The sequence below is a fragment of the Diadema antillarum genome, unplaced genomic scaffold (assembly GCF_040938485.1).
Source record: "Diadema antillarum isolate AM-2024a unplaced genomic scaffold, OU_Dant_1.0 seq00000597_RagTag, whole genome shotgun sequence".
NCBI classification, from domain to species: domain Eukaryota; kingdom Metazoa; phylum Echinodermata; class Echinoidea; order Diadematoida; family Diadematidae; genus Diadema; species Diadema antillarum.
Genome location: NW_027271528.1, coordinates 266,972 through 411,150, shown reverse-complemented (window position 1 = coordinate 411,150; position 144,179 = coordinate 266,972). Strand labels below are relative to the sequence as shown.

Below are 144,179 nucleotides of genomic sequence, written 5' to 3'. Positions count from 1 at the left end.
CACTCATAATATCACGAAATGTCTTCCTCTTTTATCACGACATTTTTGCCTCACCGCCATATCACTGACGCCGAAGTCGCCGTTTGCTAATCCAGCTGTCGGGAACAGAAAGACTTTCATTGGCTTTCTGCGGCACGTGGATTAAGTGTCGACTCCTAGAGTCCTAGTCCTTACATGTCACAAAATGTTTCGCGGCATGAATGGGGTTTTGTTTTTCGACGTCGGTGCAGTTGTGACGTTTCGGATGTTAAAATTGCCTGTAACTGGTGGGATCCTTTTACGCGCACTTAGGGGCAAGGAGTATTTACGGTCGCAGATCGTTTTAGATACGGATCCATATGGCTAAGATTAAACCACGTGGGTGCCCTATAGTCCTTTCCTGTTCTGAAATCAGCCTGTTAGTCACGCCTAACCTATTTTCTACTTCCTCATCCTTGTCAGTGCGCGCAGTGAGAAATGTTTACGGCGGGCAAGCCCTAGGAGCCCGCGCTAATTTCGTGACGCAGATCGGATTTCAGAATTTATGTCTTTAAAAAAAAGGGGGGAAAAAGAGAGGAGAGGACGAGAAACTTTCTCGGTGCAATTTCAAGCGGTCCCTGCCTCGTTCTTCCTCATATCTCTTTTCTCCACGATGGTGAGAATGACGGTTCCATATCTCCTACAAATTTATGGCGTTTGATGATTGCATTTAATGAAACACCAGCCGTCTCCCCGTGTTCCTCTGAGGGGTATTAATGGGTGTCCGGTCGAGTTTCAGAGACATGCCATCTATCCCCTCCCCCTCCTCTCCCTTTTCGTCTCCCCCCCCCCCCCCTCCTCGTCTCTATGCACGTTCCCTAGTTACGTATGAATATAATTATATATCTATGTATTTCTTCCTCTCTCTCACACGCACACACACACACGCACACATACCCCTTATCTCTCCACCCTGTCTCCCTGTTAGATGTTAGATGTTACAATGCTCCTCTTTTTGTTCCTTCCCTCTCTTTCAAAGTTTCTCGATTACATTATGAATATATCGTAAACTATATATGTATATATATGTGTTGATGTGTTGGCTCAGTGAGTAGAGCGGCTGCCCTCACAATCGGGAGGTCGTGGGTTCAAACCCCGGCCGCGTCATACCAAAAGACGTTAAAAGATGGGAGTTGCTGCTACCTTGTTTGCCGTTCAACAGTTGAAAAGGTTAGAGCAACGTCGATCTGGCGCTGCTCAGTGGCTGCCGGGCCCACGATCAATTGGGCAAAAAGAATTTCCATTCTCGGACAATAAAATTTGGAGTTTATATCCAAAACAATTATTATTATTATTATTATTATTATTATTATTATTATTAGTAGTAGTAGTAGTAGTAGTAGTAGTAGTAGTAGTATTATATATATATATATATATATATATATATATATATATATGTTATATATATATTTCTCTCACTCCTAATCTCTCCCCTCTGTCTCCCTATTAGATATATATGTATTTCTCACTCTCTCTTTCTCTCCCATACTAGGAACATTTTAGGCCCAGTGAAACGGCAACTGGCGAAGAGTGTTTTTGGAGCATTTCGACATAATACAATTGTCACACTGTGTCAAATTATGGTGGAGTCAAAGTTGAAATCGCTCCCTTCTTCTCTCTCCTTATTTTTTTTTTAGTTCTGGCGTAAGAAAAAAAAAACTTACCTTGATGTTTGATGGCTATAGCTTTCGTCAATATAGTCGACACAGAAAGACATATGGTTTGTTTTCCATTTTTTCGCTTTTTTAACATTTTGCATGAAAATCTAAAAAATTAGGAATCAGCACGATTGTGTTGGTCTCATGCTTACGAAAGCTGATTTGAGCTGTCACCCCTTCTGTTGATTGAACGCAATAAAGAAACTCAACTCTTCTTAGTTGCTTATTTGGGTTTTTTTTATTCTTTGCTTATCTGTGGGCTTGATTTTTTTTTCGAGTCGCAATGAATAGTTTCTGCAACCTTGATGTAACCTATATGCACTTTACCTAATGATTATGAAAACTAGACCACTTCCGATTTTCCATGTGTTTCTGTGATTTCAACGTCTTTTTTGTTTAGTGTGATGTTCATGTTTATTTTTCTTTACATGTCCATGGATGCTCACACCACTTAAGTATTGATTTGTATACACACACACACACACACACACACACACATATATATATTATATATCATTTGTGTATAAGGGAGAGAGAGTGTGTGTAAACAAAAGTATGTATTGTATGTACATGTATACACATTGTAATTGTCTGTTCATAATAATACATATGTGTGTGTGTGTGTATATATATATATATATATATATATATATACTGTCATCTACAGAGTCATTCAAATCCAAACTTAAAACTTATCTGTTCCTTTCATACTGAGGACTGTAATTGCTGTATGTTATCAATATCGGATCAATATTGTATTTTTAATTGGTATATGTTGTATTCTTTATTTGGTATATATTTGTTTTTGTTTACCATTTTCTTATTTGTTGAAATGTTTGAATATGTATATGCATGTAAATATTTGATATCTTTTCATTTTTGAAGCGCCATGAGCACTGAAAAGTGGACCTGTGCGCTATACAAGTAGCCACTATCATTATTATTATTATTATTATATATATTGTCATATTACTATAGTACGAGAAATTCCTTTCTGATCAGACTGCAAAGAACCCATAGAAAAGGTGAATACACCTCTTGGCCTTGTTTGCCATCCACGATGAAGACACCAACGCCAAAATGATAACTCTCGAGCGGAGACTTGATTTTGGCACGACCGAATTCAAAGTCCAAGAGATCTCGTAAAAAGGACGCCTAACAGACAGACAAAACCATATTACAAGCAGTGCAAAATTGCAAACATATTTGCTTCGCTCCTCCCCTCGATGTACGCCGGTAGCGGAGACTCTCGAAAGCGCGTTCATTTGTTTGCATTTCTCTTATTCCTAAACTGTAACAACATAATTTCTTGCGTGGCGGTGTCTCGTCAATAAATGGGGAGAAACGTGAGATGGTTTTGATTATTGACTCGGCGTAAAATATATATCCGCTCATTTTGTTCTCCTGCGTGTAATGTGGACTCTTTCTGAAAGTGGAATGTCATTAAACTAACGGGAAAAGATACGATTCCGTAGTTACCACGTGGCATGCGTTGAATATGATATCACGTGATTCATCGATCATATTTGACGTGAATTTTATCATCATTGCTCTTTCAAGTCACACTAACCGTCTTGTCTTGTTAATGTGACAAAATTTATGTGTAGGCCTACAACTCATTTTTTTCAGGTTCCATGATATTTGCTCCTGCGACAATTGCTCCCATGAAATATCTGCACGCTATAAGCCAAGCTTAATTTCTACCCACAAATATAACCCTAACCCTAATCCTAATCATCATATCAAACTAAGCCTAAAACCATATCACAACCCTAACCCGAACCCTATCGGTCCTCGGAGAAAATAAGACCAGAGAAATTGGCGCAGGAGCAAATGTCCGGTTACCTTTATTTCATTTCCTTGTATAGTTTGTTTGAGTTAAGGTTTTCTTAACGAGGTCGTTAGGAAAGCACTGAATGCTTATGAACATGTTTACAAGGGACCTGTAGCTTTTGTTGGTCCCCTCCGAAGTACTAGGCTATGAGGATAAAGTTCTTTGCTAAAGAGCGCAAGCACTGCTGATAGTGCAGGGAATAGAACCAGTGACATCAGGAGCGAAAGTCCGTATGATACTAGTACAGTGTTATTCACTGAGTCACAGCGGCTCCGAGGGAGTGTGTCGCCTCCTTCACGGGAAGGCGCTGCTGGAAAAAGATGACGGTTCATCATGGCATGTTTTCGCAAACAGTACTCCGTTACGATTACATCAGGAAGCCTGTGATCTAAGACTAACTTTTAACTGATCCTCTGATTTTTAAAAAAATGAAATCAAGAAGGGGGGCGAGTACTAACTATATACCGCCATTTTATCTACCACTTGAACTCATCGAAGCGAAATATCCGATATCCGAGGACAGCAGAGCTTAAAAATAGCGAAATCGCATGATATCTTGAAACTGCCAGAAATTTGCTCTAGTTATCTGCTCTACGACAAAAATATATTGGTTGATTTGCAGATTACTACATGTGGAAATATATTCAACACTGTCAAAGGCTGCGTAAGGCAAAAAAATACGAGGTCAAAATCATTGTTAGGAGCTGAAGAATTCAAATTTAACCATACCACTCTCCTGGCCCCTGCATCATGTTGCTATAATAGCCAACAAAGGGGGCGTAGGGACTTTTCCTCTGGACATCAAGGATTGTTTTCTATGGAACAAACTTCCTCGACATTATCTTTCTATTCGAAACATTCGATCTTTTGTGCTCTGCCTACTCTGCTTGCTGTTGATAGGGCAGAGTGCTTAAATATCATTAATGCTGCAAGTTATTGGAATACACAATAAATGTATTTTGCTATGAATGGCAAACTTTGGTCAGCCCAGTTCAATATCTGCTCGAGGCCCACTCTAAACCTGCATCCCACCAACGGCAAGACGCATATGGTCTGTTTCATTTTCTTCTTCCTCCTCTTCTTCTTTTTTTTTAGTTTAACCTCTTCATCATAATCACCGCCTCCGCCAATGCGAATGCAACGCCCACAGCTTTAATACCAACACCCCCTTCTTGATGAAAGGTGACTATAGGTGCTCTATATACAATGATATACCTCATGTCTCCAGTCAAGATGTGCTGAGCAGTACGTGACACCAACACTGACAAGTTAGTGGTGGATATGGTAGATATTTTCTCCTTCGCCCGACATCAATCATGAGATAATAATCTTGACACGGAGGTTCACTTGTTGTATTGCTCTTGAGGCAACCAATACTATTCTATAAATCTCTGAGCTGATGACCGTGAATACAGTGAAGCGTAATTGATGTGACTGGATGGCGAATTTAGCTATCGATGAAGCGTTATGTTACGCGCCTTTTTGACTTTTCTGCTCGCATCAGACGGTGTTAAATGCGATCGGGGGGCGTTTCATCAACGAGTTCGTCGGAGTTTTCACCGACAAATTTGCTATCAGCCAATCAGACGCAAGGATTTACACTGACAACTGTTAAAAGCTAATGAAATCCTTGGTCTGATTGGCTGATAGCAAATTTGTCGGTGAAATCTCCGACGAACTCGTTGATGAAACGCCCCCCTGGACACATGTAGTCAGACGATCAAATTCGAGTGTGCATGAATAGTTATGTATTTGCTTTTTGGGCATCGACGCGAGAAATGTCCTTGGCTTGTTCCGTAAAGTGAAGCATTCCAGCATGTAATAAAATCGAAAAAAAAGCTAAACAAGCCACAAAAAAGACAAGAACAAACAAGGTGGTCGACACGTTCGTTATGTGTATGTGTGTGTGGTTGTATGGGGGTGGGGTGGGGTGTCTGTGTATGTGTGAGTATGTGTGTGTGCGTGTGTATGTGTGTGTGGAAAGCGTTGACGTTGTTGTTTTTGCTTGTTTGGGTTTTTTTTACTCATTTGTTCTTTCGAGGCACATACCTACTGAGCATTCATTGTGAAATACTGACCCGCCTGCTCAGCAGGATTTACATCGTTAATAGATCAACCGAAATATCGATTAAGATCGATGTAATAAAGTATGGCATTAGAGTATTCAGAAGGCAGCAGAATCCAACATACTCAGTCCTCAGACTTACTATCCAACTCTTTGTGTTAAAGATAATTTTATGACTTGCTTTTAATATACAAGAGACAATCATTGTCTCTTGTATGAAGCAAGTCATAATCATCGCCTTGAGCCGAAGACTTCCCAACAAGTTCTCATCGCATTTGCACATTAATTCAGGGCTTCGTGTAGGCCTATCGATGGCTATCAAACAGAGTAGACTTACAACAGTCAGAAAATACAAGCAGATATAGAAAAACAGTTTGATACCTCAATCACTCAACTTGGAGACAGAATTATATCTAGTTTGACACTGGATACCGTGATACTCCGGGAACCGTCAGGCGACGCGAAACTTGGCGGAAGTCGAGGGTTCATCGCGAGCCCAGCCGACTAGCAGAAGTCCCGTGCACAACCACGAGCGGGTTCCGCTTCAAATGGCTGAATCCCCACATCGGATCGATCGAATGAACCCCCAGGCGACGAAGACCTACTTTAACGCCTTCGTCCGCGAGGTGCTGCCTCTTCACGGGCTCCAGGGGGCGGTGGTGAAAATCAGAACTCTTCCGCGCACGTGCAGGGTCTAATGAACAGAAACACCATTCTTTAACACTCTTTGCGTCATCTGTTGTTAGTTTATTTGTTTGCTTGTTTGTTGCTTTAACAGAAATGTCGTGAATGAGTCGAGATTAACTCGTGGCAAATCCTGTTTGTCGTGACATCTTTTTTTTTTTCTTTTTCTTTTTCAACCTACATGGAATCTCGATCAAGAGCAGCTCACGTTGTACGAAAAGCGTGACTCACGTGTTAGACGCGTGAGAATCACCTGGTAAGCACGTGAAAATTTTCATTCATGCCAGCAATCTAAAGTTTATTACGTGAGTCAGATCCTTTCAGCATTCGGGCGATGAGAAAACACCTTTGCAGATTCCATCAGAACAATCAGAGGAACTGGAGGCGTGACAATCCTTTGTCGATGTTGCAGCAGGTGTTTCGATTGTTGTCGAAATGTTTAAAATTCTTCTCTGTAACACAAAATGGCGCTTCTCAATGGTCTCGTCCTGTAGAGAAACTTGTGGTATCGTGGTACATTTAAACCTGTCTTAGCGGCAACCTGTCTATAGCGGTCACTTGCCACATACGGTCAGTACCCCTCCCCCAGCTAGCGAAATGTTAAACTCCATATAAAGGCAATCGGTCACTTTTTTCATCAATCTTGGGTGGCCGCTGTAAGCAGGTACGATTGTACTTGAATGTTCATGGCATTGGAAATATTTACATGTATATATTTTCAGAAAAATCTAGTTCCCTACAACCATAATGTCAATTTTCCTGATTATTATTGAAATTATTATTATCATTATCATTATTATCATTTCTGCGCATTGACCAACAATACCAGTATAACATCATCAAGTGGCAGTGAACAAGGAACCAATGACATCCACACATAAACTCCTTACCCACGGGAACGGGATTGGTCCTATTTAAAGGCAGCGGGGTTTTCAGAGTCTCGTAGTGGTTGAGTTAAAGCGGTCCTTTTTTTCCATGACGCCATCTTATGTCATCTCAGTTCTCCTGGTGCAGGCTATCTTATATGCACCCACGATTCTCCAAAATTTTCTTTCTATCACCTTTCTTTCTGTCATCTCCTTTCTCACTCTCTTTCACTTTGACTCTGTCTCTTTCATTATTTTGATTCCTTCCTCTAGTCCCTCGTCAGCCAAAGGTCAATTCTCTTGTCTTTTTGTGCAGCTTTTTTTTCTGTCTTGTCTTTTATCTTCTGTCTCACACACTCATTATCTCTCCCTTGAGGTTAGTTCTTTGCGTCAATCCTTTGAATCATTGTTTAACATACAGGAAAAAGTACGGAGAGATTGGCATTCATGTGCAGCAACCGGTGTTCTTATTATCTGTCTTCATTATTGCTGTCGCCCTGCTATCAATATAACCGCATTTAATGCGACACTTCGCCGTGCCGCTGACTCTGGGCGTGATTGCACGAAATTGGGTGGTAATAAAAAGAAGCAGAGAAATTCGCGCGAGGCGCCGAAAGATCGATTACATCCTGCGCTCAAGGTTCGTTCAAAATGTTTTCTTCTCAATCGAGATAAACCGAAGATGTAGTACGAAGAGAAGACTGAACGAGTGAAGATCGGTGGTGTGAAGCTGATTCGTACATCTAACGACGGTGAAATGTCGGCGTGACTTTGTACACAGAGCGAGTGTCGCGTGTCATGTTCCTGGGGTGCGATCATTAGCGAGTGTTAACAAGCCGTCTGCCATGTTTAGCCGACGTGGATAAATTGGGCGGGAAGTGTCATGGGAACATGTTGACCCCCTTGAGACAGGCAAGAAAAGAGGGATGGATGTTGAGGTGGGATTTGAGTGTGCGTAGTCATGGTTGTGCCGATATGCGACACATGAGAACACAGAATAGTCAAACATGTTCAAGAGGTGCTCACTGCGTTTAAATGATAGGTTGTGACAATATTGCGAACTTCCACACATTAATCACCGTTTCGCCATGAGAGTTCTTCTCAAGGGGATCCACACTAAACATGATTATTTGTTAAATGTAAGCAGTGTCAGTCGAGCCGCTGGGCAAATATATGTGTACTCATGATTACGCACTCAAATAGCTTAATTACACAGAACGACATCATATCGTGCGCCACCAATAGTTTCAGATGTGTGTGTGTGTGTGTGTTAGTGTGTGTGTGTGTGTGTGTGTGTGTGTGTGTGTTATAATTACATGACGAAACCCTTTTCTATCGCCGTTATAGGTCCTACTGCATTGAGCAAAAAAAAAACATACAAAACGAAAACAAATAACACAACGCTTCATTATTGGGCTCTTATTCACGCATGTAGAAACGAAATATAAATATCATGCATATTTAGATATAATTATGAAAAAGTATAAACTACTAAGCTAGTATATGATACATGGATAAACTTAAGTGTATGTATAGAATACAGCAGTAGATATGGGCTGAATATGTAGGTCGAAATCAGTATGTAGTCATTTAGGTAGTGTACCTTCTTTGTGTGAGCCTTGATCTTGTTTTCCGATCTATCTGCCTGCTTGGTTTCTGTTAAATTATTTACTTCATGGTACCATATGCAGTGTCTATGTTGTGAAGTGCAGACTTCATTAAATTATGCCTGATATGTCTGTACATCACAGTTACTAACATGCCTCACCACTCTACGACATACAACTTGTACAATGATATTCAATGATAGGTGTGTATGTGTGCTCTGTTCTTGAGTATAAGCGGGTAGGGTGTGTGAAAAGAATGTTGTACTTGTAACTAAGATGTGAGTGAATGTGTAATTATGATTGTGTACTTATACAGAGTTCGATATACAGGACCACTAAAAATTAGCGTCGGGTCACCAAACATATCTTTTGGTCGCCCGATTGGCACCACAACATTCACAATGGATTATTTCTTTTATTTCGGGCCATTGCACCAGACAAAAAAAAAAAACCAGTTACAGTCGAGAGGTGAAATACTTATCAATACAATACATACATCATTTATGAATAGAATGTGTGTGCGTGTGCGCTGCGGGTATGTGTGTGTGGATGATTGTGTGTTCTTGCATAATAATACATATACTTACTTATTTTTTTATATATATACTGTTATAAACATATAAGGAGAATAATGCCATTCAAAAAAAAACCGGTAAAAGAAAATAATGTGGAATCCCGAGAGTTTCATATCTACTGTAGATCCGGGTAATCGCATGAAGTGCTGTCCTCTCTTTTCATGCCCATTCCTCTCCCCTCCTCTCTGTTCTCTCTATCTCTCTATCTATCTCTATCTATCTATATATATATATATATATATATATATATATATATATATATCTACTAGTATATCTTTCTATCTCTTTCACTATTAGTATATATTCATCCGTCTCTCCTCTCTTCCTCTTTGAAAACATGATGGGGCGTTTTGCTAGACCGAGGTGTCTCTTTGTAAATATCCCTCCCTTTCATTGATAGGTGTATCAAAAAAAGAAAGAAAAAGAAGTCATATAGCCACTTCTCTCTGCCGGTCCGATATCTGTTACTCGAGACACAATGAACTGAACTCTTCAGAAGCACTTTCTAGCAACACTATGCACCCGCGTCCCATTTGAGATGAATTCACTCGAAAGGGTAAATAGTAATTGCATGCACGTCTTGCACATAAATATTTGGGGGCTCTTTGAGATCCACAAAGTCTCTTTCACGGCGAGCTCGGTGAAAGGATCGCTTTCGCTTGATCGTAAAGATACCCCGTCTTCTTCATAATCGTTTGTAACATGATCATAAAACATTCATTCGAATCGCGCTCTCACACGTCATTTCCATCATTGCGCGCGAGATAAGAATCAGGCGGCAACAGTGACATCTCAATGGCGGGAAAAAAAGCGGGGCATGGCGGGAAAAAGTGGGCCATGGCGACACAGAGCAAACGGATTGATATTGTTACAAGGCATAATGGGAAATAAGCCCAGCGACTTAGCCGTGCTTACCAATGACAGTTCGGCATACAGTTCCACATGATATTCTAAATTCAATTACAGACTCTCAAAGATTTCCCTCAGTGGCCCTTGCAATTATCTTGGTGGTAGTCTTATCTTGCAGTCTTCGCCATTTTGGCTTTTAGCGCCTATAAGTCGTGAGTAAGTCTCTTTGTCTAGAGTGTAGGATTTTCTACACTCTTCTTCTCCTGATAGATATCTAACTAAACATTTTGCTGGGGTTCTTATTTCCCAGAACATGATGCCCTTTATCATCATAACGCAGTGTAATATAAAGAGTAACAATTTAGACTAGGACTAATTTTCAGTGTTAGTTCTCGAAAAGTTTTTGATGTGATTGTTTTGCTGTATGTATATATTTGTATGGGATACGCTTGCAATTTTCCAATCATGTTATGAACACTTTCTGAATGTTATTTTCTTTTTGTCATATTTTATGTAAACTCACATTGTTAGTCTTCGGACTTTTTGATGAGTAAGACTAATAAAACCGAATTGAATGTATGGTTGATTAATGAAAGAATCTCAAGAATGAGAAGTAAACAAATTCATATTGCCCCACTCCCCCACAAGAAAAACCCTGCAAACCAAACATGCTACAGTTTAAAGAATAATCCTAATTATGTCCTTGTCCCATTTATGTTTCCTTCGGCTGATATTTAATGATAATGACAAGGAAAGACGAGCATATGACTGTCAGGTTGTATAAATAGGCATATAAATAGTCTAGTCGTCACTATCAGTTATCATACGCATTTTGTGTATGTGTGTTTTCTTTTTTTTAATTATGATTATTATTTATTCGGCATTTGCAAAACAATACAAGCGATAACAGAGAAACAAAATAAACAAACAAACACAAGAAAACAAAGTGTCAGGCTTTCCATGTTGAGCTTCCCTAAGGAGCCGGGTTGGAAAAAAAAACAATCAAAATCACTATTTTTAAACGGGGGATTCATTCATTTTGTACTATTTGCACAAGTCGAGTGATTTTTTTCTATCTTTATCCACTCATCAGTCTGCTTATGTTTTTGCGTTTCTCTTACTCTCCCTTTCTCCCCTTGTTATCTACTATCTTTCTATCCAGCTGTTCCTTTCTCTCTCTCCTATCTCTTCTCATTCTGTCTTTTCCATCCATGTATAATTTACCCTTTCTCTTCTCCTCCTCCTCCTCCCTTTAGCTCTTCTGTATCTTTCTCCCCTGCTCCTTCTCTCTTCTTCCTTTAACACTTGACTTTCCCTTCTCCCCCCCCCCCACTTTCTGATATTGTGATCTACCATTTTCCTTTGCTCCTCTACAACCTGTTGCAAGTCATTACTCTCTCCTCCATTGATTCGATGGTTCCATCAGGTCTTCCAGTGATTTCCCCCTCCCGCGAATCGACCGTAACCTCATTGACGTTAATGACTGATATCCTTAAGTGGGGTCCCATCACCGGTAAAATTGCCAGGCTGCTTATCTTCAGGATGTATAATGTCAACATCGATATAACCCTATACTCCGGAATATCAAGAGTTCTTCTTTAGACAGACTTCAAAACGGCAATTTATGTCACTCGCTGGGACGGGAGTATACGTATACCACCTCTATTCCCCCCCCCCCCAAAAAAAAAAGGCACTATGTTAAGGATAGCAGAGGGGGAAGAGAGACAAAATCGATCAATTATTTTGACAGGTTTAGCCGCTGGCCGCCTGAAAAACCCCAAACCAGATCGTCTGCGGGTAAGAAAAAAAGCAAACGTTGATGGGGGAGGTTCTGATGTCAATATACGAGTGATAACGACCGAAAGAAGTCTGCCAATTTTTTGCTCTCCTCGTCTTGAGCCATAAAATGTTTAAGGTAATGTTTCTATTCTACGTGTCAAAATTAATTTAGTTGCCTTTAAACGATGTTTTCAATTCACGGGTGCAATGTTTGCAAAATAGATTGTGCGTATAGGCACTACTGGCAAAAATCGATTCGGGAATCTATTATACCATTTAGGGATTTATTCTGAACGATTTTTTTGCGTGTGTCTTTGGGTGTGTGTGTGTGTGTATGTGCGTGTAGGTATGTGTAAATGAAGTTCCTTGTCTTACTTCCTTCCACGACAAATGACGGCAAACATGTCATCCGTCATCTGTCTATCTCACTGTGCAGTAATATAGAGTGATTCAGGGATATAACATTTCAGGCAAAACACGTGATAATTGATTGTTTGCCATTCCATCGGTGAAAATCTTGGTTATTTTGTGAACCCAGTTTGAATGATGGGACAATTAGTAAAGCCATGATGAAGAGTTTTGGAAACGGAAATCTTTGATCCACGGTTGGTTCCTTCTTAGGTGCCTGTGCGTTGAATACTTCTTTCATGCATTTTTTTTTAACAGGCAAATGATCATTGTGCATAATTATGTTGCAAACAAAAAGGATGGATTTTGTCAAACACTATGAGCTCACTTTCACTCCGTTAATATTCGTTATTCCGATGGTTCGTTAAACCGAACAAAATAAGGTTCTTAATGAAGATGGTTCTGACCAACGCACTTTCTTTTCATTTTCGAATTGACGAACATTCAAAATAACGAACCTTATATCCTTTTCGGATTATCGAACCTTCGGAATACAAACCTTATTTCATTTTCGTATTTACGAACCCTCCGAATATCTTTGTTTCATTTTCGAAAATGATGAACCTTCGGAATGACCTTTCGAAATAACGCCACAAAATAATGTTCGGATTAACGAGCCCTTTTTCATTTTCGGATCAACGAACATCGAGGTACACGAAATTTGTGAGTTTTTGAAATTTCAGAATAGCGAACCTTCGGAATAACGAACATCACCCCTTTCACCCATCAAGTCCTGGTTTTTTGTTTTTGTTGTTGGTTTTGGGTTTGTTTGTTTTTTGCTGGAATTATTATTGTCATCATCGATTTGGCAATCTAAATTTCACTGCATAATTATACGTAGAAGAAATATTAAATTGAAATGGTTTCATTAATTCAATATGCACAAAATCACAAAGAAATTCATAATAAAAAAAAAAATCCAAATTTAAGGGAGAATCAGGAGCGTTAATCTTCGTAAATGTGTTGCCAACTAAAGAATCTGTAATAAATCTTGGAATCAAGGGGATTCTGAAATTCAGCTGCTGAAACAAACACTAAAACAATATTAAAGGAGAAATCCAGTCCAAGTTAGTCTGATAAGAAAGAGTAAAATATTACGATTTCAATGGTATGATTTTGATCGAAATCGGATGAAAAATAAGGAAGTTATGACATTTTGAAGTTTCGCTATTTTGGGGGGAAACAGTTCTTGAACAGTCAATTTGAATATGCAAATGGAAAAGCGAGCACGTCATTCCCTCACAACTTACCATATTATAATTTGCATATAAAACTTTGAAATTTCCAGTTTTTCATTCAAACGCAATTAAGCCTGAGGCTCATATTCTTGTATATGTAACTGATCACTATTTAGGAATAACATCATGTTTCAGACTTCAATGACATAAACATTGAATTTTCGTTATTTTTTTTGTACACGATCAATTGCAAATTGTGAGGGTAGGACATGGTTAGCTCACTCATTTGCATATTCATATCCACTGTACAAGAACTGTTTTGCAGAAATTAGCAAAACTTCAAAATATCATAACTTCCTTAATTTTCATTCGATTTCAGGTCAAATTTTTACCGATGAACTCATAAGATTTTACTCTTTTTATCAGACTAACTTATATTTGGACTGGATTTCCTCTTTAACAAGAGCGTAAATAGAAGAGGACTTCAGAACTCTCTGCCCTTAATGAAGTATTAATCATATAAAGTAAAAAGAAAAGGAAAAGGATGCACAGCACCGGATCGCATATAAACACTGCAGGTTAGACGCGGTAAACTATAAACGTTGGAAATGACTGTCAGACGGTTATAGTACATCAGTTGTAACTAGATACAGGTCCCAGTACACGTCCAGCCGTCTATATAAAGTCGGGCGGTTTGAGCGATCTCTTGTGTGGTTGATTGGATTGACTCTCCGGAGGATGTATGGGCGGGTGCCGCGGGGCACACTATAGCGGGAGATCATCGGGGGATTAACGCTCGAAACGCGGCTCATCCCTATACATATCCGAGAGTTCAAACCAATGCAGATCACGTGACACAAAGAGCTGTTACTTCGAATCCGTTCGTGGCTTAGTCTCAGTGAGTTTTTCACGCGGTGAGTGAAGTGGAACATTTTCATATCGCCGTGAACACAATAACGGACAGAATAATTATTGTCAGGGAATTACTGCTGACTACCTAACTGCAGAATTTTTGGACTCTGTCTTTCAAAGTTGCAACAAAAAAACAAAAACAAAACTGATGGTTGCTTTTAGTAAATGCATAGATTATAGATACGAGGGTAAATTCTTAAAAACTAAAGCAAAAACAAGAACAGAAACTGCTTGAAGGGCAACTGTGGGAAAACAGTGTTGTTGTTGATGTTGTTGTTGTTGTTGTTATTGTTATTGTTCTTTTCGCTTTGCTGAGTATTGTTCTGTACAAAACCTTTTAGAGTTTGACACTCAGCGCGACAGAAAATATCGAATGAAACGAACAATAATCTTCTTGAATAGTTGTGCCAAGGACCCATTCGAAATCTAATATTGCAGTTAACGAGAAATGCCAGAAGATCGGGAGAGAGAAAAAAAGTGTCGCCCTACAGGTCAAACAGTCGCCAGGATTATAAGTTGTGTTTTAATGTGATGTTTTCGAGGAATTAAGGACTCGAATTTCATAAGAGTTAATATCATGGTGAGACAAAATACCACTTTTATGATGCCTCATATCAATACTGCATGTTTTCGCAATGAAGGGTTACCATGGCAACCAAACAGCTTGCGTGAGGCTTGCCCGACAGGCAACAGCTAGTTTAATAATGATGGGTATACGTTCCTGTGAAAACAGCCGAGAGAACTTCAGTTGAGTAAACACGGCGAGAAACGTTTCGATGAAAATGTTCAGACGTAATTGGAAGAAATTATGAAACTTTAATTGTCTGTTGACAAGTACCTGCAAAGCGCCTTCAGCGAATGTTCGAGCCTTTAATTTCAGTGCGCAATGTTCAATAATGTGCTGTAATTGTGTGTAAAGGTCAATTTAGACGGATCGGTGGAATATTTATTGCTCAGTCAATTTTCTCGCTCGGTTAATCGTTCGTGCGAAAGAACACGCCGTATAAAATACGCACCATCATTAATACTTGTAAGGCTTCATGAGATTTGATTCTGAATTGATTTCTTCTCGGTTAGTTGCGATGCACATCCTTATTGACTAGTCGGGTATGATCGATCTTTGCGACTGACTTTCTGAAAACAGGTGAAAGCTGCTCGTGACGATGTACTGTATTACACAATCATTCTATCCGATAAAGTGTTGGGCACATTCTTTACATGCGGTTTCACACACGCTATCAGACACTTTAAACTTCAGTAAAATGTGCAGAAATTATAATACTTTGTAGGCTTTTAGCTGTCGTGATTATTGCCATTCTTATAATCATCGACATCATCGTCACATCGTCATCATCGACATCATCATCATTTTGTTTTCACGAATACACGCGAGTCTACAACGTAGGGACCCTCGATTTTGATTCCACTTCTCCTGCTCAGCTTTCTTAAGTCAATCATTTACCCTATACCCCCATATAGCCATGATTTAATTTGAATTGAATACTCAAGTATAATGACCAACCATAACGATCGTGGGTTGATAATGATTGTTTATTAGCAGTCTATTGCCAAAAAGTCTTCAGTTTATTATCCATGCCCTCCTGCTGCCATGATCATTAATGGCATCCTCCATGTTGTATGAGTTGTCGGTTGCAGTTCGTTATTCCAAAGGTTCGTTATTCTGACGGTTTTTTTTAAAATCCGAAGTGAAATAAGGTTCGTTATTCCGAAAGTGAAGTAATCCGAAAACGAAATAAGCTTCGTTAATCCGAAAATGATAAAAAAAGGTGCATATCATTATTACGCTAATGAACCTTCGGAAATATCAACCTCATGTCGTCTTCAGATTAACAAAACTTCGGAATAATGAACCTTCGGAATATTTTATTTTCTGGTTATCCAGCATTAAAGGAACTTTGTGTGTTTATGAGTGAAGAAGCTTCGGAAGAATAAACCTTATTTCATTTTCGAATTAACGTACCTTCGGAATAACGAACATCACCGGAGATGTCCGAAAAATTCACACGTAGTGAAATGGTTAAGGAAGAGATAGTTTCATTTTAGTTGTTGCAATAATTAAGTCTTGTGGTGACATTTTCTTCTTAATAAAGGACCTTTAAGGAAAACCCTTCGAGAACCTTCAAAGTCAGCTCTGTGAAAATCTATGACAGTGTATACGGCTTATTGCGATAGCGATGTTAATGGTCGTAGATAGTGGCAATGATGATAGTAATGATAAAGGCTGTCAATCAAAATGAATGCTTACTCCAACAGTCTATTCCCGTAAAGATGGATTCAAAGATATTTTTAGCTTCAAGAATTGTTATTCAGTTTCATGAGGCGTTATTGATTATTGTTTTCTCTCTCGCTCGCGTTATTTTGTGAATACCTCTTCGAAAAACCTCGCATCGCCAAATTTCTGATAAGCACGCAGTATATTAAGCAGTGTTCTGTCGCTCCACTGCTCCTCTAAACATCAACTGGCATCTGAGCAGACCAAGCGATGATGTATTAAGGGTTGCAAGTCGGTGATTTTTAGGGAATTGCATTCCTGGCGATTTTTCACCTTCTTTTCAGGATGGCCTCCTTGTGTGAGACATGGTGTCTGGGAAGGTGTCGAATTCTTTTACAATCCCTCCTCATCCTCCAAAGATCGCTTTGGCTGCCGAGGAATGAAGCTCTCATTAGTAAGAGTCATTCACAATGGCGCTGGAAAGATGGAGAAACAAGAACCACTTCCAAGCAGTCTCTGTTGCTCCCCATCCCCCCTCCTTTTCCCGCCCTTTTTCCTTCCATGTTTTTTCTTTTCATTAGACACATCGACATCTTTATAGTATTTACATGCGTATACTGACTAATTTAAGTGTTATGAGTTCTGTAAGGGTCATGTTAACACCATCCTCATGGTGATGAGTAGACCTATTTCAGTAGTATTGTAAATTTTGTTCATGATTAACTGTATCTTCATTATTTTACTGATGTTGTCATTATCACTGTTATTAACACCTGCGCCAAGGAGTTATGGTTTTGGCCGGCGATGCTTTGTTTGCCTGTTTGCCTGTTCCCAAAAATAACCCCAAAAAGTTACGACCGGATTTGCATGAAAGTTGCGTGAAAAACTGATATGGTACCAGAAACAGACGATTAATGGTAGCGATCCAGTTTACCGTCTGGACCTATATGGGTGGGAATGAGCTGTTTTGTGGAGGTCTGCGCTCTCCGAGTGCTTTCCTAGTTATGATTTATTATGATGATTATTTTCATTATCATCATCGTCGTTGTCATCATCATCAGTATCATTTACTTCTTCATCATCGTCATCATTACAACTTCTCCTGTAGCCTTGTGTGTGTGTGTGTGTGTGTGTGTGTGTGTGTGTGTATGTGATGTCATATAACTCGGTTACTTCCACATCTCAGTTCAACGTGCATGCGCTATGCGGTCGACTATAGAAGGAAACGAAACTGGAGACCAGAATGGGGAAATACCACTCATCCATATAAAAGCTACTTTGAAAGCCCAGATGAGTTGTACGACCATTAATCTCCCTTCGGTGAGCAGTGCTATAGATGCAGAAAGGTCACGTGTTCTCTAATGAGATTTGATCTCTGCTTTTAGTCCCATCACCTGCCCCTCGTGTTTCTTTAATCACACACACTCAACAGTGCTCGTAGATCTTATTTAACTGGCCCATGAAGTCCTGGTACAATTCGGTGCAGACATTATTACCTTTAGCCTTATTAAATTGGCAACTCCGAATATTACCAAGTGTTCTCTGTTTGGGGTAGCTTAAATAGGATTGATAAAATTCAGCAAATCTTCACAAAATCAAGGACACCAAATAAAATGTTAATTTGAGAGGAAACATAAACGTTAATCCTCTTCAATTTGTTGCCAGTTTAAGTATCGGTCATAAATGCATAGCATTTGATTACAAATTCTTCAACAGACACAAAAATTATGAGCAACACAAGGTTCAAAAGAAATACATTGTTTAATTGATCCCTAACAAAACACCAGCAATGAACTAATTAAAAAAATGATAAAAAGATACGCCACTAAAACCACTAAAATGTGGTTTCTGAGACTTGATTGGGTAACTTAACAAGGGTCATCCCACGAGGCCGACGCCCACGAGTCGTACAGCCCACGAATTCGACATTGAAAAAAAGACCATGTCCGAGTCATATACAGCCCACGAGTCATACGGTCCATGAGTTCAACACTATAGGCAAATAAGGCCCATGAGTTCGACACTAGGTGAAAACAGCCCACGAGTTCGACATTACAACACGGGGCTTAATGTGTCGGTCTCGTGGGCCCTGTTTGCTTAGTGTCGAATTCATGGGCTGTATGACTCGTGGGCTGTATAACTGGTGGGCTGTGATGACTTATGGACTGTATAACTCATGGGCTGTATGACTCTTGGGTGTCCGTCTCGTGACGTGCACCCACTCATCTCTTCTCAGTCATAACTCAATTAATGCAAAACAAGCAAGAAAACAGCGATTATCGGTAACACCCAGAAGGTGCAGATAAGCCTTCTGAACGAGAAAACTCCTTTAACTGTTTAAGGTTTCCAGAAACGGTGCACTGGCTTGACAGTGCATCTACACCGTCGTCCCTCCTCTACATTTCGCTCTCAAGACAAGTGGAAATCGTGCAGGAAGGAAGAAGATGATTCAATTTCTTTCAAAATGAATGATAATGATGATATTATGGCAATACCGAGAAGCCTTCTCATTCTCCGCTCGTGTTTCAGTATGCCATGTCACAAAATGCCAAGGTCGTATCGTTCGTATCTTTGAACATAAAAAAAAAGGTATCGTAGCTGAATGAAATCTAGATCCGTTATGTTTGCATTGTTTTAGTTATGACATGTACACATGTTGTGTGTATACTGATTTTAAATGTCAGTGGCTCTGAAAAGGGGAGCTAGCTATAATGACCAGTTTACTTCATTTATCATGATGAAGGATCTGAAAAGGGGAGCTAGCTAAAATGACCGGTTTACTTCATTTATCATGATGAAGGATCTTCATGTAAGAGATGAAGATGTAACAGTATCATTCGACAAACAAAAAAGAATGCACTGTTATTGCAGGCTTGCTCCTAGTAGACTATTCACAGTGAATCTTAGAGTGTTGTGGCATATGTATGTTCTGGTGATTATCGTGTTCAAATCGTTTTCGGGTAAATATTGTAAAGAACCTTATGAACCGTCACCTTCTGAGCTTAAACTTGTTTTTTGATGTTTTGATTTATCTTATTTAGTTTATGAATACCATTGCTTCCAGTGGTTAACTAAGTTCCCCTCGTATATTGATTTCTGTTGGTTTGTTAGTTCTCGGTAGCTTTGTAAAGATCCGTGAACCTGACACTACTTCTTAATGAAAATAACAACCGAAATCCATATTAATTCATAATCAATGGCAACGACTGATGACATTATTTGACCATAATTGCTTGTTAACAGTGCGATAAACTGGCGAAGACAATACAATAATTAGAACGATGTGAATTCATTTTCTGTGAAACTAAAAGGGGGCCATTGAAATTAATACTTATAATCGCAAGTTCGTTGACCTTACAAGTCCCCTTGATAGTAAGTTATCGCTGCAGATTGATGTACGCGAGCGGAAAATAATGGTGTGATTGATAAATATCGTAGAACTTATTTAAAGAGGTTGCGGACATTCTAGATACATGGCTTTGCCTTCAGCTCGTTCATCTCCATGCTTCTCCATTTGAACAATTTCTATTCGCGTATGAAAATACAAGCCGTTTAAAGTATCGGGGGAAAAATAAAACAAAATCGATTTGTATCATCCGAATTCGGTCAACAATGTTGTAACAGTGGTCCGATCTTGTTGACGATATCGTACCCAAGAAGTCACGAATGTCGGACAAAGAAGCATCGTTTCTTTGCAAGGCGTCCAATTAGGGGCTACTGCATGCTGTTTATGCAACTCTCGGGGTGGCAAGGCGAGGAGGTACTAAAAGCTCCATCAAGAGCTCGCAGCGGCTGTCAAAACGATGCTGTGCGATCAACCAGGAATTGAAGGGACAGAGTGAGATTAATGAGAGAGACAGAGAAAAGACAGTGGGACACAGACAGACAGACAGACAGACAGACAGACAGACAGTGGGCGGACTGATGCACTGAAAGATAAGCCTTGGTGTGTCAGTTTGGGATTTGAGGAAATTAAAAACGGTTAAACCGAGAGAACGGTCAACTAATTCCCCTTCAACTCTCCCCCGCCCTCTATTGACACCATGACATCGCGAAGGCCAAGGCATTGAGCGAGAGATCGTACCAACGTCTCTTCAAGGGGGAAGTCATTGAGATAGCAAATAATGCTTCTTCTATTGATGTTACGGTCCGATTAAGCGTTCTTACATTTCCACTCAAAGTCGAAAGCTAGATGGTAATCTATATCTCACTGAACAAAGTGGTTGTTCTAAAGAATCAAAGAGATGTTTGTTCTACAGAGGTAAACAAGAATGTAGACGAAAGCCTTCCTCATTATTGTGTTGGAATTTATTCGAATTGAAGCTTGTCGACATGTTTTCTGGCCATTAATATTATACAGGTTGAGATGAGGTAAAGTGGAGTTGGGTCTTAAGAAGCACCATTCATGTCTACAGACCCTGTAAAGTTGAATAGTAAGCGAGTCAGATTATGTTTACTCACCCTGTGTGGTTTTCAATGTAGTTTCATTGCTATTGATTACCATTTAGACATTTAACATAGTAACTAGCAAAGTGCCAACAAAATTTCCAAAATCTTCAAGGAGATGGTATGTGCTGACAACACTAAAAGAGACAGATGTGTTCATGTGGGACTGACATGTAAATGATTCTTTTTTTTAATCGGTTGCAGTACAAGTTTGGAAACGATTGTCCAAATATTTGTCGTAATACCGTTTGTATATCTTTTGATGTTTCCCTACAAGGATCATGAACTTAAACATGAATATTGATCACAGATGTTTCAGATGGTTTTACAAGTAAGACAGGTTTGTCATATACTGGTAAACAAGTGGCATTTTGCGATTAGAACCAAATGAACGTTAAATCAATGTGATTTCTCGCTTCGCGTTTCACGCTTAATGGTATGGCATTCTGCAGGTGTATTTAACGCATGGATTGATTTCGCTTGTAAATGGCGCGTAATGGCGGAAGGTAACGTGACGGGAAAGTCAAGGAGCGTTCATTTCCAAGAGAGTTAACCCAGATGCCAACAATTTTTGACATGGACGTCGAGTCTATCACATTACCTCATCTTCTTTCGTAAACTCACTTACCGTCGGTCAAATTCAAGATGTCGTGCATTTTATGTATTGTGCACAATCAAGGAGATACTACATAGGGAAGCCTAGTGCCTCCTTGATACAACCACAGAGCGTGTGTACGATATTGTATTGTTTTGGAGTCATCTTTACAACTTCAAAGAGCTCTACGTATATGCGATCAAGGCTGTATTTTCTTTTGGTTGTTGTCAATTTTGTTGCTTTAAACTCTGAAAGGCAAATGCTATGTCTGTATATGCTTTATGGACTTGCCGTATCCATTAACGAGTCGTACTAACCTTCAACCTCAAAAAAGTTTTGAAGTCATCTATGCAACTACAAAGAGCTCTACATGTATACCATCTAAGCTATATATTCTTGTGGTTGTTGTTAATTTTGTTGCTTTAAACACTCAAAAGCAAATGCAATGTCTGTTTATGCTTTATGGACTTGCCGTATCCATTAACGAATCATACTAACCTTCAACCTGAAAAGCTACAGGAGAAAAACACAAAATAGCATTCAATTCGTCTGGTGAATTTTACAGGGGAAAAGATATTATTTGCCGCTCCTTTAATGTTTTTCAAATGTTTTTGACAGATCACGAGAAGACAAATGCAGCGGTGTATGGAATGCAAAGAACACCTGCAAGCCATTCCAAAGATTGAATGGCGTGAATTGTTCAGTGAGCACGTCGCAGGCGCGTGCATTTCGTTCTCAAGGAGACGAGATTAAATTCGATCAATATTCTGATTGGGGAAAAGGACTGTTGTATATTTCTTCAAGCAAGCAACGCAGACGAGTTTTGGATTTCAGATGTGAAAAGTTAACAGTGCACGTCTGGGAGTGAACGTTGAAGTCAACATTTTTTTTTTTAAAGAAGCAAGTCTAGATATGCCATCTCTATGGAAAAAATACAAAAATAAGAATATTCTGGGAATTTCATTATCTACTGCCGTTTCCCTGCAATCGCCGAATCAACAACATTTTCGAGAAATGTTTCCTGAAATGACGGGAAATTGCTGCGAACTGCGTGACCTTAACATGTAAACGAAGTTTGAAAAATTTAGCGGAAATTCATCACTTTTTGTAAACATTAAAGAAATTGAGGCAGCAGTCAGGGCTTCATGGAACACAGGTTGCGGACATTCTAGATACATGGCTTCCTTTAGTAAATTGTAATTCCAACTGGTTATTACGAACAAGCCATTACACAAACAAACTTAGATGCTTGAAAGCGTGATGCGAACTACCCAACATTGTCCATAAGAAGCCATTAGAAATTAAATGTATACACAAAGAAAAATTGTGCGTTCAAAAGTTTTGTAATTATCAAATCAAGTATCCATTGATGAAAAAAATTAGTTTTGATAAGATAATTTGAAATGTCGTGTGTTCAAAAGTTTTGTAATTATCAAATCAAGTATCTGTTGATGAAAAAAAAAATTATTTTGAATGATATAATTAGCTCAATCTGTTTCCCATTGATCGTATCCAAATAGGACAAAAAGATCCGCAGACCTGCAACGATATTAGTTCTTCAACCCGTTTTCCCCAACCTATTCCCCCTTTATCCGTATCGTGCCATCCGACCCTAGCTTGAAAATAGATAAAAAATCACTTACGTAAAGATGTGCATCTGTTATCTGAGATCATTAATAGTCCATGAACTAGTTGTCTTTCCAGTGGTTTCTTGTATCCCGACAATAAACATCTTAAGCTGTCATCTACCTCTTCTTATCGAAAAGGAAAACAGAATAATATTTTCATAAGGATGGGATTTCTCGTTGCGACATGCGATGAGTAAAGATTGATATCGGCTATCGCTTGGCTTGGACGAGCGCCACTCGGGTTTCGGTAAACCGATCCTTTCCATCATTTTTCGATCGATCGGAGATTGGATCCCGATCAGATGACACGGTATGATTTTTCTATCGCTTTATAGTCGCTTTCAGCTTCGATTTTTCGTCTGCCATCCCATCTGTTTTCTCACTTCCTTCCTCCTTTTCCTCTATTTTATCTCATTTTTTCATCCCTCCCCCCCCCCCCCCCCCCCGTCCTCTTACTTTAGAAGCATTTATCATGTTACAGTCGTGCACACAGAACACAATATCGCGCACGTGTGCCATCCGTTCTGGAGGTTCTGCGATAGAGAAAAAAAAAGAACGGGAAAAATGTTTGACGATGGATGTATAAAAGACCGAGGAAGATAGGAAGAATTCTAGGGAAAACGAAATAATGCACAAAAGCATCCTTTGCTATACATGTTGGGATACTGACTGTAGGGATTGTTCATGTGATGTTCACATTATGTTTGGTAAAATAAACAACGGAAATTGCAAGCGATGCACTTCGCCCAGCTCATGATATTTTGTTTAATGTGGTTTTACTGTCGTATAATAAACTGATACGTGTTGGTTTCCTTCCTCCCTAAAGATGTCTTCTATATTTCCTGTCATTCTCTCTTTTTTCTATCATTCATTTTATTCATGTCCTTCCCAGTCTCCCTCTGTCTCTATCTCCCTCTTTCTCTCTTTATATATGATTATATATATATATATATATATATACAATACACACATATATATATCAATGGTGAATTGACATTTTGAATATATCAGTCCCCAACCTTTCTTAAAATGTTAATTTACCCTTTCATATTTTAGAGCATGTATATATATATATATATAATATACCGTATGTCCAAAAAAAAAATTACAACGGGACCCTCCGCAATGATAAATTTAAAAATAGTCAATCAATCCTAACACAATTTCAGGGTACGAAACTATAACTCATTGCCCACATCTTACAGAAAACCCCATTCGATTTGCTTCCATGGTCAAAGAGAAATGAGGAATTTTGTAGAGCATGTCAAGAATCTCTTCCCTCCAAGTTCTGTCTATTGTATTCACACACGAGAGCATCCAAGTGCTAAACTTGGAAGAATCAGACTCATGACATGCTTAACAAGAAACAATCCACATTTCTCTGTGATCGCTTAACCAAATTGAAGGGAATTTTCTCCAAAATGAGAGCTAAGATGTTATATTTCAAGACCCTGAAGTGGCATTTAGACAGTTCAATCATAAAAATATTGGGTGTTATCAATGCGAAAATCTGATTGTAATTTTTTTGGGGGACATACTGGTATATATATATATATATATATATATATATATATATATATATATATATATCCCTACAGTTTAATTTGGTTGTACACATGTGTTTCTTTCCTTATCCAATACCTCCCGCCACCCCCATCACCTTTATTTCCTTTTCAGTCTCTCCTTCTTTCCGGCTTTACATTGTTTGCAGTAGCAAAGCAGACAGTGGCAATGAACTTTCTTTTCAGTATCGTATCGAAAGGAAAGAAAGAAAAGCGACAGGAGCACCTGTCGTCAAACATCCTCTTCCTGTCTGGATCCTTGGTAAATCTTAATCTTTAACCTTCAGAAAGCAGCGCCTTGTCACGAAAGCAAACGGTTATCCGTTAGATGAGAACATGGCGAGGGCATTTAATTTCGTAAGTTTGGGCATGCAGGGGCGCCCTAACTTACTGTGGCATTTTAACCTTGGCGAATCGTGATAGTTTGCTTTCTCTGTGTGTTAGTGTTAGTGTGTGTGTAATAGTGTGTGTGTGTGTGTGTGTGTGTGTGTGTGTGCGCGCGTCCGTGCATGCGTGCGTCCGTGTGTGCATAAAGATGTTATATGCAAGTTGGAATAGTGTGTGTGTATGTGTGTGCTGTGTGTGTGTTTCTTTTTCACCGTGATTGAATGGATTTTTCTAATAATTTTATATGCAATGCCTTTGAATCAATCCTGAATATTCAAGGGCTTCACTTAAAACACAATGAAGAGAACAATATTGATGCGGGAGATGTAGTCTATACTTAACGCACTGTGTTATACCGTTTAGCAGTTTTCTCCAGAAAAACTAGAATTTTCAGTACATGGCCGGCGCCACGTTGTCAAAAGTGGGGGGGGGGGGGGCACGTCAGACTTCTGGTGCCAATTCCGGATTTCATCCGCTAACAAGCAAAAAAAAAAAAAGAAAGAAAGGATAAAAATGGGGGGCCAAAGTGGTCACACCTTATGTATTCCTTTGTATAGGGCAAAAAAGTGGGGGGGGGGGGGGGGGGGGCCCAAGCCCCCCGGTTCCGCCGGCCCTGCAGTAGACACCACACTAGCAGACAAACGAAGTGACATCATGCAATGACCATTTTCTCATAGACTTCTGTGTCTAGATTGCGTTTTGTTTTTGAGTTGTTTTTTAATTGTTTTCTCCCCCTTTTGCTCGCATGTCAAATGTATTCAAGGTCTCTTCTTTCATTAGTAGTTTTATCAAGCATAAGCACACATTTCTTTCCGGCGTGCCAGGTATACATCTAGTCACAAAGTCATTTTTAAATCGCAAATGATCATCCATCCTTACAAGATTTCCTATGGGAATCACTCTGGCGTTGAGAGAAGCGAAATGGCTTCAGAAACACACACGCAAACACACACACACACACACAAACAAACAAACAAACACACGCACACACATCCCAACCATAGTTACTTGTGGGAATACCCCGTTATTTTCTCCCATAGACAAATACAGTACTCCCACAATGCAATTTTACCCCCCACAGTACCTGACTAAACAAAGCGAAACATAAAATGGATGCTCGTCCACATGCACACATACACACACACACACACACGCAAGAAAGATATAAAGTTTTGATTAAAAAAAAGAATAAAATATTCCATGAGAGAAGGACAATGAAGAAAAAGGGAAAGATGGAACTCCGTTGCTTAGATATTCTTACACACAGATAGACAAAAATGGAGTGTAAATCCATTTGCATCATCAGCACAATCCAAATCAAGGACACAAGTATAGAGCAACACTCTCAAAGCTATAAACCAATTTCGGGGCTGTTTTATACTCCTTTTACATATTTTAGGTGAAACTAAAGCGTTGGCAACATATGCTCTTTTGACAATCGATCAGTACAGCCGTGTTCGACTTTCAGAAGGTAGAAGAACAAAAACCCAACTGGGGAGTTACTGCTAAAAATAAACCGGAGAAGAAGTGGAAGTGGGAAAACAAAGAAATAGAAAAAGAAGAAGAAGATGATGATGACGATGATGATGAAGAAGATGAAGAAGAGAAGAAGAAAAAATACAAACGATCGCATATTACTATCGAAAAGTCAAACACAAAAGAGTCAACCGTTGAAACTGAACCATCTCGACAAACACGGCTGAAATTCAAGAATCGTGTTTGTATGCATCTCCCTTACCACTCGGTGCACCTTTAAGGAGAATTCAGAACACAGGTTGGCTTTCATAACATATCTTTTTATCACTTCTGTTTCTTCTCATCCCTCGCATCGCACAATATTCTGTGTCGTCTATAAAATCCACCCTGATTCATACACACTCACGCACACCATCGCGGATCTGTGGATTTGTGTGCCTTTTCCTCTGTCTTCAATGAGATTAGGTCTCCTCCGAGTTTCCTATACGTGGTTAAGAATCACTTTTCAATTCTCAAGGATTGTTTCCATGTTACTGCATTTGTCCTACCGTTCATAACAACGGGTAGCATGCATCAGTTTGTGGGTTTTTGTTTTTGTTTTTGTTTGTGTCTTTTTGATCGTGGGGATTTTTTGTTTTGTTTTGTTTTGTTTTGGCGAAAGCTTTTGCGGACACACTGATTCCGTACAGCCATTCAAGGAAGATTTTATAATGATGATCAAAAGATAGAATGCAATATGTTTCCGTTTTAGACAACGTCCCCCAGGTTATGCAATACCTACTTGCCAGATGAGATGTTGGATGAACGAAAGTTATTATACGTGGGGTTTTGCTTGGATCTTTTTTTTTTTAAGATTATTCAATGATTTCAGTCCTAACAACACGATTACTTCTATTAGATAATGGTTGACAATATTACTGTATTGAATGTCGAAATCTCTCGGCTAATCCTTCTACTTCTCCTCCTCCTCCTTCTTCTGTCTGACTATCTCTCTCTCCGTGCACTCTCTCTTTGTATTCACTTTCACTTCCTTGTTCATTCTCTGTCTGTGTCCATCTCGATGAATCGAGATAGACAAGTGCCCATCTAGTCATATCCTTTCGATTTTTAGGCATCATCCTCTACCATTATTGTCACGGGCAATCGCTCAAATTCGTAGGCATCTCTCGGGGTATTCAGAAGATCTATCAGAACCGGATCGAGCCAGTTTCCTGTTTATCCAGCGTGTAAAGGGTAGAGGAAAAGTTTGGGATGGCGGGGTTGCTCCGTTGAATATTTGTTGGAGTTTTTCGGTGAATTTATTACCACAATACGTTTTGTTTAAAGTTACATTTCACCCATCGATTTCTGCGGTAATTTGGCTGCAAGGTGATCATCTTACGCTCCTCAAGTTAGCAACTCTTAATTTTGCCACTTATGCTGAACATGGCGAAAAAAGGATAGGTGGAAATGTTTAATCTATTAAATCTGTACAAGATGAGAAGAAGAACTACAATAATTTGTCAATTAGACACAGAAACATTATCTTTAATCTCTTCAATATGATGTTAACTTGAGAATCAATACCTGTAAATCCGATGATCCTGCAACCAAATAAACTATGGTAAATAATCTAAATAAGGCTGACAGTGTAAGCAGTTCTCTTATCTAATACACGACCGGTCGTGTCATACTCATAGTGCATACGATGTGGCAAAGTTCTCGAAACTCGAAAATCGGCTTGTGAAAATTAAGAATAGTCACGTCGTGAACGGTCAATATTCTTACTCTGTGGTACGGAGTTCTTCAGCTTGGACTTAATTATCAGTTACTTCTGTCAATTCGGCATTCGCTTTTTGTGTCCTGTGTTTGATAGTTCCTTCGTCCTTGTTTTTCATTGTTTTCGAGTGTTGTTTCAATCGAATGAGTCGGTAGTGGTAGGCAGTTTTTCTGCCGTTTTTCCCCGCCGTGCACAAAGTTACACAGGTGCCACTCCGCGGTGGAATCTAAAGGAAAAGCCAATATTGACGCACGTGACGATGAATCCCAAGTCCTGATTCGCCCGCCCCTAGGCTCGGCCACCAACCCCTCGGCCTATGTTGGCGGAGATGCCCATCGGAAGGAACTACTTCTTGCGCAAATATATCATTCGTGTGCGTCCGTGCAACTGGCTGTCTTCAGAGACGCACACACAGGATTTCTTTTCTAGTTTGTGTAATCACTCTCGCATAGCGACAGTCCATCATGTTTTCTTCCCCCCCCCCCCCCATCTCTCTTCTGTCTCTCTCCTCTCCTCTCTTTCTGTCTATTCTCTCTTCATCTTGACCTGTTAATCGACATTATCTATCCATCCGGGTGTCTGCCTGTCTATCTTCTGTCCATCCATATATTGCTTGCGATTTCTCTACGGTTAACTATCGACCTATTTGCCTGTCTCTTTGCTTATATTTCTATACCCTCATCTCTTACCAACTTCCACCTTACCTTAACAACTTGGCTTAACTTCTCCCCCCCCCTCTCTCTCTCTCTCTCTCTCTCTCTTTCTTTCTTCCTCTTCCTCTTGGGTCTAGCTTCAATTTGATGATTGCAGCCTACGGAGCATCCTGAAATAGCCAGAAACAGAAAAAGATTTACCAAAAAAACTAACAAAAGTCATTATATCCACTCCGGTATAGTAAAACGCGATACAATTGATTTCTCTATAATATACAAGTAACGATATTGTATAGTGATAACAATGTGGATGTTTTAAATCTACTTCTGTTACGAGCGCAACCCTGACATTTATCCGCCCTTAAAAATACATGGACAAGCATGCGGTTGGCAATCCCATCCTGTAAAAAAGAAAATCGCCATATGTATATAGAGAACAGAATCTGCTGTCTAAGATCGCTTCCGCGTCCTCTTAACCAGTCATTTGAGCGCTAGAAAAAAAAGAAGAAGATGAAGATGAATTGCAGAGGACGTGAAGATATTGGACCAATCTCCGATCAGGCTTGACCCTTGGACAGAAGCTGCCGAGAAGAGGCCCGCAGATCAGTCTTATTGTGACTGCCCCTCGATCACTTAACTTACGGCTGGTCCCCCCAGAGTGATGATTCACTAAACGACAAATGGCTGTTTGGGGCTAAGAAAATGAAAAGAACAAAGTCCACATCATCCGTGTCAATTTCAAGTCAGAAATGCATCATCTATTCAGCAATTTACGAATTGTCATGTAAGGAATCTCGATACTGTTATTCAAATCGGGTTTTATCTTTAGATTTAATAGATAAAATGACCCTTATTCCCTTGGTGTTTTTTTTCCACCGCTTCTCCCTGGCATCACCACCTTCTTGTGTTTCAGTCTTACCTGTCTTATTCCTCTTTGGACATTAATATCTTCCTTGCCGCCTCTCTTCATTACCCTATCATTACTAGCTACTCCGCTTCTGTTCATTTTTCTTCCCCTGTTCTGTTTCTTCGTCATCTTGTCGTTTCTTGCCTTCACCGTCTTCCTCGTCACTTCCTTCTCTCCTTGATTGTTATTTTTTCCTCTTTTTCCATCTTTGTTTCTGCGTCTTCTATATTCTTCCACCGCTCTTGTTCTTTTCTTCAACATCTGAGTGTTCTTGTTTGTCCTCCTTATCCCTCCTTCCTCCTGTTTCACTTTCTTCCTTGTCCGATTTCCTTCATCCTTCATCTTCTTTTATTTCTTTGGATTCTTCTATGATTGTATTCTTTTTCTTCGTGTCCGCGTGTCTTCTTTACTCGCGTATGTTCCTGGCACTGCTTGCTGAGCACCTTTTTCTTTCTTTCTTTCTTTCTTTTTGCAACGCACGAATAAATTTGATCGCTTTCTATTAACTTGACTCCCGTAGCGTATCAATGAGCTAGGAGCTTCACTGGCGTGTATATTATTTGCCTTAAAAGATAATGCAACTGTTCCGTGGCATGATGCGACACTCGTACTCTGGAGTGATGGGAGTACGTTCTCATGCAATAGGCCTATAATGCCACACGGCTGCTCTCTATAATCAGGCCAGATATATATACACGTGGTTGATGTCTTTATCCATGACAGCTCGCGTTTCGCTCCTCGAATCGAGCGTTGGAACGAACATGATACTACCAGCTCCCCTAATGGAACCCTTGCCTCGGCAGACAAGGGAGCAAGCGGGAGAAAAAGGAGGGAAAGATAGGGGGGTCACTTTTCACTCACCTGCTCTAGTCCGTCCGGTGAGGGCGGACTGGCTAATCCCGCGACGTCGATCGCTGCTACAGCATCCCACATTCAATAATCAGAAAATGAGGCAATCAGGTTAGGTATCGCAGAGAGACATCCGCCATTTTCCAGTAACCCCTCTCCACCCAACATGTCTTCTTTTTGTCCTTATCACAATATTGTCATGTTTAATTCTACAGCTATTGGCGACTGTCAACGCAATCTGAAAACGTTTGATTTTTGTGGAGCAATCAGATTGCATTGCATTTCCCTTGAGTATGATCTTGACTGCAATGGATTTCGACACAAATGCAATTTTATTTGCTCAACCTTTGAAATATTTCGTGTCAGTCCTGTTTTTCTCGATCCATAAAGTTAACAGGTTAAACCCTTGAAGCATATCACACTTGGCGGAAAAAAAGGTTAAAGAAATCCAACAATATTACAACTTGCAAGGATTTTCGTGTCTATATAATGATTTCATTTTCACTTGTTCGCTGGTTTTTGTTTGCGTGATTTTGCTCGGTACATTCCATTTATTCCAGAGTAACTTTTTTTTGTTTGACTTTTTGAGGGGCGAAACGTGCGAAAGAAGAAAGAGGAGCTATTCGACAGCAACCAGTCAGTTTCCTCCTTCAGTTTGCCTGTCAGGGTCCCGAATGAGACGTCGGCCACAGTGGAAAATCACGTCTTTCATTGTACCTTCTGTTTGTCAAGTCAGAGTATTGCTTTAACGATGGATTTATTCCCGCTTTTGTTTGATTTCACTATGATTTTTGCTCATTGCGTCTTCTTCTTCGTCTTCTTCTTTTTTTCAGATGAGAAAAATTGAGCCAGTCACCATAGCGGTAACGTCAAAGCCCGCCACCAGCGGCAGAAATGGAACACCAGCAGCAGACGATGAGGCGGCGGCTGCGGCGCGGGAGGCGGAGGCGGCGGAGACGGCGCGCAGACGACAAAAGCGGTTCCAGACCTACAAGAAGGACCTGCAAGCTGTGAAGTCCGTGGCCGTGATCGTGCTCGTGTTCATGATATGCTGGCTACCGCTCAGCATCAGCAACTCGATCTCGGCACTCTTTCCCAACGTGGTCCAGCCGCCGAACTTTGTGCCCGTGTCCATCGTTCTGTCCCACGCCAACTCGGCCATCAACCCGTTTCTATACGCGTACGGCAAGGAGTTCCGCATGGGATACCGACGCACATTCGCCAAAATGTTCCCGTGTATTTGTGCCATGAATCCGAACAATTCAGTGAGGAACACAAAGGCAAACGCGAACGCCGTCTCGACGGTAGAGGGCATGCGATTCTCCACCAACGACACCTCATGAAGTTAAACTCTTTGCACGGAATTGCCAATCCGCGGAAATCGCGTTTTTTGTCAATGAGTATAAACACGAACATTTTTTTTATACACACATGATCTTGTGGATTGCTGTTGCAAAGGAAACGTAGGGCATATTTTTGAAAAAGCTAGCAGACTGAATAATGTTGTACAAATAAAGAGTTGATCGCTGAAATACAAACATTCACTTGATGGCAGTACATTACACCAGTCTTCTCACGCGTTCGATGTACTCTTAGGAGTTGAGTTTGAGTACTCTAGTGGACCAAAGTATTATAATGTATGTAAATAGCATAGCTGACAATGCTGTAAAATATAATTTAACGTGATACGTGCGGTTATAGGGGGCTTTTGCAGGACGCACATTGCTGAATGAATTAGAATATAAACACCGTGTTTTAACCAGACACAATGTATGGTACTTCCATATACATCCTATATCAAAAATTTTATTGTATGAAGAGGGTTTTTTTTTCATTCAAATTGTTATTATTCAGGGAAAGCATAAACGTACTTCACCATAGACAGAATCCATAAATGTCCTTCCAACAAACGCAAGACAAATTTCTTGCATTTTGCTTGCCAAGGCAGTATACCTTTTCTAGTGTCGTCAGAGATGGTGGGGAAAAGAAAATCTTGTTGTTCGATCGGTATTGAAAGGAAAAGCATCGATGGCCGAACGATCCCCATCTAGTCGATATTGTTTGAATTGGAAGGAAAGGAGCGCGATTTTTTTTAATGGATTTCCTCTGCACCGGCGAGTATTCCTGTACATGTACATGTTTTCTTGTCTAGGGGTAATGGGGGTTGGGAAAAAATTCCGCATGTGATGAGAATGAGAGACACAAAATAATTTGCATTTTTATTTCAATTGGACCTTCGTTTACGACCGTTAATGATGCACCAAAAAAATCAATGGAAGCTTTGTAAACTTTTTGTAAAACAAACAGGTTGTGTCTTGACCTAAGCATTGCTTTCTGTATCCTGTCTGAGTCATTTCTAGCGTCTTTCTTTCACATTCGTAATAACAGAAGGAAAGCAGGATGTAGCGTGCATGCAATGATAAATTATTAATGTAACAAGACTGTCACAGACGGCTTGTTTTTTTGTGTGTTTTTTTTTTGTTTCTTGTTGTTGTTTTGATTTTTTTTTGTGCTAATGCATCTTTTTTTATAACCCTACTCATATTCATCTCTCTTTTTTTTTTCTCCACGCAATCTACCAAACGGATGAAAGACTTCCATTCAACAACATCGTTGACATGACGACATTTTGTCATTGTTCTCTCTTTTTTTTGTATGTAAATCATGGAAGGAGCAGGTTTGTGTGATATTGGCTGTCAGCAACTTCTGATTTCTAAAGCTGAAATCTTTGCTTTTTTTTAAATCATGGACACCCTGTCGGTGTAAAACGTATATATTCCGTTCCATAGTTTCACGTGACTAAAAGACAGTCAAATAGCAAGTAACAGACAGACAGACAGACACACGGACAGACTACTACTCAACAGAATAGACAAACGTCTTGTTTGAAGCGGTGACACAGGATAGTGAACAAGACATCCACTGACAAGACAGTTCCAGGTAGACCAGCAACACTTCAATCAGACAAACAGACTTGAAAACTTGTAATCGACAGCAGCAACTGACGACAAAAGACCAATATACCGTATGTCTCAAAAATCACAACGGGACTTTCTGCAACGATATAACTTTAAAAATAGCGAATCAATCCAAATGCAATTTCAAGGTATGAAACTATATATAACTTATAACCAACATCTTACAGAAAACTCCATCCGATTTGCTTCAGTGGTCACAGAGAAATGGGGACCTTTCTGAGCACGTCAAAAATCCCTTCCCTCCGAATTTAGTCCATTAAGCTATGGGTGCCAAGAGTATCCAAGTGCAAAACTTGGAGGAAACCGATCCATGACATGCTTAACAACGATCCACATTTCTCTGTGACCACCTAACCAAACTGAATGGGAATTTTTGCAAGATGTAGGTAAGAAGTGATTGTTTCATACCCTGAAATAGCACCAAGATTGCTTAATCATTTTCAAAGCTTTCAATGCAAAATCCAATTGTAATCTTTTGGTACATAATTGTATGCCAAATTACTTCTTAAGGAACAGTTGGAAGAGATTTCGTCTCTATTTTATACAATCTTATGTTTTGCCTCATTTTTAGACAGCCTCGGCCTCCCCCAAAAAGCGACTGTAATCGGCTGCCAATTCCAAGTGCAATTGTTTACTATAAGAATAGTGCTTTTTGTAAAGTGAGTAATGTACTGAAGTTGTCATTGACATGTATAACTGTTTTCTTTCCAGGATTTCGTAGAAGTGAGGAAAGATTAAAACATCAAATCAGATGTACTAATTCCATTTCGTAGAATTATTTATTCAATTACTTTGTAAGTGGATAAATGTTTTCTCGTGGTTCCTTGATACCGATTGATGTTTTTTAAGAAAAGAAAAATAGTCATTTTGTCTTTGTTGTAGTCATTGATTCACATTATTCGGTCGGACTTATTTGATTGCACTTGTTAAGAAACTGGCATTGGTTTTTGTTGTTCCGTATCATCAGTTCATTCCGTGTTGGTTACTGGAATAAAATGCCTAATGTTTAATTTCATTGTTTCAATGTGTGCCATTGATAGTGTTCCGTATATTACATCCACACTAGGTGCATTCAAATGCGTCTTTTAAAGGGGAATGAAATCCAAATATACAAATGGGTTGCGCAAATGCAGAAATATTAGTAGAACACATCCATTGACATCAGTGAAAGTTTGAGGATATTCAGACAACCCGTTCAAAAGCTATGAATCTTTAAAGTTTTGGTGCAGCCATGCAGCGCCGACTGAGAACACTGCTACAGCCCGTGACGTCACAATGTATTTTGAATTGATTTTGCCTTGATTGCATAATCTGCTGCAAGCTTGACGTCAGCGCTGATCTCCACAAACACATTTTAATCTTCTGAGTACCGGCAGTTTCCTTGTACCATTGGGAGTATCGCAGGGGCTTGAAAGTTTTTAAAGAGGGGCTAAATGATTATAGACATGCCAAAACTGAAGTTAGGCGACTTGATCAAGCTTGATGGTGACTGCATGTATGTGTGTATGAACATTAACGTACATATTATGTAAGTAGTTATCATTTATATCATATATATATATATATATATATATATATATATATTGTAGATAATAATGTATGATGTATCATATATAATGTATACCATAATCATATATGTACGTGGATGAAGAGAACAGATTGTGAAGCTCCATAATCCAGAAACGGTGTTGAAAAAGAGTGCAAAAAATGCAATACATGTTTAAATCCGTGACGTGGTTTAAATTTGAAAATCATTAAAAAACATTCCTACTGGATGAAACAAATCTTCAGACATGTCTTTGGTGTACTATGATAAGGGTAAATTACAGTTTTTACTGATTTTAAGCTAGATTCGATGAAATTCTATGTACCAAAGAGATTTAGAGCTACTCAGCATACAGATCACACAGAGTTGCCAAATATGTCCTACTCTCTAGACTTGTAAAAAATCATAAATTTTTTCATGCTACCGATTTTGTCACAATTTTTGAATGAAATACCTCTGATACACTTTTCTTGCAAAGCAATTACATACTCTGTATAAGCTGATATTTTCGCGCACAGATCCATTTCGCGAATGGTGAGGTCACAGATATTTTCGTGATATGTTGTTTTCGCGAAATGACACCGAGGCTTATTGTTAATGCACAATTACCCTACCGCATAGCGATATTTTTGCATGTTGTTAAATTCGCGGTCCAACTGTGATTTGCGAAATTCGCGAAAATGAAACCCTCGCGAAAATACTAGTAACAGCTTTATACAGAGTACTGTTTCCCCATTAAAAGCATTCATTACGTCACAAGGGAAAAACGGTATACTAGTACTTGTCGCTTCAATGGAGACGCGCACATGTTGCCCACGCGCATTTGTATGGGCGATTTACCTGTGCTACTAGGCCTACTGCGCGCAATGAGGTATTGCCTCGCGCGTTGTTGCCATACAGAGAGCAGTGTTTGTATGTAGACTGTTTATACTCAATCGTGTATCACGACGGTGCCCTGCTGCAGGCTATCTTTGGGGACATTTGTAAGTTTTACCCTTGGATAGATGGTTGATTTACAACAAGATGAGCTCGTGGATGGAGCTCACTGGAATCCACTCTTCTCAAAATATAGATCTAGTTCCGTTCTTCTGGTGGCTGACATTTTTATTTGGCTTGTTGTATCTTCTGTTCGGTCCTGAGGCGGAGGAAGAGGAGGAAACCACGTTCTACCGGCCCGGAGATCTTTATCGTTACTCCGCAGGAGACATTGGAACACCGAACCATCAACGGGTGCCTGACAGCGATTACGACGATATGTACGAATTCGAAGAATTCAACATTCTTGAACTGTGTCAGATTATGTGACGCCAAACTTCCAGGTGTGTTTAAAAGTATTTTGTCTAACTGTGTTAGACCACTTCAATTTAAATTCATGACTAAAAGTCAGAGTAGATCTAAAGAATTCTCTTGTAGTTTGAGATGTCTACACTACTACAGCTCTACACAATGGCAATGGAGGAGTTACTTGAGACGAGTACCAGGTATGTCTATGTGGGAGTAGTAGTTACGTCATGCACGTGTCGTGTCGTATTACGTGACTATGACATCTACAGTTCCAACACTAACACTAACAGTTAGGCCTATTAAACGTCACTGTAGGCCTACTCCTAATTCAATTTGAACCAAGACCATAGATTCCTAAAATGAATTTGAACTTCTCTGATATTGCAAAGATTGAGTTTCAATGATCCGGTTATTGTATAGTCAGGTATCCTATTACCGAACGGTATCCTATTACCGAACGCGTACGTTGTCAATGGAGCGCCTACAACAACTCGAATACGCATTCATTGCACTACGCGCTGTTATCTCACAGGGGAAGCCAGTGCTGAAAATTGCTAAACTGCAGCAAAAAAACAAAACAAAACGTAATTTACCTCAATTTTACGTAATTATTACTAAAATTTCGATGTTCGTTGTCCTGCGTTAATAAACATTGACCGAAAATACAATGTACAATTTTCCCCATACAGAGGGCGCACATTCGGTAATACAATACGATTTGCGTCGGTAAAAAGAGACAACTTTTGTGGAAGGGTTATTTGAAATACGGATTTTTTCTAGAAGTTGGCTTAAGTTTCAAGTATTTTCGTTACAGCTAAAGTCATCAGCACTTCAATTATCTATAAGGATATTTTTGGCTGAATTATTGCATAATGTTGGCCGTTTGGAGCAATAAAACAAAAATCGTTCGGTAATAGGATACACCTCCATACTTTTTAGTTCTGCAGTCTGGCTAACACACTTTTTAGACTCAGCCCGTTCATTGACACTGTTTAACGACAGTGAGTGGCAGTATGCCTTGCGGTAGATCAGAATCAGACCCATGGCCATGGCACGCCCACGATACCCATGCAGGCAACCCTTCTTTTTAACCCTTTACTTCATCTACACCGATGTAGAGATCCCCAAGACATGTAGAATGCCACAGAGGTGTAGGAATGCTATAGATTTCTAATCTCTAAACATGTTAATTTTAATTCGACAAGGCCTGATCTAGCCGTACGGCGTAGGCCTTCATTACACCTCAGGAAATTATTTCCATCTGAGGTTAGTGAGACTGAGAGGGCCGCTTTCACACAATTATACTCATTATAGGTCTATAATAATAGATAAAAAGTAAATAGATACAGCAAAAGTACATTGCATTATAAATTCAATTTTCAACATAATCAGTGTCACAACGACACGTTAAGAAGATGCTTCAGAAACGATTCCCTTGAAACCCTAAATTGCCTTGGCCGGAAGGTCGAATTCTCTACAGTTTCTAACATTTAATAGACCTAGTATACTAAGTAGCCTACTGTAATTGCTCTGAGGACCATCTGTTTCTTCCCCTTTCTTATACACACGTGATGCTATCGAAATATCTTATTTCATGTTGTTTACTCTGTCTACTTGAATAGTAATAAAGCGTTTTTAGTCTAATGCCATTTTAGGTTTTTATCACATAAACCGTATTTGTATAGCGCATATCACCAAAAAAAAAAAAATGATATTTCTATGCAAATTGAAGGAAGGAACTAATAGAAATTGGAAAAATAGACATAGAGAGAGAGAGGAGACTTCAAGTGCAACTAGAGCAGAGTCTATCCAGTATGTTCTCGTATGTCAGTCGGTCTCCATCCCCAGTTCATCTATACCATACCGTAACAGGTGGAATAATTAGTGTAAGCCTACTTTTATAAGTGAAGTACGGTAGTGTTTTTTCTCCTTTTTCTTCTTATAATCTATTTTTCATTTTAGGCCTAATTGGGTGGAAATTATTGTTTTGTTTCCTTTTTCTTCTTGTAATTTCTTCTTTCTTCATTTTAGGCCTAATTGCGTGGAAATTATTGGTTTGTTGCCTCCAACAGATTTTGCAGCTAAAGAAGATGGGATGTACTGATTCAAAGTCGTTTTGGCGTCTAGAAAGAATTGACAGTGACAGTGAGACACATTTCCCGAGAGTTAGCGCGCCGCAAGCTACTGATGGAGGAGCTTCGGTAAGGAGTACTCCATATGCTGCCGCAGACAGTGCGCGAGCTCTAGAGAAGAATGCCCGGGAAACAAGGGCAGCAACAGAAGAAGGGTACACACAACGGCGTCGAGCCAGCGACGCCCGCCGAGCTTCCTTGGCAGGATCGGATCAAGCGAGCCCCGCTGGTCCAACCACGCTGCCATTTATGTCTCCCCTGTGCGGACAAAGACATAAATCTCACATGTCCACTCTACCCTCTGATACTTCTTCTTCGACGACGACGACAACGACATCGACGTCGACAAGAAATATGTCAACGTCTTCCATCTGGACGAATATCAGATCGATGTTTGACAGTTCGGTGCGACTGGTTGTTGATGAGGATAACTTCGGTAAGTTCGGCATTGACGCATTCAGGAGAGGTCATGAGGAAATACTTCCGGACGACACGTTCTGGCCAAGAAAGAGGAATCTCATGAAGACATACATCAGTGTGAATAGCTTGGATCAACATGCCTTAAAGGTGAGGCTTACAACTACATTTTTGTTTTGTTTTTTCATTATTTGAAACGTTATCTTGTTGTATAAGATCTGGTGGAAACTTGTTTGTTTGTTTTTTATCCCGTGACTACAAACAATAACACACGACAAATACAATGAAAAAAAAAATCTTCAATAATGAATAAAATAATCAGCTAAGACAGCGCTTGACTTTTTCATTAATTGATTTAGGCATACTCATCGGAAACAAAAAGAAATGATTGTTTTTCTCTTCTTCATTATGAAATCATGATAATGAGTTGGAAGGTTAGTGGGATTCCATGCAGGCTTTATTTTGCGTTGTTTCGTTTACTTTATTTGCCTCTCTCAATCTGATGTATAGGCGCCTGAAAACCTTCGACTCTCGCCGCCGGACAAGCTCGTACTCTACCTGACCAAAATGGCCAAGAACGACTTTCAGAAGTTCCGCGTCTTGTTTCGCTGGGTGGCCCACGCGATCACGTACGAGTGCGACTTCCGGAAGATGAATTCCTCCTCGTCGACCAGCGACGACCTCCCCATGTTGGTGCTCGTCAATGGTTTCGCTGACTGCGTCGGTTACTCGAAGCTGCTGCAATATCTGTGCAGGTATGCAGGGAAAGAAGATAGTCGCCAGGCAGCCTAAAATCCTGTTGATATCCTGTTCAAGGATTTATGGACCGCAGCGTTTTTAAACGTAATTGTGGCGGATTGAGGATGAATGCATTGCTTATGTCTGATCCCAGCGAACCTCTCTCAAGGAAGGCGGGAGAGAAGAGGAGGGGATAGAGTAAAGAGGGGTATCGAAGGAAGTGGGGAGGGGAGATGGGAGCTAGGATATCGATGAGGAAGAAGAGGAAACGGAAGGGTAGGTGATTATGGTGATGTCAATGGGTTGCCAAAAAAGAATGGAAAAGAAGGTGGAAGATAGGGAGCAGGAGACAGGAGGAACCAAAAAAAAAAAGTAATGTAAAGAAGATTGGAAAGAAGGAGGAGGAGGAAGGAGAATTAGGAGAACATACGTGCGAAGAAATTGCCGAAAATGGAAATAAGTAAAAAGAAGAAGACTTGGTGATACTGAGATGTTTCGAGACAATGGAATAAGGGGAGTGAGGACAGGGATAGTTAGAAAGTCATGAGAGCAGAGGAGGTTTTAGCAAGAAAAAAAAAACGATTGAGGAGTAGTGGGATGCAGATATGTAGGAAATGGTAAAGTGGTAGAGGAGGGATTGAAGAGGAGAGAAGGAGATGGAGATAGAAGGGTTGGGAAGAGTACAGTGTTTGATATTTTTTAAGGTACTCTATAGGAGAGGTGTGTATTCTATTGAATTAAACTAATGTGTTTTGCTTCCTCGTTTTTGATGCAGCATTGCAGGTGTACAGTGCGAGGTGGTGGTTGGCTACAACAAGAATACACAGCCCGGTAGGGCACCGTGTATCCACGCATGGAATAGGGTCAAACTTGACGGCTACTGGTTCTTCGCTGATTGCACTTCAGCATGCCGCAAATCAGGTAGGTGAAGGGTCAAACGGAAGTCATGATCCCTGATGATTGCCACACTTTAGGATTCCTCAACTGTATTTGTTTTGTTTTTCTTTATACTCTTTGCCCGGGTTTGCCCCTGAAGTGAATTTTGTGTACAAACTACACGCAAGTTGTAAGTTGATGACATGATCAACTTTCTCATTTTCATATTCATATTGACTTATTTTTGAATTAAGTGCACAACTTCATCAAATTTTACTCTTGTTTTTTAGTCTAAATTTGTTTTGCCTTCTTTAGCTAAACTTGTAAAGTAAAAAGCGTTTGGACGAAGTTTTGCTATGATTACAAAGACTGCTCGATAAGAGCAGTGTCGTTTTCAAGCGTTTATCCGGGTAACAGGATCAGCGAATTAGAAAGGTCGACAAAGCTGAAAATGATAATTATTTTTCTTTTTTGTTCTTTTTTTTACCATCACCAGAGACCATTTAGAACTGAGGGATTCATGATTTTGTACATCTTCTATAATCTTCATCATTTTTTATGAACAGAGTCGTCTTGCTGTCCTGAGAAATTCCGAGAATTTGAATTTCTAGCTGAGCCCAGGTACTTCAATTCACGGCGCCTTCCGCAGCCATTGGACAAGTATGGCGAGCCAGTCTCGTACACGTCGGTCGAACAGTTTATCCGCCAGCCGACATTCGGCGCGCTCGCGTCGGTGTGCAATCTCGAGGTACTCAGCCACTCATCCGGGGTGATCGGAGCCGACGGAAACAATCGAGTCCGCATCGCCATGCGGAGTGCGGTGCCACTCTCGACCTGGTCCTCGCTGATGTCGTCCGCCGATTTTACGGAGAACAGAGACAATGTGGTCCAGTGGTGGCAGGGAAATGTACTCCATGTGGCTGTCCACGTTCCGCGCGATGGTGTGTGGACGCTGAAGATCTTCGCGCATCTTGCGTGCGATAAAGGTAAAGAGCGCGACCCCAACGCCTTGATCCCCCCAACCGTCGTAGACACGGGTCACTGCCATCTCGTGACGTTCACCATCATCGCGAAAGGGGGTCAAACGAACCCAGCGATGGTAGCTCATGACACCGGAATGTGTGGGATGTCCCTCACCTGCAGGGACGTAAAGGCCGTAGGCCAGGCTGTTCCCATCGTGAACGCAATCGAAGGCAAGGCATCGCTCACCTTCCTGTTGGAGAACTCCAGTGTGAAAATGGTCTACAGATTCTTCCGTGTGGAAACGCATCCGAAGTTCATATCCAATCGTGTGTACATGGAGCGCATCGGGCGAGTGGTCATCGTGCACGTTTTCTGCCCGATACCTGGACGGTACATCCTCCGACTCCTCATCAACAGGGGTGGCAAGGAGTACGTACGACAGGGAGAGTACGTCATCCAGGATGAAGGCACCAGCGTGGGAAGTCGCTCGCTGACCTTCACAAAGATCATGGGATACCACGTCTGGGGTCCCAACGAGCATTTCAGGGACTACGGAATAAAGTTGTCGTCCGTCCAAGCGTCGTCAACGATTCACGCCATTGATGGAGAGACGCGATTCGAATTGAGGTGGCCATCTGGGAAGGATCTGTTTCTATCCTGCTGCCTCCAGGACATCGAGAATGAGAGCCGCCTCCAGGCTGGGCGAGTCATGATCAGCTCGATACCCACTGTCGGAGAGTCCACGACCACAACCACCTTCCACATCCGGATGCAGGAGACTGGCTACTTTGTGCTACAGGTGTTTGCAAGACCCAAAGACATCACCAGCAACAAGCGAATTGGAGGGTGGCTCGTCGCCGTCGACAAGAAATCCAACAAGCCGAGGTTCCCCGAGGAATGTATGATGAGCGGACCCAACGAGGTCTTCTACAAACTGGGAATGAAGACCAACTTGACGAAACTTGAGACGTCCAGTGGCAAAGGATGCATCGAGGTCCAGTACGATGCCGACGTCGAGAAGTCTTTCCGGTACAGTGTCACGTCGTACAGTTACGACAAATTCGATGATGTGGTTGCCATGACAACAACCGCCATTCGACCTCACGCCGTGTACGTGACGTCGTTCAGGTTCACTCTGCCATGTGAAAACGTCTACTCCTTTCGCTTGATGACTGTTGGTGAGGGAAACGAGTGGCACACGATTGGTCACTGGGGCATCATCTACGATAGGTCTGGCAGCCCTACGAAGGTAAAAAAGGAATGCCCAGCTCAAGTCTGAACAAGTGTGATTTCAAACTGTCAGTTATAGATGATCTTCGACAGTGTTTTCGCCTTTTTCTTCGGGAGTCGTGGTGCCTCGGATTCGACATAGACACGATAGATCGTTAAGTTGTGATTGTAAACGTTTTCATGTTTTTTGTGTCTCCTCCCCGGAGGGTGCTTTGGAGGCATAGTTACCGCGATTGAAGGAAAATTATTCCTTGGTACTTTAACCAACGTACGCTACATGATGCACAGATGCGCTGATTATAATTTTAGCGAAATCCCTCAAGGACAAAGGTAATTGGTTACAGACCTTTGGCTAAAAAATTCATTTTCAGTTACTTCATCATGTCCACTGGTAATGTGATGTGAGAAGAAAGGCATGTCCAAGGTATGGGCTATCATCTATCAAGCAAAATCAGTTAGGAATGTGATGCAATTCTTTGGGCATGATAGAAATGAATTGACACTTGATTGCATGAACATGAAAGTGGTAACAAGGCAAAGATCAAGGTTAAAAGATCTTTGGATTTTCATTTAAAAATCACATTTTTAGGAAGAACTTCAGCAAAGGAATGCCATTTGTAATGTCTGGCCAGAAGGAGATAATGGGTAAAAATGCTAACTTGAAAATAATAGAGGTGAAAGGTCACAGGTCAACAAACTTAACCTAAGTTATCATTTCTGCCCGTAAATTCTACTTGGGAATCCATTTACGATGTTATAAGGAGAAATACCAGTAGACTTGAGACAACTAATCTTAGGGACTATACAAGGTCCGTAATCCTTATCAATGATAGACTTCAAAATGTAAATGCAGGGCTGTTATGGCAGATATAATTATTACTGTACTTTTTTTTCAATGTCTCAGATCCTTTATGCAAATGAGGAGAAAATATTTTTCATAGAAATTACAATACTTGCTCTTTTTTCAAGCCCACTACATTTCGAGAAGAATGGAAATTATCTAGTGGCTGCTTATTATCATCTTTATCTTTTCCCTCTTTCTCGGCATCTCATTTATACACACAAGCAACCGACCGTAATTCCTTAAGTATAATGATGATTGCAACGACAAGAAGGAGTGCATGTTCTTCGTAAAACGCAGGTTACTCTGAGAATCCAAGTGCTTCCGGACGGGCACCTCAAAATAGGAGGAAAGTACCTAGGGAAGCTAGACGTCAGAGTTAAAGGGGATGGCTAGTAACTGATTAGTGGGAATCAGTGGGAATGCTGGAGGGTGATTGTTCCAATCCTTGTGGGATTCATCTAAGAGTACATTATATATCTACTGTTGTGTGAAAATTATTTGCTTCAGAATGATCTCATATTCAAGTAATGTGTAGTTTAATGTTTCCAGGTTAGCGTGCCTGGTCAGTGACGGGGCATTGATTTGCACATTACTTGAATATGAGATCATTCTGAAGCAAATAATTTTCACACAATAGATATATAATGTACTCTTAAATGAATCCCACAAGGATTTGAACAATCATCCCCTATCATTCCCACTGATTCCCACTGTTCGGTTACTAGCCATCCCCTTTAAACTAAAGCACATTGCCACTCTTAAACCATGACCTAACCTTGACCTAACTTCGCGCACATGAAGTTCTGTGGCTTGCATTGATCTTGGAGAAGGTGCTTCGATAAGTCCAAAATGATAAGAATTTGATCGAAGTTGTTGTCCCTAAATACTACACAGTCCAACTTTGATCGACAATAATCATTTTTAACGATAGTTGTGCTTCACAGTACAGTTGTAATTTCTTGTGTTTGTATTGTATTTTGCATTGCTTTGTCTTGTGGTTTGCTTTAGCTTTCATATCTTTTTTTTTTTTTTTTTATAAAAAAGTTCCATGTGTGTGATGCGAGGCTGGTGCATAAACATAATTATCTATTCATTCTTTTTAATTATTTTGACAAAAATCACAAACATAAAGCGTGCAACTGCGATCAAGGCAACGGCAACAAGTTTTGAATAAGTCTCGATCTTCCTTCGTTTCCATAGAAACGTTCATGCACAACACACCCCTCCTGCCGCCAGACCTAAAGTGGAAGGGAAATATAGAATACAGACTCCCTGCAGAGTTCAAACGTGTTTGGGATCCAAGATACAAGCTATTATAAACATGTTTGTGCAAAGAATAACTGCCCCCTTCAAGGCCAGTGATTTTTTTTTTCTACCCATTTCTGCAAATGCAATCGTAAATAAATAAAAAAATGGCTGATGTTATATTAAAGGTGTAGTTGATATCATTCAGGTTACACGACATAATCTTTCCCTTATAAGATACTTCAATGATTTGAAAACTTATATACAAACAAACAAAATTTCGTTGTGAAATTATGAATATGACGAGAAGAATAGCAATAGGGATGATGATGTTATTTAGCAATACGGATAATGATCTAATAGCAATGATGATGATGATCATAACAACAATTATGGCGATGCTTATGGAGACTGAGATAATTAGATAATTAGCAATAACATTACCAGGTCATCGTCCTTCTCGTCTCTACAGAGCGTAAGCATTCATTGCTGAAAGTGAGGAATCTCTAGATCGTTTGTGAACATTATTCTGGGTCACATTTTATAGGAACGCCGGAAATCTGTTACTCTGTTACTCTTTGCCGGGCCGCATACAGTGAAAAGTGAGTTTATGTTACGTCATTAAAGCTAGGAATGTAGTGACCTGTATGATGTAGATTTTTATGTACGTTGTATTGGATGATAAAATATGGAAAACGAAAATGGTCTATTTTATTTCCTTCTTCTTTTCTTGGCTGGTGCTGAAGAAGAGAGAACTGAAATATAATTGATGATTAGTGACAGTGGAATGAGATGGTTCATAATAGTTCTGTTTACAAAATCCAAGTAGCAGTTACCATGGAAAACAACTTTTTTGTGGTTTTGTGCTATATCTTTTTATTTCTCTGATTTCAATGATTCATTGTTGGTGTTTCATACGATAACTTAAAGAATCTCGTCTGCGCAATTCTGTTTAGATAATGTGATTGTTGCAGAATGCTCAAAAGCCTCTCATTATATTTGCTTCATTGATAACGAAATCTTAAATTGGCTACACGTTTCACAAGGTAAGAGTTTCTTTTCCTCTCTGAAACATTAATGATTTTTATGCAGATTAAAAAAATGGCAGTTCATTTAACATTTGATTTTCTTTAATACATTGCGGTGCTATATACATGTAGTAAAATTGACAGGTGGTGCACATGATGTTAACGACAAAGTGATAATTAATCCAACAAAACTTCCTAAAGACTAGGATCAGTGGCAAAGGTAATGACAAAATAAGACTTTACATGACGGCTACAGATACTCAGGTAGCTAGCTGGTTGTGGGGAGAAGGAATTTACACTGGCATCGAGACTGGTTTCTTTGGAGAAACTGTACATATTTTATAATTTGCTAAATTGCAACACGAAATACGAAACCCGGACGCACCCTAGGGTGCACATAAAGTTTGAGGGTATGATGATGTAGTCCTTGATATTCCAAACTGAGATGTCTGAGAATATGCGGTTGTTTTTTATAACGTATCAAAATAATATTTGTATCAAGGAAAATGGAATGAAACTCCATAATTAATTTGCCATCATTAAATCATGGGCAGCAGGCATTCGGCCACATCGGAGCAGATTATGTCACCCCAAACAGACATTCGATAGTATATAATTATAGTGATGACATTTCGAAATTACTGATGACAGGGTTTAAGAGGGTTTTATTACACTCACACACACACTCACACTCACAAATACCAGCACACAGTCATGAAAATTTGCTGTTGAACGTCCTTCACTCTAAATTCAGTGAGTTCGTCATTCCGAAAGTTTGTTATTACGAAGGTTCGTTTAACCAAAAATGAAATAAGGATCGTAATACTAGTAACTATAAGTATCCTTATTCCGAAGTTTTGTTCTGCCGGAGGTTCTTTTATCTTAAAATGGAAAATGAAGGAAGGTTCATAATTCTGAAGGTTCGTTAGTCCAAAAATGAAAAAAGGTCGTTATTCTGGGGTTACGTTTATACGAACCTTATTTTCATTTTTGGTTTAACGAACTTTCTGCAGAATGAACAGGACCGTGAATTGCATGCAATGTCATTCTATAGTGTAATAGGGTGCTTTAGATTTTCGCGACGCGGACGTTCAGAGGGAAAAAAAAAACTGTTCTCCGCACGCGCAAATTTGCTTTTTAAAATCGACCTCGCGCCGTCATTACGCGTCCTGGGCCATTTTTGCGTCCGCTCAAATTCACACCGCAGAAAGCTACTTGATGCAATGATCCAATGGGGGCGCCATTTTACTTTGTATAGCCTGCGTCCAACGGCCAACACAGAACGCAGAACGGCCAACACAGTCGTCGTCTGAAACGTCCGCGTCGCAAATCTAAAACTCCCTATTAATGATTCGTGGACGTACTCAAATTTAGCTGAAAGTCATCTCGCTCTATCGACAGAAATATTCCTGTGGCTCTATCGCACAGTCCTTGTATAAGATGGCGTCTGGAACATTGTTGTAACAAACCAATCCCAAAACTGCATTACTATGGACGAGCCCCGCGTTTCTTCTGACAGCTGCTCAGCCAACACAAGAATTTCAAATTTAATTACTCTTCTAAAACACTATTACATAATTCTGCATAGGCCTACTTCAGAACAAATCCAGCATAAATAAGCGTCGTATATAGATTCCCGATAAACGAGAAGGACAATGACCCGCACTCATTTCTCAAATCGACAGTATCACCAAGCCACGTTTATCCGCTTTAGGAAACATTAGCTTGTGCAATTATAATATTCGTAAAACGTTGATGACGTCATATGGAAGAGAATGGATGATACACACGATACACGGTAATTATGTTTGGTTTGTATATTAGGGTCTATCTGTATAGATGATGTTCATATTGATATGTAGGCGTACGAGATGATACATGTGTGAATTTGACTGGGTGTAAATGGCGTGCCTCTTTCCGAGCAAAGAAGGTGTGTGTGTGTGGGGGGGGGGGGGGGGGGGGGAATAATATTGTACCAATCATGACGCCAGGTTCCAAAAAAAAACAACAACATTGTTCATGTCTGCATTAATACGTTAAGTTCTATATACTAGTATTATTATGAAGTATCGACTCGCAGTTATGTAGTTTATGATGCCTGCAAAATAATTATCAACAACAAGATATAGTCACATACCGGACTTAAAGGGATAGTACAGTATTGGTGGAGATGAGAATTGGGCTTTTAACTTTTTGCGAGATACCAAGAAAACACTTATGATATAGTATAGAGCATACCATTTTAAGAGGAATTCAAAGTTTATTTGATGAAAATCGGGTTTGGAATGACTGACAAATCCAAAAACAAAGTAAAACAAAGCGATCGTAATAAAGTGTGGGTCCCACACTTTATTAGAATCGCTCTGTTTGGGATATCTCAGCCATTTCAAAACCAATTTTCATCAAATAGTTGAATTCCTCATAGAATTACATGCTCTTTTATATTTCAAAAGAGGTTTCTCATTATCTCATCAAAAAAAAATGTTAGAAACCCGAAATTAGGTCTCAACCAAAACTATACGATCCCTTTAAGTTACGAGTTGATCATTAAAATTTTTCGTTTAATCATCGTAATGAGAGCTGGGGAAAGGCTGTAATGAAAAAAAAAAAAAAAAAAAAAAAAAAAACAATTCACTGAACCAGACGTCACCAGCAAATCTGGGAATGTTGGATAGCGCCATCTTCCGGCCTGACATGGCTGCACATGCATGTGGGGCCATTTCTTCTTCTTCTTCTCCTTCTTCTTCTTCTTCTTCTTCTTCATCATCATCTTTGGTTGGAGGGAGAGGGTCTCCATGGAAATGTTGGTTCGTCACAAATCACCCTTACCAATTATAGACCTGAGTATACATCCCTGTGCACAGATAAAGATTTTGGATTTTGGATTTATCTATTCAATACTCCATAAAAAAAAAACCATACAAACAAACAGAGAAAATACACAACATGTGAGTACAAATACATTACATTCAAATTCATGTCGTCAAGACCTAGTGTGTATAGAGTAACTGACATGTCTGCAACGGATACAAAATATAAACATCAATATAAAAAAATTATGAAGCATTAGGAACTTGACAGGAAGGCGGATGAATAATCCTATGCTGTTGTTCTTGTAAACTGTTGGTAAACAACAGGCCTGTATATTCTCATAGTTTATACTTAACTGCGTAAGTAAATTGAAAAATTACATTTTTCACCCATATCACAAACAGACGAAATACGAGTGAGAAAAGACCCCAAAACGACACAACCTTCTATTCAAACTGAACCTGTCCATTTATTTTGTAATGATTTTGGTAGACCCTTTGGGTGCTTCAAGGGCAGACTGACACAGAAACCCGTTAGCATTGTACACACTGTCCAAAGTTCCAGCAAAGAAGGGGTTAAGCTACTTAAACTCTCACTCCCTCATTAAACCAGTCATTCAGTCGGTCTTATTGATTCATCTTAAATGTAAACATTCAGTCGTTTGCCTTTGTCATTGGCGATAGGATTTTTGCCGAGGACCTATAGGGCTGTCGAATGGACAATTAGGATTGGGTTTGTTTGATGTCGTGTTTTGTTTTGTTTCGTTTTTCATTTTCTCGATCGATTGGTTTTCGGCGGTATATTGATTACATCACAATTCTCTCGACGTGCCTATGAGAAATGTGTATGATTCGTTTTGTTTATTCATTTCCATTTCAAATGAAAAATATACAACATATCCAATGCGTACAATACACATAATCATCTCTTTCTTATAATCTGAAATCAGTCTGAAGTCGCTGTGAAATGTGAAATAAACAGAGAACTTAACAAAAAGGATCAGAGGCCTCATGAGTGGAATAGTCCTCTAGACAGCATAACATAGGCACAATCAACAAATAAATTACATTAACACATGTGCAATAATACAGAACACATTATTATCACATACCACTGGAGGAAATGGTGAAAACTTTATGCAATCAGTATTAAGCAAGAGAGAATTTTTGAGAGATTTTTTTTTCTTTTTTTAATAACCGTAAGTTGTAGCATGAACGTATTTCACTTGGTATGAATTCCAAACAATGGGAGAGCTAAAGCGAAGGGATGTTTTTGTGTGAGCCGAATTAACTTTGAACAAATGAAAATCATTACATAAAAATGCGGGTGTTATAATCATGAACTGTTGGGAGTAAAATGGCTTTGACACAAAAGGGTCGCAATATCAAAAGAACTCTCAGTGAGTGTGTTTGTTTCAAAATATTCCAGCCGTAAAGCGTCTTCGCGAATCCTGTATGTGTTTGTATAATTACATTTCGTGAGTGTTCTGTTATGCAGAACTTGACCCATTAAAATGCGTTAGTTCTTGTAACCTGATCTGTCTGCTGAAATGAAGGAGAAAAAAAAAAGTTGCTTCCCGTTTTGGAGAGAGCAGTGTTTTGTTGACACCGTGTTCACCGGTAGCCATATAGGCCTACGTATAGGCCTACTATGCAATATGGATCCTGTGTAAATGTCTGCAAAATGTATCCTTCAAACTCTAGCTGTTGGAGGTATTCTAGCTGTTATTCTATAGCTATTTTAAGAATGACCAGATGCCATGACGGTCTCCACGTCACCATCCATAAACAATTCGCTGAACATCTTGGTTGATCTTTTCAGAAGATATATTATTTACTTTTATTGCATTCATTCCCAAGATCCGGTTCGATGTTTTCACAGAATCTCTGTAACTGTGTAACAGCTTTCGTTAAAATAGACTTCATTCATGAAAAAAAAAAACACCGCTATTCTTAACTTCAAATAGAAGAAAATCATTACCTTCGCACGTCACGCATACTGCACTACACTGTATAGATTCACCGTGATGTCACCAATCGATTATTTTATTCACACAAATACGACTACAGATGACTGAAGAAGTGGGTGTATTATACTACAAATCTTCGTTATTTACCTGGGGACCAAAACTCATGATGCAGGCCTATTATAGCGACCAGCAAACTGCAATCTACCCACGCGTTTCGCACAGGTTTGCTCGCTCCAATACGCAACATCGACCCCTTTGAACACAAACTATACAGGTCTTATTTGAGGTCCGCATAGCGATCAATATTCTACTCATAGCCTCACTTCCTCTATTCACCTGATCTAAACACAAAATAAAGAATGCTACAAGGAAATCTAGGAATCACTTGTGTGGGATTCTCTTTCCAGTTATGTTGTCTGTTTACTCCGTCATTCTGTCAATGCCAGTTCCTTCTACATGGAATACATGCGTACACTGTTCTATATAGCCTTTAATTATTTCTCCAAAGTGTTTGAATGACTGACCTAGAGAGAGAGAAAAAAAAAAGAGCCAGCATTGATGGACTAATTCGATGACCAGCCGCAAACAAGAATTCTTGAAATGTCGCCCTCTTCCCTGAAGCCGGTCGGAAGCAACAACTGCGGTTGCTAATGTGTCAGAATCACTGGAGTTTAATCATAATGTTTAGTGTCTATACCGATACAGTTGAATCGACGTGCTTGGGTGACGGATCAGAATGATGTACCTCACTCTCGTTGAATTAGTTTTGTGTGCATCTGCCCTTGCTCATTTCAGCACACAGCAGCGAGGAGCTCATCTGAATTATCACATGGATGATTTCATTAACAAGTTGATTAGGCCAACGACATTATCCCATTAGTGACCGCCGATAACATCCCGAGACAGCCATCGGCAGTTTCCCGTGAAGTTCGTCGGAAACAGCGGATGATTTTCTGCAGTATAGTTGGTCAGTTTCTGTCATTACGACGTGAGGGGTCACTACCCTGTAAAGAAAAGCACTTCATACACTTTTTTTTTTTAACGGAAAGCATTTGACTTCCAAAGCAGCTCATGATCGCACTGATGGTTCGATATTTTCTCATCGCGATACATAATGTTGTAAGACGAGATTTGATATCTGACGCTCAAGCGGCCATGTCACGTGACATTGAAGAAACATCCATCTCAAGTTGAGTCACGCTCAGCTCTTTGTACGTCTCAAACAGCCGACAATGAAGTGGTTTTCCGCCCAGTGGGTATATCTATACTAAAGGAGGAAGAGCATCCCAGCGGTCACACTGTAACATTTTGCAGCGGTTGATTAACAACGAGGAGAAAATTGTTACAAAGAGCGTTGGTGATACACTGTGCTTCCAACTAACGAGTAACAAGGAAAAAATGCCTGAACTCGGAGGACAAAACAAGCCTCGATCACAGACATTATCCTTATTGTTCCTGGGGATAAACAAAGCCGTGGCTGCTCTGTGCGAAAAACTAGAACCTTGGGCAGTTACCGTGACAAGAATGGTTGTTTGACAGCTGTAGTATTGGAGGGGAGTCGACGTTAAATCAACTATCGGATGAAGTGCGTAAGAAATTAATCATAGAGAAGACGTTTCTGTGCGGTCTGGAACAGCTTTCGCGGCGCCTATAATTAGAACGTTCTCGTAATGAATATGACAGTGCCAATAAACAAGATAATGGACATCCGTCTGGAAACATCTGTATTTTAACGTGACGGCTGATACACCAGAGAGACAAGTAGTGAAATCCAGATGAAATGTTGCGAACCGCAACACGACCAGTGGCGAACATCAGAATATTGTACCTGTTTCCGTAGTAATAACTTTTGATTACTTAGCAGTATTGATTAAGTCGTATGAAAGTGTAAAGTTACTGACGGACACCATTGTTATGGCTCCAACAATTTACCCCTTGGTGACAGAGAATGGTATCAATACCAGCGACCCCGCTAATCCGGGCAGCGGAGTGACTATCAGCTGCTCGTGGGCAGACAGCAGCCCGAACTGGACACTCGCGCGGGAAACCCTTGGCTATGGTCTCCAGGTACACACGTACCTCTTTGCTGCCGTCTTTGCTGTGATATTTCTGTACACAGTTTGCATCGTTGTGCAGACAATGAGGGGAAATCAGGCGCGAAGACGACTTGGGCTGTCGTTGCACGCGATGGTGGCGCTGGCAACGATTGCGAGAGCTGTGTCGCTGTTCATCGACCCGTACGGCTCAAGGAAGCTGTTGCCATGTCCCATCAACGTGATCATCTGGTCCTTGGGTTGGCCCAGCATCATCGCTTCGCATAGTATCTTCTTCCTGGCCGTTCTGGAGACCACCAAGCTCTCGATCGCGTCACCGCGATTTCAGCGGCTCTCCACGCTCGCCGTCATCATCATCGTCAGCCTCGCCTACGTCATCTTCGCCGACCTTCTCGTCTCGTACATGCCTTCCACCATCATCTCCATCTTGCTGTGCGAGCTCCTCTTCATCATCTGGGGCGTGGCCCTGACGGCGGGCTTCGTCTTCGCCTGGCGGAAAATCCGGCGGAACCTCTCGGCGTCGCATCCGCGAAACAAAAGCGAGCGGCGTCGCTCCTCGATGCACGGGTCTGTGGCGTCGAAAGAGAGTGAGGTGCGTCGAGTGAATCGTTTGATCGCCATATTTCTATGCAGCGCTGGAGTTTGCTTCCTGCTAACCCTCTCACATCTACCCCCCGTCATCGCGATGTTTCACCGGCGAATCATCGAGTACACCGAGAATCCGTGGCAGTGGTGGGGTTTCGAGACCGGACAGAGAACGCTGGAGCTGGCCATGTGCATCCTCATCTTGGTTGCCATGGTGAAACCATCCGACAGGGACAGGGAAGACATCCCTTCTGGTAGCAAAAAGTTAACCGTCGTCTCCAGGGAAATGATGGAGAACGATCATGGCATTCCCAACGATGCGATGAATAACGGCACACATTCGGTAACTCCCGCAGAAAAAGATGGGTTGCACAGTGAGGACAAAAATGGAGAGAAGTTGCAACCTGGGTTACCGTAGCTTTGTGACTGGCCCACAAATTTTTCTTGATGCCTAGCACTTTGCAATAGCCATTGATGCCAATGATTTCACAGCAAATTTTATGTGTGATTACGTATAAGTCTTGTCATATTCTAAATATAACTTATTGAAATCGTCAGGGGAAAACACACACACACACACACACTACATAGTAAAGACAAAATTGAATACTAGTATATCATCGTAACAAACTTCAGAAATTTACTGGTGTATTTTATTCATTGATGTGGGAGCAATTCTGAAGATGAAGGACAAGGTATAACACATGTGGTTATGTAGAGGCGTCATACTTGTAACGATCGTTTAATGTGACATTTTGATTGTTTCGTGGTGCTCCTTACTGAGTCTCACAACAAAGTATTCGATACCCATCCCAGTGATCGACTTATAGTCATTTTTCATTGTTCACATTCACACATTACCATCTTACTCGATATTACAGATAGAAAGGAGTTTGATTTAGTCATTACAATACATGTGTCCACTTTAATCCAGTATCGCTCATGCCCGCTTACCCAGAATTAAACATATAACTTTAGTGACTACTAGCAGGCTGACTAATGCAATTTCCAAATTGTACAGGCGATGATATGTTGGATATTTTACGCGTTGTTCATAGGTCCAATAAAAAAAAAGCTTTATTGTGTAAATGGTATATTCAACCTATAGAGATTATATGAAAATCTACTCTACAGTGTTTAAGTTGACTTTAATGCCGATATATCAAGCAAACAAAATGGTAGTATACCTTGAAAATGGGCGTGGTTAGTGATGGTATCAGTCGTAATCCCGTATAAGCAAATGAGAAAGAGTGTTCTAGTCGCCTTACAACTCTCCATTATAGACTTCACACAAACCTGTTGCGCCCTTTTGTTCGATTATTTTCCAAAATGAATGTGTCATTAAAACTCATTTGCATCGAATTTTTGTAAACTTGTGGCAGAATAGCGATGACGTGTCAGGGAAGGGGACTGCAAAGTTCCTGAATAATCGGCTGAAAGCAGTATATCATCATTATCGTGTTGTTTTTTGTTTTTTCTTTGGCAACACCGTTCTTAGTTTTATGTACAAACATAATAGATCATGATGACAGATGAAATAAGGGAATAACATTATCGTCTCATCTTATTTGCTTAGATTATTATGTTGGCGACCCATATCACTCCAATTTTAAATTCCTCTACTCTCTAATTTTCTCCGGATTTTAAGAAAACATAATTCCGTTTGTTTGGTTTTTACTTTTTGTTTGTTACCTGTACACCACACCGTTTGTCAAAATCTGTGGATGAGGATTGTCAAACGTGGATGAAGATTTCGGGTTTTTTTTCCACCTATTAAGAAAGATTTAGGTGCGTTGAAGAAAATTAGACTGAAAAACAAAATTTTTCATGAAGGAGAAACTTGATGCATCGCGTTGAATCAGAATATTTCCTTATTTAAACAGAGACGCATGCACTGTGTAATAGCGATGCCATAACACCTAAATTTAGACAACACTTACTGATTTGATGTTTCCATGGTAACTAATTACCCGTTGCCATGGTAGCTGGTTGTCCAGTGATATAACTTATGCATGTATACTTGAGTATCACAATGATAATATTCGGATTGGGTGCTCTTGTTCCGGCTTGACAGCAAGAAAGCCAATACTCGACTTATTTTAGATTGGATTGTACAACGTATTTGACACTGTAAGGCCCATAGACAAATTCGGTTTGGTGCTGTTTTTATGGTAATTTCTAACTGGGGGCTTCAAATATGCCTAAAACAAAAGATAATTTATGCACATACTATACCTGACATAGCAACGCACTTGGCTCATTGCATAACCAATTGAAAGTGCTTTTGTCCATCTTTGGAAGCCTCCCAGTTATGGCCGCCATAAGTTACAGTGCTCTGAAGTCGGATTCATCTATAGAACATCAGTAGAATTGCTGTCTACTTCTATTTGTATTACACGTCATAATCTTGCCTCTGGCTGCAATTAGGCCAACGTAAACTTGTTGAAACTCAGAATTACTCGTATCTGTATTTATTCTTGGTTGTATGGCATGCGTCTTATTCGCACTACGTCATTGCTATTTAACACATGAACTATAACCAGACAGCATGTTCAAGAATAATATTATTCTCCGCAGCTGTATAAACACTATCAATGCCTGTACGTGGTGTGATGATCACACAAACAGAATAAAAGGTGCATGACCGACAGCTCCGTCGGAGTGGGGCCTATATCGAGAATCCTATAGCTTTAACATGACTCATTTTAAAGATTAAAAAAAAAACAGTTGGGTTAGCTCATGTGCACATGGGTGCAAAATGATGACCTTTCTTCTTCTTTTTTCTTCCTCGGTTGGTTACGGCAAGCATTTCACTCGTTTCCACAGTGTAAACAAAATAATGAAAAAGTCTATGCAGCGAGTGACTGTGGTGGATATGGTTTTGTTCACACCATTATCACGTTTCACCTCATTGTCATGTTTCACATCTCACTCCTAAAAGAGCGGGCACTATAAGTCTTATTTTTCGTGCTCTAAATTTCGATCCGTTATGATCCGTTTCATGATTTCGTTACCTTCGTTAGTTTCAATGTCGACTAATGAATACTGAGAGTAATACGTAACCCTGCACAATGTCATGTAAATAAAATCATGTAGCATATGGCACACGCTCATACACCAATCTACTCCGAAATCCATTTCACGGGCGTTTTGTGTGTGTGTGTGTGTGTGTGTGTTTTTTTTTTTTTTTTTTATTATTATTGTAACACGGACAATGTAGGCAGGAATCCGGATGATATTGGGAATGTGTATAGGGGCGATAAATCAGACCCTACATTCTTCGCAATTGCTCATTTATCAATGTATACTCTCCGTTTGTCGGGCAAACATTCTCTTAATTGATATTTCTATACTGGAACAAGCATTACATCAAGCGGGCTGGGTGTAGCGATAATTACGAGCAGTTGTGGTCTCAGTTTACTGAGCGCATTGTTCAAACAGATATAGAGAAAAGGGGTTTTCGACGTCATGGTTTTGCTCTTTCTTAATGTGTCATTGTTTCTTTTACCCCCCCCCCCCCCCCCCCGTGCTCTCCTTTTTCTTCATTCTTAACGCCACCGCACACTACACGATCCGACTGGTCTTAAAGTCTTTAGCCAAGCTGGGTCTTAAGACCAGTCGTACGACCGGACACCGCACACTATACGACCCGACTGTAAAGCGCGCGCAGTGCGCACTGCGTGCGTTTGCATTTTGCTGCATTGTGAATGGCTGAAAGCTCACGACTGGTCGTAGAGATTCAACATGTCAAATCTCTACGACTGGCGCTAAGACCCAGTCGTACGACTAGAAAATGGCAAGACTGTGACGTCACACTTCTAGTCTTAAGGTCTTAAGACCGGTGAATCGGGGCAAAATCGTGTAGTGTGCGGCTGGCTTTAGCTGTTGTATTTCCTCAGTATACCTGAATTTTACGTTTCAACGCCGTTTTCTCATCCAGTATCACATCGCATACTTAGTATTGTAATTCCTCATTTCCCACGCTCAACTTTTTTTCCGCTTTGTTTGCACCCCCCCCCCCTCTCTCTCTCTCTCTCCCTTTCTTATGCGAGTTATATCATAAACGGACCATGATTACTCTCACTCTCATTTAACCCTAACTAGGCCGGGCTATTTAGGTAGTTAATAGAGCCGGGGGGGGGGGGGGCTCCCAGGCCCCCCCCCCCCTCCAGATCTCGGCCGTCGACCACGCGATCGCGACGAAAATTGGCACACACATTGCCTATGATGTAATCTAATATACCATGAAGTTAATTTTTCAAAAAATCATCATTTATGCTAAATTATGCTAATTTATGCATGATAATGCATAAAATCAGACTATTTGGTATAAATCACAAAATAAAGCTCAAAACAGGCACATTTTTTGTGTAAATATTATTTTTAGTGTCCTTAGCAAATGTAATAAAAAAAATTGTGATATCAGAAAAAATTCTTAAGTATTTTATTGTTTTTTTAATTTCTTATGTATTTCTTTGTTTTTTCGACTTTATGTTTTTCATTGTTTTTTCGATGAAATTTGTCCGCGACATCGCTCCGAACAAGAAAATATGTTATTCATTGATTTTAATCAATAAAACACCAAAATAATCATGCTTTTATGAAATTTGCCAGTTTGCATTGAAATTGTACACGAATTAACGTTTTTGAGCAATTTTTGGTCTGACATGCATGTACATATTTATGCGTAACTTCGGAACCGCGCGCCCGGGCGTCGCAAATTTGGTGTCAAAAGATGCGGGAGACTCGAAAGAAAAAAGTCATGAAACGTCGCGGCGATAGCTTTTTGCGATTGCGATACATCGCGCGGAACGTCGAGGGGGGGGGGGGGCCTTGGAGGCCCCCCGGCCTAGCGTGTTGCCATGTTTTAGCTGGTATACACGTTATCCAAATTTTGATCATGCGTGTGTGTGTGTGTGTGTGTGTGGCGTGTTGCCATGTTTTAGCTGGTATACACGTTATCCAAATTTTGATCATGCGTGTGTGTGTGTGTGTGTGTGTGTGTGCGTGTGTGTGTGTGTGTGTGTGTGTGTGTGTGTGTGTATGTATGTATGTGCGTTGTCTCTTCTTTTCTTTTCTTTCATGTGGCTGGTATATACCAACTCTCATATACGCGGGATTCATACCGTCATTATTCCTGAGGCATATCTGATGGTTTTCCCGATATACACTAAAACCACTAACAAAATATGCATGTCCGGGATTTCGGTTACGAAACTTTAAAGGATTATTCATGTTTTAGGGTAATTGCGAATGAATGCATTTATAATTCGATCACCGATGTAAAACGCATCGTTTAACACTTAGCACAAAATCCCAGCTGTCAGTTTCCACTCAAATTACTGAATTGCCGAAAATAATCCTATACAATATTTCGTTCACCGATTTATTTCACGGAGCATTTTACCCGCGAGCAGGGATGTGTGTGTGTCTGTGTGTGTGTGTGTGTGTGTGTGCGCGTGTCTGTCTGTCTGTCTTTGTCTCTGATGTGTAGATTTCAAAGCTTACGACATGCATTTTCAACCATCACGCAACATATAATAACATCAAAACCACAGCTGAGTCATTGCAAAACTGAAAATATAAATACTCCTCTTCTCACCTTCCATTCTCACAAGACCATTTTTGGAGTCGTTACAATGTACACAAAACCATATACCAATTTCCCATCAGAGGTTACCGTGCTGCCATATTTCTCTATTTATTTACAAAACATCAGATCGAGAATCCTTACTGAGAAAATTCACAACAGAGGTAATTTGAACATCGTTAAGAAACCAAAGACACAAGTCGAGGAAGAATGATAAGACACCGTGGACAACCAGGGCAGCGTTTCACTAAAATCCTAATAGTAGCTGATTGGTTGTTGCTTAGATGCTGCCATTGAAACAGAAGGTGTGGCGCCTTGCATTCCTTATACCACTGTATACACACTTTAAAAACAAGGCATTTAGTTAGACCTGGAAAGACGGTTATGAATACTGTGCTAGGGACGGAAACTGATTTACGCAAATCCAATTTACACCACGACAGTAACGTCAAAATAACTAGAATTTTCTAACATCACATGCAAAGTATAAACGCATCATGTATTTTGTGAGCACTCCCCCCCCCCCCCCCAAGGTTTTCAAATTTCTCTTCAGTGTTCTTTTTCTCCCTTAAGATGATTCTACAAACTGATGAATGGATCGCATGTTATTGTGCTTCGCCACAGGAAGGATTGCTAGGGCATGGAAAACAGTGCAAGCGAGGATTAAATGGGGGTTAATCGATTCTACAAAGACGGAGCGTGAAGGGGTGGAAGAAAGGCAAAAGAAATTCGTCATCGCGTCACGGTTTGACTCTCAAACCTGCCACACCAGAAATAGTTCCAAACAAAGAGGATGATCTCACGCCTTAATTTAAAAGAATAACAGTGGGCTGGAGTGAGTGATTATCCTTCATTGTTAATAGATGAAGTTGGAAAATACACTAAGCTTTGAATAGTGAATAAGTTTGTTTTAACGTAGGGTTATATGAGAGGGTAATCGCGAGGTCGTGTTGTCATCCCCCCACGAATGACGTCATTTCCGGCGTGTAAATATCAACAGTGGAGGCCGCTCAGAAGAAGTCGTTGTCGGGAAGCTGAAAGAGACCTGTGTCGTTGTGCTAGATGTGAAAGTTTCGATTAAGGAAGGTGTGCGGGTGATGACAGGTAAAAATGAAAGTAAGAGCGTGGTGAATGAATACAGAGAGAAAGGAATGATTTATGGCATTGAGGCAAAAGTTTAAACAAACAACATCCTTGTAGAAATATAAGTAACAGACGGACAAATAGATTAAGATTTAGATAGCTAGGTAGATAAATACATGATCTGATAGATATATAGATAGATAGATAGATAGATAGATAGATAGATAGATAAACAGACAGACAGATAGATGGATAAAGATAGATTGATTGATGGACAGACTATAGATAGAAAGATAGATATATGGATGGATGGATGGATAGATAATAGATAGGTAAGTTATAATAGATAGGCAGAGAGAACATTATGGCGCAATGTACAAGAAGTTATGTTCTGGGGTGTTCAGCTAGATTAAAAGGCAATGAGACAGATATTCGTTGCAAATGAAGAGGTGCAGTCAGTAAATACCAGGAAGGTGGAAGGAAGTACGAGCAGTGTCTTTTTTCTTTTTTCTGTTTTTTTTAAGCAAAGCAAATCAAAAAGCAAGTACTGATAAGAAGCAATTTAGTCACAGAGTGTTAGCTCAAACAATGCCCACATTTTGAAACCGAAACTAAACAAAAACAAGAAAATATCAAGAGGTGAATACCTGGCTTTGAGGAAGAAACACAAATTTTTGGCATGGAGGTATTCGCAAAGGCGTATACGAGGAAATAAACATGCAGACGTTGAGAATGAACATGTGTAGGCCGACATGAGGTCAGGCACAACTTTGGACGGTATTAGAAAGTGTCGCCAAGAGGATATCAGATATTAGTACACAGAGTAAAGAAATGATGTTTGCCCATGAGGAAGACATGAATGTAATTTTTCTAACATTTTCTTTCTATCTAACATTTTTTCTAATAATTTTCCCCAATATTTCCTTCTTTTACACATTAGATTATTGCATAGAAGCATAATCTTGAAATACAGGAGGAAAATATGTTGCTACACATTTCAACATTGGAAGTTGGGATTACAAAGGGCGTAATACACCAGCAATGTCCCCAAAAAGACCAAACAGCATGCTATGTCATTAAGTTGTCATTACCGTGTTTCTCTGCTACAGCAGCCACATGTTAACTTCATACACTTTGACATCTTTCACACAAGTATACATACATTAACATTCTTTTTGCCTTCAACTAACAATACAATATTATTTTGATATTTCACTCTCTCCTTGGTAAATTGAGTACACATAACAATCGAGGTATACTGCACTCTTCGTGAGTTTCCTAAGCTGGCCTAAGATAATAAAATAGGATCAAAGCATCGGACCCTGGAATGCTACAACAATGTATGAGAGATTTCAAATTTCATCACAACTGAAATATGACTGCAAGAAGGTCATATCATAGTTTCCTTTTCAGCAGGCACTGGACATACATGGAGTTTGTTTTCATTTATGGTGTTGTTTAATTTCAGGCATAAATTTTGGATGGAAAAAGGGTGCACAAGAAATTCTTCGTCCTAACATATAGTCATATCTTTCCCAGGTTAAGTGGTGTTTGCGCGTCGCTGTCTCAAATCAATAAATTACCACTGGCGAGCAAAATAACATATTTGATCTTTGGATTTAGCCCTCCTTTATGACTCACAGACATCCATATGAGCAAACTTGGGGAAAGTCAAAAGATGGGCTGTTTAACCCATTGGCCCGAATTCACGAAGGTGGTTTAAACTTAAACCATGGTACAAATTTAGACCATGGTCTAAAATAAGCGTTAAATAGGCGTACCAATACATGCGCGCATCAACGCACGTTTTTTTACTGGATGCCTGTTAGCGTACGCAATCTGTGAATCACAAATACGCAAAAGAAATATACATAAACCATGGTTTAAATTTAGACCACCTTCGTGAATTCGGGCCATTAAGTCCTGTGGTGATTTTGCTGCCGAAATCATTATCGTCCTGTAATCATCAAATTGGCAACGAAGAATTTCACTGCATACCTTATATCAGAGAGAGCCTTGATGAAACTGGTTGCATTCATCAAATCTGCACAAATTTAGTTGGGGTCTTTTTGGCACTAATTGCCAATTTGACAGGAAAAGTACAACGTTAAATAATCCAAAATATTAGCAATTTTAGAATCAGTTGCAACTTTAATTCTAACAGAGCAAATTACTCTCAATAACAATTCACAAACTAAATGTATACAGCGTACAAAGGAGAGGGGCTCTTGTAGAAAACAATTGTGAATCCTGACGATACAAAGACCTGGATACATTCATGAGAGTTCATAGAAATGTATAGATCACAGCATGAATAGCATATTATATAGACACAAAAGTGCCAATTCACATTTTTCTAGAGAAAGAGGTGCAGGAACATTCTTAATGGCATATTTCCTGTACAAATTCATTATCTGTGATAACATCATCATTGATCCCCCCCCCCCTACATGTGAAATACCATACAGTATGATGGAGTCAGTTCTATACATTAAAAAAAAATTCTTCAATGCCCCCATCCAAGCAGATCCCACAGATTACGGATTTGTTTGACAGAGTCTACTGAAGCGTGAAGCAATGAAGTAAGTTTGGCTATACTGAAATAAACCGGATTCACAAAGGCCTGCAGTTCTGTATACTGGCAGGTATATAATATGCAAGTGAGGATGAGGAAGACAACCGCCTCACCCCTATCTCCATGACGAAACACAGTGACATCACAACGAGAATGAAGAGCAATGCAATGAGGTTTGGGGATCACAGATCAGGGCCCTGTTTCATAAAGCTGTTGGTAAAGTTACAAACAACTTCTGAGCGACTGGTGATCAGTTCTGATGTGCTATACTTATCAGAATTTCCATAATTCAGCACAAGAACTGATCACCAGTCGCTCGTAAGTCATTTGTAACTTTACGAACAGCTTTATGAACCCCCCCCCCCCCCCCCCCCCCCCCCCCCACCCCGGAAGTAAAACCAAACAAGCACAACAAACAAATGATTCTTGAAATGACTGTACTACCTCGCACACTGATTCTGCCCGAGTGTTAAATTGAAATCATCATATGTTTGCATGCTGGAAAACTCCTTGGAAAAGTAAGAATAACAAAAACTATTAAATAAAAAACACACAAAACATGAATGAAACAAAAACAAATAAACAAACAATGAACCAACAAAATATAAACAGCAGGAGAAAAAAAAAATCCTGCTAGCACTAATTTCTAACCAATCAAATTTTGATCAATTTCCTCTCGAATGGGTTATTGGAAAGTGCAACATATACAACCCCTGAATTTCCTCATATTATTTTTATTTATTTTTTTCAGGACATTCCAGGATGTTTCTTAGATTTCATCAGTGAACCCTGCCATTATGGCATGTGCTCCTGTTACATGTTTATGAAACCTTGAGGCTATACGACAGAAAGTTGGTCAACTGTCATACGATCAGTTTCCTGAGTTTTGCACATAATAAATCATGCATACGAAACAAGAAAAGTCTAAATATTTTCATAAGCATAATGTGTGGAATCAGGGATTGATTCATATGGAACATGAACTCGAGTAAAGGAAAGGTATCCATTAATATTCAAACATAAGGAGAAAACCTACACTATGTAATCAAATTAAGTTCTCCTCCAAAATTGTACAAGTATGTGGCAAGAAATGACATAATAAAATGTACGACTTACAGGATTTGACTAAGCCTCAAAGTGTTACTGAAACAATATCTGTACAAAACCAAGGCTTCTACCAAAAAAAAAAAATTGAACAAAATGATTGTATTTTCATGAATGCTATAAATGTGTATCAACAAAACCTTGAAGTCACAGTTGTGATTTTGATATAGTTGTTAGTTGTCGTGGGAATTAAAAAGAACAGAAATATGAAGGCCAACATATCAAAATGGGAGCATTCACATATTGTGTGGTCAAGAGTCTGTGTAGTGTGTTTGAGGCTAGGTAAACGTGTATGCACGTGTGTAGAACTATGAGGTTTTCTGTTGGTGTTTCTGTTCATGGACATAAAGTGTTTGAGCGAGTTGAGTGTCAGAGCGAGTACATGTCAGTCTGTCTGTTTGTCAATCATGTATCTACCATGACTGATGAACAGACAAGCCATACAGCTCATCTGTATAAACTCCACAGTACTGTAAAAGTGAACATTTTGCGCACATTTTGCTAAAATGGAAACACGCAAATAAAAGCATGCAAATTGTTGGCATTCTATACGTAACACTACTTTACACTATGGTTCCGTGGAATTAAAAAAAAAATATGTGAAATTCATCTTACCCACCCAAGCACAAAAGAAAAAAAAAAATACCTGTGCAAAAATGTCTACTTTAACATTAATCTAGATGTGTCATCTTGGAAAGCTATGTCCAGTCCACAATCACAGTTACCATGCCTGTATACCCAACACCAACACCAGGGCCCCGTTTCATACAATTTGCTATCAATAACAAGTTACGACAGTTGTTATAAGCTACAGAAATCCTTGCATCTGATTGGCTGAGAGTGAACTTGTCATAGAAATGTGGCCATTGTTACTGCTCACAAGTTTTCTGAAACAGGACCCAGGATGCAAATGGGGCAGGTATACACAATTCCACCATAGACAATAGGTCTATTACCACAATGAGAAACATCATGCAGTTGCTTGAAAGGCTCAACAATGACCAAAGATTAGTTCCGTGAGCACTTCATGAAATAGAACAATTCATGTGTCTAGACCGCATATAAAAATAGATATAAATAATTCTTATGGCGTACTTAAAATTGACAACATCAAGGCAGTTGCAGTAGATCTATTCTCCACCATGAACAACAGGTCTATTATAATCAGGATGAGAAAAATCATGCTTGCAAAGCTTAGCAATGACATAAGACCAGTTCCTGTAACACTTCACAGAATACAACAATTCTTACACCTAGACCGCATATAAAAATAGATATAAATAATTGCTATGGTGTACTTCGAATTGATAACATCGAGTCAGTCGCAGCAGATGCGTACTACAGGACTGCCTCTGATTGGTCTAAAGTATGTACACACGAATGACAATGAAATAATTTATGGATTTGAGGATACTGCGGCCGAGTTGGCTGCCACCTCTGCCCTCTTGATTTCCGTTGTGATCTGTGTGAGGTCCATGATGAACATTTGGATCTGAAAGGGGGAAAAAAATATATATATATACTATATATTCTTTTTTACATAAATGATTGTTAGATCAATAACATGTTCACATGTTAAATTGAATAAGTTCTTCTTTTCGTATCTAACAGTTATAATTAAAATTATATATAAAGTTGATTTTAAGATAACAGGAATGCATCTGTTAAAAGCTCATAAAGAGACTGAATTAGATTTGTTTTTGACAATTGCCTTTTGGTGTATTTATAAATATATACTGTTAAGAAATAAAACCGGAAAAGAATGTCGTGAAACTAATTTGCAACATTTGTTTGGAAGAGAAATTTGTAAAAGAATACAGGAAGATCTGAATAGTAAGAAAACATATTATAATTTACCAAAGCAAATGAAGTATATTGTGTAAATAGTTTGTGGTTTCCTTTGATCTCAGGAACCCCTTTTGAAGCTCATTGTATTTTTTTTTTCATTTTTTGTATAATGTGATATAAAATGTTGAATTATGGAGGCAATAAATACCCTGTTGGGGTAAAAAAAAAAAAAAAAAAAATGTTCACAGGGGCAGATCCAGAAATTCCATGAGGAGGGGGCGCCTTTACAAAATGAAAGGGGGCGCAAGCGCCTCCCCATTTTTTTGTTTTTATTTCTTTTGATAAGGGGGGCGCAGGCCCGGTGCACCCCCATCTGGATCCGCCACTGTGTTCAGCAACTAGCAGTTTATCAGAGACATTATTTTCTCTACTTATTACCACACAGGCAGTCTGTCCAGCAGTGCACATTAAATTCTTTTTTATTTTGACAGCCTTGAGTCGCTTCATGTTTTACAACGGCATTTCTTGGTCTGTACTGTATGTGCATGTTTGTACATGGGGGGTGCACTCACGTATGACTATAAAAATATGTGCAGAATTGATTTACAGTCGAATCAAAGAAATTTGATGAGAATAAAGGATATAACTGTAACAGAGCACCAATACAGAAAGAAAATCTAATAAAACAGGAGGTTTGACTTGTTAAAGGTCAAAGGTCACAGTGAGACAGCTGACAAAACAGACCTGATTCAGACCAAAGAAAGACTGGACACAGACATTATATCAAAGTGAGTGATTTGAAATGAAGAGAGATAGGTACAGGAATATAGTATCAACATCAAATTTTACCTCATAAACTTGAGGATCACATGAATTAGATATAACCAATGCTAATAATATGACAACAGTTGGACTAAGATTAGACACTCATAGAGTGCATGACATACATGTAGTATTCAGAATGGAGTTACTGCAGAGATGCAGTTAATTTTCTTTTGCTGTCACACAACAGAATCCTTTTTTGTGTTTATTTTTTGCTCTTTCACATTCAAGTATAAAGGTTGAGTACCCAAAGGGACTTTCCCTCGTGAAACCCTGGGCAACGTGAGTACAACTTTCAACACCTGTGGTAAACTCTGGCCTTGGGACTTGGCGCATGCTTACAGTTCTACCCTCTGGTTGTCAATAGAGTCTAATAGTAGATGCAATGGACCAAGTATTACACTATTGTGTGATTCACTAGCATTGTGGGGGAAGGGTGGCACAGTTCATACAAGGGAGCTATGCAGACTGGAGTACAAATAACAGTGTCAGCAAAGCAGTATCTTTACAAAAAATGAATAAATCATGAAAAGAAAAGGAGGGGTTGCAAGTTGCCTCCCATATGCAGACTTCACTTCGATGAAATATTTTACAAACTCCCATATAACTGTTGTTACTCAGTGACAAAGCACTGTTGCGGCAAGGGCGGTATTGTTAGAGTAATTTGCAAATTATGATTTTTTTTTTTTTTTACATTAAGTTCAATATTGGTAGGTCGTCCACAAAAAAAAAAAAAGGAAAGAAAAAAGGTTTATCTGAGGTGTTGCCTGGCCAAGCATCAACTTATCTATCTAAAACTGATACCAGGCCCATTAATACGATAGAGAGGAATGGGTTCTATGAACAGCTCATCTCTTTAACAGGTACTAGAAAGTAGTTTCAATACTCTAGTAAATGAGGTTATCACAATTTATATAGCAACAAGCATCTAGAAATAGATATACAGCTAAATATTGACTATTGATGATGAGAGTAACTGCAAATTACTCCGATTAGCACGCCTTTCTTTCAATTCACCCGTTCCATCTGGGAACCTGGTGACCTACGTATTAACTCTATGGGCATTTCAGAATTCAGCATGGAACAGGTTAATCTTGTATTTCAATCTGACGGATTTCTCCTATCTCCCCACGCCCATAACTTTACTTTTGTTAGCCAAGGTCAAGAAGTTGCGTCAGTGAGAGCCAGCTCTGGGCTGAGTGTGGGTTGTTTGATTTGTCCAAGATAGTTGTGCCCTGGCACATAAGAGCCAGTGCCGTATACAAAGAGAGTCTGGCCAACTTAGTTTTCGGCTTATGAGTTTTGAACCCTGTGAATGGTCAAAGCTGGTCCCATGATCTTCATGCAGCTATGTCGTTACCAAACTGCGCCCACATGCAGTGCCCAATGTTCACTGTCCTCTGTTTTACTTGCTTTCATTATGACGTCTGAGCGCACGAGCTAACCTCTTCACACGTAATACGCTGAGTATCAACATGGCGTCCAATTTAACAGTTGGCCAGACTCTCTTTATATACGACATTATAAGAGCCGGTCCACAACAGTGACTAATTATAGAAAGTAATGTAATGTGACAAGATATCCACATAGCCGATTGGACATGCTACATGTATTGTAAGTACTGCTGGAGTAAGTTTCTACAAAAGCCCTTTTTGCAGCTGCAAAAAGGATTCACACCAAATCTGCTTGAACTTGGGTTTTCAATTTGTATATCATCCCTTCCCATCCCCCCTCCCCCTCTTTCTATCACTTCTTGCTAATTATGGTAGTTACAGTGATAGAATTGGCTCAGTCCCCCTCCCCCCCCCAAAAAAAAAAAAAAACTGTCAATGATGCCTCAAAAGACAAACTCAATCTATCAATGTGACCTCGTAGTTCGAAAGAGGGCCATCTTCAACATTAATATTCTCCACCATTTGCTCACGCTTTACTGTCCACATTTTTTTTCACAATATGAAAAGGGCTCTTGCCATAACAAACTCTATATCATCATTTTATGGGATCATTTAGTGATGTCCTCTGAAAAAGCATTCCTATGAAAGGAATCTACACTAATCGGAGAGTTCACAACAGGAAAAATAAATCTTTGCACCAGTAAATGAGGAAATAAAGTCACATTCAAACATTCAAACATCCAGACTGCTTAACCATGGAAAGCTATTGGGGCATGCACTTTGAGCAAACTCAATGAGCTAAAAATCAATTCTTTGATACTACGAAAGCTGCATTTATGTTGTGTTTATGACTTCTGTCAGAACAGTGAGTGCTTATTTTCCTGTATCATTCCTATCTCTGTACTGTTCTTGCATTCTCCATATCTTATTTTTTCTACCAGATTTTATGAAAATTGATGAAATGAAATAAATGAAAAAAGAAACACTTACCTTTGTTAGTTGCTCTAATGTGTTGTCTGTTCCTGATGATGTCTTGGAGTGTCGGTTGACAAGTTGGAAGAGATTATGTGTGGCCCTGAAGAAAGAAACACATATGAAAATGCTTTGAATGTTTCAATAGAGCAATTAGAGGATGGTAGGCCAACAGAGACCATAGAAAAGGAATCAGTGTATGGTGATAATTCTATCGAAACCAAATCATTGCAATGTCAAGACAGTCTGACACTGAACAAGCAGTGTGTACCAACTCACCAAGCTGCACAGATGGTCGGTGGGAGTTACATTATGCAGAATTTTAAAAGTTTCAATTGCATGCAAAATCCACGCAGATATTTCACTCATAATCTATGAAGAAAATTTCTCTACTTGGAAAATCGCCATTGGAGCATGCTTCCAATTCATTGGAATCATTTGCTGGCACGCAGTGATGGGATGTAGATAAACAGGTTTATTCCCTGCTCATCACTTGTATACACAATGTGCCAAAGATGATTTCAAAAGTCTTAAGTTCGGGCATATTTCAGTGTCATGCACACTAAACTTTAATGAATGATAAGAAAAACAAGATAACACGAACAGAAATAAAAACCTCTCAATATACATAAATAGTCCCACATGTTCACATCATTGTCAGAAGATCTCAGGGAACCTGATATTGAAGGTGCTTGGTCCCGGTGTTTTAGTCAAATGCGTACGCGGGCGCGCGGCGCAAGTTTCCTATAGAGACCTATTTCTTATAGAGACCTACGCTATCGACTCCTCTTTAGCGCTTACGCTGTGGCCCACTTCCCCGAGTCCGAAGAAGTCCGATTCACTGTAGTCACTGGTCAGATCACAGTTCGGCTCATGATTCGGCAGAGGGGGATGGCAGCTTTAGCAAACTTCTTTTGTGATGTCATAATAACAAGCACATATGCACGCAGCCTGGCATTACTACAGACTGCGCGATGCGCAGAGAAGACAACGAAGGCAATGTTACTTAGCAACACCGACGCACTTTACTCTTGATGACAGCTCAACTTCGGTAATCTTCGCATCAATGCTAACGGCGATCAGCAGTACCATCAACAGCGCCCTCTACACTACCGGGACTATGCGCCTTTAAAGTTGATAGTTATGGGGGTATTCATTGTAGTCTTCTCTACCTATGGCTGGTTAAGAGTATCCCACAGTTCAACTATACAATCTTCTGTGTTTCTTCAAAGCAACCATTCATTCCAAAGTGCACAGTGCCTACCAGAAATGTTTTTCAGACATTGACTTCTGGTACGGCTAATTGCCAACAAATCACAGGCCAGGGATTCTGACATTTACTTACATTTTTATTCTACCAAGGAGGAGGGTCTTCTTTGCTGCTGTGTTCTTGATGTGGGTCCACACTGATTCCCTACGAATGGAAGAAAGAGCAAGAATATAATATATAGATTCTGTGATAGTAGTACTTGTGACATTAAAGGCCTTGTTTACCTTTGGAGTAGTGATTTAAAAATGTTCAAGATATCACTTTTGATGCATATGTGTGGGTCAGTTGTATCACAACATATCCTAGCATAAATTTTTTTGCAATATAGCCTAAAATATAAGGAGATAAGGAGATATCACTATTTTTCTAATCAAACCATAACTGTAGATGGTTTAGTCTGGAAACATTTTTATCATAACTATTGTTCCCATTTTTTATATTTAACAATAGTCAACATCGATTATACTGGTAAAAATTTTTGCAATGGCTGTTTCTATGCTTAATTCACATTTTAGAACTATTTTGAAGCCCTATCACTGGGTTTTTGTTTCATCTGCAAATGATAAATTATGCCTTTAATTGATAAGTTGTGTACAGCTCACACACTGACAGTACACTCGTGTTGGATGTTCCAATTTGTTTAATACCATACTTCACACTCGAACACACTGCACTGTAACCCTGCATGAAGCATATAAATGACATTAATATTTGTATGTCTTAGCCTTACATTAAATAATGCTAAATGCTGGTGAAATTATGAATGGCAAATACCAGTTGTATTGCTCAAACAATGCAATCTATCACCCCAAATAAAAAATGAAGTCTATATATATATAACATGCCTCAACTCTTGTTGCAGCAGTTATTAGGAATACAAAGATTTCCCAACACAAGATAACAAAAAGAAAAAAAAATGCAACTGCTGTCACAACGAGTGCTACAGATGCAGGGACTGCCTAGCACTATAACATATACAAACAAAAAATAAGATGGCATGAAAATCTGCCACTGTTGATTCAACAGTTGCTCTCACAAGACAGAAAAATTGCTTACCATTTGACTGCTTCACTCTGTGCCTTGTCCAGCTGGGTCTGCAACACGGCAAGCTGGTTGTTATAGTGCAGGATCTCGTTGTTCTTCTCCTCCGTGAACTTGCCCAATCTCCCTTTCTCCTTCTCCACCGCGTCCTGCGTCCTGTTGGCTTTCTCTACAAGATCCTGGGTTCATCAGAGCATCAAAATACAGAGCTTAGAGCAGGGCATTTCTCAAGGACAATAAAGAAGCTGGGGGAGGGGAGGTCCGAGGAGCGAGATCTTTATAGAGAAGTAACACACCATTGATTGATTCATGTATTGAATGTGCAAAGTGTGCAAATAAATATTTCTAACGGATCATAGTCAAAGATAAACACATAATCACAGAAATGAATACTGATTGCATCATGTATTGAATGTGCAAAATATGCAAATACATACAATATATTTCAAACAGATCACAGTCAAAGAAAAACACATAAATACATACATAAATAGGGTTATGCTGTTTGTTATGATTGTAAAAATGAAAGCAAATTCCCTAGAAATAAATACTGATTGTATCATGTACTGAATGTGCAATGTGTGCAAATATATACAATATATTTCAAACAGACCAAAGTCAAAGAAAAACACATAAATACATAAATAAATAGGGTTATGCTGTTTGTTATGAATGTAAATATGAAAGTAAAATTTCCTAGTCAAGAGCATTATGGCATTGATTACACAGTGTGTAGAGCACTGCTGTACAGTCAATGCAAAACATTCTCCTATTGGTCTGTGAAGGAGTATAGATTTTCGGAAGAAAGCCTCCTCTGAATACCATGGCCTAAACTATGCAAATCAGTATTACTTATCTTGCACAGAAATCATCTAACACTCGCATTATCACATCAGTTTTGTGTGAGATTTGTGCTGAAATACCATTAGGATGTCTGAATTCTGAAGTAGAGACACTTACTATGGAAGATTTTGCAGATCCTCCTCTTCTTCTTTCATTTTACTTCTAAAGCAAACAATGATGGGTACATGGGTGCATGCTGTTCTAAGCTAACCCTGGTAACTAGAAAACAGGGTACTCATATAATGTCTTGCAATTGTTTTTCAGCCTTGGTCATAATGCATACCAATTTTCAAATTCCTAAGCCACAACCATCAAAGATACTCATGGTCCACTGGCTGTCACAAGAGTGTTGCCATGGCAGATCACAACGATTCCAAGTTCAACAGCTTCGAGTCTTCACAGTTCCAGCATAGAAAAATTTGCTGCTTACAAGAGCACGGTCTAAAGCAGTTCATGAAGCTAAAGCAGTTCATGAAGCTACGTTTTTATATTTGTTTTTGTTTTTCCAAAGAAACCTGCCATCCCTGCAGTAATACCATGACAACAACCATTATCGCTCTTCTCTCGCTTATCCTATGAGTTTATGAAGCGACATTTTTTTTTTTTTTCAAAAGAAACCTGCCATCCCTTGCCATGGCAACAACCATCATCACTGATCTCTTCCTCACCCTGTGGGTAGCGACCAGCGTCTCGTGGCGGGCGATGACCTCCCTGATCTCGTGGAACTCTTCGGCCGACTCCAGGGTCCTCTCCAGGAAGCGGTGGAAGAGGCGGTGCTTGTTGAGCCGCTGCAGCAGCCGGTCCTTCTGGTTCTGTAGCTCTCTCTTCTCTTCCAGCAACCTGCAGGACAGCAAAACACAACATAGAACAAGGATCGAGTGATTGCCAATTCATGTTCCCAACTTGGTAAGAACTGCAATGATCAGTTACAAGAAAACTACAAGAAGCAGAACATATCATCACACTTGCCAATAGTTTGAAATGAAGAAAAAGGATACTACTGTTAATCTGCAACAGATATTTGTAATATACTGTAAAACCTTAACTGTCTGCATGCATTTTAATTTTGTAAATTTCACGAACAAAGACATGCAAATTCAAAATGCATGTGAAAGTTCTTGTGCATTATATGCATTGAATGCCAGTGGCAATTCGTGAAAATGTCATGCCCCCCCCCCAAAAAAAAGGTTGTCAACTCCAATTCACAAAAATTTCATGCCACAAAAATATCTTGCTTTACAGTAACTTTAACATACAGTGCAGTCAGTACACAGTGCATACTATATTCAGAGGTTCATACATATGTATATCATCAGTCATTCTATTTATGATGCAGTGCAAAGCAGTAGTCCACATCACTAGATTCTTTGAAATTGCAAAGGAAAATACAGAGACTATGAGAGTTGGTGATTTCAAATCTTTACTAATACTAAAACATTTTTTTTACCTTGAGATTTCCTTCTCTTTTGATCTCTTCAGATCCTTCTCGTCATGTGCTTTCTTCACTGCCCTAGCTCTCTTTGAATCATTTTCCTGAAACGGAAAACAAGAGGATGAATTTTTGATTAATGTTGATGATCCTACGAACACTATTGTGACAAACTTTTCAAAATTGACAGATACATAAGGTCAAACATCACATCTTTTTTTTTTCCTCCATTAAATTTTGTGTCTTCTTTCCATTCTATTTAAAGTACAAGCGGGCATATCATGAGAATGATGACATAATGTTTGTACCGACGATGAAACTGGTAACATCATTCTGTCAACAGTCTTACATATTACACAAATTAAGTCATTGGCATTGTAGATTATACATTTAGAGTTAATTGCAAACACACATACTTTGAAAGACTTTTGAAGAAAAAAAAATCTTGGGGGGAACGTGAAGTGCACTTTTACAGCCTGTTAAAACTGAAATACTCGTACATGATCATATTCAAGATGCTACACAAAGACCAAAAAAAAAAAAAAAAAAAATCAAACTCATTCAATTACCACTTCCATAGAGCAAATAGCATACATGTCTTCCATGATATCAACTCTCACAGTATCTCTCGAGCTTATAAACAGAATTACAGGAAAAAAGTTTAACTGTGAATGTATGCTACAAAATACAATTGAGTGACACGCACCGAATATACAGTCATCCCATCAAGAACAGACTAGAATCAAGTTCTGCTGCCACAAAACATTCAGAAATGTACAAAATTTGTTTGATGTGACAATAATAACTACTTCAACACTAAAAACAGTGCTTGAAGCTATTCAGTTTAACCAGTTGCCATGTTACTTGCAACTATGCTTTGAGAAACAGGAGCCTCAAGTCATAGTTCTTGTTTCCTTACCTTGAGGAATTTGTCAAACTTGAGGAGGGATTCTTTGAGTTGATATTCCTTGCGCTCCAGCTCCTCTCTCCTCTGTTGCAAACTCTCCATCTTCATTTGGAATTCCTGGTTGGCATGGAAACAAGGGATAGCATCATGTACTGAACTGAGTTGATCAAAACACAGATAGATAAATGAGCCATCTGGCTTATTAAAATGCTAGTTGTTCAAATCATTACCATTTATTGCAACACATGAGGGTAGGACTGAGACATTAATTCTCATTATATCTCTGTCTGCCTCACAGATGAATATTATGTTGTCAAACAAAATCTGAGTGAGTTTATCTACATGTAGGCTACTCACAAAGCACACAATTTTCTATGAATTTACAATTACACAATTTCCATGTAGGCCAATATACAGCCTGTAGATGGTATTATTTTGCTTTGCAATAGCCATTTGCAGTTGAGCACATGTTTTAGCTTTATGGTCTGCTACGCAACATGACCGAGTAGAAGGAAAATCAAGTATTTTGCCTTTTAGCAAAACATTATTTAGAGCCATTGGATAGATCTATCTCCAAAGTTGCTACTGGGGCTTTGATGCCAGAATGCAAATTCTTTATGACAGGCAGAATGTACAGTAAATTATAATATCTGGATTGGACCCCTACCTCTTTCTGAGCTGCCAAAGCCTGCTCCACCTCCGACATTTCTCTCCTCTTCTCCAACAGTCTGGTGGCCGGTGTGAGGTGGTCATCCTCACGCTCTGGCATCTTCCTACAGATACAGCAGAATGGTAATCAGTTTCATATCACTCAACAGCAAAATCTGGGCTCTAAAGTCTATGCAATGAAAATGAGCATGAAGGAAGAGGAAATGGATGTTTGTACATTGAACAACCTCGCAGCAAACAGCAATTCACTGTAAAAATATACACAACTACAAGGATAAATATTGAGGAATGATTGGTATACAGTATTCCAGTAATGTACACAGTACATTTCTTAAAGGTGCATAGTCCCAGTAGTGTAGAGGGCGCTGTTGATGATACTGCCGATCACCGTTCGCATTGATACGAAGATTACCGAAGTTGAGCTGTCATCAAGAGTAAAGTGCGTAGGTGTTGCTAAGTAACGTCGCCTTCGTTGTCTTCTCTGCGCATCGCGCAGTCTGTAGTAATGCCAGGGTGAGTGCATATTTGCTTGTAAGTTGTTATTATGACATCACAAAAGAAGTTAAATGCTAAAGCTGTCATCCCCCTCAGCCGAATCATGAGCCCAACTGTGATCGGACCACTGAATACAGTGAATTGGACTTCTTCGGACTCGGGGAAGTGGGCCAAAGCGTAAGCGCTAAAGAGGAGTCGATAGCGTAGGTCTCTATAGGAAACTTGCGCCGTGCGCCCGCGCACGCATTTGACTAAAACACCGGGACCATGCACCTTTAACCATGTTAACAGCGATACAGTATGACTATGAGTGTGTAGCCTAGCCATTCTCCAAAAATGTAATATCTTCTAGTAGAATCTACTTTCATGGTACCGTAATCATGGGTATCACTTTTAATTTTAGCTTTGCTTCATTCATTTGTTATGTCTTCTTTGTTATTTTGTTATTTTGTGTATGTTGAATTGTTATATTTTGTAATTCTGTTGCAGGGCCCCCTAGGATAACAGTGTGGAAACCATTGACGGGGCTACCCCGGGTAAAGATAACTGAATAAATAAATAAATAAATAAATGTCTACATTTCCTCTGTTTTCCAAGTTCTTCCCAGACTTTTCTCATGGTCATGCAATCATTCTTAAACTAGAGAAGCACTCTGAGAGCGCAGACCTCCGCCAAGCATGCAGCTCATTTCCACCACTGATCTTGTTCTTCCATAGAGTAGAGATACAGTTCTTGTATCAGTGATTTCCACCCATACGTATTAACATTGTGTGCTGAAAGTCACCCGATTTCCCCCCTAATAATAGGGGAGAAGCCTTTGTTACGTCATAAACCCTCAGCTGCATGGCGCGCCTCGCCCTAGCAGAAACTAGAGCACGCACTTTAGTGCGCGCATGCAAACCTCAAATACGCGCAGCCAGAACTCCCCAAGTTCATTGACCCTACCTGCCAAAATATTAAAAATCCTTCATAAATTCCCCAAAAATTCTCGGATCACTACCAAAAGTTAATCGTTTGTTACTTGTGTCATTCTCAACCTATCCTGCAAGTTTCATCCCAATCCATTAACTACTTTATGAGTTATTTTGCACACGGACCGTAGTTATGGGTAAACTCGGCCTAGCGGGTAAAGTCAGCCCCCAGCGCGCACAGTAGGGTTGGGGGTACCACGTATCGTCACCCTAAGGATCTGTAGCTTGTTTATTCTAAAAATATAACACAAATCCGCCTAATTCTTACCTCAAATATGCCATAAATACTGCAGTTTTGAATGTCGTGACCGTCTCGTTGATTATGAATCTCCGTTTTAAAATAGCGCAATTTTAGTGCGTGCGTTCCGTTTTCTTCGCGCAGCTAAAAAGGGAACCTTGCGATCGGCACCCCCTCCCCTCCATAGGTATACACGTGAATTTCACAGCATAGGTAATACACGTGAATTTCACAGGCCATAGGTAATACACGTGAATTTCACAGTCATGCGTCGTTACTGAGCGGATGTGTAATTTTTAGCTTGGTTTGTTTGAGTTTGATTTTCGTTTCTTCGTTTTTATTGTCTTTATAGCTAATGACACTTAATCCCGCGCGTACCTTTTCGTTCTATACGCAAACAGCCATGATACGCAGGGTGCCGATGGGAAGGTGCCCTGCCGATAGGTGGTGTCCCAACCATACAACTACAGTTGAACCTCTCGTATCCGGACAAGTCGGGACCGGGGCTCATCCGGATAAGGGATTTGGCCGGATACGGGAGACTCAATGCTTTATACATGTACATATACATACACATGTACTGATGTAGCCCATTGTAGTACCACATGTAGTAATGTGTATACTGCAACCTTTTCATTGTTACACTCAGTAACAGACCCCAAAATAGAGGTTCGTGTTTGCAAGAATGAAGTCATTTACTTTTATAAATTCTTGGGATGATTTACCTAAATAATTATTAAGAAATGTATCAAGTAGATCTTGAAAATAAACAGTACGAGTCTACGAAAATACGCTTCAAAATTTTGAGTGTTCAATATCATTCGTTGCTCAGCCAATGACTCGAAACAATGCATGTCTATCTAGTCATATCGACGGCTGTGTATGGACCTATAATATGTGGCAATGCGATATGAGAGGACTCGAGCGCATAATCTGTCCATGTTCTTGCGATGATTTGGGGATGTTTGGGGATGTTAAAATGTCTGAAGGTAAGCAATTTGGAAGGAAATTTGATGTAATGTATGTTAATCATGTTGGAGGTAATATGTAATTCATGTGTGTTTGTGTAGGAGTTCTCAAGGAGTTGAGAATCCCCCTTTCCTCCCGTAATTATTTTTAAAAAAATCACGGCGAGATTGCATCCGTATAATAGAGAGATCCGGATAGAGGGAGGCTGAATAAGAGAGGTTCAACTGTACTTGTAATGCGCGTGCTGGGGGCCGACTTTACCCGCTAGGCAGAGTTTACCCATAACTACGAAGGGTACGATACAAACTAACTTTCTAACAAACGAACGAACAAACCAACGCCAACGGTAACGAAAACATAACCTCCTCCCTTGGCGGAGGTATAACGTTCAATAGCACTAAGGAGTAAGGTCTAACAGTTAGCATTTATCTACATTTGTATACCGATACGCATCTCACCATCACACAACATTTCACCACAGCCTAGCTAGAGTGTCTAGCGTTACACAGGCACCGCAGTGACTGATATTGTATTTGTAACGTTAGATCCCATCCCGATCCCTAGCCCGACCAGACGCTGTTAGTTGGATTGGGGGTTGGGTGTCCGGACACTTTAAGACTCTCGCATAGGTCTACTACTTAGTTGTTAGACTATACTGACTTGCTTATTTCACTTTGAATACGCATTTACGTACAGCTTCTCACTGACAACTGTTTACGTAGGCGCGTCATTGTCAAACCAGACACACTTTACAGTACGCGTCCGGTCCCACAACCTGTCCGGACACCCAATGACTGGGTATACGCTATGCGAATACAGCGACTGGGCCTGGGCTGTGTATAGTTACCCGATCCATCCCCTACTTGTACTAACGTTAACTGTTAGACGGGTGTTTACCACAGAACTCTGTAACTAAATGTTAGAGTTCTGTGGTGTTTACGTGCGTGCGTGATTACCTTATTCAAGGACACGCAAATACTTACACCAAAAGCTTATCCTCGAACGTTGTTCTGAAGTACTCCTCCAGACTAACCGCCATCTTTCCTTTATCTTGTCCTTTGTAATAATGAGAAAATTGTCCAAATTCCGATAAGTTTAGTAGCTTCAACAGCCCGCCGAGCGAACAGAAAAGAGACAGGGCCAGGGCAAAGGTACAGACGTGCAGATGCAGGTACAGGTGGCCAGAAGATTGATGTTGCCTGGGTTACGTTTCTGCTCGTCAAAAGAGGGCGCGCTGGCCGAACAGTTATAGGAAACTGAAGTTAGGTACTAAATATCTCGAAGAAGAAAATAATGGCCATGGCACGCGCTGGAGAAACAGTACATTGCTATGGTAGCTTTAAGTCACCCAAACTTAATTGTCCAAAGTCATAATGTCATCGCAGATTGAGAAATCAAATAAACTGAGAAAATATATACAATGTATATGCAGAGGATATTTGTGATTATTGCAAAATTTGATTTAACAAAGTACATGTGAAAATGAGTAACAGATGAAGAAAACACAGCTGTATTTTTGTAATATATAGGCCTATACTGGATGCATTTATAGTTAAGGACCCAACAATGGTTTGACAATGATTTTTTTTTTTTATGTCACCCAAAGTATGGGAATTGAACAAACATCGTGCTGAACAGATTGAATGAGTTATTACATATGAATTATATATAATACAGCAAATTGTATGTTATTTACAAAATACTTAGTATACAGAATGGTGCAGGATCCAAGAGAGTGTTTGCTGAGAGAGAGGGAGAGAGAAGCAGGACAAACAAAACAGTATTAAAATAGCAGGGCATCAACAACACAGATAAAAGCAATTTCACTAATATAAAGCAAAATATAACGGGTAAATCGCGTGCAATATTCAACCGCCATTGGTGTCGAATGCACTCTCGAACTCTGGTCGACTGGACTAGCATATAATTATCATGTCTTACTCTGAAACATTGATAGCGTAACTAAAAGCTATACTATCTCATTGGTTTATGAGGATTATATTGAGGATTGAATCATAGTAGCTCATAGACCTATAGCTGCCAAATACCACTGCCGGCGCCACGTTTTCAAAAGTGGGGGCCCACTTCCAGGTTTCATGAGCTAACAAAACAAAACAAAACCAAAAAATAAAGGCCTTTAGCGCAACTTCTGGTGCCACTATAGGTTTCTTCAGCTGACAAGCAAATAAAAAAGAATATGTCTTCAGCGCAAAAACAAAGCTACACACCTCCGGGGTAAAAAAGCGGGGGCCCAAAGTAGGTGACGCCTTATGTATTCCTTTGTATGGTGCAAAAAATGTTGGGGGCCCTGGATGTCTTGCAATATTTTCAAACATATGCTTACTTCATGCACTTCTCCTGTGTTTCCTTTCCATTTATTTTTTCTCTCTGCATTCTTTTCATTTTTTTTTTTTACTTTTCTTTTTAAATAATGTGGTGACACTGGCATATCGAACTGGGCGCCTTCGATGTTTCTACAAATAAATGGCGCTAAATGTTGTTTAGCATCATCATCATCTTTCCTTTTCACTGTTTGGTACGGAGTCTCATAATGTGATAATCTCTTCAGTCTGAAGTGTTCAACACGAAATGAAGAAATAAACACTTGATTTTTTAGTGCCAGTGTGAGGTGGTGGAGTGGTACTGGATGTTTATTCTACTGGCATTTGTATCTTCAGTTTCCTGTTTATTGATCGAATTCTTTGTGATTGATGGTTAGAGGACGTACACGGCGGGCGTCATGTTTATGAGTGCATGGTGCATGTGTGTGTGTGTGTGTGGGGGGGGCAGTTTTTATTTCTGGTGTCACTTCCGGGTTTCATCAGCTAACACGAAAAAAAAAAAAGGCCTTCAGCGCAACTTCTGCTGCCACTTCAGGGTTTTATCAGAGAACAAGCAAAAAAGAAAAAATGAAAAAGTCTTCTGCTCGCAACTTTCTGATTCCACTTTCCGGGTTTCTTCAGCTGACAGACAAACAAAAGTTAACCTTATAAAAATAAAGTGGTCAAAGGGATTGCATAGTTTTGGTTTGATTGTTGTACTGAGTTTTAAAGAAAGAAAGAAGAGAGAGAGAGAAAAATGGGGCCATATTGCCCAAACAAATTTGTTCGGTAAGATAATGAGAAACCTCTTGAATATGAAAGAGCATGTAATTCCATGAGGAATTCAACGTTTATTTGATGAAAATTGGTTTTGAAATGGCTGATATATCCAAAACAGAGCGATTCTAATAAGTGTGGTACCCACACTTTATTACAATCGCTTTGTTTTACTTTGTTTTTAGATGTTTCAGTCATTCCAAACCCGATTTTCATCAAATAAACTTTGAATTCCTCTTAAAATGGTATGCTCTGTACTATTTTCATAAGTGTTTTCTTGGTATCTCGCAAAAAGTTAAAAGCCCAATTCCAATCTCCACCATTACTGCACCATCCATTTAACCACATTATTATTATTTTTTTTCTGGTGCCACTTCCGGGGTAAAAGAAAAACAAAAAAAAACTGAAAGTGATTACAGCCTATGTATTTCTATATATATGTATTGTGAAAGAAAAGTGGGCCGACATATTATATGGAAATGGGGAAGACAGTGAGAAAATTCGATTTAATCATGCATGCGAGATCGTGCACTCAGTGTAGGATCTGTGATTTAACATCGTTTCTATTTACCGCATTTTAGCCACCATACAAAAGATATCGTGAAGATACCGCTCAAATATCGGGCCGAGCCATTCATCTTTGCATTCTCGCCGACCGTACCTCCTAAAGGACGTAGAAAAGGTTACATTTCACCCAACTTCGACAAGTGAAACCCGAAAGGTTTGCCGAACATGGCATCAAAGCTACTGTCTGGCCTCCTCTGTTTATCCAGGACCTCTTGTTCTTCTCTCAGAACATCAATTAGGCCACATGCAGGCGTCATAAGCAGGTAAGTTTCTTCAGCTCAGCGACAACTCTTTCTGAGACTTCCCAAATGTGTTTGTGTTGAGATTGCGTGTGTGTATGGTAGATGGTAATGTCAGCGGACAGGCTGTGCATGCACACACACACACTTATGGAACGCCATTAAGGAAACAATACAAAATTCATTTCACTCCAGCCAATATTCATTTCACTTTTAACAAATACATTTCACTCACAAACATTGATTTTACTTTTTATAAAAATACATTTCACTTTTCACAATAATACATTTCACTTTTAAATTAAAATTCATTTCACTTTTCACAAAAATACATTTCACTTTTGAATTAAACTTCATCTCACTTTTCACAAAAATACATTTCACTTTTGAATTAAAATTCATTTCACTTTTCACAAAAATACATTTCACTTTTACATAAAGATTCATTTCACTTTTCACAAAAATACATTTCACTTTTACATAAAGATTCATTTCACTTTTCACGAAAATACATTTCACTTTTAAATACAAATTCATTTCACTCTTCACAAAAATACATTTCACTTTGGCGTACCATATCACTCAGACAAAACCATTTCACTGCGCTAAAACCATTTCACTCTGATAAAACCATTTCACTCTGATACAAAAAAAAATACGTTCCTCTTTTTTCCCGGCCAAAAGGTGGCGCCAGTCTGAGAGGAGTCACAGTGCCATGATGGCACTTAGCACTGAGCTGAGGTGAGTGGCCGGCCAGCTGGCCGGCTGGCTATGCAGTACCAAGATTTAGCGCGCTAACGCTGGCGCGGAAGCGACGCGAGGCGAGCTAGCAGTCGACGGTCCTCGCCTCGGCCTCACTCACATGCACGCTCGTGCCGTTACATGCATACTACATCGAGGATTGAATCTACACCTGACTTGCTGAATAATTAACGTGTGTTTTACAACGCTTTTCAACAGCGATGTTGTGGGGTAAGTTTGATGTGTGACTTCTTGTGATCGACATGCTATTTTTTTCCGGTTCAAAATGAGTATTTTTTTGCCGTTTAAATAGTATCTCGAAGTTGACATAGTATTTTTCCTCTTTCAAAACATTCCCGTGTTTATAGCTGGCTGCTGACCCATCTAAAAAGGGGATTGATGTGACTTTTTGTTCATCAGGTCGGCAATACTTCGTGCTTTACGCAGATACCAAGATCGACGGTGCCCTAGAAGCATAACTTGTTAAAAATTAGGCCTGAAGATTGCATTTTTAGAGGTCAAATAATGTATTCTAGTCCTCCGGAAGGTCACGCGATCGCATCTAGTGCGGAAGGGGACTTTTTCGGACCGTACCGAACGATCTCTGCGGAGGTGCAGGGTCAGTCCCATATATTGAAATTAGCGTTGTTCATTCGCTCAATTGGAACTTTGTGATATCGTGTGTTGTGTACAGTGAGTCAGTGTAGGCCGGTGGCGGTAGGCCTACAATTGTATGTGGCGATGGCAATTTGTAAATTTGAATTTACAACTTATTCACAAAAATTGTACAGTGTACAATGTGTATGCTGTCTATAATAAACAGGGTCTTAGTTTTCATTTCTTAGTAGTTAATTATTATATGATTTAGGCACCTACTCATCACTTAATACAAACAAGAACAGTATAGATTCAATATTATTATTAGTAGTAGTTTTTTTCTTTCGCATGGAGAAAGAAGGCACAAGAGCGATTCTAGTATTTGATGTAAACATAATTTTCATGACATGTTTAAGAGTTGACCCGGCTGCAATATTAACACTAATAGAGTACCAGGCTATTTGAATTTTTCAAGTTGGTATACAGGTAACTACACGCAGCGCTGTCGCGAATCGCGACAGCGCTGCACCCCTTTTCCTTCGCGGACGTTGTTATCGCGCTTATATCGTTCACTGTTTCCTTCATGAATATCTTTATTAATCGTGGAAAACTAAAATATAAGGAACTATCGTAATCTATGATCATCATTCAATAACCGGTGTGCGATTTTTTGTTTAATTACGTCTAAGACTTACCGAAATCTATGGCTGAAATCAGGTCTGTAAACGTCCTTACTGCTTCACTCCTCATCTGCGTGTTATATGAATAGCATTCACTCTCGTATACTACAACGTAGGTAGTCGGAGATAGTCGGATGACCCCGACTCAAAAAGGTCAAATCATTGCCGGTGCAGCACGCACGGATCTACTGCAAGTTTTACGTAACACATGAAACGCACGGGCGCACGGGCGTAGGTAAAAAGCAACCACTTCTGAATGCGCATGCGTGGTAGTTTGTTGATTTTTTGAAGCTCTCGAAGGAAAAGATGCCACCGCACGATCTATACTCCGAAAAAATCAACAATAAGGTCTGGATACCAACAAAACGCCGAATTCAACTCAACAATCAGGAAAATATGCTGTAGGTAAGTGTTGCAATTATATTACTCTTAAAATCATACAAAATAAAAGGTATTTTATGTGATTTTGCCGTCAATAGTGACGGTCGGTTACAACGTTGAAACACTAACACATGTCAGACCCTGTTCACAGTGTCTGGTCAGGCTAGTATACAGGTTGTCAGTAAATATAGAGATGTATTACTAGTCTTCCGCATCTACAATTTGTAACAATAAAGTTTACGAGGATGTCTGAATGAATGCAATTATTCTCAGAATAATATGAAGAGTTTGTTCGCAAAAACTGATAAGTCCATATTTGCCAAATGGAGATATTTGCGATTAAAGGTCAGGAAAAATAAAGAGAATACTAAGAAAATTTTTGCTTCTTTTTGACATAGCTTCAAAAATGCCCTTTTATATGTAATGATAATGATAATGAATAACATTTATATAGCGCTTAATACTGATGTTTCTAAGCGCATTGATCCGGAAAAAAAAAGAAGTATGACATTAAAATAAAATACAGCATTATGTAAATATACAAATTATGATATAACATGCAACATATGTAGTGACCAATATCTCATTTAAAAGGTGTTATTTTGTACTTAATGACAGAGACCGTACTTGAAAATCTTCAAAAATGGACTTATCGGTTTTTGCGAACAGACTCTTCATATGTTTACCATAGTACAGTGCATGTCTGTAGTTTCTCTCTGCTTGAATTGGGGTTTACTCCAACATAATGTTTTCGGACATGTTATTGTGAATAATGGTTTATAATATCATCTATGATTAATTTTCTCTATTTGTGTCACATTGTATATGTAGGTATCCCCAGTACCTGACATCACACCGATGGAACATGCATATTTAAGGTGATTCTCTTCTCTGTGGCCTCCAGGAAAATCTGCATGACATAAACGAGAAGATCTACACTGTCAGTTCTATAGTGTATTTTGTTTTCTTGGATGCACACGTACCATTCAATCTCTGACAGATTTTTATCAAGGAGAGCACTGCTGTTTTGCAAGCGCTGAGTGACTTCCTCACAAGAATAGAAACAACTGATTAGTACACCTGTCAACTTTTTCATTTCATTGAAAAACCTAGAGCAGTATGTGATCATGATAACCTACCTCAGAAAGGTGCTAAATATGTGATATGATACAATAGGAAGAATGAAGTTGATATACAATTGTAACATATTACAGTATGTTACTGTATATCAACTTCATTCATCTTTACGGTAACATTTTTAGTAAAGAGGATGTACATGTATATTCTTTGAAAAGCATGGTTGTTGTAGTAAATGTGAAGTTCGACCATTACAGATACATCAATGTGTGGAACTATGCAAGATAGTATATGTTAAATTATGTGCATTTAAATTACTTTGGAGTTTGTACAGATGGCAGAATGAGCCCTGATTAAACTAAATATTATCCTTCATGATATTCTTGATAAATGTTATGGAAGCAAGTACATTGTAGAGTATGAAGTAGTATCTGGACGTACAGCCATTACTCGACAGGGGCATGTCTTGTTGCTGAAGGTATGAATTTAATTTGTACATCATCACTGAAGCACTATAAGAGGTTTAGTTAGTACATGTATGCATGTTTTATTGCTAATATTTTGGTTGTGACCCATTTCAGAAGAGGTTTCAAAGATGTAAGAATTCTGTTCGATCAGGAAGATACACTAGGTATGTCACCAAAAGGAATTGAACGGTCAAGAAGGGATAAGGAAGATGAAGATTTTGACACAACAGTTAGATAGATGATACATTACATTAGTACTTCCACCAAATCAACCAAAATTTTGAACATGTTCGCATTGAACGGGCATGCTCTTATTAGATACCTATAAAGAAAAATTGTGGACCTTGTGAAAGGTAAGATGAGCAGATTTTTATAACACCTGGGGGGTTTCATGTTGGCCTGTAGTCTACCCCAGTGTTGTCGAGTGTTGTTACTGGTAAGGGGTTCGAATACACATTTGTATCATTCACTCGGTCATAACCATGAAGAGAGTGACACACAGATATTTTAAATGTGTATGATACTGCTTGTGTACATGTACTGATACGTGTACATGTGTATTCAGTTGACAGAGATGTTGGGATGATTAGTTTGCCTTTTGACATTTCAGATAAGATTATATACAGTCAATGCTAAAGTTGGGAATGAAAGATTTCTTCACATAGATGTTTTGCAAGATGCTATAAGGCCAAATCTAATCTGTCTGCTTTGATTTCCAGTAATATTGATGTTTTAAAGTTACTTTAAATTTTTTATCTGTTTAGTTTCCAGTATAAAGTGTACTTCATACATTGGCGGATCCAGTTAGGACCGCAACTGGCGCACGCCCCCCTTTATTTTTTGTTTAAACAAAAGAAATTAAAAGAAAAAAATGGGGGGAGGGGTGCATGCGCCCCCCTTTAATTTTGTAAACGCGTCCCCTCTTTACGGAATTCCTGGATCCGCCCCTGCTTCATATGTAGTATGTACACTTCTGAATTGTTGATGCAGCTGCCAGTTCATGTGTTTGAAACATTGGCAGTGTGACCAATAGATACATTGTACTTGCCTTCAAAGTATTTAAGGGCATATGTACACCTTCAAAACATTCTCTGCTGTTTGGACTGTCGATGAAGTTTATATATTTTGTACATGTTTCATTTTGTTTCCAGTAAGTACACTTCATATGTATACATGTACACCTTCAAATTGCTCTTGCAGCTGCCAGTTTACTGTCACCCTCTATTCATGTGTGTGAAACCTTGGCGATGTGAATACTATAGTAGATACACGTATGTGTACCTGCCTTCAGAGTACTCAAGGGCATTTGTACACCCTCAAACATTCATGCAGTTTGAACTATTAATGAAGTTATCTCTGTACATGTATCATTTGAGTGAAACCTTGCCAAAAGTGTAGATGGCATGTAATTTACAGAGTATTGCCTCAAAACATTTGTGGTATTCTTGCTTGATTTTATTCACTTACATAACATTCAAGCCATATTCACAACTGTTTCATGTTTGTGCAACATCGGTATCAGTATAGTTTGTTTATTGCCAGTGTCAAATTTGCCGGCATTTTATTTGTACAGATCTGCTCCATACAATGTAGCTCTGCAATTGTTCAAACTACCTGGTACATTCATTTGCTCTTGTCTTATTACTGAGCTTCACCAGAAGATTTTTTTTTTTTTGAAATGTTCACTGTACATCAATGTTGTAGTCAAGACAGACTGATCCTACTCGCGTTCCTACATGTACTCACAAGACCGCTGACAGTTGTACCTTTCGCAGGTCTCTTACATGCCACTTGGCTGGAGACTGAGTCCAATACCACCACCAAAAAATAAATTAAAAATAATTAATAAATGGATGAATAAATAAATGAGAGTTATACAAGTTGTAAATAAAAAAAATAAAATGATCTAAAATTGCATTTGACTATACTGCTAAAAAGTAGATAAAACTGTAGACTGCTTATGCAGCTCTTACTTTAGGTATTTTTTTTTTGTTATGTGTGTGATACATTGTCATGAAGATTGGTGGATACCTTGAAACTTAACTGCAATGTAGTTCTTTCAACACTTACATGTAATAAATATATATATATATGGAGATGTATATACATTTATAAAGAAAAAAAACTTGTGGATTGTGCTCCTTTCTCTGTTGTTATTAATGAAAAAAAAAAGGTATTTTATTAATTGATGAGAATGGCACGTGCAATAATGTATGTAAATTTCTCTGCCTAGTTAGGTAGGCCTATAGTAATAGAGTGAAGTAATGTAGTGAAGTCCTTGGGATCAACAGCTTTCTTTTGTTATATCAAAATGTTGTTATAACCAAGCATGTAAAAAAAAAGGTGGATAATGTAAGCGGAATTTCGATATACATGTAATGTAACTGTGTTCACTTTAGCGGAGTGAACGGTATAAGTAGTGGTTATAATGTATTTGAGTGGATGCTTAGGATGCTTTGAATTGAGAGAGAGTGATGTGAATGATTGATGGCAGAATGAAACTGAGAATCAGACACTTCCTGTTGACGAAATCAGAAGGGTGGACAAAAGCAAACAAAACAAACATACATTGTATTATGAATAACAAGAACAAGACATATAATCAAAAAAGAGAGGGAGAGAGAGAGAGGGGGGGGGGGGGGGAGGCCCAGCAAGAGGCTGTAGACTATTAGTACGTAATGTCTAATGACAGACACAAGTACAGTATATCACAGCCAGACGCTCGAAACTGACCACGTGTATTTACGCTGGGGTCGCTCATACAGTAACACACACGTACAAAGGCATCGAAGACACACGTCAATTTCTATATGTGGGACAGTACAGTACTTCGCGATTTCGTGCCGAGAAAAAAAGGAATGACATCCCTATGATATCAGCTGGCTGCTGACCCATCTACAAATCATCACATTACACTTTTAGGTATCATCTTAAAGCTGAATAAATTTCCTTTTACATGATATAACTTTTGTTGGTGTCCCACGATGAAAAAGAAGACTTTTAGGAGAATTTTAGAAGAATATCTGTATCCATTATTACCGGAACATCTGCAATTAGTTAGCCACGAAGTTGATAATCTTTCATGTCGTTCTTGGATAAATCAACAAGATAGCATCCAAGTTTTAACCTTTACCTATCAAATAAAAGAAAAATCATGTGAAAACGTAATTCAGTGACCAAGATATGAGCATTTCAAAACGATTCTCCAATCGCGCTCTCTATGACTTGCGGGGTCAACTCGCGTGCGAGGACTTGGATATTCTAGACGGGTTTTTTCGGGCTTGCCGACTGACTGGCTACTAAGTAAATCTAGGTACTGCATGCATAGCCAGCCGGCCAGCTGGGCGGGGCGGCGTTTTTTTTAAAGACGGCACAGATTGGGGCATGGCGCGTGTTAAACCTATGGGAAAAACGTTTGGTTAGGGTTTTTGGTTATGGTTATGGTTAGGGTTAGGGTTAGGGTTGGGGTTCGGGTTAGGGTTAGGGTTAGGGTTAGGGTTTGATGGTTAGGGTTAGGATTAGGATTAGGGTTAGGTTTAGGGATAGGGTCCCCGATAGATTTTTAGTTTCCCCAATCTGTGCCGTCTAAAAAAAACACGCTGGCCGGCTACTCACCTCGGCTCAGTGCTAACAAAGTGCCGTGGCACTGTGACTCCTCTCAGACTGGCGCCACCTTTTGGCCGGGAAAAAAGAGGAACGTATTTTTTTGTATCAGAGTGAAATGGTTTTATCAGAGTGAAATGGTTTTAGCGCAGTGAAATGGTTTCGTCTGAGTGATATGGTACGCCAAAGTGAAATGTATTTTTGTGAAGAGTGAAATGAATTTGTATCTAAAAGTGAAATGTATTTTCATGAAAAGTGAAATGAATCTTTATGTAAAAGTGAAATGTATTTTTGTGAAAAGTGAAATGAATTTTAATTCAAAAGTGAAATGTATTTTTGTGAAAAGTGAGATGAAGTTTAATGCAAAAGTGAAATGTATTTTTGTGAAAAGTGAAATGAATTTTAATTTAAAAGTGAAATGTATTATTGTGAAAAGTGAAATGTATTTTTATAAAAAGTAAAATCAATGTTTGTGAGTGAAATGTATTTGTTAAAAGTGAAATGAATATTGGCTGGAGTGAAATGAATTTTGTATTGTTTCCTTAATGGCGTTCCATACACACTTGCCTCGGAGAGCAGCAGAAGCAGCTAGAGCCTTGGTAGCAGGGCTGGCTGGGCTTCGCTGCCAGGCCAGCTCCAGCCAGGCGCAGGCCAGCCAGGGTCCTATTTTGTAATGTAAGTTTAGAGGTGTAAAATTTAACTGTTCAAGCTAGAGCTGCCTACATCAAGCTTTGCAACATTTAGATTATTTTGTATGTTTGTCCTTGTGAGCAAAAGAAAGTGACACTAACACTAACATATTAGTAGAATGTCTAACAAGAAACAGACACAGAACTGCAGCTGTGAGCTGAGAATAAAATTATAAAAATCAAAACTTTTTACTCTCGGCTCGGTTGTAAAATTAAACTTTACCCCTTTCAGTGCAGCTTTATCATTAATTATTAAAATTAGAAAAAAGACAGCTAGTGCAAAATTGCTTTCTTTATTCTACTAGTTCTACTTCTAGAATCAAGTATAAATTAATAATGTTAGCAGCGGTTAGTAGTCTATTTAGTATTACTTGGTAGGGTTGGACCTACTACTCATCGACCGCCTAATGTTTATTTGCTTGATAAGAATATTTAACGCTGAAATTCACATAAAAAACTTGACCTACGTGATTGAGAAAATCCAGCTCTATCAAATGCCGTTGTTCCCTTTTCGATTGGAAGTTTCAGTGCAAAAATATCGCCGACGAACTTGCGTGGCCTCGTTTCAGCTCTCCGCGGTAAATCGCGTTATTAGGATCGACCGCTGTTTTTGCATTGACAATGCACGCAAACCGAGTTGTATTGAACACCGTGTTGTACGATTCTACAAAGCTTTTTAGAAGCCTTTTAGAAACTTCCATAGACATTACATTGTGCTGTCATTACGATTCGGTGAAAATATTCATTCGAAATTTTGTCCTTGATTAAAACCACTAATGAACAGTGAATTATCGCGTTTTCCCACACCATCCTCATCTACATTCAAAGCCAATCCATTTTTATGTGCTTTGCGTGCAGAGAAGTGCGTACTGAGTGTTCAGTGCACCAATTATACGCGGTCGGTTTAAAAGAAGGTGGTCGATATGTAGTAAGGCTACCATACGTAGTAGCTGATATTAGTGATAACAACCTTGAACGGTGTTAAAGATACAAATATTACAATTGATCTCCTACATAAGACGACAGAAACCCCACCACCTGTACCTGCCAAATGTTGTGAATGCCTGAATTGCATCCATGCATTTCATAAGCTACCAAGGGTATACTGTAAGATTCGCAAAATTAAAATGCACATGAAAGTTCTTGCAATATGCATTGAATGTAAAAGAGGCAACTCATGAAAATTTCATGCTGAGAAAAAGGCCGCCATCTCCACTTCGCGAAAATTTCATGCCACGAAAAATAACATGTTTTACAGTAAAAACCTGCGACCAGCCCACACTGTGTGAAGGAGCGCCATGGGGTTAACAAGGGTAGGGACGGAACCTACCATGTAGGTTAGTGTAAAGTGGTATGGAAAAATATGTGGGGGAGGGGCTGGGAGACATTGGGAACTCCTTCCCCAGATTGCAGCTGCTATCATCTATGATCTAGCTGCCCACCTGTAATGTGAAGCTAGCTTGCAGGAGGTCTACCCATCTAGGCCTGTATGAAAATGATATTGATACGGTGGCCATATTAAAATGCAAATAAATGCCTTGATCTTACTAATTACAGTCAAACTCGGATACCTCGAATTCGTCGGGACTGAAGAAAATGGTTCGACGTACGCGAATTTCGAGGTACGCGTACGTCGAATTTTCTTCGACTTATCCATTGTTTATCGATGTTCGACGTTTATCGATGTTCAACATGGTGTCTGTAGTGTTATAGTGCCTACTGATTGTTTGCATGCTTGTCAATTTGAATTGAATTAATCAACTTTTATATGAATGAATTGAGTGAAAATCGGAAATGAAAGCCAAATTTCAGAAATAAAGATTTTGGTGGCCCGATCGCGCCACCAAAAAAAAAAAGTCGGATGTTTGCCTTTACTTTTGAAAATGAACAGCGGTAACAATCGGCCACGTACGATGCTAAAATAAATGTCAGAGGTTTGCGTTTAATTGTGGAAATGAATGACGGTAATATTCGACTCGGTATGATACTAAAATGAATGTCGGATGTTTGCTCATACTTTTGGAAATGAATAACGATAAGACTCAGCTCCGTATGGTGCTAAAACTAATGTTAGATATTTGATTTTGCGTTCGGAAATGAATAAGGATAACATTCGGCTCCGGAAGACGCTGAAATAAATTTCGAATTTTTGCTATGACGTTCGGAAATGAAAAACAATAACATTCAACTCCGTACGATAGTTAAATAAATGTCGGATGTTTCCTTATACTTTCGAAAGTAAATAGCAATAGCATTCGGCTCCCGAAGATGCTAAAATAGATGTCAGATGATCGTTTTTATGTTCGGAAGAAAATAGCAGTAATATTCCGCTCCATCATGTCCATATGATGCTAAAATAACTGTCTGATGTTTGCTTTTAAATTTCGAAATGAATAACAGTAACATTCAGCTGCGTTTAATGGTAAAATTAATGTTTGATGTTTGCTTTGACGTTTGGAAAAGAGTAACAATAATATTCAACTCCTGACAATGATGAAATAAATGCTGGATGTTTGCTTTTACGTTCGAAAGTAAATTGCAATAACATTTAGCTCCGGAAGATGCTAAAATAAATGTCGAATGTTTGCTTTGATGTTCTGAAGTGAATAACAATAATATTCAACTCCGTACGCTGATAAAATAAATGCCGGATGTGTGCTTTTACGTTCGAAAGTAAATGTCAATAGCATTCAGCTCCGGAAGATGCTAAAATACATGTCGAATGATTGCTTTTACGTTTGGCATGTTTGGAACACAGCAGTAATATTCTGCCCCAAACGATGATAAAAAAATATTGGATATTTGCTACGGTACATTTCGAAATAAATATCAGTAACATTCAGCTATACGTTTCATGGTCCAAAATGTCTGATGTCTGCCTTGACGTTCAAAAAAATTGTCAGATGATTCATTTCACTTTCGGAAGTGGACAGCAGTAACATTCAGCTCTGTTCGATAATGAAATAAATGTCGGATGTTTGAAATGAATAACGGTAATATTCTGCTCCGTACGATGCAAAAATAAATAACAGATTGTTGCTTTAACATTTGGAAATGATTAATGGTATTAATCCGCTCAGTTAGATGCTAAAACAAATAGCGGATGTTTGCTTTCACGTTTGGAAATGGATTAGGATAGTATTCAGCTCCGTAAGATTCTAAAATGAATATCGGTTGTTTGCTTTTACATTTAAAAATGAATAACGGTAACTTTCCGCTTTTTACAATGCTAAAACAAATGTCGGATGCTAACAAATGTCAGCAAATGCTCCCATTTTCTCATTTCAAACGTAAGTTTTGACCTCCTCAATATATGGGCATCAACTTTTATAATAATCTCTACGCCTATTTGTCAAATCTTTAAACACAGAGTAAGATGATTGAATTTTCTATTCATTTGTTTTAGACATGGGCATCTGTATCACTTCAATAATGCTTAATATTAATTTGTCTATGTTTAGTAGGACCGATTTAGTTTTTCTAATATTTTTCCTAAATTTTTTTTTTTTTTTCGTCACCAGATTTTACTTTCGACCACCAGAAAATAAAAATCAATGATATTGGTGGCCCGATAAAACTTAGTGCGGAGCCCTGTGTATTCTATTCTTCATTGTGATCGGCCTATACTTCCAGATTTTCATAATCGCATTGCTGGGAAAAAAAAAAGTTTCAGTGCTTGCGTTCTCGGGGAAGTAAACTTCGTGAAAAAAAAAATAGTTTAAAAAAAGGCACTACGAGGGAGATTGATGTTTTGACAGTGGAGCGTGATTAATGGCAAAGATATAACTGTCAACGTAAGCAGGTGCGCCCCGACGGTTGAGAAATCTACGCGCACGGTATGACTGTCTCGACGATCAAAAATCAAAACACAGTGGTTAAAGAAAAGCAAATGATGGGGCAGCACGTAGTGCTATCGTAAAGCTGCACTCCATTGGCACGGGTGCTATGTGCATACCATGTACGTGTGTTGGTAGGTGTTGGGGATTTTTCTTGTCAGCTGTGTATCGGGTACAGGTACAATGTACTAGTATTTCTCCTTGGGCGCGCGATTGTTCTGGTCTCAGAATATTTACAATCGAGTGTGAAAACATTTGTGACATGTCTTCGCTGTCCACGCGCGCTTAATCGGAGATGCTGAGTGATGTTTGCAATTTCGATTCGAGCAACATGCTGGGAAAAACAATAAGTTAATTAAGATCGGGACATTAGATTTCCCTTCGAGGTAACCGAACTTCGAGTTATCTTTTTCGAGCTACGCGAATTTTAATACACGGAAACTCCATAGGAACAATCGGGACTTTCATTTTGCCCCCGAGGTAAGTGATATTCGGCTTATCCGACGTCGAGGTATCCGAGTTTGACTGTATATCAATAATTTAGTATGGGTAGCAGCAACAGGAGCTGCAGTAGTACTAGTAGCCAGGTTGAGCCCAGTCTGTTAGAATGATAAATTTACATATAACACATATAAAATGATAACTTTTCTTTCTGCCAAATCTTCTATGTTTCAGGTGATCGCGATTCAGATCATATGATATTACATTATACAGCTGTACACACATACAACCTGTGGATATACCTTACTGTAGTACAGCATCTAATCATTACATCTTACCTCTGTGTTCTTATGTGTGCAGGAGATGTACAAGTATTGTACACCTATATTAGGACCTTCAGATGTTATGATAAAATCAAATTAGCTGACAACCTGTCTTTAGTGACCACTTGGGTGTAATAACCACTTTTTGTTTCACTTGGGTGTTTGTTATTGTTGTTTATTCTCTTTCTCTATTTCTTGTATGACATATAGGGGTTATGCAAATGGCGAAGGTGAAGGTTGGTTGTCCAAATTGCTGCATGTGAAGAGAGTGGAGCCACCAAAGGATTCACATTCAAGGAGTCTCACAAATAAAGATCTCGTCTTTGAAATGCAAGGTAAAGTATTGAAAACTAGCATTGTCTGCATAGAAGGGCTGTGTAACATTGTGTAATATTGGGATCTGTGCAAGCCTAAACGTACTACTTACAACTTAGGTTCGTTTAACTGTCAAAATAAAGCAAACTTGCAAACCGGGAAAGTAAATGAAGAGAATTGCAAGGTTAACATTATTCCTGCCCCAGCTCAGAAATTTTCTGGCCAAAAAATTTTTATAATTTATCTTTTATCTAGGATGTATCCTAAATTGACAACATGAAGAGTTTACATTTGGAAACGAGACACAGCTGTTTCATCGAATGAGTAGTATTCAGTGCCTTATTGTGTACTTAACTGTGGTTTTTCTCACAGAAACATACATTGTTGATAATGACAGTTCTTGAAAATTAAAAGGTAAGAGTGTTTGGCTTGAAATGGTATTTTCCATTTAGGAAACAGAAGTGGTGCCCCTGAGAAAGATAATTATGTGATGATGGTTTATTTTTGAATTAGATATGTGATGCTTTCACATTTGATTTACAATGTTCTTGTATTTGTTCAAGTGAAATACTAGTAGCAAAGAAACATTTTTGTCATTTTCACAGTGCACAACATCAAGCCAGACTGTATGGGCGACTACATCAAGCTTTCGTAAGTTGTACAGAGAGCTTACAGTTTTGACTCTGATTTTCAATTAACCACTTTGTGAAAAAGCTTCTGAAGGTACAAATTTACACCATGCTTCATCTCGACAGTTTTGATTATAAATGTAAACTTCATTTTCAAAGCAATGTAAAGTATGAGGAGGGGATTGAAAAAGATACGTAGAGGTATCAGAAGTAATAAAGGCTATTGAACATTGTGATTATGTTTGAATTTAAGCGATGCCTACATAATGAAAGAATACTGTTGTAGCCTAGACATTTCATTGATGTCCAAGATCAGTCATAGAACGGAAAAGATGTCAAAATGTGTATTCAGTATTAATTTCTGTCTCGAATAGAGTAATTTTCGTGGCAAGCATACCCAGAATCAGGGAAGGAATACAGATTATTGTTTGTTCTCCCCTAAACAGAGATCATCACTTAAGGCGAGTACATGAAAAGTCGGACTACCCCTGTCGGCTGTTTGGAAGCTGGAGCACAGCATTTGGGCAGCAGGATCAGGCAGGTGAGATGTCCACGTCGTTGACGTCGAGCTCGATGTCACACTCAAAAGCCAGTCGCGCATTTACTCTTGAGGATAGGGATGTTGACAGATGCAATCTTATCAGATGTTGTTTTGAGTTGATTTATTATAAAAAAGAAAAATAATTCTTGAAACAAGGCTTGTAATCGGTGGTCATCTGTTGTCTTGGAGACAACAAAGCTTAGTTTGGGAGTGGGAAAAAAAAATATTATGGTAATCTGATTAATGAGAACCCCATGTTTTAATCTCATTTGGAAACTTTGTAAATAGCAAAGAAACAGTTGGATCATTCCACTTGTCATCACTGTCAGATTTTTCATATGAAAATCTGATCCATTTTGCCCTGATTCTTTTTAATAGCTCTCATATTGTCATGCACCCCTTTCATCTTTGTTTTGCATGCCAACTGCCTATTCCAGATTTCTTTCATTTTCACACAAATTTGCATGATCTCACAGTTGTGTAATCAGTGTTAATCCTTTCTATTAAAACGCACAGAGGAAGATGCTAACCCAAGTTGAAAGCCTCAATGTAATTATTTCCAGCCTTGAATCTGAAAATACCTGCCCCAAGAGAGTTATCGCTTGCCAGTCATACCTACATACATACTGTATGCGCCAAATATTTCGCGAGGTTTTTATTTTCGCGAATTTCGCGAGTCAGGTGCTATTTGCGAAATTGAAGACACACGAAAATATTGACTCTGATCCCGATGTGAATGTGACGTACGCGTGTACACTTCTCCGTTCAATACAGGCCTCCATGATCGCGAATTTAACCACTCGCGAAGTTGTAGGGAAGTCCCGATTCTCGAAAATTTAGACTCGCGAAATATATGGCGTACACAGTAGTTAGTTATCAAAAATGCTCACACAGAATATGTTTGCAACGGATGTGTGTTCTTGCTGCATTTCACAGACTGAATATGCATGTATATAGCAAAAGGGTAGCAACTCCATAGACATATGATAGTAAAACCCTTCTGCTTCTCAACAAGTATCATTGCCTTATTGTTATGGCTTCATCTGTATTTCTTGCAGTGCACATTTGGGTCTACCAGGGTTTCGATGAAGTCAAACAGATGTCAGAGCTTCTATGGGAAGACCAGGTAGAGAAAAAAATTTGAAGTTTGCATACTTCTTGTGATTTCCACTGTCAGCTATGGGCATTGTTCATACGCTCTTGAAATGTTTCATAAGATCAATTCCATTCATTACATAATTGTCTGTACCCTAGTTGTCTAGTTGTTGTTTTTTCATTTTGCTGATGTCTTTTCTTTGTTCTTTGTTTTTTTGTTTCTGATGGCAAAGGAAGCTGAATTGAACTGAACTATCAAACACTTCTTAAGGACTCAATGTATTCGGTGTTGAGCTTTAAGCAGCCATGTAATTTCAAGTAATTAGTAGCCGCATAAAAAAATTAAAGTGGGACAGCTAGGTTTTGAGTTGAGATGTTAGATGTAGTTGAATAACATTTGGCTTTTTATGACTTGCATGCTTGTACTGCTGGATATTATACTGTCCCCCAAACCAGCTTGTTCGTATGGGCAGACGAGCTACAAGTGCCCAATTAGCCAAATGAAAGTATGCTCAGTCCACTTTTACGACTGATGTATAATCAATCAAATATTTGAGAATCATATATTAAACGCTATAGAATCTTCAGCTGTAAGAGCACTCTTTATCATTATGATCACGCAAGTAGAAATGGCAGAAATGTCATTCCTGGTATTGAATGATTATAGCGGTCACTCCCGTTCAGGTTCTTTAAACCAGGGAAACCTTGATTGTACAGTCTCTGCCACATTTTGTAAAATTCAGCCCTCATTCTGAATGTTTTTGCTATGCATTATGTTTGATGATTGGTAGAAATTGGCAGCCCTGCTAGTGTTATCGTCTTTTTCTTGTATCCGTCTCTCGTTGATGCAATGTCTGACGATCAAATCAGCATTACTTGGAATACAAGAAGCTGCGTGGTGAGATGCTGGTTGGGAGGAGTAACCAGCTCCTGATGCCCTTCTCCTTCTGGGGCGACCCTCAGCCGCGGGATCCCGGCAACCTGTACGAGATCAGGAGCTATCACCTCAGGGTATGTGCACTAATAAGACATGTATCGTGCCCTGACCGTCGTCACTACATGGACTGTCAAGGAAGGCCTTTTTTTTCTTTTTTTCGAGCCTTTTCATGAATTGTTATAACTCTGTGCATCTCTGACACTTTCTCTCACTCTGATTTTGATATGATCCAAATACAAAGGGCAGTGTTAAGTAACCTCAAGCGATGCAACTAAAAATTGAGACAAAATTGAATGACCACATTCCACTTGTGAAAATGAGGAAGAGAAAATTAATGTTTGGATTCAGAAGCTTTATATGGCCTGTGATTATGAGGTTGATGTTAACTTGTCTGAGGATTGATAATAAATTTAGGGGGAAATATCTTAGGCATCTTCAAATTTATTGCAAAGGCTTTGCTGGATTTTTCATTATAGAAGAAGTGTGATCTTAGGGTATTTGTAGGAGTATTTAATCGTACAATGTGCAGAGAGTTAATTGTTCCCAGTATTTTGATTTGTTCATATGACAGTGGATACTTGCTATGATTGAATCCTTGGGACCAATGTGAAATCACTTTGTTATCAAAATTCTATTTTATCATTGTTCAAAAGAAAAAAAAAATGAAGAGATAAAATTAATTTTGAATTAAGAGCCTAAAATAGATGCTGTGTCATGATGAAAGTTATATCAGCTTTCTTTACAAAATTCCTCTTAACTTGCAAATACCCATCATAAAGGCATCCTCTACAGCTTCAAAACTTGCTTCAGGCTTGCCTAACATACCAATAAATCACACTTGAGACCAACCACCAAACATTGGAAAGGAATAGAGTGGTACCAGCACCTTAAATGGTTAAGTTGACATTTAGGGCATAGTTACATGTATCTGCTAATCTTGCTTGTTGTGAAACTTGCTTACTCACAAAGCAAATTGTTTTTTTTTTTCTTTGTGCAGCCTGGAACACTAATTGAGTGGGCAAACAACTGGTAAGTATAACACTTAAAATTCAGGGCAATCTCTTGCACTGATTGGTTATGTTTGAATGTATATGAGTATGACAAAGTTGACAAGTCACTAGCATAGAACATAAATGTGAAGAAAGATCACAATCATGTATATCTTGAATATGCAATATCAAATGAGTTTTGGGAGTTGAAATTTTCACTAAGAGAAACTAGCTTGGTATGATTTATGAAGATATCTAATTTGCCAAAACATTGTGTACAAGGACTGCTTGTTGGTGATCATACAGACAAGCAAAGTTTTCAGAGGAAAAATTTAATGGTTTCTCTTAAAACCGATTATGACTTTTACTTGAAAACTCTTGAAATATGACTTCATTTCACCAGGAACAGATTTGTGAAGGGGAAAAATCTTGATTTCACCCATGAGCTCATTCATGTACCATTTAAATTGATCCTAGACAAGGGATATACATTTGGAGTTCTTCCAATACTTTTGAAGGCATTTGGAAAGTCCTGACACAGAGCTACTCACCAGCTATGATTGCTGTCAAAATTTGTGCAAGCAAACTAATAGATGAGATATACAGTATGTCCCAAAAAAAATTACAACGGGACCCTCCGCAATAATATCTTTAAAAATAGGGAATCAATCTAAATACAAATTCAGGGTATGAAACTATAACTCATTGCCCACATCTTACAGAAAACCCCATTCGATTTGCTTCAGTGGTCAAAGAGAAATGAGGAATTTTGTAGAGGATGTCGGGAATCCCTTTTTTCCAAGTTCTATCTATTATTCACGCACTAGATCATTGAATTGCTAAAATTGGAAAAATTAGACTCATGACATGCTTTACAACAATCTTCATTTCTCTGTGACCGCTTAACCAAATTGAATGAGGTTTTCTGCAAAATAGAGCTAAGATGTTATATTCTAAGGCCCCGAAGTAGCACTTAGACAGGTCGATCATTTTGGATGTTATCAATTCGAAAATTTGATTGTAATTTTTGAGGGACATACTGCAGTATGTCCCACAAAAATTACAATCAGATTTTCGCATTGATAACATATGATTATTTTTTTTTTCAATGCTACTTCAGGGTCTTAAAATATAACATCTTAGCTCTATTTTGCTGAAATCCCCATTCGATTTGGTTAAGCGGTCACAGAGAAATGGGGATTGTAGTAAAGCATGTCATGAGTCTGATTCTTCTAAGTTTAGCACTTCGATGATTTTGTGTGTGAACAATAGACAGAACTTGGACAAAAGAGATTCCCGACATCCTCTACAAAATTCCTCATTTCTCTTTGACCACTGAAGCAAATCGAATGGGGTTTTCTGTAAGATGTGGGCAATGAGTTATAGTTTCATACCCTGAATTTGTATTTAGATTGAGGCAATATTTTGAAAGATATCAGTGCGGAGGGCCCCGTTGTAATTTTTTGGGGACATATGGTACAAGTCGATGTTCACCTGCTCTAATCTCCAAAAATAACAGTTGAGGATGATTAACAAGACAAAATGATATAACTGATGTTAGGGTTGCTAAGAATTGTCACATGGGTTTATTTTATTTCTTCTTTTAAGGGCCAAAGGCATCAACTACAGAAGAGAACAGAACGAGTCAGTACTGGGTCTCTTCACACAGATCGGTGATCTCTACTTAGTGCACCATATCTGGGGTAAGATGATTGAATGGGACAAGTGTTGTGGAATGTACTCTCATAGCATAGCATCAGACATATCATGTTCTTCATCAGTGAAACATGACTCATGATGATGATGGAGGTGAGGGTGACTATGAAGAAGGAGAAGAAACACAGGAATAAGACAAAAAAAAAAAAAGAAGAGGAGGAGGAGGAAGAGGAGGAGGTGGTGATGGTGGTGGTGGCAGTAATACACTTCTGTGATGTGAAATATATACAACTGTTTATTTATTCTACAAATTCATGAAACTCAATTGTCTGTTTATTCGTTTGTATTATTATACCCCCGCCAAACGAAGTTTGAAGGGGGTATATAGGAATCAGCGGACGGTCGGTCGGGCGGTCGGTCGGGCGGTCGGTCGGGCGGTCGGTCCGTTGCAAATCTTGCGTCGCGAACTACTTCCTCAGTTTTCAACCGATTCCCATAAAACTTGGCACAGATGTGTGCCTTGGGTTGTAGATGTGCAAGACGTATTTTTTGACAGTACCCAAAAGTACGTTGCCATGGTAACGGCATATTATGGGCAAAAATGGGTACAAATCTTGCGTCGCGAACTACTTCCTCAGTTTTCAACCGATTCCCATAAATCTTGGCACAGATGTGTGCCTTGGGTTGTAGATGTGCAAGACGTATTTTTTGACAGTACCCAAAAGTACGTTGCCATGGTAACGGCATATTATGGGCAAAAATGGGTACAAATCTTGCGTCGCGAACTCCTCCCACAGTTTTTGATCAATTTTTATGAAATTAGGTACAGATGTTCATCTGAATATGTTAATGTGCAAGACACATATTTCCGCAGTGGCAAAAAGTGCGTTGCCATGGTAACGGCATGTTATTGGTAAAATATAGGGCAAAATGCTTCATGGCAAAACTGCTTCATCAGTGTTCTTCCAATTCTCATGGAATTCATATTGAATGTTTGTCTTAGGATATAGGTCAGCATGACACATTTCTTGACAGTGACAAAAAGTATGTTGCCATGGTAACAGCTCACATATTATGAGCCAAAATGATGGAAAATTTTGTGTTGCAAACTACTTCCTCAGTTTTTGCCCAATTTCCATGAAACTTGGTACAGATGTGTGCCTTTGGTTGTAGATGTGCAAGACGCATTTTTCGACAGTACCCGAAAGTATGTTGCCATGGTAACGGCATATTAATGGCAGAAGATCAAGGAAAGATCTTGCGGATTTAACTACTTCCTCAGTTTTTTGACCAAAGCTTATGAAATGTTGTTTTGACCAAAGCTTATGAAATGTTGTTTGGCGGGGGTATAACCAGTCGCTGTAGCGACATTTCTAGTTATGTCTGTGCAGCCATCATGTAAGCTGTTGTTCAACAAATAGTTCATGTCCTCAGATGTTATATTGTTTATATTTCACCATGGCTGAATCTGCAAAACCATTATGCTCTGGTTAAACCAGTCTCATGGTCTTAACCGTTAGTTGTCATGTTAACAAAAGCTTTGTTGTTTTTCATTTGCTCTGCAGCTTACAAGGACCTGCAGACGAGGAAAGAGATTCGGGATGCAGCGTGGAGAAAGCCTGGCTGGGATGACTGTGTTGCATATACAGGTGAGCATACATCACCATGACACCAATTCACTGGTTTGTTCTATATTATTTTGTTTTAAACCCGATGGATTCCATTTATCCAGCCCTATGTTTAGGAGGGGTCTAGGGCAATTATCCCCTGGGCAATTACCCCAGACCCTTCGCCTGACCCTAACCCTAATCCTAACCCTAAACCAAACTCCAAACCCTAACCTTAATCTTTACTCTAACGTTATCGCTAACTAGTAATTTGCCGGGGGTTATTGCCCTCAGGGGTATTGGCCTGATACGATATGGAAGCCCTCAGTACAATGTGTTGTCACATTATCCAGGCAAGAATAAGATTTTATCTGTTACAGACATTTTGTTTCCATTGATAATACCATGTAATGTAAGATCACATTTCGTCCCATCTGTACTACAAGAAGTGATTAATGTTCCAAGAAGAATAAGAAGAAGATATAATAAATGTGTGTATATATATATATATTATAACTATAGAAAGCAATTTGATATAAAAGATTTTGATGTTGGCAAGATTTTCTGCTATTGCCTGGCTCAATATGATTATGGTTTGGTTCCATGGATGGTGTTCTTTGTGTCAGTCCTAATCTTTGCTTTTGTTGCTTCTACTTGTACTACTTACTTCCGCAGTTCCACTGATTCGACGAATGGAAACCAAGATCATGATTCCGCTGCCGTGCTCCCCGCTGAAGTAGTTAGGGTGGTTTGGGTAATTTCACACTCAATATTTTAGTTTTGGTCTGGAATACTGTAGCAAAGTGAGTTGCCTGCTATGTGAATGTGAGTGCTGTAATTTCCCCCAAGCCTTGCCAGTTTGAAGATTCATGATTTGGAAGTAAACGAATATAAAAACACAGACGGCAACATTGACAAATAATGGTCACAACTTTTCAAAGCTGAAAAGAAATTTAGCCCTCATTTTGGCAGTATCGTTATCTACTATCATACTGTCGGCAGCTGATATATTTTTATGTCATCAAATTTCTTCCACTATAAGGAATCTCAGAGAGGAACTAAAACAGAGTAATACCATCCTGCGTGGGTCTCGTCCACTGTTGGTTCATGATCAAAAGATTTGAAAACAACCATGTGGGGGAGATATTTCAGTGGAGTAGTTGTACTTTTTTCGTGCGCTAAATACTATTTGATATGGAATTTGATTTGGCTGCACGCATGGTAAAAGTACAGAAGAGCATCACCAAAATAGAAGCATATGGAAGGTGTGAAGCTACTTGACTATTAAAGGACAACCTTGTCCCCAGTGGGTGTAAAATCCACCATTTTGTGTAGTCCTCCATCAGCAAAATCTACAGTGTATCTGTCCCACAGTGTATCTGTTCTGCAGTGTATCTGTTCTGCAGTGTATCTGTCCTACAGCCCCCCTGGGTGGACTTTCTACTTGAGCAATGTGTGGAAAATGCCTGTAGGGACATGCATAAAATGATGGGTGATGGTGGCCATTTTTTGTGTGTGTGTATGCATGTCTTCTATATAGTTATTTCCACTTCTTTGAGAAGAATGCATAGTACAGAAGACAGTTGTGGTAGCCAAAAGATTAGGGTTCTCTTGAAATATGATTGCATGTTCTAGTTGAGTGACATTGTAGTCCCCAACCCACATGCTTGAATGCACAGTGTAACTTGAACAGGTTATGGATTCAAAGAATATTGCCAATTTACAGATACTGAGTCAGACTCCGCGGCAATCTGATCCTAGCAGTCTTGCAATGTCAGCACTGAATGGTTTTTGATATGGAATAAATCTTAAAATGTATGAACTCACATAGATTTTTTTTTTCTATTCTTAGGCCAAAGAGACCTTTTGTAAATGATTCTATCCCCATGTCATCCTTTCAATATCTTAATTCACTAAAATTACTTGATCCTGATAGCTCAGAATCAGTGTGTATAACTGCGTGTTAAGAGTCATTGAACAACTTCCAATATCATCACAGTGGTACAATAGATTTTGCTTTGTTTAAGCGGGCTCTTTTTATTGAAATTCCGGAAGCTGAATAAGCTTTAAATAGGATGATGATGATGATGCTACAGCATATTGTGTTCTCCAAGCTTTATCACCATCGGCAATATTCACATTTCTTCTCTCTCAAGCTTGTAAGTTGGAAGAACTGTGATCAGTTTCATTAGCTGTTGTGTTCTGCCTTTGGCCAGATACTCTGCACTGAGAATCAGGAATTTATTTTTAGTGTGAATGCACCCAAATAATGGAAATCACTGGTGAGTAAAGGTGTGTGCTAATGTTTGCACAAGAGCTGTATTTAAATGTTCTGAAAGCACATAAATGTAGCAGCCAAACAAGTGTATATGAAGTTGACTTGCTAAGGTGCTGAGCATTGTTTAGTATTATCATGGGCAAAGACTTTGTAAAATGAAGATGCTATACTGATTTTGTAAACTGCGTTGTGATCACATGTGTATTATATGCGGGCAGGGATACTAGTAATATCTCAACTCCTGCCAACTATTTCTCCACCGAGAGAGCCAAATATCACGCAAGACCATCCTGTATATAAGCAAACATTATCACCTACCATAAAGAGAGAATTAATACTTGGAAGTGATGAGAATTTTTTTTGATGTCGGAAAAATTGTACTTGGTGTCAATGATGTCACTCCATTATTCATATATTCTAGTGCCAAGCATTCACAGCTCTGTGGCATAGAGAAAATTAATTTCGCTGGTAATTCTGGAAAGACTTGTGAAGTCCAAAGTGCAAGATTTTAGTGGTGTATAGTTAAGTATGTTTGTCATGTTTGACTGTGACAATTCAGTGCCAGGGCCATTATAAACAGGTTTAGCTTGTGAGATACACATTCACTGTAAGTGTTTCAAACTTCAAGAAACACTTGCTATTATGTATATGTACTAGCTCCTTTTTACAGACATCTGAAAGTGAAGGGAGAATGTGGCCCAAGGAATGAGTTTTCTCATTTGTCAACTATCATGCAAGAATTTGAGCTGAACTGAAGACTATCATATATCTAATGTTCTAGCTTGATGTTGTTGGTATCTAAAGGTCAAAAATGAATATGTCCATATGAGAGAGTTTTTTTGTAATCCGCTTGTCACACTAAGCAGTGGGTCAGTAAGAATCGCAACAAAACTGGTCAAAAAAAAGTGGAGAAAAGAATGACCAGTCTAATTCCAGCACATAATGTCATATTATATTTTATGTGTCATTCAAAGTAGCTGCCTTGGTCATGGGACTTTCATTTCAAAATTCCTCAAAATTTGTATGAAGATAATAATTTTCCTCAATCAGGAAAGATCCATTAGAATGTGATGTCATAAGATACTTTTTCATCTAGCCTGACAGAGACAATTGAATTATTCTAAACGAAGCTAATTTGATGATATATCATGTATTGAACAAGCAAGAGAATTGCACAACAGCATCATTGTAACAGAGATGCCACATTTCCGGAAATTTCCGGAATTCCGGATTTTTCCAAAAAGAGGGAAGCTTTCCGGAATTTCCAGCAAGCTGGCAAAAAAATCTGTATTTCTAGATTCTCCGGGAATGCGTGAATAACTACTGAGATAATGCGCCTATTCGCTCTCTCCGTCTCTCTCGGCGACCTCCGTACGCAATACATGCAGCATGAAAGCAACAATGTTTTTCTATTAAAGCATTTGCCAATTTGATGAGTGTCATCATTGTTGTAATCACACGAGGAAAACATTTTTTTTTTCCTGGTTTTTGGTTCGGAGCAAGTGAGTTTACTAGCCGACATTTAAAAGTGGTTGTAAATGTCACTTCTTGTTGCAATGTCTTGCAAAGTTTAATCTAGATCTAGCTTTATTAAGCCAAGCTTTCATCCTTAATAACATGATGATGATGTCATTGCGGCAATGTTTTTCTTTCATTTCCCTTCTAGTGTGGCCTCATGTATAAAAAAAAATGTTATGTTTGGTGTACTATCAAGTGATATTCAACAAATATGTTTGGATAGAGAACGTAGCTGTTAATTTATCCTGACAGAGATTGTTTGGGAGTATGCATCAAAATTCATTTCAAAAACTCTTTGGAAGTAAAATGAATAGTAATATCCTCCTTAACATCTTACTCTGAAAGAATTGTGTTATTTTTGTTTGTTCATTTGTGTCTCTGTCTTTGTAGGCCAATAAATTGTCAATTCTTCTAAAGTGTGCAAGTAAACTTGAATTCGAATTTCTTGCACCCTTTGTTATTTATGATCATCACTTTAGAAGTTGCTGTAATGGGTATAAGACATGGGGAAATACAAACTGGTTGCTAAGCTTTCATCACTTTTTTTTTTTCTGCTAGATGGATGAAAGGTTGGACATTTGCAAAGGTTAGGCTTTTGTTTAATAGTCTTGTCCATTACCCTCATCCGCATCTGTAGACTCACTGTAAAACCAGAAATTTTTGCACGCATGTTAATTTCACAAATTTTGGCTAGAGCCAAGATTTGCAAAATTAAAATGCAAGCAAAAGTTCTTGTTTATAATACATGTAGATGCATTGAATGCCAGTGGCAAGTCGTTGAAATTTCGTACAGCGAATATTTCTTGTTTCACAGTATATAGTCTTATATTCAGCTTTCCTTGAGTAACTTTTATTTGCAATCCCGTTTGGAGCTAAAACTGCAACTCAGCATTGACTTTTTTCCCCCTTTTTTTATCTGCAACAAAGTTGTTTTGGGTTGAGTTTATTGAAAATGCAATACCAAAGGTAAATGGAGGTTGTTTTTATTGTCTCTGAACCAGACAACCTAATGAGAAATCTCATACATGCCAAAAACAATGATTATGAGGCAGCGTTCAATACAGTGTACATACAGTTTTAATTCATTTTGAGAAAAACAGAAATCCTTTAAAAAATCTTTTAATGTTTGTGTCACACTTGTGTTGTTTTAGGATATTTTTTTTTCTTCCATTACTGAGGGGGAAGTCATGAGTACGCTTTTGTGGTTCTTCAAGGTGGCAAAGGATATTCGTTTTACATTTTCTGTGTATTGTTTCAGAATTATTTAGCCGCTAGATTTTACTTTAAAAAAGTATCTTCAGAAGGAATCAACATGACGTGAACTCTGTTAGTGTTTCTCTTAGAGTTTGTGTTCTACTATAATGGTTTCTTTTGTGTAGATATCTGCATTTGCAATGATAACAAAAGAGCCACTGACTGGGAATGTTATTAAATTCTCGACTGTACATTACAGTTGAGAGAACTGCAACACGTGTGTTTGTGTGATTTTTTTCTTCACTGTATAAAAAAATAGTGCCACAACGTGAGTGTGATGTGTACTTAGGATGCATTTTTCATCATGCTTTGTTTGTTTGTTTTTTTATTCTCCTGTTTGATTAAATATGATAATATAAGTGTGAGGTGTTTCATCATTCTCTTGGCAAAGTAAAGAGAGAGAAAGAAAGAGAGAGAGGAATAATGTGTCATGAAGGAGACATTCATTTACAACCCTGTAAAAGAGGAAATTTTTGCACATTTCGCTCAACCAGAAGCTAGCGCGAAAATAAAAGTACACAAATATTTTTGCGTGCCATATGTTCTCATAGTTAATGCCCTAATTCCACAGAATTAAAAACACACGAAAATTATCGAAATTCATCTTACCCGGTTAAGCATGAAAAATTACTCACGGGGAAAATCTCCATTTTTACATAATATGTAGCTGGAAACTACTGAGATCTCCTTTTAAAGGGGCATTCCAGATGATTTTCATAATTTCACATCATGTAGTACATAAATCACCAGCTCCATATGAAGATTTGTGGACTTTATTGTGGTCCTTGAGCAGAGAAACCAATACTATGAAATATCTCAAACAAATTACACTGAACAGCATTGACGACAAAGGAGCCTCACATATTTCAGAAATGTAGCAGTGTAAATCCATTACAATACCGCTTGTTAACAAGTTCACCTGTGTGAAATCTATGCATGCCTTCTTCTTTTATTCTGCTTCCTTGAACCCCAACTCATGCATTCTTATGGTGAGGCTGCCATGTTATCATCCTTGTTCATTGCAATTTGTTATACAATGTACACTTTGGGAACATTCTCATTCCTCACCTCAATCACTCTAAATTCTGAAAACCATGTGGAGGTCTCCTTTAATAGAAAAGGAGTGGTTGAATTCAAGGATCCATAGGGAAAAGAGGCTGGTATATTACAAAACCTCATAGCAGTCCGATAGGACAATGATTCAAGAAAGATTACACCTTCATCTTTGCTGTTTAATAGTTTTTGTTTATTTTGGTGTTTCTTTTTCTGAGTGAGTCACAAACAAAAGATGCCTGGTGCCTTGTTTAAGTGTGAAAAAGAAAAGTGCTGTTTATAACTTACAGTCCATATCTGATTGTGTGTGTGTGTGTGTGTGTGTGTGTATGTGTGTGTGTGTGTGTGTGTGTGTGTGTGTGTGTGTGTGTGTGTGTGTCTGCTTCCACACTATGTAGCATTGTTACATCATACACAAAAGGATGTTATTGCACACTAGTCTAATTGTGTGATAGCTGTACAAAGCCTGCTTAGATCTCACAATCCAGTAAGGAATGGATTAAAGGAACAAACATACCACACTGACTGATTTGAAGTGGAACTTGAATTTCAAGAGGAAACAAAAAATGACACAGGACACTTGACAATGGATGCTTATCCTGTCAGCCATGTTAAGATTTAAGATGGCTGCCTATATCTCAGGATGCTTCATATATTTCATAGATTTGAATTTACACAAACTCCGAGTACATGATTTGACTCAAATAAGTTTCAATGAGATTGACTGGGAAGAGGGATTGAAGATATGTCCCATCGAAAACAATTATCAAGAACTCTAGGGAGAAACAGTTGGTGGCTTCAAGTTGTGATAATGATCCTTTTCATGCTGCTGATATGAACCATTATTTCATAGACCTAGTACCGGTATATATTTGCTTATTATCATCAAATATTTGATAGAAAAGACTTCATGTCTCATTTCAACCAAACATAGGAATATTAAAACATCACTACCTTAACAGACAAAATACATGGAAATTCAATTGTTCCCTATGTCCATGATGAGTAGTTGTAGCAATCGCTCCTCAAATGATCGAGCTAAATCACATTACATATTGGAGTACCAGTTATCATTCTATTTGTCCGAGTTGGAAGAATGAATTTAGAAAGCTTAGATTCAAGACAAAAAAATAAAATCAGGTTTTAGAATCATAATTTCAACAAAAAAAAAAACACGACAAAGCAATTAAAAAATCATAATATCTTACAATATCTAGGTTTGATATTGGTTTTTCGTTTTTGTCTTTTTTCTACTTACTTTTTACAGTGAAAGCTAGAGTTCATACTGAAGTTGTGGGAATAATTATTATTCAGCAGCATCCAGTTCGAGCATTTTACTACAGAAGAAAACGAAAAGTATCTCTTTTGCCCCCACCCCCGCCCCCACCCCCCCCCCCCCCCCCCCCCCCACACACACACACACACAGACACACACAGACACACACACACTTTACGCGGTGAGTCGGAAGGAATTCGTCTGGCAGCTTACTAGTATTGTCCGTGAGAAAAAGGTTTTGGGGTTTTCTGTCAGCAGCTGTGGATTTGTGACGTAATGATAACACAGTAAAAAGATTGGTGTCCTTTCTTACGGTTATGATTATCGCAGACATTCAGCACCCCGTATCGAAAATCGTAGCAGCATCACAGGGTCATCTTACACTTTGTACTTACTACAATAAACAACTGCTTATGTGTCTCTCTGCCCATACCCCTTGTTGATAATACGTCAAAATGAGGAGAACTTCTTGGAGAAAAGCAAGGCGAAACAGCAAAATGCTCTTGCCACCTCTCAGCACTGGTTCCTCAACGAGTCTACGGTCAGTGGCAAATGCTTGTACGAGCTGCAAATTATCCAGCTGGGCCCTCGTTCTGTCGCTCCTGCTGCAACTCGTATCGGGAGAACGCGAAGCTGTCATACGGGTGCAGCCGGGTGGAGCAGCTATCCAGGGGTCGTATGCGGGCAGTGGGCCGGATAGACTGAATGTCACTGGTGTCTTGAGAACGGTGAGATTAACTTGCGATTCTTGCTCATTAAAAACGTGGAAACAGTGCTTTGAAACTGATGAATTCCACAGCCTTCAGAGTGACAATTAAGTAGTATTTGGATGCACAAAGCTTGTCAGTATGCAATTCGTGATTAATTGCTTATTCTCATTTACTGACAATCAAGATATGGAGTCTAGTGCCCAAGCCACTTTGGATTGAGTCCGCTTAGAAATGTGGGCAATCATGCACTTTATTTGGTGATCATAATGTGTTTGTTTCCCCTTTTTTCCAGATCACAAACAGTTGTGATCAAGAAGGTGATGTGGTATCGTATCACAGCGATGATGGTGACAATCAGGAGGAGAAGAGTGAAGAGGAAGAGGACTGGATCGGTATCTTCCATCTCCCTCCCCTGGAGGAACCAGCCGGAGCCCAGGGAGGAACAGGATGCTCACTGCTGGAGCAGGTTGCTTATTTTGTTGTTGTAGTTGTTAAGAGCCTGGACATCATTCAAATTTGAATTATCCTAAAATATCCTATTTTATCCTAATTAAATCAAATAATTTACTTAGAATGATAGCTCGAACAAAACTAAATAAAAGTACTTTGTAAGCCAGATCATCATTCTTAGTCTCCATTAGAGGCATGACAAATCTGTTCATCATTACTTCCCCAGCCCAGTCATTTTAGACAGTCTGAGATTGCTCCAAATTGTCCAACCATTATAGCACAGGCAGCAAAGTATTTTTCAGGGTGGGGGATCAAGGTCATACTCATAGTAACCCCTGCTTAGGGAAGAATCTCGGGATGGAATCTTCGCCAAAGTATGGGTGTTGAGATTTTATTCCGATTTATTTTGTTTTCTTCTTTCTTTTTTCGTCTGCTTCTTTTTTGACAAGTCAAAAAAGTGGGGGCTGTAGCCCATATCCGCAAGCTTTAACCAAGATATATTTTTTTGGTTGTTTTTGTTTTGCATTAAAGCATGTTTTTAACCATTTCAGGACCACCAACCTAATATCCAGTTGACTTTATCAAGCATTTGTATAGCAAACATCTCGCCAACAGGATGGGAAGAGTATGTGCATCAGTAATGTGTGTTTGTTTTGTTATGTCTTGACCATTCTTATTGTGTAGACAGAGTTTTGTCAATGCTCAGTATGTCAAATTTCTGTGATTTATTACAGGTAAAACAGGCCATGTTATTTGGGGCTTCAGCTCTTCTCGTCCTGGCATTGAACCCTGGACTTTTCAAGGAGGTCAGTAGCTACAAAAAGGATGGAATGCATTCATTTTTGCTGGTGTTGTTGTTTTCCTAAGAATTTGGCTGTGTGATAGGCTTGGCAGAGGAGAGAAAAATACACTGAAGAAAAAAATCTTGCCACATAAGTTTTGACCTATTGTCGCTTATACTGAGGTTCTTTCATAGAAACATCTAGCCATTCATTTGTCTCTCCAGGGGAAAGGAGAGGGAGGTCCTCCTTATTCCCCCATGAAAAAAAAAGAAGAAAAAAAATAAGTTAACTCTTTTTGTGCCATGGTTAAAAAACCCGGTGTGCCACATTGTTCTGAGACACCAAAGTAATGATGCATTGACAAAACATTCTATTTTTTCAAAGTTATAACTTATATAGATTTATGTTAAATTGTAGATGAAGTGAGCAAAGTTGTGAAGAAAATTTGCAAGCTTTGCATTGATGTAGATTCTATGACAAAATTATAATTGCTTTTCTTTCAAATGCCCAGTAGCTACATATTAACTGTTAATGTATGACTTTTGTACACAAATTAATGACAGATAGTTGGAACTTGCACGTAAATACAGCATGAAAGCACTTCTTGTTAGTCAATCACCACATAAAATGCAAGCTATAGACGAGAGAAACGGTTTCATTGTACTGTGGAATTTGGCGATCTATCGATCGGTTTTGGCGGGTTTGTGCGTTTGAGCGGAATATGCGAAGTTGGCACGCCGTCGACTGAGTCGGACGTAGGAATGTAGCATATAAAGAGTTAATGAAATAAAGGCAGAGTAGATTATTCAAGACAGTTACATAAATCATTGGTACGAAGATTAAATTCCACATTGATTTGCACTCATGCTTTGAGATTCCTGTGTTGAAATCTTCACTGTACAGGGGAACCTTGTTATCATGAGCTTGGTCTACTGACATTTAAATCAGGTATCTTGCTATATCAGGGACAAAAACAAAATAATATAAAAGGAATTGGACCTGCAAAATGCCTTGCTTGATATCAGGTATCTCGCTATATCCAACCTCATTGTAATAAGGTTCCACTGTATTTCACATATTTCTATGATGAATTCATGGAACTGCTATGCTTTTTGAATTAGTAATTTGTGACCAAGTTTTGAATGTCATCTTCTTCTCTTGTCCCAGATTGAATTGAATCTGACAACAGACACACCAATAATTCTCATCTCCGACCCAAGAGAAGTCAAAAAATTTCAAAGAAGTGTTGATTTACGGTAAGTTTGTTTTGTCAGTATTTTCATACCAAATAGCTCAGTGATTTCATATTGCTTGATTGTATTTTTAGGTGTTTTTTGGTTACCTTTCAGTTGACACTGTTGCATAGTCCTTTTGTCCTTGGTGTGAAAAAAAAAATCGAGAAGAATTTTCGTTATTATTACAGACTATATAGAATTATAGTGGAACACTAAATGCTGACTTTGTTATTGTATGTTTAAAAACATGGAATGCAAAGGTATTAAAGAACGTGATACACTGTACATGTGATATATTTTATTTTGCAGAAAAGGAAGACAGAAAGTCAAAATCACATCTAAACCAGAATCGACGGCCAAAACAAAAACAATAGTGAGTATTACCATGCTTGCCATATTGCTTGTGCTGTCCTACTTTAGACACATAGCAATGAAATCAGTAGGTTGGGACATTGTTACAATTCAAACTCATGGAAGTTACGTATTTATAAAATAAGAGCATATTGCTCTTGGGGCAACAAACCTTGTATCTAAGAATAATTTTGAACATTCAGGAGAGAGAAAAAATAGCAACCAAAGCACTTTAACAAAATGGATTGCTTTTCCTTTATATTTGGGGTGAGACAGCTTGGATTCAGTCAGGACAGTAATTGATTATCTTATGATTGATTTTCTTTTAAAAAGTCATTTTTGCCAAAATTTGAGAAACAAAGTCCTGTCACCCCATTGAGAGAATGTGTCACATTTAGTACTTACAGTTTCGAGTGTAAAGAGCACAATAGTCATCATATTGAATTATCCTGAATATTTGTATTTTGGGTTTAAGAAATCATGATTTCACTATCTCACTTGGCAATGACTATTCATTATGTAGACCCTCTTATTCAAGATCTGTTTCTTGTTATATCTGTCCTGTTTATATATTTTGTCTGTTTGTTTGTTCTGTGAAATGTAGTCTGCTCCAAAGCTGACGTTGTGGTCAACCTGTGGTCGCTCAAGTGGAGGCAGTAAATTCAAGGAGTGGGAAGGCACAGTCTGCCTAGACCCACTGCATGCTTCGGCTGAGGTACGGGAGCTACTGTAGCTGTGTAGTTTACTTTTGAATAGAGAGTGTGCTGGGTGTTGTACAGTCAAAATCAGTTTGTGTGCAATATTATCATTACATGTGGGACCCATTTCATAAAGCAGTTTGTAAATATACTACAAGTATCACAGTCATAATTGTCAGAGTTACTGTGACATATGGCTAGGAACTAACCAATCAGTTCTGAGTATTGAAGTTGCCATGGGCAACTGCCATCATTGAAAATATTTAGAAAGTAAAAACATCTATGAAGTGCACCTTTGATGTTGACTGAGCCATTTTTGCTTTTGTTTTATTTTTTTAAAGTGAAAATGTATAGTAAAATCTATCACTTTTTTTTATCACGTAGAGGAAGACACTTTGCAGTGTGTGCGGAAGAGAGATGCAGCCAAAAAAAAGTCACTGCAAGATCAGACTTCTGACAAATACAATATATATGTGGTTCATAGTTTTGTGATTTGTAAGTTTGTGTACTCCAGTGAGTAACATACATGCAAGTTTGTTCATTCATTGTTACTTGGAATATAACTGAGTGAGGGTTTGTTTGTTTTTTTGTATTCATTTTTCAATTAACAATGTTAAGGGATTTAGAGATTCCAAGAATTAACAAAATGCTTTTTCTTCCTCTTTGTTTTTATTGCTTAAAAATGTATGTTCTGTGTTCAGTTTGGTCAAAAGAAATTAATTCTCTGGTCATAAAGGATTTATAGACACAGAATGTCCTTGAGATGTATTGTGACAAAGAGTTGTGAAGGGCATGTGGCATATGTGATATTTTGTGGAAAGAAGGCACAAGGTGTTCTTCAGATATTAAAAATTTTACTTTGTCTAATTTTTTTTTTTCATTTACCCTTTAATGGCATGATGTTTAATCTTCAGGTCAAATGGTAAAAATTATTATGGTATTGTATAGTAATTTAAATTACCTTTTATTGGCTCTGATAAGGCAACCTATATATTCAAATATGAATTATTTGCTTTTCCTTTTTTTTTCTTTTTTCTTTTTGGAAGGGGGGGGGGGTGGTGGTGGGGCTGAGAGAATATAAAAGTTGAAATGTTTATGTTCCAGCAGTGCTTAGACCTATAATTACCAGAAGACGAGACTGACAGTGTGGAGATGATTTTCAGGCAAAGTCATGAAATAACTCCCTATGGTCTCCTTTTGTCTTCATTTCAGCATGGATTTGGTTGGATATGGCGTAGTCTGGTATCCCTTGCTGTTGGTTTCTATATCATCAATGTGTTTCTAGGAAGAATACAGGTCCAGCACCTTGGGCAAAACAATCATGAAGATTTAGAGGCGAGTACTCATATTTCAATTAATCAAACTTTACAGAGACTTACATTCTACAGAAAAAATAGTAAACTTTCATGAAAATGTGACATGCTGACCAAACAAGGACCACTGAGGTTAACATGTTGGCATTCAAATGAGTATATGTACTTAAACCCCAGCAGCAGCTAGTTTACGAACTTTAGATTGTGTTTCCTAATAAATGATACATGTATACTACATGTCTATGGAGTTATTATGTTTGTGCAATTGTCTTCCATGATGCTATTAGTGGTTTGACATGTCATGGAAAGTATAGCAACAAGATGGGTCAGGTTCAAATATTTGCAGTGTTTTACACATGTACTTTCATGTTAAAATTGAAGATCTGGTAATTCACTCCCTGTTTGTATCCCAACATTATAGTAACTATGATGGTAATAGTTCTAATCATCATTGTATATGAAAGAGACAACAATACTACTAAGTATAAAAGTGTCATAATCTATTTGTTTTGATTGACAGCTTCAGCATGTAAAATGCTCTGGTAAAGACAACCTGTCAAAATATGTTCTGTTCTCGCATGATATGTGCAGGGGTCACTACGGAGGTTAGCCGAACAGGCGATGTCCCGTATGCCGGTCTGGAAGTACAAGAGGAAGCGTTACCAGCAGTCCTCAGAGTCACCTGACAGTTGTGCGGTGTGCCTGGACGAATTCCACAAGGGGCAAGTGAGTGTGATGCATTGATATCATATGATATACTGTAAACGCCATATATTTAGCGAGTCTGATTTTTCGTGAATCCGGACTCCCCGATAATTTCGTGAGTAGTTAAATTGGCGATTGTGGAGTACAGTACTAAACGGAGATATGTATGCATGCACGTCACATTCATGTCGGGATCAGATTTGATATTTTCGCGTGCCTTTGAAATTGCGAATAGCACTTGACTCGTGAAATTCGCGAAAATGAAAATCTCTTGAAATATTTGGAGTATACAGTACTCAAATCGTGTGATATATCAGAATCATAGAGCCCCTAGCCTTATGTAAAGGTACTGTGGTTGAGTGGACAAGAATCTAGATCTGTTAACTTCTGGAAGGTCCTGGGTCCACATCCTGTCCAGAGAATACACCTTTAAAAGAGATCTTATACTCATGCCATCTCCATTGACACATAGTTGATATACCTGGCATTGCTGAGGTAATGATAAAGCCAGAATACCAAGTGGAAGAAGAGTGCTGACATTGTGTATACGTAGTAGTAGTGGTAAAACAAAAAGAGTATAATTACCATTGTAGTAGTAGAAGTAGGAGTAATAATAATAGAATGATAGTAATAATGATATCAATTAAGATGATAATACAGTACACTCCCGTTGTAATGAACATGATTATAACGAAATTCTGGTTCCAATGAAGTAAAAATTCAGACCGCAATACATTGTATTATCCATTTTATGTCTTTTGTTGTTCATTTGTTAGGTTATAACCAATTTCGATACAACAAAAGAAAATTGCCTGTCCCAAGAACGTCATTGTAACAGGAATCCACTGTAATAATGAGTTAGAGTTGTTATTATAATAATGACACTAATATCAATCATAATAGTAGTTATCATCATCATTATCATCATCAACAACTACATCAGTGTTACACATGCCTTTTCCCCACTCTTTGGGGTTATGTGTTTGATTTCCTCCATGGCCATGGCGTGATCTCCACCTTGATGACCTTGATGAAGTGAGACCAGGATATGCCACACTTAGTGTGTATTACCCAAATTTCCACAGAAAATAGGAACTTTTTCACCCCAATTCCCTTTGTGATATTAATTTACTGGAGCCTCATTATAATGAGGCTGGACATAGCAAGATGCCTGATTGTGATGATAAACGGTAATTTTGCAACTTCCACTCCTTTTTTTTCCCTTTGCTTTTATCCCTGATATAACAAGGTATATGAAAAAACAAGGGAATTTCCATGATCCCAAGCAGCTCATTCTAATGAAGTTCCCCTGTATTTTGTTTTGGCAGACCATTCGGATGCTCCCCTGCCACCACCAGTTCCACAACAAGTGTGTCGAATCCTGGCTGCGGAATAAGAGGACCTGTCCCTTGTGCAAACTTGACATCGTTGGTAAGAGGCCCATTCTCAGTAAAAGCGTTCAAATACGGAATTTTGGTGTCGCCGACATTCCATGACAGTTTGCAGTTCCCTGAAACCTATTAGATACTATTTAAATGTTTATAATATATCACGAGGACTTTATTTGTTAGAAATAAACACGATCAAATGCGGTTGTCTGCCTTTTTGTATAAAATTTTGCTGTTAAACTTCGTTAAGACCCCCAAAACGCAGTGTCGCCGGCTATTTCAGAAGTATGTTTTATTGCTCCTCTCCGTCCACAAACACACTTTCCAAATATCATTTTCATGGACGATGAGCATATCATATGTGCTAATCACAATACTCAAAAAGTTCCAAAATTTTTATTGACTTCTTTTTTTATAGCCTTTTGAAACCTGTCGCCAAGTTCACCGCCAGATACGTTACCAGTTTCTTTAGTGTTACAGCATTACGAAAATAACAAGACTATGCAATGACCCGGTGTATATGAAACCCTGAGGATATACTTCATACATTGCAAGTACTTAGATTTTTTGTGCAACAGCTCTTTATTTAGAATACGGTACAATGTTTGAAATATCGGTTTTCTACACTTTTATTTGGACAGATACGTTACATACTTTTCACGCCACCCACTGCGACAGATATTGCAATGTCAGACAAATTGTATATTATACATTACTCCTCGGAATGCCTCATCGGTTCAACATTAAAGTTTAGTACAAGTGAGAAATATTTGGTAGATATCGCTCTCATAATAATATGATCGACCATATACGTTACCACAGATACGTTACCCCAGATACGTGACCGAATTTTGCTCATTGGTCTTGTGCTTTCTGGGGATCAAATCTGGTCAAAATTCATCCCTACACATTACATGCTTCGTTTTGTTGGACCTCGGGATTATATTCTTACACCAAAAGGACAGAGAGGTGAAAAAGAGCAACACTTCCACATGATTTTTCTTTCTGCGTCAGTGTCTCACAACTTAATGCCAAGTTTTCCGACAGATACGTTACCACATAATCAAAATGCTGAAAAGAAATTGTAAATGTTTTTACAAACAAATCGTTGTGTGCTCATAAACTCCAAAGTTCTATTCTATAAAACCCAGCCACTTTCATATTCTATGCAACAACTTTGAACGTTTATTTTACAAGACGAAGCTAAGATTCAGCATATCAGTTTTTTGCTTTTCAGATTTAGCAGATACGTTACGTATAATTCAGGGCACCCACGGTGACAAATAATGTTATTTAAAACAAAGTGTTCATAAAACAATTCTGCATACAATGACGCTTCCATAAAAAATTAAAGTTATGTTCAAATGAAGAATATTCAGTAGAAATTGCTCTGTAACTTCACCGACAGATTCATTTACGGTACGCCAGATACGTTACCACACTTTGAAAGAGTAAAAAGTAGTTTATGAAACGCTTCCGAGGAAAGTTTCAGTGTTCTGCTGCATATTTATTCTAGTGTTTTTCAACATATGAAGAACTACTCAAGATTCATTGATAAGTTGAACAATTATTTATTCATTTTCATTAAAAGGGATGAGCCAAATACGTTACCATAGGTCAAACAACTGTTTAGCATATCGAGTTCATAGAGACTGTACCTACTTACTTCTAAGTGCCTGCAAAAATATATTTTTAAAACCTTGTTTGCATTATCCATCAAAACTTAATGAATATTTATAGTCAGATGGATAAATACATTCAGACGTAAGATGAGAATATTCTGTGAATGAAGAACTCAGCTTTCACATTTAGGGCTGTTTTCCATTACATTTCATAGTTTAAATATTACGTACAATGTTTAAAATGGTTAATTTGGGCTTACGTCATTCATTTTCACATCAATTCATGAGGTAAATAATTAAACAGGTGATATTTATTAATTCATACACAACTTAAATTATTACTTGTATTTTACCAGATACGTTACCAAAGGTGATTCGGTGTTTTTCAATAGTTATTTCCCCAGGAAAGCAATTCATATTTGTTTCCTGTGGAAATTCCAGATCGGATCGTTCCCTTTGCATGATTTGTGGGATTCGAAACTTTATTTGTAAGCGAAATTTGCTAAAAATACAAAGTGAATCTTAAGGTTATATTTCATTTCAGCAAAAAGCATATTTGCACCTACCACACGGAAATAATTTCTACCAATTAGCAAGGGATGACATTATCTTTACCTCTTGAAAAACCCCAATATCTTTAGGGGGACAGATGTCTTTTCCTGAACAGAAATTGGATCAAAACAATAAATTTAATTCAGAGTTAGGAGTCCATTACAACATGTAAATTTGCGGTAACGTATCTGATTGGTGATCAAAAATCATATATGATGCTCTATTTCAATTCATTTTTACTCAATGAATGGCCATCATTTAGAATGTTCCACTTTTTGTTTCGTATTTGACCGGTTTTGAAGTTTCCGAAAACACATCTTTGAATGTATTACTTTGTGGTTGATTTTTCGGTTTTACTCACATGGAATTGAACACTTAATCTGAGAATGGCCCAAGAGTTAAATGATTTTCTTACGATGTTGCCTCTGTGCTTGATAGTAAACTGCAAAGCATGTGTCAGATATCAGTGGTGGATCCAGAGGGCAGTGCACCGGGCGCGCAACCCCTCTTTATTACTGGTTAAAACAAAAGACCTAAATAGAAAAAAATTCCCAGTAGAGTATATTATTATAGTAGCTGCACAATATAAATGTCCTTTATTATTATTATCATTATTATTATTATTATTATCATTATTATTATTATTATTATTACAAAATTTTCTTTGCCAAATTTTTTTGTTGTCACACTCTTGTACCAAGAATTGCCAACATACCTGAGATTACAAAAGTTTCTTTGCCAGATTTTTTGTCAACCTTTTTGTTGTGGTATTGTGTGACATCAAAAAGTTGACATGTATTCATGGTGAATGTTTCACATGAGAGTACACAAAATTAACTCTCATGTCTTAATTAAAGGTTTGTAAAATTCCCAGTGACAGTCATTTTTGATGATGTCGTGAAACATAGATTAAAATACTAGATTGTTTTTTAAAGGAATTCCTTTTACAAACTATGTGACATGTAGTAGCGACACTCACTGTAGTATCAAGTTTGTGTAGTTGGTAACCTAGTCTTTTGCAGGCTGCCACAATTTAACTTGTAGATGACATTATTCTTGAAAGGTTGTTCTGCTCCTCTGTTAGTATAGCCTTCTTTTCATTATCACTTATATTTTACAAATGATCTAATTGATTAAACACGTTGACTAGAAGGTAGTACAGGGGAAACTCGGTATAACGAACACTGCTATAACGAGATATCGGTTATTACGAGGAAATTTTCCCGGTCCCAAATTTCCTTCCACACAAGTCTATGTAAAATGCTACTCTTATAGCGAGATCGGCTATAACGAAATAACTGCTATAACGAGATAAATTTTGTGACTTCCAAACAAAGAAAAACATAGCCAATCAAACCTGTTATAGCGAGGTAAAGCAAAATGTCTTCGGGTAAAACTTTACTTCGCCTGTACAATGTATCACCTTCCGAGATTGTAAAGCTCAATGCGCCAAAAACTGTCTTGTACACACACATTTTCTTCAGTTCACTCCAGCTAGCACCGCATGTTGTACGTGTATGTGTGTGTGTGTGTGTGCGCGCACACTAATACATGCAAAAAATGTGGTGGGACGGCCATATGTATACATGTACATGACATGATCATGACGTTTAGCAGGTGTGAGGCAATCTGATGCTGTGATTGGCTTTCTACGTAGGGAATTCCCCATCTTCACACACACGCAGTCATATTGTACATACAGAATGTCTCGCATACACACACAGCATTGTGCAGACCATATTCCACACACAACACACACCCATACAATAACCACACATACCAATCCACATACGATCTTGACACAATCGCAAGCTATATGAAATTACAAATTCAAACATCAACAATTAATAAGAAACACATTCTTGATATTGGATTTCATTGGTGAAAAACATCTTCTTACCCATAAAGGTGAGTAATTCCCTCAAACACATTATCAAGTTATCAGTATTGATTGATAGATGATGGGTAGTCCCACATGTGCAAATTAATGTCTTTATGTCATGCTTTTTGTCCCCGCCGAACGAGTTCGAGCAGGGGACTATGAAACGGGCTCCGTACGTGTGTGTGTCCGTGTGTCCGTCCGTGTGTCCGTCCGTCCGTGTGTCCGTGTGTGCGTCCGTGTGTGATCAAAATCTTCAATTTGCTACTTCTCTGTCATTTATGAGCCAATTTTGATTCTGTTTGCTTTATATGATAGCATTACATGGGAGCTTTGAAACTTCTACACAGAATTTCAGTCGTGACCTTTGACCTTGACCTTTGACCTATATTGTACATTTTGCTACAAAATGCTACTCCTTCGCCATTTCTAACCCGATTTCGATTCCGTTTGCTTTATGTGATGGCACTAGGTGAGGGCTTCAAAACTTCTACACAGAATTTTGACCTTTGACTTCTTTGACCTTTGACCTTGATTTTTTACCTGTATTGTACATTTTGCTACAAAATGCTACTCCTTCGCCATTTCTAACCCGATTTCGATTCCATTTGCTTTATGTGATGGCACTAGGTGAGGGCTTCAAAACTTCTACACAGAATTTTGACCTTTGACTTCTTTGACCTTTGACCTTGATTTTTTGACCTATATTGTACATTTTGCTACAAAATGCTACTCCTTCGCCATTTCTAACCCGATTTCGATTCCGTTTGCTTTATGTGATGGCACTAGGTGAGGGCTTCAAAACTTTTACACAGAATTTTGACCTTTGGCTTCTTTGACCTTTGACCTTGATTTTTGACCTATATTGTACATTTTGCTACGAAATGCTACTCCTTCGCCATTTTTAACCCGATTTCGATTCCGTTTGCTTTATATGATGGCACTAGTTGAGGGCTTCAAAACTTCTACACAGAATTTTGACCTTTGACTTCTTTGACCTTTGACCTTGATTTTTGACCTATATTGTGCATTTTGCTACGAAATGCTACTCCTTCGCCATTTCTAACCCGATTTCGATTCCGTTTGCTTTATGTGATGGCACTAGGTGAGGGCTTCAAAACTTCTACACAGAATTTTGACCTTTGACTTCTTTGACCTTTGACCTTGATTTTTGACCTATATTGTACATTTTGCTACAGAATGCTACTCCTTCGCCATTTCTAACCCGATTTCGATTCCGTTTGCTTTATGTGATAGCACTAGGTGAGGGCTTCAAAACTTCTACACAGAATTTTGACCTTTGTCTTCTTTGACCTTTGACCTTGATTTTTGACCTATATTGTACATTGGCTACAAAATGCTACTCCTTCGCCATTTCTAACCCAATTTCGATTCCATTTGCTTTATGTGATGGCACTAGGTGAGGGCTTCAAAACTTCTACACAGAATTTTGACCTTTGACTTCTTTGACCTTTGATCTTGATTTTTTACCTATATTGCACATTTTGTTACAAAATGCTACTTCCGGCGGGGACATATGTTACGCACCGCGTAATTTCTACTTTTCCTTGTTTATGCCTACTGATATAACGAGATATCGGCTATAACGAGGAAAATGACTCGGTCCCGACCATCTCGTTATATCGAGTTTCCACTGTACATCTTATACATGTACCGGTGTGCAGAAAGTTAAATCATGATTGATCTGTGGGGAATATGTCTTTCTTCATGTGTGTGTTTCTTCAGTTTGTCTCCTTTTATGAATTAGATTTAAAAGAGAGAGACAAATTGAAGAAACACACATCTGAACCTTCACCCCTCTGAATGAATATCTTTCTTTCATTTATGTCTTTCTTCTTTCATACAGATCAAAGATTTGGCTGGGGAGAGAAATGTTGATGCAGTGGTGTGAAGCATATCAACAAGCCTGCCGCAATCTTCAAGAACCTTATTTATTGACATTTTAAAACTTAAGTATTGTAACATAGCTTCTATATATATATATATGATGTGGTACTGAGTGTATGTGGTAGCTAGTTTTTCACTTGCCAGGATGTCAATGTGAGAGAGTTATGAAGGAGTGGAAATGTAGCAAAGAGCTGATAATATTATTTACCTTGGGACCAGGATGGTATCGTGTATGGATGATAGTCACATACATGTATTTATTTTGTTTGGGAAGAGGGAATCAATGGGAAAATAAAGGATCCAGCTGTCTTCTACTGATAGGTGTGATTACTACAGTATATCTGTCTCATAATGCAAGGATTTTTATGTTCAATGTCATAATGTTCACTGCAACTGTCAAGGACTGATTAAGTGTATCTTTGGCCAAAGAATTATTTTTGATATGTGAAAGAGACACATTTCTGTAATCCATTGCACCATCTTTCAGAGAAAATGGGTCATTAATTAGTGAAATAATGCATCTAAAAGTTTCCAAACACACTGTGTCTGGGAGATTCAGGAACCGCTGTGGTTCCGTAACCCACTGCAAACAATAGGGTTTGCTGTAGTCTTGCCTCCCAGACCCATTGTGTTTAGAAACTTTCAGATGCATTATTTCACTAATTAATGAACCCCTTTTCTCTGAAAGTTGGTGCAATGGACTTCTGAAATGTGTCTCTTTCACATATCAAAAATATAATTTTTTGAGCAAAGATACACTTTAAGTTCTTTTGAATGATATCAACTCGAAGTAACCAGTTTCTAATGATGACCTTCAGCATTAAAATGAAAAATTGAAAAGTTCATACAATGTACTAATTTTACTAGCACTCTGTTACATGGATGATTTTCTGTGTCCGTAGCCTTTTGAATGTGTGCGTGAACACCATAGTCATACGATATGTAATCATAGGGTGTCTCACACATGTAAATTGAGTTATGAAGACTTTATTGTACTTACTGATGTAAGTGGAATAAAAGAAACATTAAGTACCTGCTACTAAGTGAGACATTAGTAAATGCTGTTCAGCATTGAATTGTTTTCATTTGTTTTTGCTATATTTTATTGTAACCACAAAAAATAGACATCATAGTACATAATGTATAAGCAGGGTGTTCATCTGGAATTTATTTGCATAATATGTTATTTAAACAGTAATGAAATATTTCTGTTGTGTATAAGATTGTGTGGATAAACTTTGAGTAGATGCGAGTCCTGTAAACAAGAACTTGGACATTATGTATTCTGTCAACACATAAGTATTGATAGCAGGGGAATGATAAAGCTTTCTGTGATTCTCTAGCCCCATTTAAAGGAGACCTCCAGTTGATTTTCTGACTTTTGTATTTGAACAACTATAGATTAGCTATCCTGAGTACAGAGTTTCAGAATTTGAATTGACTGGGATGAGGAATAAGAATGTTTTCAAAATGTATAACAAATTGCAATGAACAAGGATGATGACATAGCAGCCTCACCATAAGAATGCATGAGTCGGGGCTCAAGGAAGCAGAACAAAAGAAGAAGGCATGCATAGATTCTGCTCAGATGAACTTGTTAAGTGAGCCCGTATTGTAAGGTAATTACACTTCTATATTTGTATGTGAGCCTCCTATGTCATTATCATTGTTAATGTAGTTTGTTTCAGGTTCTTTAATGTATTGGTTTCTCTACTCAAGGACTACAATAAATTCTACAAATCTATACATGGAGCTGTAAGTTTATGTACTATATGATGTAAAATTATGAAATTCGTCTGGAATGGCCCTTTAAGATTAAGGTCCCTAATGCAAGGTTCTCATGTGTAGTATGTATTGGCTGAAGTTGTTCACTGTAACAGTAAACTCATTTCAAACTTCATTTATACACTAAGCTAATGTCAGGCAAGAATGGTAGTAAAGCGCCACTCATTTTGACATTTTCTTGCAGTGTAGATTATGCTGTATAAACTGTAGATGGTAAGGTACCCAGTCTTTGACATGCATCATGAAGTAAAATTGAAGGGGTCGGTGCAATATAGTGCTAACCCACACTTTTGTCAAAATTGAGTTACATGCATTTTCATAATCCTCACCCTTCACTCTAACCTCCGTGAAAATATCATATTTCAATTCAACCACTAAGATAGTAAAAAATGCATGTATTCATGTGTTATTAATGTACAATGTATGGACTTTCCAAACATTCAACAGCGATTACCTCAAAATGGCTATCGTGTGGGTTAGCACTATATTGCACCGACCCCTTCAATTGTTCAAAAGAAAGCCAAATGAGCAAGTGCAGTTCTCTCTTATACTTGACCTAGATAAATGTTGATGTATGAATTATTTCGTGTCAAATGTTTGTATCTGGAAAGATAATGATAATCCAAGGTAACGAGAGATTTTCGAAATCTATCAGTAAAGGTGATTAAAAAGGCTGCCATATCTAAACTCTGAATGCAATGCTGTATTGATTAAATTTGTCTGATGTGAACAATAAGAGATGAAGAGAATGGGAAGAAGAGAAAGTAATAATATATACCAAAAAAAAAAGAGAGAGATGTAATTTTGTTATTTCCGTGTGCATCCCGATTTTATATAAATGTCAGTACATTGTTAAAAAAAAATGTTTACACTGCACAGCGCACAAAATGTATGTACAACAAGGTGATTTTGTTTGTTATCTTGCTGTCGCTGGAGCATAATGCTCTTGAAATTGATGACAGTAAGAGATGAGAATTGGGCTTCTAAATTTTTTGCGAGATACCAAGAAAACACTTATGAAATAGTACAGAGCATACCATTTTATGAGGAATTCAAAGTCTATTTGATGAAAATTGGTTTTGGAATGACTGAGATATCCAAAAACAAAGTAAAACGCACAGCAATCCTTATGTACATGTATTATTGTACGTGTAAAAGCTTAATCGACCTTTTATTAGGATCACTCTGGTTTGGATATCTCAGCCATTACAAAATCGATTTTTATCAAATAAACGTTGCCGGGGGGGGGGGGGGGCATGCAGCCAGTGCCGTATATATATATATATATATATACACGGCACTGGGGCAAGCGCGCCCCCTTTCAATTGTTTTTCTATCTATTTCTTTTATTAGAAAAAAAATAAAGGGGGCGTGCCCGATGCACCCCCCATCCCTGAATCACCTCTGATGTATTCATTCATTAATTCATTTATTTATCTAGATATCTGTTTCATTCCTAGCGACTTTCACATTGCCAGATGACTTTCCAGTCCAGCTTTCTATTTGTCATGATTCTAACTACAGGTGTATACGTTTCTATCTACCCATTAGTTTTATTTTTTTCTTTCTTTATATGTAAAAACGCGAACACACACACACACACACACACACACATAACAGTCTTCGGTCTAGATTGAATTGGCGGGACTTAAAGGGATGGTATAGTAAAAATTGGTGGAAATGAGGATTGGGCTTTTAACTTTTTGTGAGATAGCAAGAAACCATTTGTGAAATAGTACAGAGTGTACCATTTTGAGAGGAATTCAGAGTTTATGTGATGGAAATCGATTTTGGAATGGCTGAGACATCAAAAAAAAAGTAAAGTAAAACAAAATGGTCGTAATAAAAGGTTGGTCCCACCATTTATTAGGATTGCTCTGTTTCGGTTATCTCAGCCATTTTAAAACCAAGTTTCATCAAATTCCTCTTGGAATCAAACACTCTTTCATATTTCATTCGAGGTTTATCATTATCTAACCCAAAAATGTTAGAACCTGAAGTTAGATATCAACCAAAACTATACAATCCATTTAACGTTGAACTGACACTCGATAAAAGTTGTGGACGTATAAGGATTGTTTGTCATATTAACATGAAACTTTATCCATGTTCGATTGACATGAATAATCTTATATAGAATGATATCAGACGTGCATAATAATGCAATTTTCGTTCAAAATGGGCTTAAAATATTCTTATTTTATGAAGTTTTTGAATTTCACATTTTCATGAGATACAGAGAATGATGTAAATTCCAATCTCATGATTAGCTTTATAGTTCGCTTCCTTTGATGTCTTCGTCTGAATGGCTTGCGCATGTTTTGAAAGAAAAAATGTATCAATGAATCCAAAAATTCGAAAGATCAATTTATCAAGTTCAAGTTCAAGTTCAAATTTATTTCCATTCGACATAAAATCATCAAACAATTCATACAAAGAAAACACATAGATACAAATATATGAATATCAAAAGAAATACACACACAAACGCAAAACAACAACAAGAACAAGAGCCGATACGTAAATTCATGTGAATGGGGGGTCAACAGAGAAGAGCAATAAGCCTTGTAAATCGCTGACCCCTAGAAAACATAAATACTGTGTAAAATATATCGGGAGTATAGAAAAGAAACTAAGGAGGAAAAGAAAAGGACAGGACTGAAAAACAAATTTAAAAGACATATATAAGTGCAATTAGAATAATCATTCTGAATGAGAATATGAATTCAGGAGTAAAAATTTATAATTCCTTTTAAAACTATTCAGAGACGGTTTCATTTTTGAATGGTATTTCGGTCCATATTAATGGACCTTTATAAAAAACTATATTCTTAAAAATATTTGTTTTCACATGACATAAATGATAATCATTAGCACGACGGGTGTTATAAGCATAAACATTACTATTCAATAAAAATTTAGAAGAAATATTGGAGGGCAATAAACCTTTTGAACACATATACATAAAAATTGCAAGATTTTATTTATCAATATCATATACATTTAAAAACTTCAAATGAAAAAAATAAAGGTGAAGTGTGAGCATTAAAAGATACATTGGAAATTATTCGAATAGCTTTTTCTGTAATACAAACAATTTTTTCATACAAAAAATCACTTCCATTGGACCAGGCCACATTGCAATAATTGATATGGGAAATAAATAAAGTATGGTATAACATAATCAGAATATATCTATGGAAATGCCTCAGACGATAAAAAATACCAATACCTTTGGCAATACGATTGCACACGACACCAATATGTTCATGCCATGAGAGCTTGTCATCTATATACACTCCTAAAAACTTTACACAAGACAAACGAAAAATTGTTTGACCATTAGAATACAAAACAGCATTCATATCAAATTTTCTGTTTCCAAATACCATAAACTGAGTTTTACTTACATTTACTTACATTTATCACCATCGCTTCAAATACATGTAATACTTATTCGAAATTTGCAATGAACCAACGCTCATGGCTACTGAAAGTGAAGTTGTTATAGTTGCTAAATGATTGTGGGTGAAATTTGGCATTTTCCTGCTCAGAGACCAATTTGGAATTGGATAATTTACGCGGTTCATTATGCCACATAACATGATAATTCATAACATGAGAAGGTCAGGTGGGCACTCACAACTCTGCCTTTACTCCTCCTTCAATTATTGTATAATGAAACTTTCACTGCTCTATTTGAGTACAACTTTATTTGTCTATCAAAGTCAACTGGAACACTTGATAGTGCAGTTTCCCTTTAAAGCTTCAAATATGACCTTTGCACTTGAAGGGTGTGTGCCGAGGTAGACTTGTAATCCTGCACGTTTAGAATTCTGTGCATGCGTTAAACGAGCCGCTCGAAATATGGGAATCCTACTGCGTAGGCCTATATTAATCCTCATAATTTATAGAGAAAACGATATCGACGGTCATGATACTGCTTTGGATATATATTCGTATTTCGTATCCAAAGTTTCTGAAGCGCACCGTACCCCTCCCCCTTCTTGCCAGCCACAAAGCCCCACCACTAAACCTAACCATGAGCTGTGTATACCCCTTTCCCCTTGTGGCCTCAAATTCAGTAATTTATCAGGGGCAAACAGATCAGTAAGTACTGTAATACAAATTTGTTTTACTGGACTGTCGTCTTCATAATTCTTGTCTTATGTGGAACATAACAACGGAGATCAAATTAGATATAACTATCACGCGTAATGTATATTGTGGGAATATATACATTGCTCTGAGCTGTCATGTTTTAGCGTATTCTGGTCATGGACTGTCATCCCAGGTATATGTAACTATAGTAACGATGACAACAAAACTCAACAGCAAACAAACATACAAGTATATATAGGTCTAAGCAAAACAGGCAGCTGGGAAAAGAATCAACATTGATTGAATCTGAGTAGGGTTATTCCCGGGGTTATCAAGCCTGGGGATCATCCCTTTGTTGTGGACTGTTCTTGCTGTCTGCAAATTTCTTTTGGTTTGTTCTAATTTTGGTAAGTCAATAATGAAATTATTAAAGATAGGATAATAATAATTCTGAAACTTTTCGACTTATGATATCACAGTTATGAACAGTCATCAATGATAACGATAACACATCTATACTTTCATTTATTTTGGTAAATCATTCAAATTTAATGCAAAATGAATCGTGCAAGAAGACTCCAGTAATTCCAGTTCTTTCTAAATCCAGCTGTAGTTTCTACTCAGTATACATGCCTTTGTAGGATGATATCACATCAGATATTATTTCATCTCCAACTGCGGCATCTTTCGAGCCGAGTTTATACCATATGGAGCTACAATGTGCAACTTTATTTCTTGTGTATACATATTGTATATAACTAGTTTGTCAAACACAACCAAATCAAGACTGTTACACCTTTCAAACGATATCTTTTTAATAAAAAGTGATTCGTAGAGATAATGGTAGTGCAAGATGTCCACTCTGACTACATTAATTGCAAAATCATTGTATTTGTACGGGTCTGTAAAAGTGCATATCTAAAAGGAAACGATTGATGTCAAGTATTTTGCACTATATAGGCCTATACACACCGATTATATTTATCATGAGTGGTTGGTCCCTGCAACATAATGCCGCTGAAGTAGGTCTCGAAGAACTTTCAGTAGTCCCTCGGGGACCTTGGCCCAACGAGTGTCATGTCGGGGCCTGGTCTGAGGTCATGTAAGCCCTGTTTTGAAGGTATTCCTGCTATAGATCTATTGCGGTCTGGGCGCAGATCAGAAAAAGTGCACGCACGAACACAGACCACGAAGTTCTCGAAGGAGAAAATGGAGAGGAACATAACGGTAAGTCACCATATGGCTTCAAGCCTCGTTTCGTCACTTAAAAACCATTTACAAATATTCACAGAATTGTGGATGTTTTTCCCTTTGAAATGGGCATAACATGTTATGCTCGCAACATTTTTGTATTAAATCGTCCTTTCTTTCTGTCTTGTATCTGCTCTTTTTAATGGTTTAACTTGGTAGATTACTTCCTCTGATATTGCTTCCCTCTTTGGAAGAACACCATCCAATGAGGAGAAACATATTTTTGCTCAATCGCAGACTGTCCTGCGTTTCTAACCTTTCTGCATGAACTACTCTGTACATAAAATCATATAAAAATATCCTTATCATTTCATGCATGCAGTTCGCCTTTAGTCATGAGAGGGTTTATAATAAGCACGATATATCATAGAGCCTATATCCATGCAGTTAATGAAGAGATTACAGTCACGCATATCATATCTTTCTCTCTCTCCCATTTCATAGGCCTACCACAGAGCTCTCTCTATATCATGTTTATCTCAGCCTTTGCTCCAACGTGATAGTATTCATATCCGTTTTAATCACCACAATGATATTTTCTTTTTCATGTTTACCTTTGTTTTGATTTGGTTTAGTTTATTTCTGCATTTCTGCTTTGTTTGTTGTTGTTTTGTGCGTACAAGTACCTAATACAAATAGGCCTATATGTTTATCGTGTATTCCCTAGGTATTTTTCTATCATAATAGGAGAGCAGTGGTGTATCTAGGGAAAGCGGCGCCCGGGGCAAGCGCGAAAATTGTGCCCCTAATTTCTGAAAAAGTGTTCAACCCCAATCCCATGCCGGTGGGACTTTAAAAAAAAAAAGTCCACATGATATGCTTTTTCAAGCACTTAAAATGGGTCTTTTGAGGGTGGTTTAGATGAAATAAATCTAAATAAATTTTGGCGAGCTGATACAAAACAAGGATTTCGTGTCCCCTTGCCCCCCCCCCCCCCCCCTTTCCTACATACGCCGCAGTGGCGTATCTAGGGGAGGGGGCAAGGGGGCACGTGCCCAGGGCGCCACTCCTTGGGGCGCCAAAAACGAAAAAACGGGGGGAAAAACGAAAAAGAGGAAGAAGAAGAAGGAAAAAAAAAAACCCTTGCCCGGACCAGTGAAGGGGGGGGGGGGGGGGGGGGCAAAAAAAAAAACCCAAGCCAAACAAGATGAGAAAAAACATGATGATGACGCGGACAAAATGACAATGTTTATTGTGTTCACACAAGAATTCCATGATTGTAAGCTTAAATGCAAAAATTTTCGGCTCGCTCGCTCGCCAAAATGTATTAAAATAAAAGACCAAGAAGATAAGAACAAAACGTGATGATGACGTGGACAAAATGACAATGTCTTCTCTGTTTACACATGCCATTTTATAAAATTTGTATTTAGCAGGCAAAATGTTATACGGAGCAGCGGCTGCAATTTCTTTTGTTCGGGGGCGCAAAAAAAAACACAAAATCAAAATCAAAAGATAAGAACAAAACGTATGACGACGCGGAAATATACAAATTTCGGCTCACTCGCGTGTACAAATTTAGAGTATTTTTTCAAGTCCTCGGTTTGTTGGTATAAATCGCCACTGCGGCGTATCGGGGGGGGGGGGGGGGGGGGGGGGGGAGGGGGCATGGGGGCACGAATTCCATGTTTTGTGAGCTCGCCAAAATTTATCAAAATTTATTACATTTAAACCACTCTCAAAAGACCCCTTCTAAGTGCTTGAAAATCATATCATGTGGACTTTTTTTAAAGTCCCTACCGGGATGAGGCTGGGGTTGAACACTTTTTCAGAAATTCTGAGGGGCGTTCGCGCTTGCCCCGGGCGCCGTTTTCCCTAGATACGCCACTGACCAGGTGGAAGAAAGAATTGCATCATAGTGGTATATAGGAGAGAGTCTATTCATGCACCGGCTTTAATGTTTCTGCAGGAAACAAGAGCACGATAAAGATTCAAACAAAATTTTCCGACGACTTATCAAACTTCAGAGAGAACTGTTATGGGTAATAATATTCGACGTAATCACATAGAGATTATAACCATGTCAACTCCAATGGAACCTGTCGGGTCGTGGACAAAATCCTGACTGATCATTAGCTTTTTCGCAATGGCGGTTACGGTCCCCGAATCAAAACAAAGTAAAACTACCAATTGAAAGTTTTTATTCATTATCAGAATTATTAATTCTGCTTCTCAAGTCAAAACAAAATAGAATTGTGTAGTGGTAAATGATTGAACGAAACATAACTTAATTACAAAGAAACAGCAGAAAAGTATATATCGTATATATGCAAGCGTGATTCTTATGAAACGTTCATGGTTGTAAATGTCATTTGCATGTGTTTATGCCTTCGCGCAAACTAAGATTATCCAAGGTATTTCAAACGAGGTGAAGCAATAAAATATGGAAAGAAGTTTGGGGCAGCCGAGGACGTGGGTTTGATCACAAGACGGGTAAACAGACTATTATTATAGCATCGCAATGAATAGTTTCTGATCCATCCAGGGATATATTCTGAATACACACATAATCCATACGAATTTCTAATGAGAAATTACTGCTCTGCATCACTCATGCTGCACCGACAAAGGACTAGCGCTAATTCATCGATGCTGAAACAACGCATAATTATCTAGTGATGATTTTTGTAATGCTATAAGAGATTTCTAGAGAGGACAATAATGAAAAGATTTATATTGATATGCAGAGATTACGCCTCTAGAATGTCATAAAAGATGTCTGAAGCTTTTAGTTTCGAATTTTACACGATGAAAGTTAAAGATAATTATTATATCACACAACGGTCATCCACAAATGTACTGAAGACCAAACCGACATTGCATATGAGATGGAAGCAAATCTTTAAAGAAACTATATATCATGTTTTAAAAATACATATCTAAATGAAAGCCACATAACTCGTCACAGAAGTATCGACCAGAAATAACCTTCATAAGCTTTAGGTTGAATAACAACCAGAACTGACGTAAGGGTAACATGACAATTGTGACTTATACCTGAGATGTTATTCTACAAACATCATTTGATCATGTAACATTTAAAGGGATGATATAGTTGTGGTTAATCTAGGACTTCTCCCCCCCCCCCCCCCATTTTTTGTGGGAAAATGAGAAACAGCTTGTTTTATTAATTATGTACGAGCACACAATTCTGAGAGGAATTCATGGTAACATTGAAATTGATTGGTGAAAATTGATTTTGAAGTGGCTGAGATATCCAAAAATGAAGAGATCCTGATGAAGGGTGGGACCCACCTTTTGTTGGCACCACTTTGTTTTATTTTGGTTTTGAATATAACAATCAGCTATTTCAAACCGATTTTCATCAAATAAGAGTTGAATTTCTCTTATAATTATGTGCTCTTTAATATATTTCATGATTTGTTTCCAATTATCTCAAAAAGCTAAAATCTGAACCCCTCATTTCAACGACATAAAACTTCGTGGCCAATTCTTTTTGGAGACAAATGACGAATCGCCTTACTGGATATTCCGAGCAATTAGTTCAAGATCAAGCTCAAGTTCGAAGCTATACTAAGCAATGCTGCAGTGAATTTCCATAATGTCATATCACTCATTCAAAATATATCACTCATTCAAAATATATCACTCATTCAAAATATATCGCTCATTCAAAACATATCACTCATTCAAAATATATCGCTCATTCAAAATATATCACTCATTCAAAATATATCACTCATTCCAAATATTGATCACTCATTCAAAATATGTCACTCATTCAAAATATATCACTCATTCAAAATATGTCACTCATTCAAAATATACCACTCATTCAAAATATGTCACTCATTCAAAATATATCACTCATTCAAAATATGGGTCAAGGTTTGTGTATAGACGTGATGGAACTCGAGCATGAACTCCTGCGATGTAGCACGAAATTATGATACATGGATGAGTTTTAATACATGGCAAACATACCAAACACGGACGACAGTTAAAGTCATCTTCTCACATAATTATTGATAAATACGAAGGTATAGACAAACTGACGACAAAATTTGAGAGACAGATTTTCTTCAATATTCGCTGATTTGTTTTAGACACTTTTATACTGGGTAAAAACTTGTGGAAATAAGAGGCACTGTCAGCATTAGACTGCTTGGAATATCCACTTTTAGCCCAAGAATAATCAAACCATGGCATAGTCACGAAATGCTGACCAATAACACTAATTTGTTTCCATAATATCCATGAAGCTACAATCCATTGCGCAATCATGGAAACATCGCAAGTTGTATATACGCAAAAACCAGCAAACTTATAGCTTACGGTTTGATTATTTCGAGAACTATGCCAGTATCACACCAAAACTGAAATCAGAATTGGCAAAAGTAAGACAAAAATTTTATTGAAAGCGACATCCTATGCAAGGTCAGACTCAGTAGAACTAAAGAGAGAGAGAGAGGAGTTCTTAAATAAGCAATCGTGTAAAAAAAAAAGAATACTACAAGTTATTGTGTGTGTGTGTGTGTGTGTGTGTGTGATAACCTGAGTCAAATTTTCGGCGCAAACTTGGTAACACCAACCACGACGAAAATGTCCATATTATGCTCCAATCAGATCATTCAGATTGTCAACGTTTTCTGTACATGTTCATTGTCTAATCAAACACATTTACCTGTCTTATGGGGAGATAGAAAAAAGTCTTTCGATTTTTTTATGTTTTTCTTGTAGCATCTATAGCATGTTGTACTTCCGTATGACTTTCGTTGACTCGGTCGTATGATTAGTACTGATCAGACAAACTTGGCATCAACGATTCAGGGTTTTTGCTGGCATAATACGCCAAGATACGCCATTACAGAAGAAGTACATTTTCATAATATTCAAAGCCACTTTATCACTTTCTATAGTATCCTCTCATTAAAATGTCACTTTTTTCGTAGAGTAGGCAGTGAGGCTGTCCAAGCAAACTGGGGCAACCTGGGTAACATGAGTGCATATACCCTTCAACCCATAGGTGTACACGTTTATGTAATATAATTATTATGGCAAAAATAAAAAGAGCCAGTTGAACAGGAAGAGCCAAGTGTCATGATCTTAGTGTAAAAAGGCCATAAATTGTTGATAGACAACTTACTTGCTCTTTGAAATATACATAATGGCAACAGCACTGCAATTAACGATGCAAAGAAATACGATGTCAATTAAATCTCACGATTACCACTAACAGCGCACGTTTGGATCTGCTCGATAATCTTCTTTCTACCAAAGACGCCATAAAACATGTATCAATTATGATTATTATAAACTATCAATTTCCCTTATGTGCTCCAAACTAAAATTAAAAAAAAATACTTGAGAACGGAACAGCTGAGGGGAAAATAATCTGCAACACTAGCAGCAGTGCTGTGAGAGATCGTTCAAAGGTATCACCTCCGATAGAAGGCGATGCGGAGGAGCTCATCGACAAAACATCTGAATTCAGAGGAAAGACTTCTCGTGCCGGTGGTCCTGCCAGGCATACATTAGATATTGGCACATGCTTCACATCAATGCCTTTATACGCCAGTGGAGTGGAGCAGACGATAGAATCAGATAAGCCTTTCAACTGACGGAGGAGCCAGTCTCGAAAGGGCACAATCTCACAGTCACACCGCCATGGGTTCCGGGCCAAACGCAATGCGAGGAAAGTGCTCAAACCTTCCGGAGAAATCGTCATCAATTCATTGCCGTCTAGTCGTACGGTTGCGAGAATGGTCCCGTAGAACGCCGAATGCTCGATATATCTGATGTCGTTGTCGGCGATGTCGATTTCGTCGAGAGAGGGGCAACAATTGGCAAAAGACCGTGCTGGAATGCTGGTCAGATGGTTCTTATTGAGATGTAGAGAGGCAAGACCGAACACTCTGCTTGACATGAGTGGACTTATAGACACAATCTCATTGTAAGACAAAACCAGTGTCATTAAATAGGGGGCATATAAAAATGGCATACGGATGAGACCCGATTGAGTTAAAGCTAAAAATCTGCACTCTGGTAGCGACAGATTTAAATCGATTGTTTTGAACCTATTATTGGTTTCGTGTGTCATATTAGTCATATTGACATTCTGAACATGACTATGGTTAAAGACGCGTAAAGACTCGTCTAAACAGAGGTTAGACAGTTTAATTGCAATTAAATCTTGCACAAGAACCTGGAATCCGGATACTTGTGTAAGAGGGTTATTCTGAATGGACAGACGATTGAATGATGAACACCATTTAAAAGCTGGGCTGGAAATGTAAGTTAGTCTGTTCCAATCTATGACAAGCTCTTTCAAGATACACGTGCCTCCGCCTGCAAAATGAGTATCGTCAAGATGCGTAAGGAGGTTATAGGAAACGTCCGCGCTTCTAAGTTTATGGAAGAAGGAATACGGTAAAGCAAAGATAAGATTTCTTTGACCTAGAAATGAATTCGCAGAGATAACAACACCTGGTTCAGAAATGAGGTTATCACCAACATCGAAAACAAAAAACACTCTACTATTGAACACTGAGTTGTTCCCAACTGAATCGATGCGATTTCCGTACAGGTAAAGTCTTTTAAGATCTGGTACCTCCCTTAAAGAAACATCCGCCATCGTTTGTATTTCGTTGTTACCTAAGTCTAATTCGACTAATGAAGGGCACTCTCTGATTGCGAATCTGCGCAATCTGTTACCAGACAAATTTAGAATTTCCAATACTTCTAGCTTTTTCAGCTCTTCCACTGATTGAATGAGATTGTTTTCCATATGCAGAGTTTTCAGAGAAGTCGGCATAGCTATGACACGTGTCAACCTATTCCCTGCAAGACATAGTCTCAAAAGCGAGGGAAATCCTCTCCAAAAATCATCTTTGATATACGATATGAGATTATTATCAAAGTCAGCAAACACTAGGTAACTTAATTCTAAGTCGTGTTCTAAGACGGTTAATTTGTTCCCTGCTAGAACAAGGATTTTCATTAAATGGCCGTCGCCCTGGAAATGGTTCAAGTTCTCAATGACATTGTTTTGAGCCATGAAATACTCTACGTTCTTCAAATGAGATAAAAATGCAACTTCAGTTAGTTTGTTGGTGCCGACATTTAATATAGAAAGGCGAACGTCATCGGTTAAAAATGCGTAAGCTTCAAATCGCGTGATATCGTTTCCTTGTAGATTCAACGTTCTAAGGTTTGGAGTCACTGATACATTGAATAAGAAAACTCCGCTTAACCTACATTCCGTTAAAGTTAGAGAGGTTAAGAACAAGTGTGTCCGTACGAAATTATTTCCCGTGATATTTGTATGCAGAGCCAGGCTTTGCAAATGACTAACATTTGCAGTGCTTTGGGTAAGATTCAACATATTTCCTCCTAAATCGATAGCTATCAAATTTGGAGAGTGAGAGATGTCAGGTATAGCGTTGAGCAGGTTTTCTCTTATGAAGAAATCTGAAAGAGAAGGTGGCAGGTTCGAATCAACAGTGTGAATAAGATTTCGGTCGATGATCAGGTGTTCGAGAGACACCATGTTTGCTAAGTTCGGGAGGTGTCTGATGAAATTGTTGCTCAAGTCAGCAAACCGTATGTAAACTGCGCACCTGGACAAGTGGAGATCGAACAATTGAAGTCCGGTAAAATCTGCATGTAACATTTCGACGGCGGATGAAATGTTTGCCAGACCTCGTAGATAGTTATAGGGCAAATGCAGCTGGAGCTTCCTTGCCAGAGATACCCTCTGAAAGTCGCTGTCACTGACGACATTGATGTAGTTTGAGAACAAATTTAGTGTTTTCAGCAGGGGCATGTTGTGGATTGAAAATACGTCGGTGATGCGATTTTTGTCGAGCGACAGGTTTTCCAGACCGAACAATCTTGCGAAAGCGTTACGGCCGATTCGACTTATACCGTTTTTCCCGAGATCAAGATGTTTGAGTCGTGTCACGTTTACGAAGGAGTAATCTTTAATCTCGTCGATTCTGTTACTCTGTGAGTACAGAGTGTGAGTGGTCTCAGAATTTATGGATGGGATAACTTCAAGGGACCTCCGCTCGCAGTTGATAATTTGCCCGTTACCAGGGCAGCTGCATGCCGACGGGCATTGAAAATCGCCTGCACATGGTGGAATGTGAGGTGACAATAGCGTCAGCAAAACTACAATTACAACAAAATTCTTGAGCTCCTGAACGCGAGGCTGACTGTATTCCATTTTTGAAGCGATCATCTCAAGATGAAGCGTTGTAAAAACGACGAATGATTCAGTTCATGTTGTTGTTCCTGTTATGTTCGGATAAGCAACTTCGGAAACAAGTCATGGCTTGTCTAGTTGAGAGTCTTGAGCGTCTTTGAAAGACTAGAGAATCCGCTGTGGAGGACGAACGGTCACCGCTCACTGCGTACACCAATTAAAGTGCTGTCATAATGAAATGTGCGCTTCATTTCTGCTTAGCCAAAATCTGCGTTCGTCGGAGTCCACACGCCGAATATTACAGGTATCCTGCATACCCCTGCGCGCGTTGCCGCATTGAATACCTTGAAGAATTAACTCTATCTCATTTTATAAACGTGACTGCTTTTGTCGATTTTGCTGTCTTCCAAAACGGGATACATTATGTCATAATGCAAACTGCAGAAGTTATGCAGTGATGCAACCTGCTGAAATATGACAATTCTTTCAAAGCTTATAATCATAGGTCATGGAAATGAAGTATTTCATTGATTTGTCTGCTTCATTTTCCAACTGAGGAGATCAATGGATGAATTGCTCGTATTCAGCCGCACTAGGTGGTCTTCTGTGGGGTCCGGTTGGATGTGAGGCGAACCCGCCTTACTTCACTTAGTTGTGCACCCTATACTCTTTTCGCGATGAATGAATGAAGCGGGATCTTTTTCGTGCATGAGTTGTGACTCTCTCATACATGGGACCTCTATTTAATGTTCTACCCGATGCGATGTAAATGAAAATAAAATCAGTGATGAACAATGATACGAGCGGCTGAAGTGTGCAGAGGAGGATCGGGGGTAAGCGGCTTAACCCCCCCCCCCCCCCCGCCCCATTTACTTTCTTTGTTTTGTTTGGGGTTCAGGGGGTTTAATCCTCCCCGCCCCTCAATTTGGGATGTCTTTTTTTTTTAAGGGGGGGGGGGGAGGACTGGTAGCAAATATGTGAAGACTTTTCAATGTCATTTTTTTTTTCTTGTCGTGACCTATCGTCATTGGGTCAAATCCCCCCCCCCCCCCGCCCCTTTAGCAACTAAAAAGCTGGATCCGCCCCTGGTGTGTCTCCTAAATATTCGAAAATGGATCGGGAAGTAGTTTCTGCACCAGGTGGAAGAAAGAATTACATCAGAGAGGTAGGAGAGAGTTTCTTCATAGACCGATTTTATTGTTTCTGCAAGAAACAAGGACACAATAAAGATTCAAACGCATGTATTTGTGTGCGTGTACGGGTTTGGGTGGGTGCCGGTGTACTGGTGTGGAGGTGAAAGTGTTTGTGTGTGTGTATGTGTGTGCGTGTTGGTGTGTGTGTAAGTGAGGTCTTTTCTCATTATCATAATTTTCTATCTCTCCCGGATTTGATTGTTTCTTTTTTTTTTGTTCCATTTTTGTTTCATTGGCTTGTGTACTATCCTTTTTTCATGTACGCTTCTTATGAACTTATATCTTGTGTTTTATGTTTCCTCTTTGTTACCGTGTTTGTAACTTTGTGTTTTTTACTCAAATTGTATTTTGTCCGTGATACAGGGCCCCTTGGCAGAGCAGTTCCGAGTGAGCTGAAAGGGCTACCCTGCTAAAAGAAACTGAATAAAGCTTAAAAAAAGAAAACTGAATAAAACAAACTTTACCGACGAGCTGTCAAACCTTTAGAGAGAACAAATGACACTGTTAAGGGTAATAATAATCGACGGAATCACATATAGATTATAATTACGTCAACTCCCATGGAACCTGTCGGGTCGTGGACAAAATCCTGATTGACATTATTTAGCTTTCTCGCAATAGCGGTTACGGTCCTCAAACAAAAAAAAAAGTAAAATTACCAATTGAGAGTTTATTATCTATTATTGTCATTACTAATTCCGCTTTTCAAGTCAAAAGAAAATAGAATTGTGTATATAGTGGCAAAGAATTAAACAAAAAATAACTTAATTACAAAGAAACAAAAGAAAAGGATACATCGTATGCAAGCGTGAATGTTATGAAACATTCATGGTCGTGTATAGTCATTTGCATGTGTTTATGCCTTCGCGCAAACTATATACATGTAGATCATCCTAGATATTTCGAACGAGGTGAAGCAAAATAGAAAGAAGTTTGGGGCAGCCGAGGACGTGGGTTTGACCACAAGGCGGGTAAACAGACTATTATTATAGCCTCGCAATAAATATCTCACAGTTTCTGATACATCCAGGGATATATTCTTAATACGCACATAATCCATACGAATTTCTATGAGGAATTACTGCTCTGCATCACTCATGCTGCACCGACAAAGGACTAGCGCTAATTCATCGATGCTGAAAGAAAAATCCGAATAATTATCTAGTGATTTTTTTAATGCTACAAGAGCTTTCTTTGCCGAAAGAGGACAGTGACAAATATATTGATATTGATTTACTGAGATTACGCCTCGAGAATGTCATAAAAGATGTCTGAAGCTTTTAGTTTCGAATTTTACACGATGAAAGTTAAAGATATATCACACAACGGTCATCCACAAATGTAATGAAGACAGAACCGACATTGCATGAGATAGAAGCAAATCTTCAAAGAAACTTTATATCATATTTCAAAAATTTCTATTTAACTGAAAGCCACATAACTCGTCACAGAAGTATCAACTATATAACCTTCGTAAAGCTTTAGATAGGTTGAATAACAACCAGAACTGAATAACTTTATACCTGACGGGATCTGTAACTGTTACCAAAATGTGCAGTGAAAAGTGGATTTGCCTGCACATATTGGAAAATCTGCATAATTATTTTCGTAACTGAACTAAATATCCACGGATGTGCTTGATAATTGATACACGGTCAATGAGTTAAGGTGATATGATCCTGCAGTAAATAAAGGGTAGACACTTTTTTTTTAGCTCACATTGCGATCGTTTTTCGTTAGGGGCCCCATAGGGTCCCAAAATGGGAGTGAAAGTTTGAGAGGTGGGGCCGAGGGGGAAACACATTTTTATCTTCTTCTTCTTCTTCAGAACCAGTGGTCGAATTTCAATCAAACTTGGTGGGGATCATCCTTAGGGGTAATAAGGTTGTTCCTGTTGGGCATATGGACCCTACGGGGAGCCCCCCCCCCCCCAAAAAAAAAAAAAAACACTTGGAAACCGGGGGGGGGGGGGGGGTGGGGGCGGCAAGGGGCAAACACATTCTCATCTTCTTCAGAACCATGCAGTGGGCGGATTTCAGACAGTCAAAATTGGTGAGGATTATTCTTAGGGGGTAGGGTCCCAAAGTTGTAAGTGTGGGTCAAGTGCATTGATAGGAGATTTAGCATTCCATACAGGAGCAATAGTAAGGTGATAAACCCATTATTGTTCCAGCAGGCAGGACTAGTGTTCAGTGCTAGAAATTTTGTGAAGGGGCGGGGGCATTTGTTTGGTAATTTGGTATAGATATGTCAATGTATAATGGAGTCCCTGTGCTGCTATGTCAATTTATCATGCACTGGGTCATGGGTGGCGATACAGTTTTAATTTGTCTTTGTGATGATTATGATGGAGGAGCAGAAAGTTACCAAAATGTGCCTGCACATTTTGGTAAATTACCAAAATGTGCAGTTACCAAGATGTGCCGTAACATGCAAAATGTGCAATTTACCACAATGTACCGTAACACTTAAAACGTAACAAATGTAAAGATACGTAAAAATACTTTGAAAACAACTTCAATTCTTATGAATACGTGCCACTGGCATTGGTGTTAAAAAACATTTCCCATGCACTTTTGATGCTAAATAGTTCAAAAACTATATATCAGGTGTAGTTGAATAGTGTACAATTTAGTTGGAGGTGATTTGAATATGAAAACGTGTATCAGTTTCATGAAAGCCATATGATAATTTCAAAGTTAGGTTCCAGATTTTGGTCAAATTTTAACCCTCTGTAGAAAACCTGAGCTTTACGCTTCAACCAATGGTGCGTATGTGAGTACTAACAATGACCCTGAACAATGGACATTGATACCACAGTCATGTCCAGAGCTCTGCTCCAAGGCTGCGTTCACATAGAAGCATTCGGTATTCGGTATTCGCTATTCGCTATTCGAGCACCCGCTATTCGAGCACCGAATACACCATCACCCGCACCGTCAACTCACCATCCCATGTAGTGAGGATTTCTTCCTCCTACATCGCAGCAAATCTTATTAACAATTTCTAAACTGCATCAGAATGTCAGTCTACATGCTTATTTTTGCTAACGGGCAAATCCAGACCAAAATTGTCATTATTTCATAAACGAGGGACGGTATACGCTGCAAGAAAATCGAACAAGCTCGATTCCCACTTTGCTATACTTTTCGCAGGTATTCGGTACTTTCGAATAGTGCCCTCCTATGTGAACCGGTGTGAGGAAATCCTATCGTTCGATTCAAGGTATTCGCGTGCCCTCGAAAAACGAGCCCGAATACCCGAATAGTATACTTCTATGTGAACGCAGCCTTAGGCACATCCATGAATGCTTTATCAATAGTATTCATGATGGATTGCCCTGGGCACTGCTAGTCTGAATTCATGGCAAAGGGTGTGGGAATGCACGCACATGAAAAAAAAAAAAAATAAGCACATGTTTCCAGTGCTTCCACACATCACATTTAAGAATTAATAAAGACTAGCTGTGAAAGCGGAATTCCTCATGAATAGATACTGGAGCATTAAAATCCTGGTCATTGTCCAGGATTATTGTCTGGGTATCAGCCACACACTCCCATACACACCAATTGACTTCTGTGCAAAGTTTAAGTTTTGTACAGAAGGTTGAAAACAGAGCAAAATCTGAAACCTATCTGCAAAATCAATGTGTAATTTAATGAAACTGAAGCATGCTTTCACTTCAAAATTGCCTCCAACAAAATTGTACACTATTCAGCTATTGTTCATATCAATTTCAGTGTTATCTGATATGCATTTTATGAACAATTACGGATCAAAAATGGGAAATGTTTTTTGTAACACCTAGTATGTATACATCGTATACAGTGTATACAGGGGCGGATCCAGGAATTCCGTAAAGAGGGGGCGCGTTTACAAAATTAAAGGGGGGCGCACGCACCCCTCCCCCCCATTTTTCCTTTTATTTCTTTTATTTCAACAAAAAATAAAGGGGGGGGGGGGCGTGCGCCGGTTGCGGTCCTCCCTGCGTGGATCCGCCACTGGTACTAGGTGTTTCAAAAAACATTTCCCACTTTTGATTCTTAGTAATTCATAAACTATATATCAGATAACACTGTCATTGATATGAGTGATAGCTGAATAGTGTACAATTTTGCTGAAGGTGGTTTAAATATGAAAGCATTAATCAGTTTCATGAAATCCATGATTAATTTCACAGTTAAGTTTCAGATTTTGCTCTATTTTCAACCCTCTGTACAAAACTTTCATTTTGCACAGGGGTCAATGGGTGTGTATGGGAGTGTGTGGTTAACACCCTGACAATGGTCCTGAACAATGGCCAGGGTTTGAATGCTTCATTATTTATTCATGAGAAATTCCACTATCACAACTAGTCTTTATTCAGCCTATGGCAGTATCTGTGTAAAGTCAAATGCCTGCCGATACTGCCGTT

At 38.7% G+C, this 144,179-nt stretch overlaps 5 protein-coding genes across 5 annotated transcripts in view; 4 read left to right on the top strand and 1 right to left on the bottom strand.

Annotated features, from left to right (window-relative positions):
* Positions 1 to 32,271, top strand: part of LOC139735754 (adenosine receptor A2b-like) — a 96,594-nt gene extending 64,323 nt beyond the window's left edge. The window contains exon 2 of the mRNA XM_071646506.1: positions 31,762 to 32,271. Coding sequence (XP_071502607.1) covers positions 31,762 to 32,271 — 510 coding nt within the window. The remainder of the gene's footprint in view (positions 1 to 31,761) is intronic.
* A 20,632-nt stretch (positions 32,272 to 52,903) lies between these two features.
* LOC139735753 (uncharacterized) lies at positions 52,904 to 54,046 on the top strand. Its single transcript, XM_071646505.1, has one exon. It carries the CDS (start codon positions 52,904 to 52,906, stop codon positions 54,044 to 54,046), a length of 1,143 nt encoding a protein of 380 aa, XP_071502606.1.
* An 11,330-nt stretch (positions 54,047 to 65,376) lies between these two features.
* Positions 65,377 to 78,921, bottom strand: LOC139735783 (coiled-coil domain-containing protein 42 homolog). Its single transcript, XM_071646534.1, has 9 exons — positions 78,772 to 78,921; positions 75,114 to 75,219; positions 74,459 to 74,563; positions 73,558 to 73,643; positions 72,779 to 72,950; positions 71,283 to 71,446; positions 70,302 to 70,370; positions 68,975 to 69,059; positions 65,377 to 65,472 (listed from the first exon to the last, which is right to left on the bottom strand). The coding sequence occupies exons 1-9, from the start codon at positions 78,825 to 78,827 to the stop codon at positions 65,377 to 65,379; spliced, it is 939 nt and encodes a 312-aa protein (XP_071502635.1). The 5' UTR covers positions 78,828 to 78,921.
* A 2,659-nt stretch (positions 78,922 to 81,580) lies between these two features.
* On the top strand, positions 81,581 to 106,250 carry LOC139735742 (protein NipSnap homolog 1-like). The gene is made up of 10 exons (XM_071646491.1): positions 81,581 to 81,716; positions 94,738 to 94,862; positions 95,448 to 95,493; positions 95,918 to 96,012; positions 97,071 to 97,138; positions 97,978 to 98,118; positions 99,042 to 99,073; positions 100,642 to 100,736; positions 102,255 to 102,338; positions 102,972 to 106,250. Exons 1-10 carry the CDS (start codon positions 81,619 to 81,621, stop codon positions 103,034 to 103,036), a joined length of 849 nt encoding a protein of 282 aa, XP_071502592.1. The 5' UTR covers positions 81,581 to 81,618; the 3' UTR covers positions 103,037 to 106,250.
* A 3,880-nt stretch (positions 106,251 to 110,130) lies between these two features.
* Positions 110,131 to 123,269, top strand: LOC139735782 (RING finger protein 215-like). The gene is made up of 10 exons (XM_071646533.1): positions 110,131 to 110,403; positions 110,678 to 110,851; positions 111,570 to 111,641; positions 112,785 to 112,873; positions 113,162 to 113,225; positions 113,808 to 113,918; positions 115,114 to 115,236; positions 115,806 to 115,940; positions 117,248 to 117,350; positions 123,228 to 123,269. Exons 1-10 carry the CDS (start codon positions 110,131 to 110,133, stop codon positions 123,257 to 123,259), a joined length of 1,176 nt encoding a protein of 391 aa, XP_071502634.1. The 3' UTR covers positions 123,260 to 123,269.
* The last annotated feature ends 20,910 nt before the right edge of the window (positions 123,270 to 144,179 follow it).

What these genes read in the sequence shown, in the direction of transcription:
- LOC139735742 (XM_071646491.1), top strand. Translation starts at nt 81,619, where the DNA reads ATGGCATCAAAGCTACTGTCTGGCCTCCTCTGTTTATCCAGGACCTCT. An exon ending in TCTCGTCTTTGAAATGCAAG is followed by an intron (nt 94,863 to 95,447) that starts GTAAAGTATTGA and finishes TCATTTTCACAG; the next exon opens with TGCACAACATCAAGCCAGAC. An exon ending in AGCTTCTATGGGAAGACCAG is followed by an intron (nt 97,139 to 97,977) that starts GTAGAGAAAAAA and finishes CGATCAAATCAG; the next exon opens with CATTACTTGGAATACAAGAA.
- LOC139735782 (XM_071646533.1), top strand. Translation starts at nt 110,131, where the DNA reads ATGAGGAGAACTTCTTGGAGAAAAGCAAGGCGAAACAGCAAAATGCTC. An exon ending in TCACTGGTGTCTTGAGAACG is followed by an intron (nt 110,404 to 110,677) that starts GTGAGATTAACT and finishes CCTTTTTTCCAG; the next exon opens with ATCACAAACAGTTGTGATCA. An exon ending in ACCCTGGACTTTTCAAGGAG is followed by an intron (nt 111,642 to 112,784) that starts GTCAGTAGCTAC and finishes CTCTTGTCCCAG; the next exon opens with ATTGAATTGAATCTGACAAC.
- LOC139735753 (XM_071646505.1), top strand. Translation starts at nt 52,904, where the DNA reads ATGGCTCCAACAATTTACCCCTTGGTGACAGAGAATGGTATCAATACC.
- LOC139735783 (XM_071646534.1), bottom strand. Translation starts at nt 78,827, where the DNA reads ATGGCGGTTAGTCTGGAGGAGTACTTCAGAACAACGTTCGAGGATAAG. An exon ending in AAAGAGAAGGAAATCTCAAG is followed by an intron (nt 72,951 to 73,557) that starts GTAAAAAAAATG and finishes GCTGTCCTGCAG; the next exon opens with GTTGCTGGAAGAGAAGAGAG. An exon ending in CAGAGTGAAGCAGTCAAATG is followed by an intron (nt 70,371 to 71,282) that starts GTAAGCAATTTT and finishes TTCCATTCGTAG; the next exon opens with GGAATCAGTGTGGACCCACA.